Below are 144,179 nucleotides of genomic sequence, written 5' to 3' on the forward strand. Positions count from 1 at the left end.
TTACTTATGTACATTGAATCTTTACATTGTTAGTATGTGTTCCTACATGCATGGAGAACAAGCCAAGAGAACCTATGACTTACATGATCGATCTACTTTGAAATCTTCTCTGTTCCTTCTGCCCCATCTCATTGATACGTGGAGATAAGACTTCTCCTTGTGTCCCTTGGATCAGCACATATTTCTACCATGTTCCTCAAGGAGGGGAGAATAAATCTGTGCTGGAAACATTGCACAAACCAGCTCTCTGATAGATTTATAGGTCGGCTTTAGGTTTTATGTTAAGCATTGTAAATATGGCGTTTGCTGTAACACTTCAGAAAGGGTTTTGTAATTTGTAGAAATGAGATCCGTGAACCTGCGTCTCGGGTGTAGATAAAATTCCTAGATTGTATGCATGGAATGTAAGAGTTTTGTTCAGCAGTAAATTCAGTCATCTCTAAGTTCAAAATTTCTAATATACTTTTTGGAACCTTCTGGCTGGTTTTGGATGGCTGTCATATGGTCGAATTTTAAATGGAGTCTGTCAGCAGTTTTGACCATGCTAAACTGCTGACAACACTAGGTAGAGGCTGGAAAGAGCAGTACAAATATACCTTTTGTGGAGCTTTTATTATCAGAAGTAGTGTGAATATGAAGTTTTACTCTGCCCGATTCTGCTCCTGCAAGTGCCAAGGACAGAGCTTTACTGTGAAGTGGTGTCCACATTGAGTTTTCCCTCCCTCTGCTCCGAGTGACACCAATAGCATCCAACCAGGAGCCCACTACAGCTGTCACTCAAAGCAGAGAGGAGGGTGCCGTGACAGGTTGGGTCACTGCCAATGGGGTTGATACTGTGATTCTATTCAAAAAGGTTAATACTGTGTTTCTGTTCTAAAGGGTTAATGCTATGGCTCACACTCTAAAAGTTGAGGTGATCTGTGTGCTAAGCATCCCAAAAAGGTTATATATGGGTAGATAGTAGTTAACTAGCAGTAATTAGATACAGTTTCCAGGTAGTGGGCTGGTCCCGTGATCCCCTGGTTAGTTAGTTAGTTAGTTAGTTAGTTAGTTAGTTGAAGGCCTGCTGCTGAATGTGCAAGAGACAGGACCTGTGTGGGCAGCTGAAAAGTAGGCCAAAACCAGAAGTCTTATCAAGAAAAACACAGAGTTTGGAAAACTGCCAGGAAAGCAACTTTGCTAATGATTATGAATTTTTACAGAAAATTGAGGACTAATTTAAGGCCATGCTTGCACTGAGAGAGTAAGGTAAATGCTTGTTTATGGCAACAGACTTTACTGCTTCTGGTAAGGGTTAATTGCTTCTGGGACCCAACACACTTCTGAGATGGACTGGCCATACGATCTAAGACTGAACCCTACAATTGGGAACTGCAGATAAAGAGTGATTGCACGCCTTTGGTAAATTTCAGAAGATTACATGGTATATAGAAAGAGACTCAAGGAGGGCCATCATTAACACTAACTCTTATATACAGCTTTTGGGAGAAACTTGCCGTGTTATACACCTCATAACTGTGCCTACTGCTTTTTATGAAAGTTCATATCCACACTACTCCTGATAGGTGATAAATGTATGATCATTAGAGGTCCAACCGCTTAGAGCCCGACCGGTCAAAAGAACAGGGGCTCCTGAGCCTCCTGTGTGAGTACCATACATGGTCAATCCCATAGACAGCGAATGGCATGGTGGTCACTGCCTTATTCACAGAGGGGACTGTTAATGTGCGTACTTTGGCACTATGGTTATCACTAGGGTTATACAGGGCTTGCATGCAAAAATGTTTCCATATAATTTATTTTTCTAAAAGTTGGCAGCTACAAATAATTTATCTGACAAGGAAGAGGCTTGAAGGAAATGTGTCATCAGAAGACAAGCTATTATTTAAATCATGTTTTTTTTAATGTCAAAACAAAACAAAAAAATGTTTTGCCGAGTTTTTAAAAATGTTTCCATCTCACTTTCTATATTAATTTTTTTTTTTATAAAATCCGGCAGTTTTCACTTATCTACTGTGAATACTGGATCCTGTGTTATCTATAAAGAGGTGATATCTGTCATTGTAATCCTGCCTGTGATGATATTGAGATAGCTTCTGAGAAGTTAATTGTATAAAACAGGATATCATTAGAACTAGATTCCAGTGTGAAAAGTGCAGGATTATATACATTTAAAAAAATATATAGATAGTGTAAAAAAAAAATATGTTTTGTCATTTTCGGACGAAGCTTTTAAGTTAGAAAATACATTACAATTCATTGAAGAGAACCTATCTTCCCTCCTGACCTGTCTATTTTAGTAAAAAGGGTATCTTGTCATAACGCTGTCCGTTAGATTCATAAGAAAAGATGCTCCAGAATCTAAATTGCATGGGAAATTTTTATTAAAACTGACATGTCCTCTTTAGTCATTAGTTGTAACTAGAGATCATCGAATTTCTTATAAATTCGATTTGGCCAGTTTGACGAATTTTCAGTAAAAAATTTAGTTCGATACGAATTTATACGTGGCGAATCCACGTTAAAAAACTGCTATTTTATGGCTGCAGAGAGCCTTTATAGTGGTGTAGAACACGGTGCCTTGCAGTAACAGGCATAGGGAGTTTGCTGTGCTAGTGAAATAATACTGTGAGTCAGAATGAAATGCAGATGACAGGTGTCGCTCTTAGAATCACTGCACACTTCACTTATTTGGGCAGTCACAGGGCCAAAACTGACCAAATAACTCAAGTGTGAACTCAGCCTATGGAGTGTGTTAGCGCCAGGTATAAAGAACCGTGCAAAAGCCCAAGATCCTACTATAGTGTTAAAGAACGCACTCCTTTTACATCAATTAACTGATTCTACATAGATTTCCACAGAACCTGTTCTATTAAACACTGATACAAGTAGAGCCCCCCCGACAGAGTAGAGAGGGTGTCAGTAGTAAGTTTGCATTGACGTCACTGATTATTTTGCCCTTCCTCTGATCCATCAGAACAATAACCCCCAAAATACGGATCCTGTCTGTGGAGCATCCACCTTCACTCGGTCAGCATTTGTCAGTAATCCATCAATATTGCTAAAGCCAAAAAAAACAGCAGTGGTTCCAAAACAGAGATGACACGTGAATGGAATATTTGCATGTCTTCTGTGTTTTGTACCCACTCCTGCTTTTGGATACCAAATCATAAGACAATTCTGATGCAAAATAGGGACCATGTCATGCAGGCCTTACAGCTGTTACATAGACAGGATCCGTTGTGCGTCTCATTTTTCCTTCCTTCTGACATATCAGAGGAAGAGTCAAATAAATAATGATGTCAGACAGGCCGAAAGGCAAAATAGTGGCCCAGTCATGAAGCGGGGAGGGTGGGAACAGCATGAGAAGTCCACAGAGTGGCCCTATGACATAGTGGTGAGGTGGAAGCAGCATGAGGAGACCACAGAGTGGCCCAATGACAGAGGGGTGTCACGGCCTCGGTGTTGTGCGCTGTGACACGTTTGTCGTACCTGCCGGTTGCCAGGGGCAAAGCGTTGATGTCGGCTTGTATGTCCTGGTTCCTCTTCTGTCTGGTGCTGTAGGGGTTAACTACCTTGCTAGGTGTGGTCACTAGGTGCTTCTTATACCTGTGGCTTAAGGCCAGGAGTCAGTTGTACTCCAGCCTTGGTGTGTGCTGGAGTTATGCTCCTTGTCTGGATGTTCCTTCTTCCCGTGTGAGGGCCACCTAGTGGGACATCGATGTCTCCAGCGATGTCTTCCCATTCCATCCTCCATGTTTCCCTACCTTACCTGTGTGGTTGTTTGGTGTGGGTTTATGTTCAGGGTTTGGCGTCTCGTCTTGTTGTTACATGTCTGGTCAGTTAGTGTTTTATGTCCGGCATGTATGCAAATCATACCCTGTTTGTTGTTCCTCTGGAAGGGGGCTCCATGGTTTCCCGGAGGGGTGAAGTCAAATTTGTGAGCTGTTGCTGGAGTGCTGGTTACTGTGTGTCAGTACGTACTGCATCCGTTTGGTGTTTGAAGTACGTTTGTATCGGTTCCAGTTTACCTTGGTGTGGTCTTCTGTTATATTGTCCAGCAGCTGCGGCAGGCAAGTGACCAAGCCTTCCTGGGTTTTTGGTTCAGTGGTTATCCCCACCACTGGATACTTACCTGCCGTTCCACTGTTAGGCCTGCAGAGACTCCTGCTTTTCCGTGTCTTGGAAGAACAGGTCATCTCTCCCCTGCTCCTATGTGAGGGATTATCAGGGCGACTCAGGTTCCTATGTTTCCTGGGCATGAGCCATCCTACCATCCAGGTCCGCTCATACGGTGAGGAGTTAGGGAGAGGATTAGGGATGCTTTAGGAGGTGACCTGCTCCCTGATCCTGGTATCCTGGCCTAGCTGCTTCCCCGCATACCCATCACCGTACGGTGGGGTGTTCCCCCACTCCCCACCGTGACAGTATATCCCACTAAGGCCACTCTGTGCTTGCCTTTGAAAGAGGGCTCAGCATGTGTTGCCTTCCGCTTTCTGGTGTGCATGCATATCCTTCCGAGGGAGGGTGAAAGGAGAGATGCTGTTAACAGTGCGGTTCTCTGTGACAATTGTTGCAGTAGGTGTGAACCGTCACTTGTGTTTGTGTCTCCGCTCATCCATGTCTCAGTGGTTCATTCGCTTGTGTTGTGGTGGCTGGCTGCATTCCTTGTTGTACTGGCTCTGGTGTTTTCTGGTTGGGGATGCATGCTGGCAGCGACCTGGTGTGAACTGTGTCTGAGTGTGGACGCAGTGGTCAGTGTGGTCTCTCCTGGCTGTTTGTTGGCTGGCTGCCTGGTTCCTAGTTGGTGGTTCTGGGGTGCTGGCAGCAGTCTTGGGGAGACTCTCTGGCACTGTCACTGATTCTGCCAACCCCCCCCCCCACCCTGTTGTTTTGGGTGTTCCATTTAGTTTCCCCTTTTTCAGTTTGGGGGGCTTTGGGGGCTGGGAGTGTCACGGCCTCGGTGTTGTGCACTGTGACACATTTGCCATACCTGCCGGTTTGGATTGCAGTACGTTTGTATGGGTTCCAGTTTACCTTGGTGTGGTCTTCTGTTGTACCGTCCAGCAGCTAAGGCAGGTAAGTGACCAAGCCTTCCTGGGTTTTTGGTTCAGTGGTTATCCCCGCCACTGGATACTTACATGCCATTCCACTTGGCTTCCTCTCCTTGCTGTTAGGCCTGCAGAGACTCCCTGTCACCGCCAGATATCTGAGAAGTTCTGACAGACGTTCTTCAGTACCTCCTGCATGATGTTCTTTTGTTTTGGTTTTGCTTAGACATTTCTTCTCCCTCTCCCAGCTGTCATCTATTAGCAGTGATTGCCTCCCTTTATATCCCCTCCCATACTGCCTCACTTTGCGGGTTATACTACTTCCTGGATTGTGCTCACTGCTAGAAGTTTGCTACTGCTGGTTTCTCCGATAAGTCTATCCCTTTATTTGTGTTTTCCTGTTGGCTTGATTCTAGGTGACCCTAACTCCCTCCGTATTAAGTGCAGGGAGCTGGTGGTCGTGTCCCCTCACTATTATAGGGTTTTCAGGTGTCACTCAGTCTAGGTACGTGGACATGCAACTTTCTATCACAGAGATCTTTGCATGGGCTGAGCAGTCAGGGAGAGCTATAGGGCTTTAATAGGGATCACCCTTTTGTTCCTTAGTTTGGAATCAAGTCAGTCGGATCTTTATTTCTTACTTCTTGTTTTCTGCAACACCATCCGTGACACTCCCGCTCTTCCGTGTCTTGGAAGAACAGGTCATTTCTTCCCTTCTCCTATGTGAGGGATTATCATGGCGACTGAGGGTCCTAGGTTTCCTGGGTATTAGCCGTCCTATCATCAAGGTCTGCTCATATGGTGAGGAGTTAGGGCGAGGATTAGGGACGCTTTAGGAGGTGACTTGCTCCTGGCCTAGCTGCTTCCCCGCATACCCATCACCATACGGTGGGGAGTTTCCCCCACTCCCCACCATGACAAGGTGGCAGCAGCATCAGGAGGAGGCCACAGAGTGGCACAATGACAGAGTGTAGAGGTGACAGCAGCAGAAGCATCGGGAGGAGGCCACAAGATGGCACAATGAAAGTGTGGAGGTGGCAGCAGCAGCAACAGGAGACCTGAGTGGGGAGGTGGGTGTCAATACCAGTACCAGCTGAATATGGTGAGTGAAAGAAGGAGCACTTGGTATCAGATGTGTGGCATCAGGCAGGTGGCAACATCAGAATAGTAGCTGAGGCAGGTAGCCAGAAGAAACCAGTCTCTTTTGTGAAAGTGTTGGTGTGGCACCATGGATGATCTAGTCTGCTCCACGTCTGATTCATCTTGACAAAGGTCATTCTCTCCACATTTTGGGTGGACAGGCTAGTTCTTCTTGGGGTAACTATGGCCCCCGCGCACTAAACACCCGCTCTGATGCCATACTACTGGCCGGGCAGGACAGCTTTTCCAGGGCAAACTCTGCCAGTTGCGGCCACAAATCCAGTTTGGCTGCCCATTAGTCCAACGTATCTTCAATGTGGGGTGGCAGAATGCTGTCCAAGTATGCCACCACCTGCTGGTTCAGGTCCTGCTCCAGGTCTAGCTGCTGCTGCTGGTGAGTAGTTTCTTCACAAGGCGGGTGAAGAAAGCTGCGCATCAGCATCTCTAGACTCAAGTTGCTGCTGATGGAGCTGAAAGGGCTCCTACAACTCCCACCCTGCCACAGCAGCCATGACGCAGAGGGCCCCCCGGTCATACCTGCGAGAGGATGGACGATGGCGCAGATAGGCAGCGGCCAACTGACTACATAGGATGTCTCTGTAGTAGTTCAGTTTGTCCTCCCTCTTAGCGGGTGTAAAAAAAGGCCCCCATTTTGGACCAGTAGCGAGGGTCCAATAAGGTGGAGAGCCAGAAGCCATCCCTGTGCCGAATGCTGACAATTCGGCTGTCACTATGCAAGCAAGTGAGCATGCATCGGGTCATTTGTGCAAGTGACTCGGAGGAAATCCCTGCCTCCATCTCCACTGCATACTGCCATGGTGTGTCTGGGTCCTCTGCCTCATCTTCCTAATCGCCCCATAGCTCCTCTGGCTGCTCCTGCTCTCCTGTCACCTTTGTATAAAAACCACCCATTTAGCTACACATTGCTTGTGCTCCAATGTCCTCCTCCTCCAGTTCAGCCCCCACAGGGATCATGTGGCTGTGAGATCTAGGAGCCTGTGAGATCTCCAGACCCCTGACCAGCCAGATTTACCAGCATCTGTTCCAGGACATGTAACAGTGGAATGACGTTGTTCATCCCGTAGTCCTGGCGACTGACAAATAACGTGGCGTCCTCAAAGGGCCTGAGAAAATGGCTGGTGTCACGCATGAACTGCCACTGGCTGACATCAAAGTTACACAGGGGAGTACTCCTGTCTGCTTGGATCATCAAGAAATCGTTTATGGCCTTTCTCTGTTCGTATAGTCGGTCCAACATATGGAGGGTGGAATTCCAACGGGTGGAAACGTCGCATATCAGCCTATGTTGGGGGATGCCTTTCTGCCGCTGCAGCTTAAGGAGGATGTGCTTTGCGGTGTACGAGTTGCTGAAGTGCATGCAAAGTTTCCTGGCCATTTTTAGGATATCTTGCAGATAGGTGAAAGACTTCAGGAACTGCTTGTCAACCAGATTGAACACGTGTGCCATGCAGGTCGCATGGCTCAGCCCTCCTTGACGCAGCACTGACACCATGTTCTTCCTGTTGTCGGTCACCATGGTCCCGATTTTGAGTTGTCGCGGAGAAAGCCAGGATTCGATTTCTTGATGAAGGACACGGAGCAGTTCCTCCCCTGTGTGACTCCGTTCGCCCAGGCAAACAAGGTGCAGAACAGTGTGACACCGCCGTGCCCGGCACATGTGGTATACTGGAGGGGCACTGTGAATTGTCCCTGCAGTGGAGGCTGAGGACACGGTGGAAGATGAGGAGGCAGATGCAGACATTGTCGCAGGATCAACGGCATGAGAACGTGGAGGCGGAAGCGGCGTCACCTGGCCAAGTTGCCGGTGTGGCTGTGCAGGAACCACATTCACCCAGTGGGCCGTAAAGGACATGTATTGTTCCTGACCGTAGTTACAGCTCCACACATCAGCGCTGCCGTGCACTTTGGCAGACACCAACAGGCCCACCTTCTGTTCAACATACGTGTGCATGGCTGGTACTGCCTTTTTGGAGAAGTGATGATGGCTTGGGACTCTCCACCTCGGCTCGGCACAAGCCATCAGTTCTCTGAAAAGTGCAGAGTCCACCACTTGGAAAGGGAGGGACTTCAGCACCAGAAACTTGGACAGGAGCACATTCAGCTTCTGCGCTGTTGGATGAGTGCACGCATACTGTTGTCTCTTGGTAATCGCTTTGGTGATTGCTGACGGAATGACTGACGAGGAGGAGCGGGAGCATCAGGACCAGCATCAGGACCAAGGCTCCACCATCTCGGCTGAGATGGTGGAGCCTTGACTGCCCGAAATCTGGTGTGTGCCACTGGGTGATGCAGAGGTTGCTGTGGCAGGCTGGACCACCACATATGAGCCACGGGTCTCCCAGGTCACTTTATGGTGACGCTGCATATGTTGACGCAGGGCCGTGGTGCCAACATTGGCACCCTGGCCACACTTCACCTTCTGCCCGCAGATTCTACAAATTACCCCCAACACTCCGCACTGACTGACTGCTACCGCCTCTGCTTCCGTGAACCCCTGCACCACTACTTTCCAGGCAGGTAGGCTCCTGCAAAGCAGGTGGTCTACCTGGGCACGTTTGGCTCCCAACCTCCCACTGCTGCCACCCTGCTGACTCCCGGCTACACTAGCAACTGGCTGGCTCCACCGCTGACTCATGGGCAAGCTGCTACCCTCTTCTCCAGATGATGATGATGATGATGATGAAGCCCCTAATTCACCCGGCTCCCAAGTGCGATCAGCTACATCATCATCATCGAGTACTGTGTGCACGTCACTAATGTCCTCCTCAACGGTCTCTGGGTCAGGAGCCTGACCGCTGGCAACACCAGCTCCCACGCCACTCTCCCCATCACTGCTTGCCCGCCTACAGGAGGAAGCAGCGGATGTCTCCTCCACATCGTGGCTGGGCAGTAGCTCGTCCTCACTGAATAGTGGAGCTGAGCCCACAGCATATAATACTTGGGACGCCGACTGAGAAACAGACGGGACGCCAGTGTTCAGCGGGCCCTGGAAAGCTTCACGATACCTTAGAGCAGCTGGAACAAGGAAAGGTAAGCCCACAAAAGTGGGTTATCATTACCGTTTTTAAGATTTAGATGACCAGCGAACAATACTTTATAAAAGGACACAATTATATCTAAAGTGATACCAACATATTGCCATTCTGGTTATACCACTGACCCCACCGCAGTTGTGAGATACTTTGTCCTCATTGTTGCTACAAAGGATACAATTAATGATTTTATATCCATTCTACAACCTAACCAATAACTGTGGACATATCTGAGGACGCCAAGTTCTAACAGGCGTTAGTTGCTGGTTATATGGTATTAATGGTGTATAATATTTTATGTTGCAAATTACACTGAGCTAGCTGCTGGATACTTACCGCAACATTGTGCAATACTCTGCATTTCCAGGCACCTTTTATTCATTGTTATTAACATTTTAATATTATACCTTTTTATCTTTATTTTATTTATTTATATTTTATTTTGTGTGTATAATAAATTTATTGCAGTTTGGACTTGCCCACTATGTCCCATATGTTTAGTGTGCCAGTCTTCTAGTATCAGCATATCATACTCTGGCTGAGGGAACAGAAAAGGACAGAGGCATGTTGAGGACAGGTGAGGGCACAGGACCTGCTCCAGGGCCATCTTAGGGTTGTGTCTGACAAACCCACCGACTCTTGGCTGGGGGTGTCTGATGTCACTTTGGACAAAGTGGATAACCGAGTCAACCATTCAAGAACCGCTGGGTTGCTGGTCAAGACACGACCGCTAGATGACACCGGGAGCTCAGGCCTCTTGCTGCGACTCCTGCTGCCACGGCCCCTTACTCTGCTGCGACTTGTGCCTGCGCCAGAAACATTTAGGCCTCTGCCACTCCCCTGTGCACAGCCTGGCACTTCTCTGTCTGACATACTGTTAGATCAAATAAATAAATAAAAAGGAAACTAAAACGCCCCAAAAAAGTCTGTAATTTTCTCACTTCACCACGCAACGGCTAATAAGCCCTTTTTGTTTTGCCACTAATACACATCACAAAAGGCTTTAGAACATATAACTGCACAGCGGAACGGCAAATAATACATATTTTTGTGCCACTAATACACGCCAAAAAGGGCTGTAATTTTCTCACTTCATCACACAATGGCTAATAAGCCCTTTTTTCCCCACTAATACAAGCCAACAAATGCTTTAGAACATATAACTGCACCACACGAGGGAAATAAGACATAGAAATATTTCCTTGTAATAAACCCTGTTAATGGCTGTATCAAACAGCATTTTCACCCCAATAACAAGAACAGTTTACTGGAATTACAGAGCTGTATAATGGCAATTTGGATCCGCAGTCTGTGCAGCAAGGTGTAATAGGATTGTTTCTATTACCCAGGCTGTAACCTCCACTACTGAACCCTGTTCTGCTTCTCTTTCCCTGAACTTCTATTCAGCAAAATAAAAGTTTTCCCTACCACTGTCCCTAACGCCTGCTGACGTCTCTCCCTGCACTAAGTACACTGGTAAATGGCAGAATCCAAGATGGCTGAGGCTATTTATAGGGCTGTGACATTACAGGGCTGGCTGGCTGCTGATTGGCTGCATGCATGGCATGGTGGGAGATCCCTCGTTCCCAGAGTTCCTTGCTCCATGTCCGAACACGTGCAGCAGCCATTTTACTTTGTTACTACAAAGCATGAGGAAATTTGGATTCGTGCGAATTGAATTTTTCCTGAAATTCAGACTTCGATTCACTCATCTGTAGTTGTAACGTATTGCAAATAAATAAATAAATAATATGCTAAATGTATGACATCCATTTAAAGGGGTTGTGTGGTTGAAAGACGAGGAATTTGAGGCCAATGTGGGACCCGGGAAGCATCGGAACGGGGGGCAGCAGACCTGATTTTATTATTTTACACCAATCTGAGACAAAACAATAGTTTACTGGGAAATCCCGTTAAATTAAAGATGGATCCATAAAAGGGGTTTTTCACACTGATTATTCATAGTTAATGTATGTTCATCCATTTTGGTTAAAGCTGAATGATTTACTGAGGAAGGAGGACACGGCCAGCGCACAGAATACAGAGGAACGTCCGTCATGGAGATATTTATTGACATCATTCTGGAGGATAACATACTGACACATCATACACTTCATATATACAGACATACGGACACAGTGTTAGCACTGACATAACTGTAATCAATCCTGAGAGGCAGTTTTTTTGGCAACTCACCCCTAGACTGAAAAAAAAATATATATAAAAAAATCACAGTGGAATGAGTAGCATGTATGTACACACCACCAGGGACTTGGCCAGGTTTCTTCTTTTTACTATAATAATGGAATGATCCGATCGGGCCGATCATATGATTCATATTAGGATTCTACCAGAACTTGACATAAATGTAATAGCTGATCAAATTTTTTTTTTTATTTTTTTTTGACATTTCCTCTGAGATTTCTCGTTTTCACGTTATCATGACATGTACAGAAGTAGCAGAGATGAATTTGTCATTAAAGGGGCTATCCGGTACTGATGACCTATACATGAATATTAGATCATGGGGGTCTAACTCTTGGCATAACCCGCCAATCTGCTGTTTGCTACACATCCCCTTCGTTGTTTATCCTACTTCTGTTCATCTCCATACTTTTAGTAGTGGCTGCTTCTGGTATGACCTACATTAAGGTGTAATACCAGGCGCAGCCACTACTAAGAGATGGCGCTGTGTCTGGTAAGCAAAGGAGGGGACGTGGCACTGGAAAGCCGTGGTCCTCAATAAATAAATAATACGTTGCCTGGATAACCCCTTTAAATCCTTTATAGCTGCATGAATTGTGCATTGGTGAGAGCTTTCTAAGTTAAAGGGGTTGTCCCTATGGCAGTCTTCTCCATCACCCTGTATTAGCCAGAATTCCGAACCATGGCTAAGATCGCCCAAGTTGTTGAAAACTTGGCCCCCATGTATTTAGAATGTCACTTATGCATACGGGCGATATGTACGGTAATATTTTATTTCACTCGTGGCAATCAAATCAGTCAGACTAGGCCGGGACATTCCCCCCAACAGGTAACACCCATTCAATTCTAGTAGGAATAACTGGGAAATGGTACAATACAGAGATGATTCTCCAGAATTATTTACTATGTCAGGAGAGATAGGAGATCCTCTTTTAGGGCTCATGAACACAACCGTATGTATTTTGCGGTCCGCAAAAAATACGGATGACGTCCGTGTGCATTCGTATTTTGCAGAACGGAACAGCTGGCTCCTAATAGAACAGTCCTATCCTTGTCTGTAATGCGGACAATAATAAGACAGGTTCTAATTTTTTGCAGAACGGAAATACGGACATACGGAAACGGAATGCACACGGAAAAGAATGGTTCCGCATACAGTCTGCAAAAAAAATAAAAAAGGAAGGGACATGGAAAGAAAATACGTTCATGTGCACGAGGCGCACCTGCAGATAATGGCACATTTTGATAGCACGAAGATTTGAGCTTCAGTTTTGCTGCACCTGACAAAATCAGCTCTGCTACATAACAGGCAACCTAAGTGAAAGGCAGATTTACATCTGTTTATGATCGTGTGTGCATCAGATAATTTATCTTCTCTTTGAAAAATCTTTCCCTCGAAGGCCAGCAGATCCCGTCACGCAATAAATCAGGTCACTGGTATTTTCAGTATTCATCTGGGGTGTTCATCTTCCAGGGAAGGGGTTAATCATGTACTAGGCTGTGGCTCCAACACCAAAGACCATGCCAGAATAGGGTCATGGCCACGAGGGGAGGATCTGTGACTGAGAGACTGGACTCTGCTCAGAAAGGCCTCTACAGAAGCGGTGACAGAATTTAAATTTAGGAGACCAAATAGAAGGGTGAGCGAGGAGGGGGGGGGGGGGGTGCGAGCCAGTCACCAGTGAGACAAGCCAGCGCTGGAATATTGGGACTGATGGAAAAAGCAGAGATTAGCTCAGACAACTCTGAGTGGGCTGCCATGTGGAGAGGAAGAGCAGACCGGCGGCGTGAGGTGCTTGTAGGGTTGCAGGACACAGAGCTGCTCCTCCAGATGCAGAACTGTGCAAGTCCAACGCAGATAACCATAACGTTCGCTGCCTCGTTTTATGAGGTTTAGGGGTGCGCCCCTCAAATTTACGCAAAGCCGACGAGGCCACAAGACATCCAGACATGCGTGTGATTTTCTCGTAATATCATCTATATCCAAACAAGACCTGCTGAGGAGATACTTTGGAAAATAAAGTCCAGTTTTACGGTATACAGTTCAGAGGCAGACGTATGTGTCTCCATGGTTACAGACTACAAACACCCAGTATGTAGTCTGGTCCTGAAATCATAGAGAGAAAAAGAACCAGCTCATAGGGGGATATTCATCAAACTGGTGTAAAGTAGAACTGGAGTAGTTGCCCATAGCAACCAATCGGGTTTCACCTGTCATTTTTCACAGCTCCTTTGGAATATGAAAGGTGGAATCTGATTGGTTGCTAGGGGCAACTAAGCCAGTTCTATTTTATACCAGTTTGATGAATCTCCCCCCTAATGTTTCAATATAAAATCCAATGTTTAATGAAGCCCATAAATTAAAAACAGCATACCATGAGCATATGACCGAAAGAAATGTCTATGCATTTTGAACTGTTAGTTGTGGATCATGATTATTTAAATGAGCTCTTAACAACCTCCGCCTCTGATACCACCAGATGTAAGGTGGTTATCCTATAAGCCAGTGTTCAATACTTTAAATAGGCTCTGAGACATGACACGGATATTAAATAAGTCAGCATCTCATCTGCAGACAGCTGTTTCAGGATGATTGCCCCTTATCAGTGCAAAGGAGAGAGTACTGGCTAAGAGGCCTAGGTCAGGATTTGGGGGTACTATATCTCCTTATGGAGAGCCCCTTAATGAGCTTGAGAAGGCTTATAAACCATACATGCTCCTCTGGAATTCTGGGAAGAAGGGATGCAAATAAGCTCTCAACAAGCTCTGCCTCTAATGCCACTGGATGTAGCATAGCTATCCTATTAGTATACTCTGCACTGACGAGGGGCAATCATCCCAAAAGAGCTGTCTGCAGATGGGATGCTGGCTTAATTATTATCCAAGTCATGTCTCAAGGTCTAGATGGTTGAATATTAACTTATAGGATAGCTGCCTTACATCTGGTGATATCAGAGTCAATCATCATTTACATATTTTCTTCCCAGAATTCCAGAGGAGCATTGCCTGGCCTATAAGACTCCTCATGCCGATTAAGGTGCCCTCCATAAGGAGATATAGTATTCCCCCTTATCTTGTTTAGGAACTAACAGTTCGAAACGCGTAGACCTTTCCTGCTCATGGTTTATTTTTGGTTTATTTTTATTTTAATTTATTTATGGGCTTCATTAAACATTGGATGTTAGATTGAGACACTGTGTGCTAGATCTTTATCTCTTTACGTGTTTTGATCCACGCTCTGGATTTCCGTGCACAAGTTGCCTCGGACACAGGAGTTGCAGAACTAATTGTGTCTTATATCCAGTCCTGACTACCTCAATCCACGCCACGGTACAGTAGATAAGCTTTATTACTATCTTTACAAAGCGTTTCAGGACCGAACCTTTCCCTTTGTCAGGTAATAACCAACATCAGATCAGATGTTCCAAAATGCGTTGTAAAGATACCAATGAAGCTGCAGTGTGGATTGAGGGAGCGCCGCCGTCAATTACCTCTTCTGCTGTGGGACTGAAATTAAGACATGTTTACAGGATAAGACTACATACTGAGTGTTTGTAGTCTGTAACCATGGGGACATATGTCTGTCTGTGAATTCTATATCCACTGTAAGTCCCTGTTCTTCTACTGTTTGCCTTCTTGTATTCTGTACTTGTATTCCAGGTACACGGCAGGGATTGTGCACCTCGAGAATCTGCATAGGCCCTTCAGGTTGTTGCGTCCTGATCGCAACTTATCCAGATGAGCGGTCTTTTGTCCTACTACTGTCCATGTGGTCCTGCCTAGGATGTGCTCTGCCTTATTATAGTTCATGTTCATTTCAGCCCTACTGCCGCTTCTACTTTTTGTAGGTTACCAAAAAGAGGGTGCCTAGGGAAGGGAGTAAGTCTGCCCTGACTGCAGGATCAGACTACACACAGGTTGCTAGCTTTTTTGTTTTCGTAGTATATGTCCATGGAGATAGATGGAGCTGTAAACCCACAACAGTAGGATCATTTCTGAATCCAAGCTATATGCAAAGCTACTTCATTTTTGTTATTTGGAATGCTTTGGAGGAATAAAAAAAAAAAGGGGTTGCAAAAATGAACATACACTGGTCGCATGTAAAGGTGTGAACTGTTGCAGGAAGCAGTGGAGGTAGCTTGGCCTCCCGTCGTGTCCATATACCCTACATCTCTGAGCTACTTTCCCGATATATCCCCACACGCAATCTCCGATCCTCACAAGACGTCCTTCTCTCCTCTTATCACCTCTTCCCACAATCGTCTCCAAGATTTCTCCCGTGCATCCCCCATACTCTGGAACTTGCTACCCCAACATATCAGACTCTCACCTACAGTGGAATCCTTCAAAAGATACCTGAAAACCCACCTCTTCAGACAAGCCTACAACCAGTGACCCTGCTGCCTCTATAGCGCCAGGACCAACTTAACCCGCACCTACTGTGTCCTTCTCCCATACCATGTAGATTGTAAACCCTCACGGGCAGGGCCCTCTCTCCTTCTGTACCAGTTTGTAACTCGTCTTGTTCATGCTTAGTGCAATTGTCTGTATTATGTATGTGCACCCCTTATCATGTACAGCGCTATGGAATGAATCACGCTTTAAAAATAAATAATAATAATACATTAAAGGGGTATTATCGCCATCTCAGACAATGGGTGCATATTGTTAGGATATGCCCCCATTGTCTGATAGGTGCGGGTCTCACCTCTGGGACCCGCACCTACAATGAGAACGGAGCGGGGAGAGCTGTGGCTGGAGGACCCCAGGAAATTCCCCGGGGGTCCGTCCACCACCAAGCGCTGCTCCCATAGAAGTGAATAGGAGCACACTACACATGCGCAGCCCCTGCTCCCATTCATTTCTATGGGGCAGACGGAAATAGCCGAGCCAGTGCTCGGCTATTTTCGGCTGCCCCATAGAACAGAATGGAGGGCGGCTGAGCATGCGCAGTGCGCCCCCCGTTCATTTTCCTGCTCTGTTCTTATTGTAGGTGTGGGTCCCAGAGGTGGGACCCGCACCTATCCGACAATGGGGGCATATCCTAGAGATATGCCCCATTGTCTGAGATGGCAAAACTTCTTTAAGCGTGTGAGCTGGCCATACACTTCTGGAACACGCGGCCTCTTCAAACAGATGATCGTGGGGGCAATAGGCGTCAGTCCAAAACTGATCAGATGTTGGTGACCTAACCTGAGGATAGGCCTTCAGTAGTCTACACATGGACAACCCCTTTAAATCTGTTTAGTTGACTCTCATAGCTGGTCCAATATCAGGGAATAGTCACTAGGATGACGCATGGACATAGTATATACCTGGTCCCTCACCGGAGGTATGATAAACGTGTGCAGTATTCTGAAGAAGGTTCAATAGACAGCACAAAGAGGCCAGTGAAAATTAGTCAGAAATGGCTGATGACCCACCCCCCCCCCCCCCGTCCGTCCGTCCGTCCGCATCCTCAAACCGCTTTTATAGAGAACAGAGTCTGCCCTATATATAAAAAGGGGCCCTGACCGCTGCGTACTATACACCATATATATATAGTAGGTAAGCACAAAATATGTAGAGATTACATACCGTTTAGTACCAAATAAACTCAGCTCTGCTTCATCTGCTATCTATCAATCATCCATCTATCAGTCTGACTGTCCATCCCTCCGTCCATCATCTATGTGAGCTGAGGCGGAGTGTTCACTGTGCTTCTACATAGGGTTACACTTCACTGTCACACTAGATTCTGCCACATCTGTACACACACACTGGGGGTAATTTATCATCAGAGGCATTTCTTTTCTTCTTGAATCTATGTTGCAATAATTTCCACAAAAATTAAATGTTGCACCTTGTTTGATAATATGGGGCATCTTTAAGGGGCATCTGTCAGCAGTTTTGTACCTATGACACTGGCTGACCTGTTACATGTGCACTTGGCAGCTGAAGACATCTGTGTTGGTCCCATGTGCATATGTGCCAACATTACTGAGATAAATTATGTTTTAATATATGCAAATGAGCCTCTAGGAGCAACGGGGGCGTTATCATTACTCCTAGAGGCTCTGAGACCAACGAAGCCGAACAGCGTCCGTAGACTATAATGGAGTCCATTCAGGACTTTTTGTCCGTTCTCTCTCCCCGAATAGAGCCTCCAATGCAGATGTGAACATGCCCTAACATAGCTAACCATGCCTTCTTTTCCACCACTTTTCAAATGTGGCGAGAGCAGCGTCACTTCTGAAAAAAGTAGAAAATCTGTGCTTCAAAATTTGAGACTATTTTACTACTAGATTTCAGGTACAAAGAGAATGATAAATTCTCCCCATCGTTTATATCAAGGATCACCAACCTCCGACAGTCCAGCTGTTCTCAAACTACAACTCCCAGAATCCTCCTTTCACTTCTGTGGAAGTTACAAGACCAGCCGAACAGGTGTAGATGCTGGGAGTTGTGGTTTCACAGCAGCTGGAGTGCCAAAGGTTGCTGATCCCTGGTGTATATGAACTCTGGGTTCATGATGCATATGTACTAATATGTCGGTTTACGAGTAAAGGCCCCTTTACATCTTCAATGACATTCAGACAATGGCTATTCCTCCCAACTTCTCCATACACATGCACACTCAGTTCAGGAGAGCATGCCTGTGTTCTCAACGGGGAGCAGAAAGTAAACCACTACCTCTGGTGGCGGCTTAGCTCTCTTGAGGACAAAACGATTGGGCTTAGAATTCAACATGCCCAATCGTGGGAGAAGAGTTGCCCCCCTCCCCCAACACATACCATGGTCGGCCAGCTCTGCCAAAAACATTGGGTTCTGGTGACATTACTTTTCTGTGTATTTGCACTTAGATGATGACTAAAGACCAACGGTGTTTGGTGGGTAAGCGTCATATTGGAGATGGGAAATATATATACAAAATGGCATACATACATAACTTGTAGAGCAGCTAACATAAATGGCTGCAAGTTCTTGGACCAACCTGACAACATAAAAGTGTAAAAACCTCCTACAAATTTTGAGCAACTTTCATGAGACATAAAACTGTTGTATCCATAGCTTCCATTTGGTTCTGTTGATCTTTTTCAGGCATCAACATCCCTACAATCAGGGTCTCCTCTACGTCCACTACTTTATAGAGTCTTGATGCCCCCGATCTCTGGGAGATGAAAACCGAGAGCCATGTTTGGTGGGTATTGCATGTGTTGGGTATTATTCAGAACATTGGTCAAGTCATGTAATACTGCTGATTTCTGGAACATCCAGTAGTTTATTAATGGTATTATTTTCTAAAGTGTTCTGGAAAGCTATGAAAATCATAGAAACTAAAGCTTAGGTTCAAAAACAGAGGTACAGTATTTCACCTTCACGTTCTCATCTGTTCTTTGTCTGTACAGTTCTTTGCTACAATGGCTGACACCTGTCATCTTCTTTCTTTAGAACATATCTCAGAACCTGAGACCTTGTTGATGGCTACCATCTCCACAACCATTTCCATTGCACATTTCCATCTTTCCTGCAGATTCTTCTCTAAGGTACACCAGGACCTTACATTCAGTGGCCTAGAGGACATGCTCCGAGCTGCTGTCAGGATACTCGAAGCTGTGCTGACGTTCGCTCAGGGTGATTTGCTCGGTGGCACTGCTGCCCATCTTTTCATGGTACCACGTGCTGTCGCTCTTTCGTGACTTTCCGCTTCCATTGTTACAGTTGTCCACAAGTTTGTATTTTTCACAGATGCTTCCTAGCCCGGCTCGAGGGGTTTGGCTGTTTGTATGTTTGTATTCCTCTTCGATATCTTTTCCAAGTTTCCAACGTTTCCATTTTTTCAGAAGCTCAGACTGGACCTGGGGGTGGACAGACAGAGAGCGTTAGAGAGGGTAAAGAAGGAAGTCATGACACGCACTGTCTTCTAGGCACCTCACAAATCAGTGAAATGTATCAGATGGCATGCAATCCAGCACATGACTTCCTCAGCCATCAGGACTTTACTGGTATTTATGCCTCCCCGTCTCCTCTGATCCCTGGTGATCCCAACCTTCTCTTTGTGAGTAGCTTCTGTCTACATTTTCCCTTGGTTTACATCTAGACATAGGAATATAGAAATACTATGTATTAATGCTATCTTAAGTTACCAACTGGTAAACAGGAATACAGGGGCTCTGTGTTCCCACAGGGGTTCTGTGTTCCCATTCATCTCTGTGGGACTTGGCTATCTCTGACAGCCCTAAAGAGTTTGAATAGAGTGCTGGTGTACATATGCCCAACCATAACTGTATTCAAACAAGGTGCACAAGACCCCCATTCTCATGATCGGTGGAGATCCCAGCAGTCGGACGGTCAGGGGCGGACTGGTCATAGACCCTACAGGGAAACTTTCCAGTGGGCTGATCTCCAAGGGGTTGCCTGAGCTGAGCACTATTCACTGCAGCCAGCCAGGTCTATAATGATCTGATGCTCCCCTCCTGACTCCTGAATTCAAATGTATTGCCAGCCTAAGGCAACTGGAATAGGAGGAGAAGGAGGTTTTGGGGAAGTATTTTGTACTGCTAGGTAGGGGTGGACTGGCCATAGACCCTACAGGGAAATCTCCTGGTGGGACGATGCCTAGGGGGACGTCTGAGCCCTCCTCATGGCCACAGGCCAGGTACATAACGATCGGATGCTCTCAGTATAAAATAAAGCTGGGGGTATCAAGGCAGGTCCCCCTCCTTAAGGGCTCATGCACACGACCATAATTTCTTTCCGTGTCCGTTCCATTTTTTTGTGGGCCATATGCGAAACCATTAATTTTAATGGGTCCGCAAAAAAAAAGGGAAGTTACCGTTTTTGTATGTCCGCATTTCAGTTCCGCAAGAAAATAGAACATGTCCTATTATTGTCCGCATGATGGACAAGGATAGGACTGTTCTATTAGGGGCCAGCCTGTTCTGTTCCGCAAAACACTGAGAGCACACGGACGTCAGCCGCATTTTCTGCCGATCCATTTTTTGCGGACTGCAAAATACATACGGTCGTGTGCATAAGCCCTAATTTAAGTGTATCGCTGCCTTTACTGCAGTATTTTGTGCTGCACTGTGATATTTGCTTCTGTTGAGGCAATATTTTGTGCAGCACTACAGTATTGTGGTCACTTTTAGTTTATTTCCTGGGGCAGTATTTTGTGATACACTGTAGTATTAGGCTCTTCTGGGGTGATATAATATGCTGCAATATGGCATTGCTGGCTGTCAGTTTGGGCCCCACTACAAAATAGGGCCACTGTTAATTTTTTTTCTAGGGCCATTTTAAGTTCCCAGTCTGCCCCTGGTGACAGTTTCCGCTATATTGGGGATCATTTGTTGTAACTGGAATTACTGCTTCACAGAGGACCTCTTGTCCCTCCTGACGTGTCTGTTTTAATAAATACTTGCATCACCCATGTAATAAAAATTCTGGAGCATCTTTTCTTATAACTCCTCCATTATTCCCCTACTAGAAATGTATAAATTGTATAAAATGCGAACTTGGTATAATGGACCTATGGACAGGGCACGAAACCCGGAGAGTTGTCACTTTTTTTAGGGCATGGACATGCCCCTTTTTTCCAGATCTTTTTGTCCCTTCTTGTGAGGCGACACAACCCTTCAGAGCATGTGTGGGTGTCATGTTCTGGCACCTCATACAGTTAGAGCTCATGGAGGGCTGTTTCCCAGGAACAAGTAGCCCTTCATGAGCTATGCAGGTTTGACAGGTCTTCCAGGAGTCCATGAGGTCTTCTCCTTTTTCTAGGAGCCTTCTGGACGTTCTGGGAGAGCTACCTGCTACTCATCCACCACCCAAGCTCATATTGGAAGACTATGCCAGACAACATACCTGTAGGCTAGGGTGGACATGCCACATCTTGCACAGGGGCCCTGTAGGGAAGAGGGCCCCATTGCTTCCTACTGTGCATTAGATTTCATGTAAGGGCCTCAACTAATGGCTCATAAATACAGGTGAATTGTTAGATATAAGGGGGTACTGTAGACTGTAGAGCACTAGGGGCCATATATGATTATTGCACAGTGCAGGCTGGCAGCCAAGCGTGCAGATTTACATGACCGATACACCCAGTCACCCCCCCCCCCTTCCATCTTCTCTCGCGCTACTATGCATGTTTCCTCCATTATTGAAACTGCCGCCCCCAGGTCGCACATCTGCACAAATCTTCCATTAAAGCTTGGCTGGAGATTTGTGTATACAGACAGACAATAATTTACATGTCTTCTCTATAAATAAAGATGCAGATGTTCGGAGGGGGGCGCAGGAGTCTGCACAGCAATTGGAAACCATAGACAGGGCAGCAAACGCATCATACGCTATAAAGCGTGCATATGTATTGTGTGTACATGTATGTGCACTTACTGTATGAGTATATGGTGTGGTATGCCCGTATGAGTCCTAGAGCATGTACATGTATGTGCACTTACTGTATGAGTATATGGTGTGGTATGCCCGTATGAATCCTAGAGCATGTACATGTATGTGCACTTACTGTATGAGTATATGGTGTGGTATGCCCGTATGAGTCCTAGAGCATGTACATGTATGTGCACTTACTGTATGAGTATATGGTGTGGTATGCCCGTATGAGTCCTAGAGCATGTACATGTATGTGCACTTACTGTATGAGTATATGGTGTGGTATGCCCGTATGAGTCCTAGAGCATGTACATGTATGTGCACTTACTGTATGAGTATATGGTGTGGTATGTCCGCAAGAGTCCTAGAGCGTGTACATGTATGTGCACTTACTGTATGAGTATATGGTGCGGTATGCCCGTATGAGTCCTAGAGCATGTACATGTATGTGCACTTACTGTATGAGTATATGGTGTGGTATGCCCGTATGAGTCCTAGAGCATGTACATGTATGTGCACTTACTGTATGAGTATGTGGTGCGGTATGCCCGTATGAGTCCTAGAGCATGTACATGTATGTGCACTTACTGTATGAGTATGTGATGCGGTATGTCCGTAGGAATCCTACAGCGTGTACATGTATGTGCACTTACTGTATGAGTATATGGTGTGGTATGCCCGTATGAGTCCTAGAGCATGTACATGTATGTGCACTTACTGTATGAGTATGTGGTGCGGTATGCCCGTATGAGTCCTAGAGCGTGTACATGTATGTGCACTTACTGTATGAGTATGTGATGCGGTATGTCCGTAGGAATCCTACAGCGTGTACATGTATGTGCACTTACTGTATGAGTATGTGGTGCGGTATGTCCACAAGAGTCCTAGAGCGTGTACATGTATGTGCACTTACTGTATGAATATGTGGTGCGGTATGTCCACAAGAGTCCTAGAGCGTGTACATGTATGTGCACTTACTGTATGAGTATGTGGTGCGGTATGCCCGTATGAGTCCTAGAGCATGTACATGTATGTGCACTTACTGTATGAGTATGTGGTGCGGTATTTCCGTAGGAGTCCTACAGCGTGTACATGTATGTGCACTTACTGTATGAGTATGTGGTGCGGTATGCCCGTATGAGTCCTAGAGCATGTACATGTATGTGCACTTACTGTATGAGTATGTGGTGCGGTATGTCCGCAAGAGTCCTAGAGCGTGTACATGTATGTGCACTTACTGTATGAGTATGTGGTGCGGTATGTCCGTAGGAATCCTACAGCGTGTACATGTATGTGCACTTACTGTATGAGTTTGTGGTGCGGTATGTCCGCAAGAGTCCTCGAGCGTGTACATGTATGTGCACTTACTGTATGAGTATGTGGTGCGGTATGCCCGTAGGAATCCTACAGCGTGTACATGTATGTGCACTTACTGTATGAGTATGTGGTGCGGTATGTCCGTATGAGTCCTCTAGCTGGCAGATATTCCTCCCAACCCTCCCGTACACATGCACACTCAGCTTGGCCAATGGTCCTTAGGACGCAGATACAGTTGAATGCATTGGTAAAGAAGGGAACCGTCAGCTCCCTGCCCTACAATTCACCTGCCTGAGCTCTTCCCAGTGACATCATTGCGCCTGCTGTGCTGTGCAGGAGAACACACAGGCCAGGGGGTCATTCCCCAGCCTGTAAGCTCTCCTGCTCAGCTCAACAGGCGCAATGATGTCACTGGGAAGAGCTCAGGCAGGTGAATTGTAGGGCAGGATAGGTCATCAGTATCTGACACCCGGGAACCCCACGATCGGTGATCAGCTGTTTGAGAAGGCACCTTCTCCCTGCTCACCAAGCACAGTGCCATACATTGTACAGCGGCCGTGCTTGGTATCACAGATCAGCCCCATTCACTTCTATGGGCTGAACTGCGCCTAGGTCATGTGACCGATGAATGTGACATCACATGGCCTAGGCAAAGCTGCGAGAAGGCCGCGGAACTACTGCGAGTACTGGTGCCTTCTCAAACAGCTGATCAGCCAGGGTCCCGGGTGGCGGACTCCCACCGATCATATAGGGATGAGAACACGTCACAGTGAAGCTCCTTCTCCTGTGCACTTGCAGGAGCAGAATCTAGCAGAGAAAAACTTCATAGTCTCACCACTCCTGATGAAAAAAGGTATGTTTGTACTGTTCTCGCCAATCCCTACCTAGCGCTGTCAGCAAACCTACTGCGAACTCTGCAAGTCCTACATGTAAATGTTAGGCTCACTTTGGATTTCTTCCTTTACACTGCTTTTCGTCGTAGATTCATCCATGCCATAAAGTAACGCCACTTGTCTATCTGCCCTAATACTGTTTTCTGACACAAGCTTTTATCTCTGCTTTGATTACTGTTGCTTCTATAGCAACTGTCTTCCCTGTTGCAGCTCTCGCCATCAGTTTTAGAGAAGGTCCACATGCTGCAGAAAAATCCTTCACAAATCCACTGCTAATCTATGATGCTTCCGCTGAGTAACAGGTCAATTTTGCTGCCAATTTCACTGTGGATTTCCAGTTATTTTCAGAATTGTAGATATTTACTGAAATAAGCATGGTCTTAAAGGGGTATTCCCATCACAGACAATGGGGGAATATCGCTAAGATATGCCCCCGTTGTCTGATATGTTTGGGTCCCACCTCTGGGACCCGCACCTACAATGAGAACGGAGCGCGGAGAGTTGTGGCTGGACGACCCCACTGCTCCCATACAAGTGAATAGGAGTGCACCGCGCATGCGTGGCCCCGCTCCCATTCATTTCTATGGGGCAGACGGAAATGGCAGAGCTCGGCTATTTTCGCTGGCCCCATAGAAATGCAAGTGCACAGTGCACCCTCCACTACTTTCCCTGCTCCGTTCTCCGTGTAGGCGGGACCCGCACCTATCGGACAATGGGGGCAGATCCTAGCGATATGTCCCCAAGTCTGTGAAGGCAAAACCCCTTTAAAGGGAAAATGTCACCATGAAAATGCAGTCCGATCTACAGGCAGCCAGGACAGTATCTGTCATGAGGCGAGATGATGCATCTCACCTCAGGTGGCGGCCGAGCAGCTTCTGAGGCGGCAGGCATTGAGGGCAGGACACTGGAGCTTATGGCTTCTCTCTCCACAGTTCACCCTCATAGGCCTCTGGCTGCTAGGCCTGAAGCCTATTTGCCAGTATAACGGCGCTGTATGTAATGTCCATCCATGCCTTTAGCAGTAGGGCTAGTACTTTATTCATGTAAATCTCTGCTTGTTCTAGACTATATATCAATTTGCTCAGCTCCTTCTTCTCTATAACTTGCTGCCTGCAGGTTGGACATCTGTATCAACCTGCCCAGTTCCCTTTAGTGAGCAGACAGCTCCTCTTTATAGAACACAACATTGCAAAATATTAGTATAGGTAGTTACCTCTATCTTCCTATTCTAAATTGTACTCACCTCTTTGTTGATAAAACAGTACAGCACGGCTACCAGCATACCCTGCGGAGAAGACAGTCAAGATCACTGATAATCATAGCACATTGAGCAATGGTGTGGAGTTCTGGTGGAAAAGATCTGGAGAACCTACCTGGAATGAACTGAAGAATAGGTCAAAAAAGAGTTTGACAAGCCTCAGTGTCCCTTGTGCAGTTTCATCCGTGATCAGTGCAAATACCACCTCGTGTATACCGAGCAGAGGGATTAAAGTGAGTGTGGACCTGGCCAACCTGAGGAGAGACATCATAAGAACCATGTGAAGCTGAACCTTGCACCCAGCTGTCTTCCTAGAACAACTCGTCCTCTGGTGGTTGGTCCTGTGGTCTAAGAGCATTGCTCGCTGCTCATGGTATCAATCTGCAGAGCTCACATGTCTCTCACCTGAGTTTATAGTCTGTGTACCTCATCTGATGAGCTCTCATCTTGGACAACAGAATCTGGATAATCCGCATGAATATAAAGAAGTTGATCTAAAAAAACAGTAGGAGGCCATAATTACATAAGTGAATAGTATCGGACTGAGATTATTTGGGACCATCAGATGAACACAGAGGCTAAATTAGCAGATGACCAGAGACCATGCCACTCAGGAGGTTGATAAAATGCAAGGGTTTCAGCACTTTCATTCTGGGTCAATGCTAATACAGTATACCACTGGCTTACTATATAGGTGCAAAGCTGGGTATGTACCTAGGTGCTGGCCATCAACTGAGAAATAGGGCTAGGACAGTGATCTGGATCTTTGAGCAAGGTAAAGCATAAAAGTTGGTCGTGAAAATATTGTATCTAGTAATGTAAGTAGCTATGTTGCATAGCATAGGGATCGTGGGTTCACCAAACTACAAGAACCATGGTTTATCAATAGCTTATAAATGGGAATTGTAGCTTGCATTTCGGGGGTAACAGAACTGGTGCTTGGTGGCATACATGCTATGGTCCACCAGAGGAGGACACCACAGGGATGCCACTTCATATGATAAACAGGCACAGTCCTGATGCTCTTACTGGTCAGATCTTTTTTTTTGATTACCAAATGCTGCAGTCTATACTGTATATACCCCTCACTGCTGTACTGAGTGCCAGCTGAGGGTATGAGGTGGTAGCACAACCAGTGGTGGAGACAAGCTCCGTGGACAAAGCTTCTATTGCCCTTGAGACTACTGAGATATTTTAGAACAAGCATTTCTGCACCTAGCAGAACAATTGTAGGATGCAATGTAAGAAAACATGCTACAGCATTACTTCATTATAGTGTAATAGCCCTGTTCCTGCTTTACGACCTCTAAGTTACAATTAGACTGCACACTCGTGGAAACTCTTTGGTGCTATGCTATGCCTATTGTATATGGTATAATATGTAATTACCAGTATAGCAAGGAACACAGGAGACCGTAGGATCCACCAGAATAACATGTTGTCATTTACGGTCCAACACCTATGGAGGAACACAAAAGGCATGGTTAAGGGCTGCTCTAAGAGCGGGCCAACATCCATTTCCAAGATGACTTCTTGCTGATGGTGTGAAGTATGGTCATTGATTGCACTGAATCATGGCACAATTTTGTATTTTTGCCTTAGATTCTTAACGTGCATTCCTAGTAGCATGTGATATGTACATGTGTACATATGTGATTGTGATAGGAACATGTGATATCAGCAATGTGAAAGACCTGTTCTGGCTAACTAGCCACTCCTTTAAGCCCAAAAGGAATGAAAGGAATCCTAAGTAGTAAGGGGGCCAAAAGAGAACAATTATAGGGGCCTCCTCTTCTATTACTATATCAATTCTACATCCAGAGACACCTGCTTGCTCACATTCCTGTTTTCTCAGAAGGGCAGCTGGACTGTCGGACCTGTTTATTCCCTATACTTCCATGCTGTCTATGGGGTAGAATGAGGAGGGTAACCTTAGCTGGAAACCAATCTCACTGGGTCTTAAGGCAGCTGTCTGGGCTCCCTATAGGGTGTGCATGTAGTAGGCCTTGGTAACTGCGGTCAGCAAGGACACAACGCTTCAGGTGGTGTTTTCTACTGTTTTGGGCAAGAAGAAGAAAATGAGGGGAGGACAGAGCATCACTGTACATGTGAAAACACTGCAAGGCATTCTGGGAAATGTAGTTCCAATATGTTGAAACAACAGCCTCATCCCACCATTTGGTCATGGACATGAAAATGGTGTGTAGCGGTGATGGAGGTACTGGCGGGGTCTCTCAGTTTTAACAACAGGTATGTAGAATATGTTTGTGAGGCTTGCATATAAGCTCAGCTTTCTCCTAAGATCAGCTATCTTCCATTACCCCTCTCTGAGATGTCTGTGCTGATCCTCCCTCAGTCTACACAGTAAAGCTGAAATTTTAGCTGCAGAGCACTGGAATATTTCAATGTATATAGTAAAAAAATGTTAATAAAAATCTGATGTAAATGCGAGATTTCTGATGATAAATGCAATGACAACACAGCATCGCCTGCCGCTTGTGACAAAACCTCCAATATACTGAGTTTTACCATGACTCTCGGACAATGCAGCGTCCCTGTGGAGCCTGAGCCTAACACAGAAGTGCTAGATAATAGCTGCTCTAGAGATTCATGGGCTTCAAATACATTTGTTGACATCTGGCTCTGCTCCAGAGCTTCAGGAAATTGGCCGGTCCCTGTGACAAGCAGTAATGAGTCTTATCATCCGCAACGGCTTTTAAATAAACAGAACTCATTTTATGTGAATTAGCTTGCGGGAGCGTTACCTGCGATCCCTTCGCTCACTACCAGATATTACAAATATGAGGAGCTACAGGGCTGCAAAGGTAGAAGCTGATCGGAGGGCTCTGTGTACAGGAAGCACACAAATTGGGGGTGCAATCTTTACAATGGGATCTGGGCCCCACAGGCTTCTCTGACACTTAAAGGGACTCTAAACCTTTAATCACTTTTATATATAGGTCCCTGTAGCTGAGGCCCCTGTACCACAGGCTTCTCTGACACTTAAAGGGACTCTAAGGCCCCTTTCAAACGAGCGTGACGGATTAGGTTCGGATGCGTTCAGTGAAACTTGCAGGAATTTGCAAGCAAGTTCAGTCAGTTTTGTCTGCGATTGCGTTCAGTTTTCCGCGCAAGTGAAATGCGTTTTGATGCGTTTTTCACATGCGTGATAAAAAAACGGAAGGTTTACAAACTACATCTCTTAGTAACCATAAGTGAAAAACGCATTGCATCCGCACCTGTATGCGGATGCAATGCATTTTTCACGCACCCCCATTCACTTCTATAGGGCCAGAGCTGCCTGAAAATATAGAACATGCTGCGATTTTCACGGAATGCACAAATAATGCGTGAAAAACAACTCTCATGTACACAGACCCCTTGAAATGAATGGGTCAGGATTCCGTGCGGGTGCAGTGCGTTCACGTCACACATTTCACCCGCGCGGAAAACTCGCTCGTGTGAAAGGGGCCTAAACCTTTACTCACTTTTATATTTGGGTCCCTGTACCTGGAGGGCCCACAGGCTTCTCTGACGCTTAAAGGGGCTCTAAACCTTTACTCACTTTTATCTCTGGGTCTCTATACTTGGAGGGCCCACAGGCTTCTCTGACTCTTACAGGGGCTCCAAAACTTTTGTTGCATTTATCTCTGGGCCCTTGTACCTGGCTCTACACCTTTAGCCACTTTTATCTCAGGGCTTCTATACCTGGAGGACCCACAGGATTCTCTGACACTTAAAGGCAAAAAAACACACCTAATGACGCTAGATGGAAAAAAAAAAACGCTTCTGTGTTCTGTGTATCATACTTCCCAAACACCGGCTAATATGTGGAGCTGGCATTTTTACCACAAAAAGTTAGTGCAAAAAAATGTAAAAATGCAAGAGCACAGAAAAACACCACTAAAAAGCTATGCCTGAAAGCATCCTTAAGGGGCTAATAAGAAGAAGAAAAAAGGCAAATAAATAATGGATAACCAGGAGAACCCATACACATACTTACGATACATTTTCATAAGTATATTTCACAGCCACCCAAGGAATGATGAAAAATAGAGGAGCACCTGCCAAAGAAAAACAAAAATTTAACCCAAAAAAAGATGGAGCAAGGATTTCAAGAAGAAACAGAGATTAAAGGGGCAAATTACCCAACTGTGATCTCTAGACTTGTCATACAGACATACAGAAGAGGCCCCACTGAAGGAGTCCATAAGTTCAGACTGATTTTCAAAATTACAGTGTCTAGATCTTGAGCACCTTTATCTTCATGACAACTTACATATGCTTTCTAGTGTTTTTGGTTGTTTCGTGGGTGGATTGTTGCTTCATCAACATATGGTACTGGGGTTGTCTTTCCATACATCAGTATCCGATCCGTGGGGGTCCGACACCTGGGACGCCCGCTGATCAGCTGTTTGAGAAGGTACTTCTCTCGGCTCACCAAGCACAACACTGTACATTGCATGGCGGTTGTGCTTGGTATTGCGCACAGCCCCATTCACTTCAGTGAATAGGTGTAGGGTTGCAACAGGTCCCTTATGTACTTTGTCCCTTTTGTAGCTGCACAAGTGACAGCTATCTCACTGTATTGCTAGCTTTACACGGTAGTCACATAAAAGTGACATTAGATAGTTTATTTCTACCCATAGTTTGTATACTATCATTTTTTGTTAACCAAACTAATTAGACATCTTCAAATCTATCTAATAATAATACATTTCTGGACTCCTTGTTGGTCCATAACTAGACACATTTGCTGTTCAGGACCCTGGGAAAACTGGTTTACTACCTCGGTGGGATCTGTGAGGGTAGGCATATAAATTGTCACCCTGTAATTTGCTCATACTCAGTTGGATAACCCTGACAATCAGATGGACCCCATCGCCACCAATAGGTAGACCTTTCCACCACCACCAGCAGGTAGACCTCTACACCTGTGTTGCCTGAGGCAAGTAGTGCAGTGGTGATATTGTCTTTGGTTTTACAGATGACAACGTTAGCACACATGATGGGCCTTAGTACTTTTCGTACTGATATTCTGATTCTAGTACCATTGTGGTGTTGGAGGACACATCTCCACTGGTCTTCTGCAAGACCTCTGTACTCACCCCATCCGATGCAAACATACAGAGCAAAGTGGCTTCTCTCTGAAAACACAGCTAAGACCAGGAGGTTGCGTAGATATATCCCCTCCACCAGCAGCCAACAGTAGTTAGCAATTATTCCATACTGCATGAGAACAAAAGCCGCTCGACAGCCAGCCTGGAAGTTTATGGGTAAGAGAAAAGAGAAAAAAAAAAATATTATAGGGATGAAGGGAATAAACCCAGGGACGGTGTTAAACTAACTTTTTGTCTTGGTATTGGAGACAGCTTACAATTTAGTTTTTAGGGGTTTAACATCACCTAAATTACCTGATCTAGTACAACACTGGAGAGTGGGAATCACTAGGATAATCTCCCATGACTTGATCCACCAATAATCAGAGGTCATTAATTAAACCATAGGGTGGACAATATTTGTAATTGTTCCTCTGAGGTTCTTTACAAAAAAAAAAAGTTTTTAGGATTGCAGATCTGATGAGGGATGTTTTGCCTCTGGTTTCCCTACATTCTTATATTGCTCAAGTCTACAGTTCATATATAACAAATCAGTTTGCTAAAGAAACACCCTCACATGGGTCATAAAGATTCTAAAATGATGCTAAAACCCAACACAGTTAGTTAGCCATGGTGGATTTTATTGTTTTCTTTAAATCTCTGATGACATAAATAGAGATGAGCGAATTTCTTTCTTCTCACCTTGTTGCCGAGCCAAACATGTACATATTCCTCATCAATTTTTTCGCTGTAGCGAGTCTTCAGCATGGCGTCAATTACTAGAACAGACACTCCTCTCAGTATGAACGAGATGAACAGGTTGATGTGAATGTAATTCCTCATGCAGTGGAGTTTACTGCAAGAAATTGAAATATGAAGTCAAAGATGAGGCTTCTAGTAGGTACTTCCCACTCAAATCCATAAGGCTATGTTCACATCATGTTTTTGACATAAATTTAGCATATACGCTGGGAAATCTCCCGACAAACATGCTAAATGTGTCCATAGAGTATTCTTTTGGCTTTCATCAGTATACTGATAAATAAGGTAGACAGCAAATTGATATGAACTCTGAAGGTGTTTAAACTTCCCACTAGGCAGAAGTAGGGGTAAAGAAAGACCAGGAGAGATAGGTGGTCAGAGGTTAGCTGAACGCTCATGTGTATAGGACATTGTGGGGAATTGCTGTTGTCTGAAAGGTATCTAAGGTGTACGACCAGCTGAAAGGGGTTTCATACTGATAACCTGTCCTAAGCATGGGTCATCAATATGTGATCATGGGGGGTCCAACTCCTGGGACCCCTGCTGATCAGCTGTTTGAAAGGTGCTGCGGCCTCCTCACAGGAGCTGATTAGCAGAGGTCTTTGAAGTCAGACCCACACTGATCACATACTGACAAACTATCCTGAGAATACTTCATCAGCATAAAACACTTGGAAAACCCGTTCAAAAGAGGTCGCAGACACCAGATATTTGTTGGCAGATCCCACCAATTTGTTCATTGCTTACCAGACATTAGATTGTTGGTAGTTCCTACAAAGATTGATGGGATCTCACTACATATATCTAATGCCTATTGCTACCTTTGTATGACTGGAGCAGCCTGTTCTGTCTCCTATGTTTATTGGTAGACTGTATCACTGGATCTATGTCCGATTATCAGTGTCAGACTGGGGTACTTAGGGCCCACCAGTGTAACTGATTCTGGGGGCCCACCTTAGGGCTCCTGCTCACAAACTTATTTTTTTTCCATGTCCGTACCGTTCCCTTCACTTCAATGGGGCCGCAAAAAAAAATGTCTCCGTGTGCATTCCGTGTCTGTATGTCCGCATGGCCGTTCTGCAAAATGATCTCCTATTATTGTCGTCATTACAGACAAGGATAGGACTGTTCTATTAGAGGCCGGCTGTTCTGTTCCACATAATGTGGAATGCACACACACCCGGTACATAGGTTTTGCGGATCTGCAATTTGAAGACTGCAAAACATCCAATGGTCGTGTTCATGAGCCCTTACAGTGATAACAGAAATATTAAGGATGAAGTATGATGGCAGACATTCACAGCAAAATGCACAAACATACATGTGGCAGAATTTACACATATATGGATATCCTGCAATTACGTCAGTCAGAAACAAGACACTCCTTGGACACAAGACACTTATAAGGGGGCTCACATGCCACTGATGCATATGTCACATACTGCACATACACCACTGATACATAGAACAAATATAGCACACACCAATCACACATAGGAAACAAGCAATGCACACACCAAGACATTTATGCCTAACCCTATTAAGTGTAGCACACCTATAGGGGTTGTCTCACTTCAGCAATTGGCATTTATCATGTAGAGAAAGTTAATACAAGGTACTTACTAATGTATTGTGATTGTCAATATTGTCTCCTTTCCATCACATTATACACAGCACGTATCCGTGGTTATTACCACCGTGTAATCCAGCATCGGTGGCCGTGCTTGCACACTATAGGTAAAGGTGTTAGCCTATGCGCACTTCCAGTCTTTCCCTACAGTGTGTAAGCACGGCCACCACTGCTGGATTACACAGCGGTAATAACAACGCATACGTGCTGTGTATAATGTGATGGAAAGGAAGCAATATGGACAATCACAATATATTAGTAAGTGCCTTGTATTAACTGCATGATAAATGCCATTTACTGAAGTGAGACAAACCCTTTAACCCCTTTAAGCATAAATGTCTGGCATGAAATTTACCAAATTGTAACCTCCTCAGATTGTACATAATCTACAGTATATTTAAAAGGGCTGTCCTACCATAATGACCTATCGCCTATCTACAGGATAGGTGATAAATATCAGATTGCTGGGGTCTGACTGCTGGAACACCCACTGATCATGAAAAAAGGGGTCCTGAGACACTTAATTACATTAGCACCAATCTATGTACACAAGGGTCTTAAGACCACATTCTCTTGATCATGGGGTCCCAGCAGTCAGGCCCCCACCAATAAGACACTTATTACCTGTCATGTCATAGCTGTTGGACCTTTTTACATTCCCTATCTTTAAAGGTTTTCTTTGGGTGTAAAATAAATAAAAATAAAACAAAAATTAAAAAATTTGGCCCAAAATATGTGTCAAACTAAAATAGAAATGCTCGCCTGTTAAAGAACCTATGTCTACTTTTCTAGTTATCCTGTATCCACAGGACCGGGGATAACTAAGTGATCCATGGGGGTCTGAACGCTGGAGCCCCCACTGATCCCCCTTCTTGACTGAGTGGCAGGTCTAGCATATGCCCTGCCTCTCTATCCATTCTCTATGGGGTAACTGGAGATGGCAGAGTACAGGGCTGGCTATTTCCAGTGGTCCTTAAAAGAATAAATGGACACCATCAAAAAGGGGAACAGCAACCATTCCTGGAATCAGTGTGTGTGTGTGTGGGGGGGGGGGGGGGGGAGTCGCAGATCCGCACCCCACTAATCATATAGTTATGCCCTATGGTGTGGAGAGGATAACTTGAAATCCTGAACAACCCCTTTAAATCCTCCACCACTACACCAGTATCTCTTTACATGGCAGTAAAGGAATATTATCACTACCGCCATGTAAACCATCCGTGTCAATACTGGAAAATATGACGCACTGTGCAGAATTTTTCAGTCATAAGTCCAACCACCTTTGCAGGTCATAACCTTTAACAAAGCCCAAGCAAATGTGCTAGAGGAGCAAAGTGAGCAAAGGGCAAAAAAGGAGGGTCATAACTGAAACAGAGGCATTAGGGTCACCTGAGACAGGGTAATAGTGGGGAACCTGGAGCAGGGGTAGGTTGAGAAGAGTCAATATTAGCTATTAATTTAGAGTGGGGGCATCTGGAGCTGGGGCACTTATGGGCGTGCACCTAAAGCAGAGGCATTAGGGTCGCCTGAGGCAGGGTAATAGTGGAGATACTGGAGCAGCTGCAGGGGAATTAGGGGGCAACTGGAGAAGAGGCAATATTAGGGGTGATTTTAGAGTGGGGGCATTGGAGGGGCATCTGGAGCTGTGGCACTAATGGGGGTGCACCTAAAGCAGAGGCATTGGGAAGGACCTAGGGCAGAACTCTGCAGAGAGCAGCACACATTCATAGATTTGTGTCTGCTATAAACAAATCCCCTATTTTCTCCTACAGCTCCTTACTGTCACACACCTGAAAAATCAGCCCAGCACCGCAGAGGAGTCCTTCTCTCCAGCAGCCAGTTTTCTGACAGCAGAGAGGGCAGAAGGATGGCCAGACATGTTCTCTCCTCCTTTACTGCCAGCAGCTGGGAAGTTTAGAAGATACTGCAGGACCTCCTGTACAATTTACACCAGTAGGAGGCTGCATTGCTGTGCAATACTGCCACCTAGTGGCTACAATAATTATCTCTCCTGAGAAACAAGCGAGAAATAATTACTCCTCCATCTCATCTCCGGGCGCAGGAGACTGGGGGCCCACTGAGGAATTCCCCGCCTCCCTGGTGAGCCACTACGAGCCTGCTGATTACCCATTTGCATAACATGTATATGGCTGGCTTAACGGGATTGAAAAGCTATATACATTAGATCCAACAACATATTGATTAAGTTGGGGCATAAACACTGGACTGTCCATAGATCCCACCAAAACTTATGGGATTTAGGAACAAATATCTAAAGTCCATGGTTATTGGCCAACTTTTATCTGATCATGCACATGTAATGGATGTCAGGCGACAACTATTACTCTTGACCCCACCATATTCAAGTTCAAATTAATCAACCATGCATTTTCTTTCGGTAGAGGAGGGAGCTAAGTGTTGAAATCCATCCTGTCATTGTTTCCACCAGCAGAAGATGTGACAGGACCATTGGACAGCCTCATGAACTTGACCTTCAAATTTGTCAAGCTCTATCTAGAAGTCTAATGTATTTGGCCAGCTACAGGGGGAGATGGGGGAACTCCTGGTAATAAATTTGGATCTGTGGACATTTTAGAGGACAATTAGATGAGGAACCAGAATGTGTTGTCACCATAACATCCACCTACCTAAATCCCACAAGAATAGCAAGTGCAAGTATGAGTGCCCCCACAGACATGGAATATCCGACAGTGTACATGATCTTAAAGCTTTCATAGGTCTTGGCAAATTTTTCCTGAAATTTAAGGACAAGAGATCTGTTATGGGTGAAAAAGACAAAAGTGCAGCTAAAAGTTATCATCACAATAAAAAAAATTAAAAAAAAATCACCATGTATCATCTCTAGCTACATGGAGCTGTAGATTTATTTACCTTGACGTAGCTCAGATCACATTATCTATGAATTGCTTTAATGGGATTCTGCAGGGATCTGGCCAGTTTCAGCCAGACAAGAACTGATGCATGCAGCAGTTTTTGTCCAGCCAAAACCCAGTGCTCATGCTGGCAACTGGGCTCATCCAATTATAGTCAATGAGGTTCGGAGGTGAACGGTAGTATCCAGCTATGCCGGATACACTAAAAACCGGTAATCTGTTCTGGATCAGGTAGCGCAAATGTAAACGTACCTTTTAAACTCTGTGTTGTATGGTTGCTCCATTGATCATCCTACAAATTTCTGAATAAATTGATAACTGGGTGTTACCAGCTGGGGTACTGACTGTCCCTACACAATATGATATTGTCCATTCACAGTAACAATGTGTAGGGACACACCCCTTTAAAAAGGGGAATGGTAACCAGTTGTTGATTTATTCACACATTTTTAGGGGGGATTGTAGCAGCATGGCACAACACAAAGCTTGAAGAATATACTTTTTGGGCAGGTAGGAAGTTTTGTTTTTCTCATAATTTCATTCTATAGTCACTGGAATTTGAGGTTTTATTCTATTACTCTTTACTAAGGAACCTCAAGGGGATATCCAATTGAAAATTATTCATCACCTATGCACAGGATAATGATAAATATCAGATTGTGGGGGGATCCAGCTAGTGGGACCTCAAGGAGCCTGAGAATGAGGGCTCCCCGAGTTCCTTCTCTAAAGGTAGCAGTAGAGCACGTCGGTCCGCCGCTCCATTCACTTCTGTGGGACAGGTGGAATGATGTCTACATCAGCTCCATAGAAGTGAATGAAGCAGTGGACCTACGTGTGTACATACAGATCTTTTTAGAGAAGAGATTTGGGGAGCCCTCATTCTTGGGATCATGGGTGGCCCATGTTCCCAGCAGTCTGATCTTTAATCCCTTTAACGGATAAGGGGAGGAAGCAAACAATAGGTGCTTCTGAAGCCCAGATGAAACACAATTCTTGGTCCTTAATAAATTGCTTGTTTATATCTTCATTTTCTGATTTAACAACAGACGGATGTAACAACTCAAAACACTAAGATATTTGGCAAGCTCAGGGCCCAACCTCACAGCCCATGGGTGGGAATAGGTTGAGGAATGTCATGGCAAAAAGCCCACCACCCATCAGGAACTGCCAGCCAGAAGAACAATGAGCCTGAAGAGACCAATACCTTATCAGAAATCAGAGGTACAATCAGTGTAGGACTGGAGCTCCGAATATATATAACATTAGATATTTAATTGTACCTGGTCCTTCACATCTGTTGGGTCTAGTTGGCATTCCTGTGCATCACGTAAAGGGTGGCCATTCACTTTGGCTGCCCATTGTCCATCTGGTCCGCAGTGTTTGTACACATAGCCATGCTGCACTGAGAGGGGAAAATCTTATTATTGTATAGCAGGACTCGATTATCACTAATTGAACCTACTGAAGACATCTTACCTTTATTGTACCAAGGCAGGAACCAGGGGCAAGAGACATTAACAGTGGTATTAGGTAGAGCATCTGGCCAGCAGGAGTACTTATCAAATGTCCTGTTGCAGACCAGTCCTGAGGAAACACAGCAATGGAATTAGCAGTGGAAACAAGTAACAAAAAGTCAAAATGTGGTTTTCATTCTATGGTGTGGAATTTGGTGGAGGAACCTTGATGTAAAGACAAGTAGAGTGCACTTTGGCCAAGGAGATGTGATAGGGAGTAGTGCTTTAGCCTGTGAATTTTTTTGACCCCCCCCCCCCCTTATGCAGTGAACCACTGGTTCACTGCTTGAGTGAGCTGCTAAAGAGTTGATTTTCTTATGTAGTATGTTTTATTGCTATGAGAGTTGATATATGCTATGTATGCACTTTCAGTGGTACAATAGATTTATGTTTGTATTGTCCACTTTGTGATTCAAAAAGGCTGTATATGGAATGAAATAGTTAACTGGCAGCCAGTGGTGGGCTAGCCCCACTTTCCCCTGTTTAATGAAAAGTCTTCTGGTGAACAAGCCAGAGTGAGGATGTGTGTAGTAACTTCCTTCTCTGTGTGATTTAAAGCTGCCCGAAAAGTGGAATAAACGACTCTTTATGGTCCTCAACTATCTGTAAGAGTCCGTTCTGCTCTCTCTCCAGAGTGTCCCATATTGAAAACAAAATGGGAGAGTTTGCTTCCTCTCATAATAACCTAGTGGATGCACATTCAGAGCTTTCTGAAGAGCTGGAGAGGATAAAGGCTAAGCTTAATTATTTGGAGGATAGATCCCTCAGGAACAACAAAGTTCAGGGGTATCCCTGAAGATGTCCCCAATGCTGACCTTAAACAGTATCTTTGCTCAATGTTCCAGGCCCTTATACCGACCCTGACTGCTCAAGACCTAGTCATCGACAGGGCCCATAGGGTTCCAAGACCCAGCCATCTCCCAACCTCTATCCCGAGAGATGTGTTGGCGAGGATTCATTACTTCCATGTGAAGGAGCAGATATTAGAATCATCCAGGAAGAGGGGTACTCTGCCTGCCCCATATAATACCATAAAGCTGTTTGCCGATCTGTCAGCGGTCACATTAAAGCAACCCTGCCAGTTGGCACCGATCACACTGGCACTGAGAGATCATAAAATCGCATATTGCTGTGGGTTTCCGATAAGATTACTAATAAACAAAGATGGCTCCTGGCATACCATCAGTTCGGTGGAAATGGACAGTTCTCTCCTTTCTTCTTGGAATATTGACATTGCTGAATACCAAAAATTGCTGAAAAATGGCGCAGAGTAGAGTCCAGGAGAGGCACCAAACATTGAAGCCTGTTTGTTCATTCTACATGGGTGTTTATAGCTGACACACTCAGAAGTTCAGATTCTTTTTGCTCCTGACTTCCCAGAGTTGACTTTACCCTCACAAAAGGCAGCAGTTTTTATTACTGCTCAGATTATTCTGTTTTATGTTCTATTGTTGCCTTTTTTATGTTTATGTTTACCAGTTTTTTCCCACCTTTTCTCAGCTGCTTGATGAAATCCAGAAATACCACACAGCTGCTTCTGATTCCACCAGATCCGTATCTCCTAATTTGGGCAACTGGGTCATTGTAATGTATAGCTTTTATTGTATGTACAATAGTTATTAAGATAGTATCGATAAATGTAAAGGGCCTTAACAGCCCTCCGAAGAGATCCTTTGTATGGCAGGAGGCCCTGGAACTCAAGTGTGACATACATTGTGCCCAGGAAACCCACATAGTGGCGCAATATAGCCACAGAATTCGCCACCCCAAATTCCAGATCATATTCAATCACACTTTACCAAAAAACAAAGGGGTGTTCTCTTAGCTTTCAGAGATACTCTAGCGTTCAACCCTATCTCGAAAATTGTAGATGATGCGGGCTAATACATCATACAGGTCTGTTCTATCAATAACATCCTTTACACTATAGTGGCGTTATACGCCCCAAATTCCCATCAACTTAGCTTTCTGAAAAAGCTTCTTAAGAAAGTTGATAAAGTAAAACAGGGTCAACAACTTCTCTGTGGAGACATTAATTTAACTCCCAACCTTGACCTAGGCTCCTCAGCCCCATCTAGATTAAAAAATGTACCCTTCCAACATTGGATCTCTTCGGAGTAATTATATGATGTATGGGGTATCCATCACCCACAAGAGAAAGATTATTCCTTCTTTTCCACTGCCCACAGAACATATTCCCATATAGATTTATTTTTACTCTCCAGGTCACTACTTCCAAGGGTCTTAGAATGCTGCATTGGAATGATAAAGTGGTCAGACCATGCAGCAATCACTTTGTCACCACAAGAGACCTATCTCCCTTCCCACCAGACTCTCTGGCACAACAATACCTTCCTAATGGCACATGGGTCATATAGGGCGGAGATTGAAACTGCTCTTCAGGAATATTTCCGACATAATGTTAGATCAGTCTCTTCTTCCTTTACGCTATGGTCGGCTCATAAAGCATTTATTAGAGGAATTTTTATTAAAGTGGGCTCGGTAGCTAAAAAGCCAGAAATAAAAAGATCTCTGAGCTGTTGTCCAAAATAGAAGACCTGGAGAGGAGAAATAAGAATACCCCCCTATACTCAGAGACCCCAAAAGTCCTTAGACTTTAGCTCAAAGACTGTCTTCTATATAGATATGAGCGAAATTTACAAAAAGTTTAAGCTAGATATTGCTCGCAAAATAATAAAGCGGACAAATTAGTAGCTCAACGAGTAAAATCCCAGAGAGCAAAGGCCAGGATTCCATATATAAAGTCATCCTTAGATGGTTCTTAAGTCCTGGATCCACAAGGCATCGCTGATAGCTATATGGAGTACTACTCCTCCCTTTATAACCTAAGTCCGCTCAAGAACCCAGCCCAAAACCCCCCGGTTGATATCAACTCATTTCTCACCAATCTCCACCTCCCCACAGTATCTACAGAACAAGCAGAATTATGGGGAATCCACTCACCGAAGCCAAACTTCAAAAGGTTATAAATTCCCTTCCTATGCATAAAGCCCCAGGACCTGATGGTCTATCAAATTGTTACTACAAATCCTTCCAGAACACCCTCCTTCCCAACCTAAGTGACGTCCTCCAGTAAGTGTTTGAAGTTGGCAGCTTTCCAGCAGAAATGCTCTCCACTGTCATAGTGACCATCCCGAAAAAAGGAAAAACTCCTGACTCCCCGAAAAACTTTAGACCTATCTCTTTACTAAACACAGATTTAAAAATGTACGCTAAAGCTCTGGCTAATCAGTTAGAACCCATCCTACTGTCCTTGATTAATTGCGATCAATCAGGATTTATTCAAGGTAGACAAATCATAGGGAACACTATGGGAAGAGTCATAAACATTGTAGACTATATTGAAAGGTCGGGTCTGGAAGAGGTTCTGGTAACCCTCGATGCTGAAAAAGCATTTGACAGCATAAATTGGTCTTTTGCATTTTCTGTGCTCCAGATAATGGGAATTTGTGGCCCTTTTCTGGGAGCAGTGAAAGCCTTATACAGCAACCCTTTGGCTCGTGTATATGTTAATAATACCTTATCCTCCACATTTACGATCACCAAAGGTACCCGACAAGGCTGCCCCCTCTCACCCCTTATATTCATTATGTCCATTGAACCCCTAGCACAAGCAATTCATCTCTCCGACCATATTAAGGGGATAGACATAGGTGGAAGAGCTCACAAACTCTCATTATATGAAGACTTGGTCATACTGACCCTAAGCTTCCCAGATCACTCATTACCAGCAGTCATGGAAATTATTCGCCAATTTGGAGAACTCTCTTACTGCAAAGTTAATAAACAGAAATCCCAAGCTCTACCTATTAATATAAAAACAACCTCCTTGTCGAGAATAAAATCCAGTTTTAATCTATATTGGCAATCTGAACATGTCCAATACCTAGGCACTAGAGTCACTAAAACAACCGGTAGCAACTACCTTCCACTACTTAAAGAAGTGGAAACAGATCTTGCCTAATACAGCAAACACAAAATATCTTGGGTAGGCCATATAGCGACCTTCCAGATGTTGACTCTCCCCAAGATACTATATAAATTCAGAACTGTTCCTATACTGATACCACAAGCCTTTTTCAACCGTATTAATAGATTACTACATAGGTTTATCTGGACTCCCAGGAGACCTTGGATTGCACACAAAATAATGACAAAACACAAAAAAGCAGGCAGTCTAGGGCTTCCCAACATACAGTACAGACCAAAAGTTTGGACACGCCTTCTCATTCAAAGAGTTTTCTTTATTTTCATGACTATGAAAATTGTAGATTCACACTGAAGGCATCAAAACTATGAATTAACACATGTGGAATTATATACATAACAAAAAAGTGTGAAACAACTGAAAATATGTCATATTCTAGGTTCTTCAAAGTAGCCACCTTTTGCTTTGATTACTGATTTGCACACTCTTGTCATTCTCTTGATGAGCTTCAAGAGGTAGTCACCTGAAATGGTTTTCACTTCACAGGTGTGCCCTGACAGGTTTAATAAGTGGGATTTCTTGCCTTATAAATGGGATTGGGACCATCAGTTGCGTTGTGGAGAAGTCAGGTGGATACACAGCTGATAGTCCTACTGAATAGACTGTTAGAATTTGTATTATGGCAAGAAAAAAAAGCAGCTAAGTAAAGAAAAACGAGTGGCCATCATTACTTTAAGAAATGAAGGTCAGTCAGTCCTAAAAATTGGGAAAACTTTGAAAGTGTCCCCAAGTGCAGTCACAAAAACCATCAAGCGCTACAAAGAAACTGGCTCACATGCGGACTGCCCCAGGAAAGGAAGACCAAGAGTCACCTCTGCTGTGGAGGATAAGTTCATCCGAATCACCAGCCTCAGAAATCGCAGGTTAACAGCAGCTCAGATTAGAGACCAGGTCAATGCCACACAGAGTTCTAGCAGCAGACACATCTCTAGAACAACTGTTAAGAGGAGACTGTGTGAATCAGGCCTTCATGGTAGAATATCTGCTAGGAAGCCACTGCTAAGGACAGGCAACAAGCAGAAGAGACTTGTTTGGGCTAAAGAACACAAGGAATGGACATTAGACCAGTGGAAATCTATGCTTTGGTCTGATGAGTCCAAATTTGAGATCTTTGCTTCCAACCACCATGTCTTTGTGCGACGCAGAAAAGGTGAACGGATGGACTCTACATGCCTGGTTCCCACCGTGAAGCATGGAGGAGGAGGTGTGATGGTGTGGGGGTGCTTTGCTGGTGACACTGTTGGGGATTTATTCAAAATTGAAGGCATACCGAACCAGCATGGCTACCACAGCATCTTGCAGCGGCATGCCATCCGGTTTGCGTTTAGTTGGACCATCATTTATTTTTCAACAGGACAATGACCCCAAACACACCTCCAGGCTGTGTAAGAGCTATTTGACCATGAAGGAGAGTGATGGGGTGCTGCGCCAGATGACCTGGCCTCCACAGTCACCGGACCTGACCCCAATCGAGATGGTTTGGGGTGAGCTGGACCGCAGAGTGAAGGCAAAAGGGCCAACAAGTGCTAAGCATCTCTGGGAACTCCTTCAATATTGTTGGAAGACCATTTCAGGTGACTACCTCTTGAAGCTCATCAAGAGAATGCCAAGAATGTGCAAAGCAGTAATCAAAGCAAAAGGTGGCTACTTTGAAGAACCTAGAATATGACATATTTTCAGTTGTTTCACATTTTTTTGTTATGTATATAATTCCACATGTGTTAATTCATCGTTTTGATGCCTTCAGTGTGAATCTACAATTTTCATGAAAATAAAGAAAACTCTTTGAATGAGAAGGTGTGTCCAAACTTTTGGTCTGTACTGTATATGATTACTACCTCGCCACCCAGATGAGCTTTATGAAAGAGTGGTGGAAAGGAGATTTACAGCATCACTGGCTACACATAGAATCGGCTGTCTCTCCAGGCCATAATTTAAAAGCTCTGATTGTGGCCGCATTAAATTCTACACTCCCACTGGGAGACCTCTCAAGCTTTCTTCGCACCTTGATATTGGTGTGACTTTCCATTTCAAAACTTCCGGAGTAACACTTTCTCTCCACCCATATGCCCCCACTAGAAACTCTGACTTTCTTTGTTCCTAACCTAGAGGTTGCTAATTGGGTAAATAGAGGTCTAACCCAAGATTCACAACTCTTTGAAGCCTCCAAATTTAAACAATTCTCCTCTCTACACGAATTATACTCAATACCCCATATAGATTTTTATTTATACCTCAGGATGAGACATTTCCTTAATGGTAAGGATTCCTTTAAAGTAGCTGCATGTAAAGATGTTCTGGACCTCTGGAATACTAAAGGTCCCTCGTCGAGTAGCTTGAGACCCATCTACAATATGCTTGTGTCTAAACACAAATTCACCAAATCAACTCCCTTCCTCTCATGGGAGAAGGTATTAGGTAAACAATTCTCAGACCATAGCTGGTCATCATCCCTCTCTTTCATATCCCTCTCATTTACCTGTGTCTCCAACTTTGAAGCTGCTATCAAGACAATGCTCAGATGGTATCTCATGCCAGATAGACTGAGCCACATTTACCCAGGTACTACCAATCTGTGCTGGAGGGGCTGTGGAGAAAGGGGTACCCTCCTCCATATTCTATGGTTATGTCCCAAGCTCCGGGAAATTTGGACCACTAGTTTCACCCTCCTCTCGTCTATCACTAGGATTCGGACGAGTCCTTCCCCAGAATTGGCTTTATTATTTCATGACATTACAAATTTCCCAGTTAGAACCCACCTGGTTACAGCTCACATTCTGCTGTCTACTAAACTGGTTATAACGAGGCACTGGAAATCCTCAACAGTCCCCCAATTGAAACAAGTGATGGCTCTAGTAAATACCTCTTGTACACACAAATAAATGATTGCCTATATAAACCACGCTTACCCACGCTTTAAAAACTCGTGGAAATCTTGGTTAACGTCCACCTATACATTTATACCTAGTCAATAAACCCCTGTTGTTTCCGATAATTGGAGATTGCTGAGATTACCTAGTTTAAGTGTTGTAAACTTTCATGTTTTCTTCCATGAACAAACATGTTGTAATCGACTATTCTCAAATGGAATTGTTACTCCTTGTGCATTGTTTCTGCCGACATACTACTACACATGTAATTTTTTTGTATATTCTTTATTTAGAAAGAGTTTCAGCCAAATACCAAATGTAACAAGTACAATCAAATGGTAAGATAACATCTGTTAACATTTCCTTGATTAATGTCCACTACTACTATACATGTACTTGAAATATGTCAAGCTTAATACTACTGTGATGTTTATGGAATTCATGTTCTGTTTTGAAAACTTTAAAACTACAATAAAAAAACTATTATCGTAAAAAAATTGAAAAAATAAAAAGCACTAAAAAAAATTGTATCGCCTCATCTGTAATGACCTGCTCTTTAAAAATATCACATAAGCTAACCCGTCTGATAAACACCGTAAAAAAATAATATTATATAAACCGTGCCAAAAAAAACATTTTTTATCACCTTACAACACAAAAAGTGTAATACTAAGCAATCAAAAAGTCATATGTACCCCAAAATGGTACCAATTAAACCTTCACCTCATCACGTAAAAAAATGAGACCCTACATGTCTTATCATGTAATCACCCAAAAAATAAAAAGATACAGCTTTCATGACTATGAAAATTGTAGATTCACACTGAAGGCATCAAAACTATGAATTAACACATGGGAAATTATATACATAACAAAAAAGTGTGAAACAACTGAAAATATGTCATATTCTAGGTTCTTCAGTAGCCACCTTTTGCTTTGATTACTGCTTTGCACACTCTTGGCATTCTCTTGATGAGCTTCAAGAGGTAGTCACCTGAAATGGTTTTCACTTCACAGGTGTGCCCTGTCAGGTTTAATAAGTGGGATTTCTTGCCTTATAAATGGGGTTGGGACCATCAGTTGCGTTGTGGAGAAGTCAGGTGGATACACAGCTGATAGTCCTACTGAATAGACTGTTAGAATTTGTATTATGGCAAGAAAAAAGCAGCTAAGTAAAGAAAAACGAGTGGCCATCATTACTTTAAGAAATTAAGGTCAGTCAGTCCGAAAAATTGGGAAAACTGTTGCAAAACTACAACTCCCAGCATGCCCAGTCAGCCTACAGCAGGGCATGGTGGGAATTGTAGTTTTACAACAGCTGAAGAGCCGCAGGTTGGCCATGCCTGGTATAGAGTCTAAAACCTAACACCTGCCCCCCCCCCCCCCCTAACATGTTTCGCCACCTAATCTGGCTTCATCGGGGGTATCGGGCAGACTCGGTACCCCAAATAAGGCTGTGTGTTTATATATATTATAAATCCTTCCCAGGCAGGGTCCCCATGTGCGCGTTAATTCAATCACATACCGGCGCAGTACAAACATACGCAATCATCTGGTCCATAGTGAATACCTACATCCGACACCAGACACATGGAAACCCTGATGTACTTAGGGTTCAAGGGATTGAACATATTAAAAAATCCATCCGTGGAGGGGACATTGATATGTTGCGGCTCCGCAGAGAAACTCAATAGATTTTTTTCAAGTTAGATACTGTACACCCCAAGGGACTTAACAAGGCGAGGCGGTCTCCTTTGTATGTTTTAACATGCAATTGTGTTATCGACTGCCCATTGACATTGGCCTAATAACAGCAGTGTCCATTGTGATACATTCCTCTGCTAATGCGTCATTATGACCTTACCCACTTTATTATCTCAGTGAGGGGTCTCTATGTGGCCAGCACATTTTCTACTTACATTCTATTTACTGCTTAAGTACTTAGGTCCACTAGTCTCATAGTTCCCTACGTTCTCATACCATATGAGCTATGACAGCCATTTTATTAGAAGTGTCTGTATAGTGCTGATTTATTTGAAGGTGATGGGTGCCTGGAAGGTAAATGCAAACTAGAAATTGATAATACAATGCAGCCTACAAGAAGAACTACTTAAAGAGAAACTGCAGGATTTGCACAGCAGAGGCCATTGCCCCTTGCTGTTTGAAAGTTAAAGGGGTTCTGCAGTTTGTTTAAACTGATGATCTATCCTCTGGATAGATCTTCAACATCTGACCGTCGGGGGTCCGAGACCCGGGACCCCCGCCGATCAGCTGTTTGAGAAGGCAGCAGCGCTCCAGCAGTGCCGCGGCCTTCTCACTGTATACCGCAGGCCCAGTGATGTCACGACTAGTATCACTGGCCTGGGCGGGGCTAAGCTCTGTTCACTAGAATGGAGCTTAGCGCCGCCCACGCTAGTTGATACTAGTCGTGACATCACTGGGCCAGCGGTAAACAGTGAAAAGACCGCGGCCGCTGCCGCTGCCTTCTCAAACAGCTGATCGGCAGAGGTCCCGGGTGTCGGACCCCCGCCGATCAGATTCTGATGATCTATCCAGAGGATAGATAATCAGTTTAAACAAACTGCAGAACTCCTTTAAGTGGGCCGATGGTGGGAGCCTTCAGTTGCTTTATCTCCTCCACATGCTCCCTGACTGGCACTCCTACATGCTGCACTGGTCTGCTGCTGTCTCCCCGTCTCACCAGCATTAGAATCCTGCTGCCACAGACTGGGGAAGATAAAGTCCTGTCTAAAGCCCACACTCCGTGAAGATATAAGTGAGGGACATGAACATGTGGAGTCACTGTGGGTAGAGATAAAAGGCGTGAAAAACAATAATAAATTACTAATAGGAGTTTACTATAAACCACCTAATATACCAGAGTCCACAGAAAATCTACTACTAAACGAGATAGACGAGGCGGCAAATCATAATGAGGTGGTTATTATGGGGGACTTCAACTACCCAGATATAGACTGGGAAACTGAAACTTGTATATCTCATAAGGGAAACAGGTTCTTGGCAATAACCAAAGACAATTACCTCTCCCAACTGGTTCAGGACCCCACTAGAGGGACGGCCATACTGGACTTAGTAATAACCAATAGGCCTGACAGAACAACAGACGTGCAGGTTGGGGGACACCTGGGAAATAGTGACCACAAAGTAATAACCTTCCAATTATCATTCAAAAGAGCGTTTCTACAGGGAGGAACAAAAATAGCAAACTTCAAAAAAGCTAAATTTAGCCAACTAAGAGAGGCCATAGGCCTAACTAACTGGGACAAAGTCCTCAAAAATAAAAATACAGCCACAAAATGGGATCTCTTTAAAAGCATCCTAAAATCTCATTGTGGGAGGTACATACCGTATGGGAATAAAAGGTTAAGGAACAAAAAGAAACCAATTTGGATAAACAGAACTGTAAAGAAAGCAATAAATGACAAAAAGAAAGCATATAAAACACTAAAACAGGAAGGTAGCTCGGAAGCACTGAAAAACTATAAGGAAAAAAATAGAACATGTAAAAAACAAATAAAAGCGTCCAAACTAGAGACCGAGAGATTAATTGCCAAAGAGAGTAAAACTAACCCTAAAATGTTCTTCAATTATATAAATGTTAAAAAGTATAAATCTGAAGGTGTCGGCCCGTTAAAGAGTAATGAGGGGGGAGTCGCAGAGAGCGACGAGGAGAAAGCAAAGCTGTTAAATATTTTTTTCTCCAATGTATTCACTGAGGAAAATAAACTGTCAGATGACATGCAGAATGTAAAAATACATTTCCCATTAAAAGTGTCCTGTCTGACCCAGGAAGAAGTACATCAGCGACTTAAAAAGATTAAAATAGACAAATCGCCAGGACCGAATGGCATACATCCCCGTATCCTAAGGGAATTAAGTAATGTCATAGCCAGACCCTTATTTCTGATATTTGCAGACTCTATACTGACAGGGAATGTCCCACAGGATCGGCGCATGGCAAATGTGGTGCCAATATTCAAAAAGGGTCCAAAAACAGAGCCTGGAAACTATAGGCCGGTAAGTTTAACATCTGTTGTGGGTAAACTGTTTGAAGGTTTTCTGAGAGATGCTATGTTAGAGCATCTTAACGGAAATAAGCAAATAACGCCATATCAGCATGGCTTTGTGAGGGATCGGTCATGTCAGACTAATTTAATCAGTTTCTATGAGGAGGTAAGTTCTAGTCTTGACAGCGGCGAATCAATGGATGTCGTGTATCTGGACTTCTCCAAAGCATTTGACACTGTACCACATAAAAGGTTAGTATATAAAATGAGAATGCTCGGACTGGGAGAAAACGTCTGTATGTGGGTAAGTAACTGGCTCAATGATAGAAAACAGAGGGTGGTTATTAATGGTAAATACTCAGATTGGGTCACTGTCACTAGTGGGGTACCTCAGGGGTCAGTATTGGGCCCTATTCTCTTCAATATATTTATTAATGATCTTGTAGAAGGCTTGCATAGTAAAATATTAATTTTCGCAGATGACACCAAACTGTGTAAAGTAATTTACACTGATGAGGACAGTATACTGCTACAGAGGGGTCTGGATAGATTGGAGGCTTGGGCAGATAAGTGGCAGATGAGGTTTAACACTGACAAATGTAAAGTTATGCACATGGGAAGGAAAAATGCAAGTCAACCGTACATACTAAATGGTAAAACACTCGGTAACACTGACATGGAAAAGGATCTAGGAATTTTAATAAACAACAAACTAAGCAGTAAGGCCCCTTTCACACGGGCGAGTTTTCCGTGCGGGTGCGATCCGTGCGGCGAACGTATGGCACCCGCACTAAATCCTGACCCATTCATTTCTATGGGGCTGTGCACATGAGCGATGTTTTTAACGCATCACTTGTGCGTTCAGTTGAAATCGCAGCATGCTCTATATTTTCCGATTTTGACGTGACGCAGGCCCCATAGAAGTGAATGGGGTGTGTGAAAATCGGATGGCATCCGCAAGCAAGTACGGATGCCGTGCGATTTGCACGCATGGTTGCTAGGAGACCATCGGGATGGAGACCCGATCATTATTATTTTCCCTTATAACATGGTTATAAGGGAAAATAATAGCATTCTGAATACAGAATGCATAGTAAACCAGCGCTAGAGGGGTTAAAAAAATAAAAAATAATTTAACTCACCTTAGTCCACTTGCTCGCGAAGCTGGCATCTCCTTGTGTCTCCGCTGCTGATGAACAGGACCTGGGGTGAGCTGCTCCATTAAATAGAGCTTAAGGACCTTCGATGACGTCACTCCGGTCATCACATGGTCTTTTACCATGGTGAATCACCATGGTAAAAGATCATGTGACGTACCATGTGATGACCGGAGTGACGTCATCGAAGGTCCTTAACCTGTATTTAATGGAGCAGCTCACCCCAGGTCCTGTTCATCAGCAGCGGAGACACAAGGAGATGCCGGCTTCGCGAGCAAGTGGACTAAGGTGAGTTAAATTTTTTTTATTTTTTTTTAACCCCTCTAGCGCTGGTTTACTATGCATTCTGTATTCAGAATGCTATTATTTTCCCTTATAACCATGTTATAAGGGAAAATAATACAGTCTTCAGAACATCAATCCCAAGCCCGAACTTCTATGAAGAAGTTCGGGTTTGGGTACCAAACATGCGCGATTTTTCTCACGCGAGTGCAACGCATGACAATGTTTTGCACTTGCGCAGAAAAAATCGCGCATTTTCCCGCAACGCACCCGGCTCTTATCCGGGCAAAAAAACTCACGCCCGTGTGAAAGAGGCCTAAAAACCAGTGTCAGGCAGCTGCTGCCAAGGCCAATAAGATAATGGGTTGCATCAAAAGGGGCATAGATGCCCGTGATGAGAACATAGTCCTACCACTTTACAAATTGCTAGTCAGACCACACATGGAGTACTGTGTACAGTTCTGGGCTCCAGTAAACAAGGCAGACATAGCAGAGCTGGAGAGGGTCCAGGAGGAGGGCAACTAAAGTAATAACTGGAATGGGGCAACTACAGTACCCTGAAAGATTATCAACATTAGGGTTATTCACTTTAGAAAAAAGACGACTGAGAGGAGATCTAATTACTATGTATAAATACATCAGGGGTCAGTACAGAGATCTATCCCATCATCTATTTATCCCCAGGACAGTGACTGTGACGAGGGGACATCCTCTGTGTCTGGAGGAAAGAAGGTTTGTACACAAACATAGAAGAGGATTCTTTACGGTAAGAGCAGTGAGAGTATGGAACTCTCTGCCTGAGGAGGTGGTGATGGTGAGTACAATAAAGGAATTCAAGAGGGGCCTGGATGTATTTCTGGAGCGTAATAATATTACAGGCTATAGCTACTAGAGAGGGGTCATTGATCCAGGGAGTTATTCTGATTGCCTGATTGGAGTCGGGAAGGAATTTTTTATTCCCCTAAAGTGAGGAAAATTGGCATCTACCTCACCGGGTTTTTTGCCTTCCTCTGGATCAACTTGCAGGATGACAGGCCGAACTGGATGGACAAATGTCTTTTTTCGACCTTATATACTATGTTACTATGTTACAGACATCGATGTTCTGTGTGGGCGGAGCTAACATGGCCCCACCCCCATCCTTTGCCTGCACTTGCTCCAGGCTGCAAGGCCCAAACATCAGACTGGGATGACTGGGCCTTCTGCTGGCTCTGACCTCAGCTGCTGGACTGCAGGAGCTCCCAGGACCCTGTCTTATGAAAGCACCTGGTAAGTCCATCCAAGCATGTAGCAGTGTCTGAGGAGGAGGCTGCAGGGCTGCTGGGGTCACACACTCATTGCAACAGCCCTGCACTACCCGCAAGTACTGATGGTCACTGATCTGTGAGCTCTCTGCGCCCCCTGCGCACACTCCCTGTGCCTCCTGCGCACACTCCCTGTGCCTGCTGCGCACACTCCCTGTGCCTGCTGCGCACACTCCCTGTGCCTCCAGTATGAGCTAGGTCTGCAACACTTTTAATACACCACTAAACAGCTTGCTTGTGATGTGGTGGTGCTGCTTTCAATTACCGCATGGCTGTCTGGGCCATAGAGGGCTCTAGTTAAGCTACTGAAGACGACATTGTTTAGGTGGTCTGCATTGTTAATTGGGGGGGGGGGGGGAGGTGGAGGCATTGGAGTATAGATTAAGAATCTCAGGTCCAAATTAGCAGTGGATTTATTATTTATTTTTCCAGTAATTGGGGGGAGCAGACCAGGGCTGCTATTATACAGTGCGTCATCCACAGATCCCCCATAACAGTGCATCATCCACAGATCTCCCCATAACAGTGCTTCATACACAGATCTCCCCATAACAGTGCGTCATCCACAGATCCCCCATCACAGTGCTTCATCCACAGATCTCCCCATAACAGTGCGTCATCCACATATCCCCCATAAGTGCGTCATCCACAGATCTCCCCATAACAGTGCGTCATCCACAGATCTCCCCATAACAGTGCGTCATCCACAGATCCCCCATAACAGTGCGTCATCCACAGATCCCCCATCACAGTGCGTCATCCACATATCCCCCATAAGTGCGTCATCCACAGATCCCCCATCACAGTGCGTATGAGCAGCATTATCTTCATTTACTGCTATTGAATTGCCAGTGATCAGCTATTATCAGAACACCCATAGCATAATGGAGAATGACCGTGCGTGCACATTGTGCTCTCCCTTCTTTTCAGGGGCCCGGATGGGACAACCTTTTTTTTCTGCTTGTGGTTTTATAAACTGCAGCATGAAAAAAGTGAAGTGCCCTGGACATTCTTCATGCGGGTTCCATGTCCAGAATTCCCTTTGAAAATGGATCTTAATGAAAATTCACAGCAAAACTGCATCACAAAGTGTGTTAAAAAAAAGCGTCAGAAAAAAAACACATCCCCAAAAAACCTGATGCAGATTCTGCAGGATCAGCAGCTTACAGTGGAAAGGCTAAAGAGAGATAATGTGGCATTCTGCAATCAGCTGCTGTGGTTGCAACCGCTGTCCGTGCCTACAAAGTCCTGTCAGACTTCTAGTTCAACATTTCAGGTTTTGGTGCCCCACTTTCAATTTTGCCCAGGGCCACACTTTGTCTAAAACCGGCTCTGGCACCAGTACAGGAAAGCACAGACTGGATCTGCCGTTTAGTAGTAGTGAAAAAAACACCAGGCAAGTTAAGAATATGCATTGATCCTAAGCCACTGAACAAGGCTCTTAAAAGAAATCACTATTCAATGCCTACAATAGAAGATGTTCTCCCAGATCTCTCAAAGGCTAAAATATTTTGGGTATGTGATGTGAAAAATGGGTTCTGGCATGTGGAACTGGATAAAGAATCAAGTTTATTGACAGCATATAAGTGACTGAGAATGCCCATGGGATTAAGCCCGGCTCCAGAAGTGTTCCAACAAAAAATTGATGCAAGCTTTAGAAGGACTGTCTAGAGTAAAAATAATAGCAGATGATATACTAATAGTTGGAGAAGGTGATGATCTAGAATCGGCAACAAAGGATCACGATAAAAAGATGAAACAATTCTTGGACTGATGTAGAAAAAAAACTATATAAACTAAACCTGAAAAAATTCTAACTAAAAATGTACCATATATTGGACATCTTCTAACCTCAAATGGTGTTAAAGTGGATCTAGAAAAGGTGAGGGCAATACAGGACATGCCTACACCTACAGATGTACGTGGAGTACAACGATTCCTAGCAGGGGCGGATTGGGAACTTAAAGTGGCCCTGGAAAAAATACTAAAAGTGGCCCCATTTTGTAGTCGGGTCCAAATTGATGGAAGTCAGGGCCAGCAATTCCATATTATACCACCCCAACAGAGCCAAATACCACAGTCCATCACAAAATACTGCCAGCAGCGCAAAATACATCGCCCAAAAACTTCCACTGGCCGGCCAAGAAGAGGGCCCAGGCGGCCCCCTAGATATTGGCCCACCGGGAAATTTCCCTGTAAGGTCTATGGCCAATCCGCCCCTGATTCCTGGACATAGTGAATTATCTTTCTAAATTTTGCAAGCATTTATCAGACATGTGCGAGCCACTGAGACAGCTAACTTACAAAGACACACTCCGGGAATGGACAGAAAGCCATAAAACTGCTTTTCAGTCAGTGAAAAGTGCTATTGCAGACACAGCAACCCTAAAATATTTTAATCCAGATCAAGCAGTGGTAGTACAATGTGATGCCTCAGAAACAGGCCTTGGAGCCACACTAATGCAGGATAAACAGCCAATCACATATGCAAGCAGACCTTTAACTCTAAGGCTGGGTTCACATGGGTGTTTCGGGTGAGGTGCGGGAACAGATGCAGGAACATGCACGATTTGTCCCCCGCGAGTGCAAAGTGTTTTAATGCGTTTTGCACGCGCATGAGAAAAATCGGCATGTTTGGAACCCAGACCCGAACCCGGACTTCTTCACAGAAGTTCGGGTTCAGTATTCTGTAAATTTTATCATTTTCTCTTATAACATGGTTATAAGGGAAAATAATAGCATTCTTTAATTCAAAATGCTTAGTAGAAGGTCAATTGAGGGTTAAAAAATTAATTAATTAACTCACCTCCTCCAATTGATCGCGTAGCTGCTGTTCTCCTGTTCTTTCTTCAGGACCTGTGGTGACGTCACTGAGGTCATCACATGGTCCATCACCATGGTGATGGATCATGTGATGTATCATGTGATGAGCACAGTGATGTCACCACAGGTCCTGAAGAAAGAACAGGAGACCGGCAGCTACGCGATCAATTGGAGGAGGTGAGTTAATTTTTTATTTTATTTTTTTAACCCTCAATTGACCTTCAACCATGTTATAAGGGAAAATACAGTGAATAGACTTTTATCCTAGCAACCATGCGTGAAAATCACACCACATCTGCACTTGCTTGCGGATGCTTGCGATTTTCACGCAGCCCTATTCACTTCTATGGGGCCTGCGTTGCGTGAAAACACACAATATAAAGCATGCTGCGATTTTCACGCAACGCACAAGTGATGCGTGAAAATCACCGCTCATGTGCACAGCCCCATAGAAATTTATGGGTCTGGATTCAGTGCGGGTGCAATGCGTTCACCTCACGCATTGCACCCGCGCGGAAAACTCGCCCGTGTGAAAGGGGGCCTAACAGAGCAAGGATATGCTCAAATCGAGAAGGAACGACTAGCTGCAGTATTTGGGTTGGAGAAATTCGACCAGTACACCTATGGTTGACAAGTAGTGGTGCATTCGGATCACAAGCCTTTAGAAAGTATTACAAAGAAGCCACTACTGAATGCCCCAAAAAGACTACAGCGTATGAGTTTAAGGCTTCAGAAATATGATTTGGACATTTGTTACTGTCCTGGGAAGGATTTACTGATTGCAGAGCTTACCTAGCCATAACAAATGAAGAAGAAAAATACATTGAAAGCATCGATATGTGTCAATATCTGTCTCAAAAGAGAGGCTGAAACAAATACAGACCTGTACAGACCTTAGAGTGGCATCTTGAAAGGATGGCCAAAATACAAGCAACATGCCCCAATGGAAGTTTCTCCATTTTTTCACATAAGAGATGAACTCTCTGTGCAGCATGGAATCATTTTTAAAAGATAAAGGGCTGTTATACCGGAATCCCTCAGAGGAGACATAATAGAAAGATTGCACTCTACTCACTTAGGTGTAGAAGGATGTCTACGTCGAGCACCAGAATATGTTTATTGGCCTGGAATGAATGACCACATAAAAAACTTTATAGCACAATGTGAAATGATAATCAACCGAAAGAGACATTGCAACCACATACAATTCCAAACAGACCATGGTCAAAAGTAGGAATGTGAAATGAAAAAGGAATATCTGGTAGCTGTGGACTATTTTTTCCAACTTCTGGGAGATAGACTACTTGCAGGACGCAAGGGCAAAAACAGTAATTAAAAACTCAAGGCCCCTTTTGCCAGGTATGGCATTCCTGATATCGTGTTCTCTGACAACGCTGCTCAATTTACATCTGAAGAGTTCAACAAATCCAGGGAGAGGTGGGAATTTGAGCACCAGACATCATCTCCAGGATATCCTCGGAGTAATGGCAAAGCAGAGTCAGCAGTAAAAACAGCCAAAAGACTCATGCAGAAAGCAAAAGAGGCACAGTCCAGCACAGCGGCTTACGAGTAACGTACAAGGACTCTTACCAACGGCAGGTCAACTACTAAAGCCAAAGCTTGTGGGCAATGTTAAAGCCAAACTGAAGAGAAAGTCTATTACAATAAATCTGCAAAAGACCTGACTGTTCTCCGGAGCCATAAAAATGTACGGATTGAGCCAATAGGCAAATATGACAAACACTGGCAAAAAGGCAAAGGTCGTCCAGAAATTGGGAGCACGGTCCTATGAAATTATAACAGAGGAAGGAAGAAGGTTGATCAGAAATCGGAGACATCTAAGAAAAACACAAGAAAGAGATAATATAGGGCCCTTGGAACAGCATATGGGCACTTAAAGCAATGAGACTATGAATACCGGCAACAAAGAAACGGAGACTGCTGAGGAGCATGGGGAGGTCTCTGGTCAGAGACAGCCAGTCCCAGAAAATAGACTGCCAGAATCAGAAGAACACCAAGATTTGTGTGAAGAAACCGCATATGTTATGTGAGCTGGTAGAACAATCAGAAAGCCAGCTCACCTCAAGGACTATATCTAACTTAGGCCTCTTGCACATGACCGTAGTGTTCCCGTGGCCATACTGCGGGCTGCATATGGCGGTTCTGCAAAACACGGATGTGTACCCATTCTCTTGAATGGGTCCGCAAATCAAGAGATGTGGTGTTGAACGGAAGACCGGAACGGAACCCCATGGAAGCACTACGGAGTGCTTCCGTGGTGTTCCATTCCGTGCTTCCGTTGTGCAAAAAAAATAGAACTTGTTTCATATTTTTGTGGAATGGACGGATCACGGACCTCATTCAAGTGAATGGGTCCGCGATCTGCATGTGGCTGCCCATGCATTGCGGACTGCAATTTGCGGTCCGCAGCACGGGCACAGAGCTCTTATGTTCCTGGGCAAGAGACCTTATAGCTATGTTCTACTTGTTTATGTTCACCATTTTGTGTTAGTTATATTTCATTGTTCTTTCTTTTTAAAGGGAAAGGATGTAGCAATATGTTATATGCTGTGTATGGCCTCTAGGGGTCTCACTACTTAGATATTGGTACAACTGTGTTATTGCAACTCGTTGGTTGTTGTTCTTGGGTCGGCCACATGTGTAATGGCAGCTAAGATGTACACCTAATAAAATATCGGCTACTAACTACAGTGTGTGAGCATCTGGAGCAGGACCAACTAATAGAACACAAATAACCCTTCATATGACTTCTAGGATCAATCAGTCTGTCTCATAGGGCATTACAGTCACGCCAACATTAGTAGATTTATCAGAAGTGTGTCTGCAATTTCTTGGGCTTTAGGTGGTGGAGTCATCAGATATTATATATATATATATATTGGAACAGAGTCTTGTGTCTACATTCTGTAAGCATACATAATAAAGAGTTGGATTTCACCTGTTGGAGGGGGCTCCATGGACATATTCTGTTGGCACTCGGTTTCATACCTCCTCCAGCTGTCATACAGGTAATCCATAACCTGAGCCGAGACAGCCTGTGAAGAAAACAGTCATGGAAACCAATTCACAGACATGCAGAAAAGCGGCGTTATGCAGAGGCTAATCGCATCATACAAGATTGCTTCCTAAATGGCAGTAACCTGATGAGCAGCTCATTTCATGCACATATGGAATACAGTAGCTTGCAATGATTCTGTCTTCCATTCCCTTACACCTTTATTAATGTCTCAAAGTCACGTGAAAAAATATTTAGGTGTTGCTTATATGTTTTTAGACTGTATATAGAGAAAAGTATTGGGACAAGTCTTAACCATTGAATTCAGGTGTCTCGTTCATTGCCACAGGTGTATACAATCCAGCCTCTAGCCATGCAGTCCGTCTTTAACTGCCACACGTCAGTTCATGAAATTTCTTACCTCCTAAATATTCCACCATTAACTGTGAGTGGTATTATCGTAAATTGGAAGGAACCACAGCAACTAGGAAGCAGCTACGAAGTGGAGACCACGTAGAGTTAGGCTGGGTTCACATGGGCGTTGCGGGTGACGTGCGGGAAAAGAGGCGTTGTGGGAAAATGCACAATTTTCCCCCGCAAAAGCAAAGCGTTTTAATGCGTTTTGCACGTGCGTGAGAAAAATTGGCATGTTTGGTACCCAGACCCGAACCCGGACTTCTTCACAGAAGTTCGGGTTTGGGTTAGGTGTTCTGTAGATTTTATTATTTTCCCTTATAACATGGTTATAAGGGAAAATAATAGCATTCTTAATACAAAATGTAAAATTAGGAATGGAGGGGTTAAAAAAATAACAAATTTAACTCACCCCATCCACTTGGTCGTGTAGTGGATCTCCTCTTCTTTCTTCAGGACCTGGGTAAAAGACCTTTGATGATGTTACTGCGCTCATCATATGGTCTATCACCATGGTGATGGACCATATGATAAGTGCAGTGACATCATCAAAAGTCCTTTACCCAGGTCCTGAAGAAAGAAAAAAAAGAAAAGAAGAGGAGATCCGCTACGCGACCAAGTGGATGAGGGGAGTTAAATTTGTTTATTTTTTAACCCCTCCATCCCTAATTTACTTAGCATTCTGTATTAAGAATGCTATTATTTTCCCTTATAACCATGTGTTCCCTAGCAACCATGCGTGAAAATCGCACTGCATACGCGCTTGCTTGCGGATGCTTGCGATTTTCACGCAGCCCCATTCACTTCCATGAAAAATGCACAATAAAGAGCATGCTGCGATTTTCACGCAACGCACAAGTGATGCGTGAAAATCACCGCTTATGTGCACAGCCCCATAGAAATGAATGGGTCCGGATAAAGTGCGGGTGCAATGCGTTCACCTCACGCATTGCACTCGTGTGGAAAATTTGCCTGTGTGAAAGAGGTCTTATAGAGAGGGGTCACCAAGCACTTAGGCGAGTAGTTCATAAAAGTCACCAACGCTCTGCTGACTCCATAACTACAGAGTCCAGACCTCCTCTGTCATTAACATCAGCACTAAAGTGTGCTGTGTTGGGAGCTTCATGGCATGGGTTTCTGTGTCCTATCAGTTGCGTGCATCACATCACCAAGCACAATGCCAAGCATTGCATGGAATAGTGTAAAGCGTGCCACCACTGGACTCTGGAGCAGTGGAAACATGTTCTGTGGAGTGAATTTTCTCTGACTGATGGATGAGTCTGGTTTTGGTGAATGCCAGGAGAAGATTATCTGCTTGACTGTATTGTACCAACTGTAGAGTTTGGTGGAGGAGGAACAATGCTATGGGGTTGTTTTTAGGGGTTGGCCTACAACTGATAGTTCTGTTTTCTCTTCCAGCATGACTGTGCCCCGGTGCACAAAGCAAGGTCCATAGTCATGGTTGGTGAGTTTGGCGTGAAAGAACTTGACCTGGCAAACAGATTCTTGAGCTCAACCCCATCAAAATTTTGCTTGAGGAAGCTGTTACCTCGGCGCTTCCCCCACTCATCTTAATGTTAATAAAGGGATTGAGTCATCTCATACATTGGAGGCATATTTCTACTATATGCCCCTAATGTATGATAGCTGCAGTTCCCACTACTGGAACCCGCACCTATGTTTAGAACGGAGCCCACAAAAGTGAAGGAGGATGTACCTCTATTCATTTATATGGGAGTGCCGAAAATAGCCAAACAGTGAGTTTTATTATTTTCGGAAGTCCCGTTGAAATGAGTGTGAAGCACACCGTACAAGCGCAGCCACCACTCTATTCACTTTTAATAGGGCTGGCTATTTTCGGCACCTCCCATTAATGGAGGTGCGCCCTCCTGCGCTTTGCAGGCTCCGTTCAGACTTTGGGGGTATATCCTAGAGATATGCCCCCAGTGTACGAGGTGATACAACCCCTTTAGGTCATAAGTGAATTAGGTCAGTGATTTATAACTAAATACAACCTGAAAATTAATCAACTTATTTCAAATACAAAAGAATTCATAAAAAGTTACATCTAAGGGCAGCACGGTGGCTCAGTGATTAGCACTGGTGCCTTGCAGTGCTGGGGTCCTGGGTTCAAATCCGACCACGGACAACATCTGCATGGCGTTTGTATATTCTCCCTATGTTTGCGTGGGTTTCCTCCCACACTCCAAAGACATACTGTTAGGGACCTTAGATTGTGAGCCCCATTGGGGACAGTTGGTTGCTAATGTCTGTAAAGTGCTGCGGAATATAGTAGTGCTATATAAGTGCGTAAAATAAAATCTAAAGAATAAGAAATCTGCTCCATCTTGATGGAAGATTTAGCAAATATGTCTTCAGCCTTTAACTTTGCAAGGTTTTATATATATCTATTATGAATGGTGCACTTTTTTCTGTTTTTCACATCCATGTGTGTCACTTGTGGCTGTGTGTCCCTCTCACACAGAGGATGTGACCTGTACTCCTGGTCATTCCCTCATGAGCACAGTTGGAGGATTTCCAGGAATCACGAGTCAGGCTCTGTCTTTTGGACGATCACGGGGCTCATAGTGAAAAAAGGAGAGTCATAGCTTTCCAATTTTTTCTGTACCTGGTAAAGCAGTATTAGCACCAGCAAGACACGGAGGACGGCAGTCAGGGGCATCACTGGGCACCGATAACCTCATCTGGAGGATCTTCTTCTCTCTGATGATGGAACTTTCGGGAGACGTGCACAAGACAGAGGCCAGGGCTAAGAAAAAGAGAGACAGAAAATTCACACTTGACCAGAGCAATATCCATCTTACAGAATGTCTTAAGAAATCTCTACTGGAAATTTTCTTGAATCTGTTTCCATTCACATCAAAAAAATATATAAAACACCCCATTAAAAGTGGATTCACTGATCATTGTCTACCTGGCTGGAAGAAGTCCATGTGTAATCTCACTAAATGCTTTGGACTGACCAAGATGGGTGGGGGAGATATTTGCTGCCAGTAGGACCAGGCAGATCTATTTATTGGGTGCAATTTCTCTTTGACATGATGTGATGCCATTATAGAAAGATTTCAATTAATAAACCTAAACTCAAGTGTACCATTTTTCTCCAACAAATTCTTAAGGTGTCCATACACATAATACCAAAATCAGCTGAACCCACCAATTTTGGTGGAACTGGTCAACTATTTGATATGTATTGGGGTTCCTTACTTTTACCCGACAGAAGATGTCAGAGGAAGGAAGGGTCCACATGCTATCAACATGCTCAATCTTTAGTTCTCACAAGAGATGAGCTGCCACCAGAACGTGCAGGTGTATGGAGTGGTTGGGAGGAACGGCTGATGGTCAACAGCTATTGAAGGTGTATGGCCAACTTTAATCTGCTCAATCAACTACATGGGTTCTGTTTAATATTATGATTACTTAAAAGGCATCTGTCAGCAGATTTCTCACTATAAAACTGGATAAATCACTGTTTGAGGGTTATTCACATAGTGGATTAGGGTAGCAAAATATATAACTAAATCACTGAAAAATTATCCCATAAAACCTAATTTATTTGTTGTAAAAATCCCCCAAAATTGCCCTATAGTTACTTACAAATAGGAAGTGATACACTCAAGACACTGGACTCCCCTGCATAACGGAAACGGGACATATCCGTTATGCAGGCCATTGACTTATATTATGACAGCATGCCTCTAAAGGCATTACGTTATGCATTCCGTCATAGAATTGCGTTATGGTCTGTGGTAACGGAATCCATGACGCAATTCTGCTTTTACCACCAAATGAAGCACAAACGAATTTCTAAATATAAAATTCGCTCATCTCTAGTCCCCTGCATAAATCCCCACCTCTTAGGCCCCGTTCACATCACCACTATTTATTTCTGTTGTTCTGATCTAATGGAGCAGAACAACGAAAATAACGGAAGTGCTGGATCGGGCACGTAAGGCTGGGTTTTTGTCATATAATCAACATACACAACAGATGCCATACTGTGACATCCATCACCATGCAGTTCCATAGTTCCATAGTCAAAAAATTTTTAAAAAATGTACTTTTTTTTTAGGATTCTGCAGGATGGGAAAGTGTAGTGTACCATGTTTTTCCATCCTGCAAAGTCCAGCAGTATTTATTTATTTTTTTACAATGGAATTCTATGGTGACAGATGCCACAGTATGGCGTCTGAGGCATCTGTTAATGTATATATGTTTTTTGTGTGTACATAAAATATATGGCAAAAATGTTATGTGAACCCGGCCTAATTGACAGGGAAGAAGCTGTACAGCCCCTGCTTACTATGATGGAGTCCGTCCAGTTTCCATTCACGAGTCCAGACCAAAAAAGTGCTGCTTTTTTGTCTGGTCTTTAGACAGAATCTGCAACAGAGGCTCCAAACGCAGATGTGAGCGAGTGTAGGCAGGTATATTATGTATTTGAATTACTGCAAATTTTGTACTCCTCCTCGGGCGAAAAATACTCCTCTAAAATGGTCGGAGGAGTATTTTTACTCTTCTGGACAAAATGTAGTGCGACCTCTGCTCACTTATAAAACACACAATACAACATGGTGATTTATAAGGTTCGCAATTGTTTTCCAGCAAATAATCAATGAAAAATCTCTTCTTAAATGTGTCCCGAATCAATGAGCTGGAACACGTCTTCCACTCTTTAACAGTAGATAAACAGAGAGGGCGACTATATATAACTCCCTGACTATTGTGCTCATGGAACATAATTCTATTTGCTGGGAGAACATGTCATAACTACACAATGCTTGACTGTATTTGCAGATATGTACATTTTTCCTAAGCTTCTGTCCGCCAGTTAAGCTCCACTTTGTAGACTAGATTAGGGAATCACATGAATAGTGGAGATGGAGGCGATGGATCTAAGTCAGAAATCATTTATGGCAACATCAATAATGTAGGAGAGACATGAAAATAACTGACGGATGCTAGAGCTTAGACTAAGACACTACTTACCCCAAGAGTGTTCTTGGCATATGTTGGGGTGGTATGTGCTAGAATGCATTTTTTTTTACTGTATTGACCGTGTAGTTAAAAGGCTATGTAAACCTTTGGGTGCAATTTTTTTAAAATATTGCATTGTACTCATTTTTAACTAAAAATCATTTTTTCTATTTTATAAAAAATGTAGAACCCCTTTCTCTGTACAGCCTTAAGATTCTCTAGTAGCCTGCTGTCTGCTTTCACTCTGTTCTGTCAGGCAGCTCAGCTGATGGCTCCTTATCTCTGGCATTATAAACATTCATTATAGCTCAATTATTGATTATGACCTCTTAGTAATTATAGTTAGAAGGGCTATTAGATGAACCACACAATTCTCACAGCTAGACATATAGTTAACCCCATTGTGACAGAACGGCTGAATATTTTTAATAAAGGCCAATTGGAAAAAATTATTTTTAGCCCAAAATGAGTAAAATGCAATCATAAAAACAAATTGTCCCCGAAGGTGTACATAGTCTTTAAGTTTGCTTCTCCATACAAGAACATCCTGTAAAAGCACACACACTCGCACATGTATATACTGTATTTTTGGACTATAGGACGCACAGGACCATAAGACACACCTAGTATTTAGAGGAGGAAAATAAGAAAAGGATATTTTTCATCAGACCTCCAAGGTTAATCACACCTCGAATCAGACCCCCTATCTTCATCACATCCCGAATCCTCATCAGACCTTAGACCAAATGAACTTACCTCTCCTGCTCCAGACGGCGCCACAACTCTGTCCTCGCCGCGCTGCACGTCAGGTCATAGTGTGCGACTTCCTGACACTGTACTCAGTCAAGACACAGTGCAGCACTATATATGTTATAGAGCAGCAGGAGCTGAGCAGATTGATGTATAGTTTTGTCTGGAAGATTTAGTGTAACTTATATTTTATTCATTTCAGTTTCTGCTTTTCTATGCTTTGGAGTCCAGTGGGCGGTCCTATCAGTAATTGAGAATTATCTATGTAAACACCACAATAGGACCACCCACTGGACTCCTAAGCATGAAAATAGCAGTGATTTAAATAAATATATTACAAGTTATAGTGCATATTTTCCTAAAACATCTATGCCCTGATTTATCAAACTGGTTTTTATTTTGAAGTAAATTGGGACTTTTCTGTCATTTGACTTCTAAGACAAACTCATCAATGGTCTGCGACAGCCCAAAGTTATTTTTTGCTCCTGCTAAGTCAGCTTCAGACATCCAGCTGTTTGTGGGCGTTCCTGTGGAGTAAGTTGGTTTTTGGCTTTCTTTATCATAGAGGACAAGAGGACAATTCTCAAAAAAGTGTCTCGCCCCACTTCTGACCTGTGGTAGCTGTGGCAGGTGAGGATAACTCCGAATGTGATAGTTTGCCTGTTCTAAATTTAATAACTTACCTAAATTTGACTCACGGACCGTTACCTTTACACAAATAGACACATTTGAAGACAAACTTCAAACTGTCCAAGGTTGATAAATCAGGGCCTATGTATCAACCTGCTCAGCTCCTCCTGCTCTATACCATGCTGTCCGAAGTTATAACTGCAGGTACAACATAACAGGCTCCCTAAAAGTATCAAAGCTAAAACAAAAAGTATCTAAGATCATGTGAGTGCATACAGTATATGTCAGACAACACAGTAACATAGTTTGTATGCTGAAAAAAGACATACGTCCACCCAGTAATTATTCTGCAACATTTATCTATTGGACAACCCACCATGAGGTAGAAGGCAATTTTCCTCACCTTTGGGTAAAAACAATTCCTTCCCGACTCCAATCAGGCAATCAGACTAACTCCCTGGATCAACGACCCCTCTCTAGTAGCTATAGCCTGTAATATTATTATACTCCAGAAATACATCCAGGCCGCTCCTAAACTCCCTCCTCAGGCATTGAGTTCAATAGTCTCACTGCTCTTACCCTAAAGAATCCTCTTCTGTGTTGGTGGAGGAACCTTCTCTTCACTAGACATAGAGGATGTCCCCTTGTTATAGCTATATAGATGATTCAAGAGATCTCTGTATTGACCTTCGATATACTAAATATCCTAGGTTCGAATCCGACCAAGGATAACATCTGCATGGAGTTTGTATGTTCTACCCGTGTTTGCTTGGGTTTTCTCCAGTTTCCCCCCACACTCCAAAGACATATTGATAGGGACCTTAGATTGTGAGCCCCATTGGGGACAGTCGGATGAGAATGCCTGTAAAGCGCTGCGGAATATAATAGCGCTATATGAGTGCATTAAATAAATAAATTAGATCTCTCCAGTAATTTTGATCTTCTTTCTGGGACCTGTAGTCCACCCATTCCAGCCATTACCTTTGTTGCCTCCTATGAACTCTCTCTAGCTCTCTTTGTCTTTTTTGTGCACGGGTGTCTGGCATGTTTGCCGTGAGGTCAAGTTAATCAGTAGAACCTACTAAGCACTGTATTTTCCTAGTGGTGTAACTCCACAAGATCATCCCTTGAAGTCTAACCTAAACTGACTAATTCTGAGAAATTGATTATATTGGATACAGGGCACTCTAGAGATCGTGACCATGTGGTTGCAAATACTTGTATAGTTTTATTAATGGTAAAACAGACAGAATAAAAATAGATAAATACAATGTTATATTAGCAGAATAAGCATATACGGTATAATGGATATTGCAATAATCCCGCTCTTGTGAAGTCCGCTAGGTATATATTGTCAAATTGAGCTGACTTTGACCAGCAAGTTATAATGTTCCTCAATATCGCAAAAAGTTCAATCCAATACTTATGTGCAGTCTTTGAAATAAATACCTGAGTATAATTGATGTAGACCCGAAATCAGATATCTCACCCTTAGTTGCTGCGGCGTCCCGCCGAAACAAAAGTGGGTAGCGGCGTCCCGCTACTGAATTACTTGCAAATATTATAATCGGCCAAGCCTTAGAATATGACCACTCTCCGACATGTGCCTCTGTTCGTACAGCAAAGTCAGCTCAATTTGACAATATATACCTAGCGGACTTCACAAGAGCGGGATTATTGGAATATCCATTATACCGTATATGCTTATTCTGCTAATATAACATTGTATTTATCTATTTTTATTCTGTCTGTTTTACCATTAATAAAACTATACAAGTATTTGCAACCACATTCAGTCACGATCTCTAGAGTGCCCTGTATACAATATAATCAATTATTTTCACTATATTGAGTGAGTGGTCTCAATTTTACAGGAGCACCTGCTGGCTTCCATTTTTTCTAGTGCGACATTTTATACATACAATTAATTCTGAGAAATCCTGTTCACATCCCAACACATGCAGTTTCCCAAAGGGTTAATTACTGTTAGAAAAGTTAATTCGAAGTTGCAGAGTTACAGTAAATGCGGTGATTTGATGTTAAAACACTTATCTTTTCTTTTGCACTGCGTAATGGCAATTAGTGGGCAGCATAGTTACATTACCAGGGTGATGAACCTGGTCCACCCCCTGATTAGTGAGTCTAGTCTGAGCAGAGCAGCAGGATAGACGTGTGTGAGAGCCTCTGCAGACCAGGACCCAAGTCCAGAGGACCTCTATCTCTGAGACCTCAGTTGCTTGGGAAACATCTTTATCACCCAAGTAACCCTGAGAGAAGGTCTCAAACCACATCAAAGCCATGCAAGCTCACGTCAGTAAGGTACAGCTCTTTTATGCCACCGATGTTGCTGCCTATATATGGCCATTGGAAAAATATTGTCCTGTAAATACCTCTGAACTATGCCTTTGCTTCTAACTGTACTACAACACTCATCATCAACTTAGAAAAGAGACTTCTTTACGGCAACCAACAAGCCTGAGCATTGCCTCCATGATCTGCCGGTCCTGCAGCTATACTCTTGCCTTGCACCCTACCAAACACTTTCCTAACACCAAGGACTACTATGCCTACCAGGGCCATAACTACCACTTCAATCATTTACATATCTGCCTGAGAAATAACTGCATGCCGAGTTTTGCCACAATACGATATTTCTATCTCGATGTGTTATTTTTTTGGTCAATGAGTGTGAGAGTAATGCTCTGCTAAGCTCCCGGGCTGCACAATCCCAGGAGATGGAAGGAGATACAAAATTCAGGGATTCTTTGGTGAAGTACAAACACTAAGTGATAGCAAACAACAGATGGTGCGAAACGAAAAACAGGACCGCCAGAAAACAGGGTTAACCCCTCAGGACACAGCCAGTTTTCACCCTATCGACCAAGCCAAATTATGCAAATCTGACGCATTAATTTATGTGCTAATAACTTTGGAATGCTTGTACTTATCCAACCGATTCTGCGACCATTTTATTGTGTCACATCGTACTTGATTTTTAACTGTAAATATTTATTTAAAAAAATCTAAATTTACAGTACAATTGGAAAAATTAACAATTTTCCAAATTTGAATTTATCTGCTTCTAAGACACTTTAAGGACCAATTCCATTCTCAAGTGACTTTGAGGGGCTTACATATTAGAAACCACCCATAAATTCCCATTTTTAGTAACTTCAACCCTCAAATTTTTCAAATCTGATTTTACAAACTTTGTTAACCCTTTAGGTGTTTCACAAGAATTAAGGGAGAATGGAGGTAAAATTTCTAAATTTCTCTTTTTTGCCGATTTTCCATTTTAATCAATTTATTTTCCTGTAACACAGCAAGGGTAAACAGCAAAAAAAACCTCAATATTTATTACCCTGATTTGGCAGTTTGCAGGAACACCCCATTTGTGGTCATAAACTGTTGTATGGGCACACGGCAGGGCTCAGAAGGCAAGGAGCACCATATGTTTTTTTTGGACGGCAGCTTTTCCTGGAATGGTCTTTGGGCGCCATGTCACATTTGAAGAGACCCTGAGGTACTCTTAGAGTAAAAACCCCCCAAAAATTACCTCATTTTGAAAACTACAGTCCTAAAGGAATTTATCGAGGGGTATACTGAGGACTTTGACCCCATTGGTGTTTCAAAGAACTTTTTTGTTTCCAATAAAATGTTGCTTTAGCCTCATATTTTTAATCTTCACAAGGGGTAACCGGAGAAAAAGCACCCCATAATTTGTAACCCATTTTCACCTGAATACAGCAACACCCAAAATGTGGTCCTAAAGTTCTGTATGGGCACACAGCAGGGCTCAGAAGAGAGAGAGCACCATGTATATTTTAGGCCTAGTTTACTGATTTATACAGCACTGGCCAACAACTGCAGAAGCTCTTAGGTTAAATAAAAAAAGAAACCCCCAAGAGGTGACCCCATTTCAAAAATTCACACCCTTCACAGAATTTACAGAGGGGTGTACGAAGCATTTTGACCCCGCAGGTGTTTTGGAAAAATTAATTCGCAGAAGATGGTGCAAAGTGAAAATTGCAATTTGTACACAGATATCCTGAGAATAGGTCATCAATATAAATCGCTGCACAATCACTTTAAAGGGGTTCCTTGGGAATTAAGAAAATGAAAATATGTAAATATTACTTTATTATAAATATATTCCCAAATACCTTTCATTAGTTATAATGGCTCGTTTTTAATTTCAAGAAAATCCAGCTCCACTTCGGTAAAGGAAAAATTTATTTTGCTTGTGGTAAAATCACATCCAGTTACAGTTACAAAGTCGTTGTCTACGCGTTTCGGGCTACTGAAGACAATTCGCGCCCTTATTGCCACGAATAAGGGCGCGAATTGTCTTCAGTAGCCCGAAACGCCTAGACAATGACTTTGTAACTGTAACTGGATGTGATTTTACCACAAGCAAAATAAATTTTTCCTTTACCGAAGTGGAGCTGGATTTTCTTGAACCATATTACAATACGTTACCCGGGCCTGACACGGGTCCTCCGTGCTCACAGGTAAAGGTGGGGCAGGTGAGAGCTGCTGAACTTTCTTTTCTTCTACAAAAGGGCACAGGTTAGTGCTACAACAGGGCACGGCTTAGCGGTACAACAGGGCACGGCTTAGCGGTACAACAGGGCACGGCTTAGCGGTACAACAGGGCACGGCTTAGCGGTACAACAGGGCACGGCTTAGCAGCTTGGAGCTTGGCGATGAGACGAGAGCCCTCCAAACAATACTTTGCTTGGAGCCAAAGAAATGGCAAATCCGCCCCTGCATGTGCATAAATTTTATAAAATACAGAAGTATTTATAGTGTTTTAGGGAACTATAAACCAATATACAGTACAGACCAAAAGTTTGGACACACCTTCTCATTCAAAGAGTTTTCTTTATTTTCATGACTTTGAAAATTGTAGATTCACACTGAAAGCATCAAAACTATGAATTAACACATGTGGAATTATATACATAACAAAAAAGTGTGAAACAACTGAAAATATGTCATATTCTAGGTTCTTCAAAGTAGCCACCTTTTGCTTTGATTACTGCTTTGCACACTCTTGGCATTCTCTTGATGAGCTTCAAGAGGTAGTCACCTGAAATGGTCTTCCAACAATATTGAAGGAGTTCCCAGAGATGCTTAGCACTTGTTGGCCCTTTTGCCTTCACTCTGCGGTCCAGCTCTCCCCAAACCATCTCTATTGGGTTCAGGTCCGGTGACTGTGGAGGCCAGGTCATCTGGCGCAGCACCCCATCACTCTCCTTCATGGCCAAATAGCCCTTACACAGCCTGGAGGTGTGTTTGGGATTATTGTCCTGTTGAAAAATAAATGATGGTCCAACTAAACGCAAACCGGATGGAATAGCATGCCGCTGCAAGATGCTGTGGTAGCCATGCTGGTTCAGTATGCCTTCAATTTTGAATAAATCCCCAACAGTGTCACCAGCACAGCACCCCCACACCATCACACCTCCTCCTCCATGCTTCACGGTGGGAACCAGGCATGTAGAGTCCATCCGTTCACCTTTTCTGCGTCGCACAAAGACACGGTGGTTGGAACCAAAGATCTCAAATTTGGACTCATCAGACCAAAGCACAGATTTCCACTGGTCTAATGTCCATTCCTTGTGTTCTTTAGCCCAAACAAGTCTCTTCTGCTTGTTGCCTGTCCTTAGCAGTGGTTTCCTAGCAGATATTCTACCATGAAGGCCTGATTCACAGTTGTTCTAGAGATGTGTCTGCTGCTAGAACTCTGTGTGGCATTGACCTGGTGTCTAATCTGAGCTGCTGTTAACCTGCGATTTCTGAGGCTGGTGACTCGGGTGAACTTATCCTCCGCAGCAGAGGTGACTCTTGGTCTTCCTTTCCTGCGGTGGTCCGCATGTGAGCCAGTTTCTTTGTAGCGCTTGATGGTTTTTGTGACTGCACTTGGGGACACTTTCAAAGTTTTCCCAATTTTTCGGACTGACTGACCTTCATTTCTTAAAGTAATGATGGCCACTCGTTTTTCTTTACTTAGCTGCTTTTTTCTTGCCATAATACAAATTCTAACAGTCTATTCAGTAGGACTATCAGCTGTGTATCCATCTGACTTCTCCACAACGCATCTGATGATCCCAACCCCATTTATAAGGCAAGAAATCCCACTTATTAAACCTGACAGGGCACACCTGTGAAGTGAAAACCATTTCAGGTGACTACCTCTTGAAGCTCATCAAGAGAATGCCAAGAGTGTGCAAAGCAGTAATCAAAGCAAAAGGTGGCTACTTTGAAGAACCTAGAATATGACATATTTTCAGTTGTTTCACACTTTTTTGTTATGTATATAATTCCACATGTGTTAATTCATAGTTTTGATGCCTTCAGTGTAAATCTACAATTTTTATAGTCATAAAAATAAAGAAAACTCTTTGAATGAGAAGGTGTCCAAACCTTTGGTCTGTACTGTATATTCAGCAAGCATCATCGCTTCTTCTCCTGTGACGTACCCCAGAATGTCCCCGCGCTATGCTGTGTGACTTATCCCAGAATGTCCCCATGCCGTACCCATACTACTTGAATAACATTATTAATCCAGTCATTGTGTCTGTGCATTAAAAATACAGGTCTAATTTAATTTTCATGGACGACAATGCGCCAGATCATCGAGGTCGCATCATTAGGGAACGGCTGCTGGAGACTGGGGGACCTCATATAGAGTGGCCTGCACTTTCTCCAGACCTGAATCCCTATAATACCTGAAAACCTATGGGATCAGCTGAGTCGCCTTGTAGAGGCTCGTAACCAGAACCTCAATGACCTGACGCGCGCCCTTCAAGAAGAGTGGGAAGCCATGCCTCAGCAGACAATAAGTCGACTTGTGAGCAGCATGAGACGTCGTTGTCAAGCTGTAATTGATGCTCAAGGCCACAAGTTATTGAGACGCTGACATTTTTTGTGGGGGTATACCCACCACTGGTGTTGGCATTTGTTTCAATAAATAGTTAGAGAAATCACCATTGCTGCTTCTACTTAAATGCCCGAGTTTCCTGATATAATATCACTGGAGAGGAAACTTTTTACTTTTTCCATAAATTTCACCCGAAAGCCAAATATCCCAAACTTTTTGTGAGTAATGTGTGTGTATATATATATTTTTTTTTTTTATTTATTATGACCACAGGCATGCAGTTCAATATCAGGCTAAGAAGTGGGAAGTTGACAATGTATATGCACACACACTGGCTTTTCTGCAACCACATTCACAAGTCATTGCACGCATACAGACATCAACTACAGAAGTAGAAACTGTTTCCTCTAGAAATATGTACTGCAAGACTAAAACCAGAAACGGGGAGGACACTGGCTGCTCTCATCGCGTGGATCCAGCATTCTGCATTAACAGAACATAGTATATCTTATATGCCTTTGTCAAGGGAACGTTTTTATACTGTGTGATTTTCATTGCAAACTCCAAGGTCACACCTCCGTAAATAGCACTTGAAAGAACACCGGTCCGATCAACTGTATTACACCAACCATACTGCTGGGTAGGATTGATCCTGCTGATTAAAATGATACCTGTCTTGTGAAAATCGGTGGTCGTGTTCCTGAGAAAGAAAAGACTTTTATTCTTTATGCAGAGGAGGGCTTCAGTGGAGCCTAACCCCTCAATGCACCTCAGCTTTCCAGTGCTTGCTACACCCCCCCCCCCCCCCCCAGACACACACACACCTTTTATTTGCATAACCAATTTTCACAAAGCAAGTATTATCTTAATCAGCAGGATCAACCCTATCAGGTAGTAAACTTGATGTAATTGGGTTTATCCTGCTGTCAGGTGCTCTTTAAAAGGTTGACCCTGAAAAATATAGCGCCAGCTATGTGCCATGATAAACATGGGTCTTGACGAAGCTGCGACATATGCCTATGTCCTGATAAAATAGCTAAAGCGCTTCCACTCCCTTTTTCCGCCTGCTCCAATCCAATGCTACAGGGCTGCAACTAGTGACGCTTTGTTGTGGCTGTTGTAATTTCCTGTACACTGCTGCAGCCGATCACTGGCCTCAGCGGTTTGGGACCGTACACCACGGAGGTCAGTGATTGGCTGCAAGGTACATGAAACATCACCACTGCAGCCACAACAACATGTCACTGGCTGCAGCCCAGGGAGAGGAAGGAAAGTGGTTTTAATATATGCGAATGAGCCTCAAGGAGCAATGGGGGAGTTGCCGTTACACCTAAAGGTTCTGTTCTCTCTCCAACTGCCGCGTCCTCTACATTTTGATTGACAGCGCCAGGTGTAAACGTGACCACACCTGGCCCTGACTTCAGTATCCATCACAAGGGCAGTACAAGAAATAGTCTCACAGTACAGAAGTGAACTGCAGGCGAACCACTTTCCTGTACTGCGCCTGTGCCGGATACTGAAGCACACGGCGCAAGACTTTAGGAGAAGTTAGGGCTAGGGGTGTGCGATCACATTTAAACTGCCTGGTCCTGTCGATCAAATTGCAGGGGGTGTCAGTTGCCTCTAGGTGTAATGGCAACGCCCCCATTGCTCCTAGAGGCTCATTTGCATATATTAAAAACTCATTTCTCTCAGCCATGCAGGCACATATGAACAGGGGACCAACACAGATGTCTTCAGCTGCCAAGCGCACAGGTAACAGGTCAGCCAGTGTCATAGGTGTCCTTTGCACTCACTGCATTTTTCAGTAGAAATCTCGGATTTCCAGTTTGCACTACCGCAGGGATCACATGCAGATTAGCCCCATTCAGTTTGGTTACCCACCATGGTTTTCACAGGAAACGTCTGTCCCAGTTTTTGACGTGGATTTCAAAACTGCACGGAAACAAATCTGTGGCCATATGAACGGCAATCAGTTTCCCGTAGCGCCGTTCCCTAAATTTGCAGATTCTGACACTTGCATTTAGAAGCATATTATTTCTCCTATGAGTCCTAAAGGCTATGGGCAGCTTTGCACTGGTTTTTGTACTGTTCATATGCTTTCTAAATGCAAAGTCAAACTGCTGTACAGTCACTCCTTCACCTAGCTGATTGTCCTGCCGCTTCACACATCACGCTGCTTCTCTTTCTGATAGCTGACTCTGCTCTTCTCCTTCCTTCTCTCAGTGGTAGAGATAGCAGCAAGGAGGGGGAGGAGGTTGTACACAGCAGATCAGAGTCTGGAGAGGGGGAAGACCTCTGAGGAAGGCAGCTCACACCGGTTGTATGAGATTGTAGATAGGGAGAAGACACACAGCACCAAAATTAAACTGTGTGGAAGGTGGCCGAGTCACATGCTCTTTGGCATCTGTGTCAGTGGAAGGGAGAAGATATCCCTCATGAGTTGTGGAAGGAGAAATCAGTAAAGGGATGAATGTAGTGATGGTAGATTCATATTCGTCCTGATTGTAGCGCAATCCATAACAAATCCATGTTTGGATTTGTTCTTTTATACAGTTTGGCATGCAGCACTACTTACAGTAATGATTACTAGTGGCCTTGCTCATTCGGCCGTAGCGGGGAAATACATTAAACCAGGCATGCTCAACCTGCGGCCCTTCAGCTGTTGCAATACTACAACTCCCAGCATTCCCAGATAGCGAACAGCTATCAGCCTACAGCAGGGCATGGTGGGAGTTGTAGTTTCACAACAGCAGGTTGAGCATCCCTGCATTAAACCTTTAATACGGCGATAGGAAACTCATTATACGGGCCTTACTGTAGATTCGAATGACAGAGCAGCAGTGTGCTCCGGCCGCTAGAGGACTCTTGTGCCACAAATAAAAGACCCTGCACATCTGCTGAGATGGACAGGGATTCAGGGGTGGATTGGTAGTGTACCTTGTCAGGATTCTTGTGGCTCGATTGCCTTTCATAGACAGTGGGCCGATGTTCCTTTTTTACAGACATGCATCCTTTCTTTAACACAGCAGTCACCCATCCAGTCACCCCCAGGAATGCCATATATAGTGTCATTCCTGGGGGTATCCCCAAATGCGGTTAACATTCTGACAGTGTATGGGGATATCCATGTATATTTAAAATATATTCAGTCTCTACTTTTAAATTGTTAATGAAAATAATTTCTCTAGCTAAAAACCTTTAGTAGTATTCATGTGAAAAATGTAAGTTAACAAAATAAATTATAATAGATATATTTTCTCTATCGGTTTAGTTACTATGGCAGCCTCAGGTCTTTTAAATGCTCTAAGGCCTGCCATAGCAAAGCTTCTATCAATCCCTGCCTGTATACTAATTCTCCTATAGACTGCAATGGTACACCATTAAAGTGTGAAGGAGATCGATCAGACAATCACATGTTAAAGTCCCCTAGGGGAGCTGATAATTAAAAAAAAAAAAACTGTAAAATAAAAAATTATTATATATTATATACACACACTAGCAGAAGGACCCAGCTTCGCACGGGTATATTTAATCTATTTTATTTCAGGTTTCCATGTGTCGTAAAACAGTATATCAACAGTATCCCCCATAACAGTGACCTCTATAGTACCCACCCCTTTAACAATGACCTCCACAGTGCCCGCCCGTTTAACAGTGACTTCCACAGTACCAGCCCCTTTAACATTGACCTCCAAAGTGTCCGCCCCTTTAACATTGACCTCCACAGTGCCCGCCCCTTTAACATTGACCACATCTTTAACAGTAACCTCCACAGTGCCTGCCCTTTAACATTGACCACCCCTTTAACAGTGACCTTCATAATAGTGGCTGCCCCTTTAACAGTGACCTTCACAGTGCCTGCCCCTTTAACAGTGACTTCCACAGTGCCCGCCCCTTTAACAGTGACCTCCACAGTGCCCGCCCCTTTAACATTGACCTTCACAGTGCCCGCCCCTTTAACAGTGACCTCCACAGTTCCTGCCTTTTTAACATTGACCACCCCTTCAAAAGTGACTTCCACAGTGTCCGCCCCTTTAACAGTGACCTTCATAGTGGCTGCCACTTTAACAGTGACTTCCACATTGCCCATCCCTTTAATAGTGACCTCCCCTTTAACAGTGACCTCCACAGTGCCCGGCTCTTTAACAGTGACTTCCAGTGTCTGCCCCTTTGACAATGACCTCCACAGTGCCCGCCACTTTAACAGTGACCTCCACAGTACCTGCCTCTTTAACATTGACCACCCCTTTAACAGTGACCTCCACAGTGCCCACCCATTTAACAGTGACCTCCAGTGTCTGCCCCTTTAACAATCACCTCCACAGTTCCCGCCCCTTTAATAGTGACCTCAACAGTGCCCGCTCATTTAACATTGACCACCCCTTTAACAGTGACCTTCATAGCGGCCGCCCCTTTAATAGAGACCTCCACAGTTCCCGCCCCTTTAACAGTGACCTCCACAGTGCCTGCCCCTTTAACAGTGACCTCCACAGTGCCCACAGTGCCCGTCCGTTTAATAATGGCCCCTGTCCCCCATGCATGTAGCAGTGTATTTGTGCCGTCATACGACTGAATATTTAAGGACCTGCGAACTGCTCAAACCTGTGATCAGTTGTTATGGCAACCTGGAGTAGGACCTGCGAGCTTCTATTAGCCAATAAGGGACATGTGACCGTGTAAATGGCAGTTCGGATTTAAGTGATAGGCTTGCAGGCTTCTATTGGCTAATGCAGGTCATTTTTTGGGAATATCTCAGGAACAGTACGTCCTAGAGAGCTGAGACCTGGTCTAAAACCTTCCCGGACACCTGATGTACCTGTGCGCCAAATTTGGTGAAGATCTGACCAGTAGTTTGGTCGCGCATAAAGGACATCTAGACAGACAGACACTCATTTTTATATTCATACTAGCAGAAGGACCCAGCTTTGCACGGGTATATTTCATCTACGGATGTGGCAGGGTTAAAACACATGCTTTATGAGACATGTTATCTAAACTAAATGCAACTAAATGCGTTAAGCTATTGCTTTTCAATGGCTTTTGTTTCAAGATAACGCGATGAGTTAAGAAATTTGAGTTAAGAGTGTGTGTGCTAACCCTGCTACATCTGTATTTCATTTTATGTTTCCGTGTATCGTAAAAAGATATCGACCGTTTTCCCCATAACAGTGACCTCTACAGTACCCGCCCCTTTAACAATGACCTCCACAGTGCCCGCCCCTTTAACCTCCTCAGGACCGCCTAACGCAGGATCGCAGTCCGGAGGCGGCTGTCCCAGGCACAGTACGCATCTACGCGTCATATCGCGAGACGCAAGACTTCCTGTGAACGCGCGCATTCACAGGATGGGAAGGTAAGCGAGTGGATCTACAGCCTGCCAGCGGCGATCGTTCGCTGGCAGGCTGTAGATGCGATTTTTTTAACCCCTAACAGGTATATTAGACGCTGTTTTGATAACAGCGTCTAATATACCTGCTACCTGGTCCTCTGGTGGTCCCTTTTGCTTGGATCGACCACCAGAGGACACAGGTAGCTCAGTAAAGTACCACCAGACACCACTACACTACACTACACCCCACCTGTCACTTATTAACCCCTTATGAACCCCTGATCACCCCATATAGACTCCCTGATCACCCCCCTGTCATTGATCACCCCCCTGTAAGGCTCTATTCAGATGTCCGTATGTGTTTTACGGATCCACGCATCCATGGATCAGATCTGCAAAACACATACGGACGTCTGAATGGAGCCTTACAGGGGGGTGATCAGCCCATATAGACTCCCTGATCACTTCCCCGTCATTGATCACCCCCCTGTAAGGCTCTATTCAGATGTCCGTATGTGTTTTACGGATCCACGCATCCATGGATCGGATCTGCAAAACACATACGGACGTCTGAATGGAGCCTTACAGGGGGGTGATCAGCCCATATAGACTCCCTGATCACTTCCCCGTCATTGATCACCCCCCTGTAAGGCTCCATTCAGACGTCCGTATGTGTTTTACGGATCCGATCCATGGATCCGTGGATCCGCAAAACACATACGGACATCTGAATGGAGCCTTACAGTGGGGTGATCAATGACAGGGTGGTGATCACCCCATATAGACTCCCTGATCACCCCCCTGTCATTGATCACCCCCCTGTAAGGCTCCATTCAGACGTTCAGACATTTTTTTTATTCAATGAGGGGCATGGTGAGTTCATAGAAAAATTTTATTTTATTTTTTTCTTACAAAGTCTCATATTCCACTAACTTGTGTCAAAGAATAAAATCTCACATGGACGCACCATACCCCTCACGGAATCCAAATGCATAACATTTTTTAGACATTTATATTCCAGACTTCTTCTCACGCTTTAGGGCCCCTAAAATGCCAGGCCAGTATAAATACCCCACATATGACCCCATTTCGGAAAGAAGATACCCCAAGGTATTCCGTGAGGGGCATATTGAGTCCATGAAAGATTGAAATTTTTGTCCCAAGTTAGCGTAAAGGGAGACTTTGTGAGAAAAAAATAAAATCAATTTCCGCTAACTTGTGCCAAAAAAAATAAAAATTCTATGAACTCGCCATGCCCCTCATTGAATACCTTGGGGTGTCTTCTTTCCAAAATGGGGTCACATGTGGGGTATTTATACTGCCCTGGCATTTTAGGGGCCCGAAAGCGTGAGAAGAAGTCTGGGATCCAAATGTCTAAAAATTCCCTCCTAAAAGGAATTTGGGCCCCTTTGCCCATCTAGGCTGCAAAAAAGTGTCACACATGTGGTATCGCCGTACTCAGGAGAAGTTGGGCAATGTGTTTTGGGGTGTCATTTTACATATACCCATGCTGGGTGAGAGAAATATCTTGGTCAAATGCCAACTTTGTATAAAAAAAATGGGAAACTGTTGTCTTTTGCCAAGATATTTCTCTCACCCAGCATGGGTATATGTAAAATGACACCCCAAAACACATTCCTCAACTTCTCCTGAGGATGGCGATACCAGATGTGTCACACTTTTTTGCAGCCTAGGTGGGCAAATAGGCCCACATTCCAAAGACCACCTTTCGGATTTCACAGGCCATTTTTTACAGATTTTGGTTTCAAACTACTTCGCACGCATTTGGGCCCCTAAAATGCCAGGGCAGTATAACTACCCCACAAGTGACCCCATTTTGGAAAGAAGACACCCCAAGGTATTTCATGATGGGCATAGTGAGTTCATGGAAGTTTTTATTTTTTGTCACAAGTTAGTGGAATATGAGACTTTGTAAGGAAAAAAAAATTCATCATTTTCCGCTAACTTGTGACAAAAAATAAAAAGTTCTATGAACTCACTATGTCCATCAGCGAATACCTTAGGGTATGTGGGGTTTTTCTACTGTCTGGGCATTGTAGAACTTCAGGAAACATGACAGGTGCTCAGAAAGTCAGAGCTGCTTCAAAAAGCGGAAATTCACTTTTTTGTACTATAGTTTATAAACGCTAAAACTTTTACCCAAACATTTTTTTTTATCAAAGACATGTAGAACAATAAATTTTGAGAAAAATTTATATATAGATGTCTTTTTTTTTTTTTTGTCCTTCACAGTGCCCGCCCATTTAATAACAGTGACCTCCACTGTGCCTGCCCCTTTAAGCAGTAAAGAAAAATGGCTGGGTTGTTATGGAAACCTGGAGTAAAACTGTGTTTATAGCAGTTGGGATTTGAAGAGAAAGACTTGCAGGCTTGTATTGGCTAATGTGGGTCATTTGGGAATATCTCAGGAACGGTACGTCCTAGAGAGCTGAGACCCGGTCTATAACCTTCCCGGACACCTGATGTACCTGTGTGCCAAATTTTGGTGAAGATCGGTCCAGTCGTTTGGTCGCGCTTAAAGAACGTCCAGACAAACGTCTAGGCAGACAGAAACTCATATATAATATATATATATATATATATATATATATATATATATATATATATAATATAGAAAAAGACTCAAAATGGATGATTTGCAGTTTTTTTTCTTACTTTACCCCCCAAAACAAATTTTATAAAATAAATGATCAGAAAGTCCTATACTCCAAAATGGTATCAATAAAAACTACCAATTGTCCCACAAAAATGAGCCCTCACACAGCTCCGTAGCTGTACATATTGTGGGGGGTAGCTCTCTATCACTGGGGTCACGCTCACAGATATCTTCACAGACAACGGATTTTCATGTTCAAACTGTTCTTTATTGTGGCAAAAGCACAAACATATTAAAGCCTACAATAACCCAAAAACAGAACCTCTTTCCCCAACCCACTGCAACCTGCACAAAAAAAGAGCAAGGATCTATGCAAGGCAAAAAAATCTCATTTTATTCAATATAAATCACATGATCATTACAGGTAATGCTCAAATGGGACAGGACATGGAGACTGGGCCACAAGGGGCTATACAATGTGGAGAATCACAATGGGGGATGATGTGACCATAAACGGCAGGGAACAACAATAAACAGAGGCCGTGAACAAAAGTGTAGTTGGGGGTGCAAGTGCTGATCCCTAGTATTGAACAACTACCTGACTCATGTTCACAGCCTCTGACCATAGGATGCTGTGAGGTGTCAATGGACGATGCAATACTACTAATAAAGATGGCATATAACAATGAACTGCAAGCCTCTCGTCCCACCCTGATCCAGCTACCAAGTTACCTATCCATGTTGCTGCTGTGGAATGGTGACACGATTCCCCCACTGCTTCAACCTCGACGCGTGTTTCGCCACGAAGTCTACGGGAACCATTCCACAGCAGCAACATGGGTAGGTAACTTGGTAGCTGTGCCTGTTCTTTGTGTCATGCTGTTTATTGTGATCTAGCGTTATGCAGACCTTACTGTTTTGCATTGCAGGATATTGCAGGCTTTTTTTTTTACTGGGTCGCTATTCATTTGCGTCGCGCCCCCAGGCAGAGTGCGCTCTACGCGGTGGTCTACTCTGCTTATGGGTGGCGCCGGCCCTGATTTGCGATGGCTATTGACATGTGAGATGATGACATACAGATGTGTGGAGCTGCACCACTCGTGATAAACTGAGGAGCAGATACTATATATCGAGGCATTCTGGCACCATTGGGGGTTGAAGAGTTGAGTTGCGAGTGAGAGAATGATAAAAGTGGTGCAGATAGACAGAGCGCATGAGTGCATTTCTGAAGAAACTGCTTAATCTTTAGGAGTCAGGTCAGGGAGGCAGTGGAAGTTTGCCAAGCAGAGCGGAAGCTGCCACACAAGGCAGTGACTGCTGGATTGAGAGTGTGCTGGTCAAGGCGCAAGCTGCCAAAAGGACTGAGACTTGTTTGCTGAGATGCATATCTCAATTATAGCTGAAATTCTGACTGATCATGGGTAGACCATGCCACAATGGAGACTTCTAACAGAGCTGTCATGTTGTCCTACACCAGGGCTGGCCAACCTGCGGCAACCCCTAGCATGCCCAGTCTGTATACAGTTATCAGTCTACAGCAGGACATGGTGAGAGTTGTAGTTTTAAAACAGCTGGAGAACTGCAGGTTCGCCAGCCCTGTCCTACACTGTATCCAAGTTGGACAACTGCAGCCAATACCAGTTGAGCCTCTTAAGCGACTTTTCCGCGCGGGTGCAATGCGTGACTTGAACGCATAGTACCCGCACTGAATACTGACCCATTCATTTCAACTGAACAGCTGAACGCAATTGCAGACAAAGGCTACATGCACACAACCGTATGTGTTTTGCATCCATTCTAATAATGCCTATCCTTGTCCGCAAACTAGAAAAAAAATAGGACATGCACAATTTTTTTTGCGGGGCAACGGAACGGACATACTGATGCGGACAGCACACGGTGTGCTGTCTGCGTTTTTTGCAGACCCATTGAAATGAATGGGTCCACATCCTATCCGCAAAAAAATGGAATGGACACGGAAACAAACAACGTTTGTGCGCATGTAGCCAAAACTGACTGAACTTGCTTGCAAAATGATGCGAGTTTTACTGAACGCACCCAGAGCCAATCCGTCACACTCGTGTGAAAGAGGCCTAAGAGTGTAACCACCAAACTTTGTGGTGTAAATATTGAACCAACAACTGTCCCTTTACAGGGGGTTCAGACCTGAGCGTTCTGAAACGAGCGCTCTGTATGCGCGATTGTACGGGCGTTTACAATCGCGCATACAGAGACAGGCGTTCACACATTGTCGCGCGTTCCCGAATATTTATGTATGGGAACGCGCAACAAACGCCCAAAAAAAAGCTCAAGAACTTGTTTGAGCGTCGGGCGTTTTACAGCGCGATCGTACGCGCTGTAAAACGCCCTGGTGAGAACCATTCCCATAGGGAATCATTGGTTTCTCCATGTTGAGCGTTTCACAGCGCGTAGGAACACGCTGTAAAACACTCAGGTCTGAACTTAGGGTTAAGTGTAACCATCAAGCTTGAGCCTCTACTTTACAGAGTATAGTTATCTTGTTTGCATAATCAGAAGCTTGTGCATCTCCCGTAAGTTGGTGGCACCACATCAAATTTTTGAATGGGCCCTCTCCACCAGCAAATTCTTCACAACTTCTGCCTCTTGTGCAACCCCTGCTCCTGAGCTGCTCCGTCTGTTTCCTACAGTGTCATATTATGATACTGTTGAGGTGGCCCTGTCAGTAAAATTACACAGATCTCACATCCAGCATAGAGTACTGGGAAAAACATATCCACGTGACAAAAGTCTGAAACTAGCAGTTCTAAAAATTAATGAAGAAAAGTTAATGCAACTTTTTGAAGTCAAGGTAGCCACCAATGTATGAAAAAAAAAAAAAAACATGTTCTTGTAAAAGGTGTCTATAGCTCCTAAGCTGAGCCCAAACATCTCAAGCTTAATGTTCCAGCCATCTGTAGGTCACAAGGAGGCCACACATAAATTGGAGATTGGTCAAGTGTGACCAAACCTTAAGGGACACGGAGCACGGAAGAGAGGTGCGAACTAAACCGGATGTATTTTAATCTGATTTGGGCACTGGGTCTGCGTGCACCACATGGTACAGCCATGGAGTTGTTTAAACAATAGATGTATTCATTAGGCTGATTAAATCCTTTCATATTTCTATGTTTAATCCGGCTAGAGAGAAGATTTGACACACGTAATTTTGTTCTAATACGCCCTCATGGGTAGCATTCCAGGGCTAGCTGAAACCAGATTTCTCTGCAGGCAGCTCCGACCAGATAGGAGGCTTTAAATAGAAAGAGAAACCTCATAGAAAGCCTCCAATGCTCAAGATCAGGTCATGGCATAAGCCATTACCCTCCTAAGCAGTACACAGGAAACATTCCTAATTGCTAAATAATTGCTCAAGAGTTTTCAGTGTTAGATGTGACCTGTGACCGTGCCATAACTTGAGCTCCTTAAACCAAAACATGAGGCCAGGACACCTGTAGAGGAGCAGTATGAGTGACGATCCAGGAAACATTCCAAGCGGATTATGGTGGGAAGCGACAGTTCCCAACTGGCAAGCCAACAAAGAACATCCCCCAAGTAGTGCCCCCTGTCCTTTACCTGCACCTTGGATGTTCCTTCAGTGGGAACATGACTTTGGTCTCCTGAGTATTAACAATTATATCAAATAATTGAAAGAAGGTAAAGGTTGATAACCAACGGTAGCAAATCAGCTACAGAGAACCACTAAGGTCAAGTAGGAATATTAAATAGGGTCAACCGAGTCCTTGAGGACATCAATGGACAACCCATCCCATGTCATATCAATGTGGAATTCTGAATGACTTATGCTTAAAAATAAATTGCAAGGAATCAGTTTTCTTGGAAAGCAAAATGAATGTCATGCAATTTTGGGTCACTGTTGCCAAAAGCAGTATCCCAACAATAAGGATGAAAAGTCATTGTAGCTACATTCCAAGTTCCTTCACTTTTCTAAGTAGACCATAACATTTATGAAAATTTGTTATACTAAGTAGTAGTAGACTGGTAGCCCCAAGCGTTAGAGCTTCTAGTGATCTTCACTTATAAAAGGACTTCTGGAGGTTAAAGGGTCAGTCCTGGCCTAAGCCCTTTAGCAAATGTACACTTTCAAGACTGTAAAAGAATGCTAAACCCAAAAAAATATACAAAAAAAACATCCCAGCACTTCCCCCTTTCATCTCCTTCTTTCCCTTGGTCCTATTTTGACTCTTATTATAGGTAAAACTAAGAAATACATGTGTCCCAGGAGATCGTCCATGTCCCCCTCCTCCTCACTTTTCTGTGAGAAGCTGTAAAACAAGTGGCTGAAGCAGGAGCCTCCCTGCTTTGTAGGACAAAATGTGTCCCTCTTTACTAAGCCCCACTCCTTCAGTCAGTCTTCAGCTGGAGTTGGAGCAGATCAGTTTGCAGAATTTCTTCAATACGGTTTGCGTCCGAATCATGCAGAAAGTACTGCTGATTGAGGACAACTGTATCTCTTGTTTACTTTTAGCATTTATTTTTAGGCTTGGTGTTCCTTTAAGATTTGTTGTGTTCAGGCTGTGGATCTTGTGGTGTGAGAATTTAGTATACATCACCCCTATCTTTGTGGAGATATTGAGAGGTTATTCTCATCTCCGCATCTCCACAGTCTCGTCTCACTTTTTCCAGCTGTTCGCCACATCCAGGCTGTGAAATGTGACCAGGGTTACAGAAACAGCCGAGCTCACTGTCCGAAATTGCTGGACTTCAATAAAAGTGAATGGGAGTTTATACATTTTCATGGGGTTTGAATTATGCACATCATAGCAATTGAGCTGTCTGAACTCTACGACGGGTGATAAATGGGTTCCAGATTCATGTTCTCAAGAGAGAGAAAGCATGTGGGGTCATGCTACAGAAAACTGAAAGGAAGACACTGAAATTGCCAAGCACGCTCACTGTAAAACTGTTATAAACAAATTTTGCATAATTCAGTCATACAAGAAAATATAAGAAACCTTGTAATATATTTTATTAAAGAAAAATGCCTCTTTCTCCACTTACAGGCACTTGTCCACCTGTCCCGGAACTGATCATTTTCTCTCAGTTCACAGGTAAAATTTGTCTTGATAGACAAATTATCAGCTCCTTCAGCAATCAGGTTATAGCTACTGCCCATAAAAGTATTTGGAATGAGCAGGAGTGAGGAGGAGAGGTGAACTAATGGTAGAAGACAGGCCGACAGAGATGCTACTGCTGACTCTTGTAAGTTTTGTATCTCATCCCTTGTGATAAATCTGGCAGCTAAAATTTAATGTTGATAAGTGCAAGATAATGCACCTGGGACGTAAAAACCCAAGAGCAGAATATAAAATCAGTGATACAGTCCTAACCTCAGTATCTGAGGAAAGGGATTTAGGGGTCATTATTTCAGAAGACTTAAAGGTAGGCAGACAATGTCACAGAGCAGCAGGAAATGCTAGCAGAATGCTTGGGTGTATAGGGAGAGGCATTACCAGTAGAAAGAGGGAGGTGCTCATGCCGCTCTACAGAGCACTAGTGAGACCTCATTTGGAGTATTGTGCTCAGTACTGGAGACCATATCTCCAGAAGGATATTGATACTTTGGAGAGAGTTCAGAGAAGAGCTACTAAACTGGTACATGGATTGCAGGATAAAACTTACCGGGAAAGATTAAAGGACCTTAACATGTATAGCTTGGAAGAAAGACGAGACAGATGGGATATGATAGAAACCTTTAAATACATAAAGGGAATCAACAAGGTAAAAGAGGAGAGAATATTTAAAAGAAGAAAAAATGCTACAAGAGGACATAGTTTTAAATTAGAGGGGCAAAGGTTTAAAATTAATATCAGGAAGTATTACTTTACTGAGAGAGTAGTGGATGCATGGAATAGCCTTCCTGCAGAAGTGGTAGCTGCAAATACAGTGGAGGAGTTTAAGCATGCATGGGATAGGCATAAGGCTATCCTTCATATAAGATAGGGCCAGGGGCTATCCATAGTATTCACTATATTGGGCCAAATGGTTCTTATCTGCCGACACATTCTATATATTCACAAGCACACTGCATGGTTCTTCTGTATAATGCTGCTCCTAAGCGGTGTGCTACAGATAGAGGAGCAAGATTCTCCTTTTCTCTCTGTGTGCTGTGGCTTATAATAAATGAGCCTCTAGGAGAATCCAGCTCTGACCCCCACTGATCTAAAGGGTGTATTAGACACCCCGATGCTGCAAGTGATTGTCGGGAGGGAAGTGTTCCCTCCCTGCAGTCGCCAGATAGCTAGCAAACACCACCACTCTATTCAAACCTTTGGGACTCCCAAAGCTTCTCGTTAAAGACATAACCCTTAAAATATGGAACTATTTGTTAACCTCAATTTACTGTGGCTTTTTCCAGTTAAAAATAGGTACACTATGTAAGAAAAGGGGCATTGAACACCTAAACCACACTGGGGGCAGCAGGACCTGATGTCCACAGTGTCCTGACGTAACATGATTTGACGTCACAACCCTGGGAGCGACAGGTCCTGGTGGTTCCAGTGTGGTTTAAAGTGTTCCCTCTCGTGCAGTGGATGAGGTTTTTTTTTTTTTTAAGTGTCTTGATAGTAGGGGGGGTCTTGATAGTAGTGCATTATATTTACTGGGGGCACAATGGGGAGCAATTATGTATACTGGGGGGCCCTAAGAGGGGCATTATTTATACTGAGGGGCACTAAAGGGGCATTATATATACTGAGGGCACCACAGGGGTTGGTATGTTAAAAAAGCCAATAAAATTTATCCATTTTACTGGTCAATTTTAAGGGCCTTTAAAAACAGATACAAAACGACCGTTAAAAGTGGATAGACGGACAGAAAATGGATGCACACACTGAAGCAATTTTTTTTCTCCCAATGTCGTATGAATTTTGACTTTTGGTGCCCATTACTGTGTCACAGTCTAGGTCAAACTGGCCATCCCTTGGTCTATTCCAGTGTCCATTGAGTCAATGAACCCCTCAGATTGCAGAGACCAGTCTTATAACCCGATAGATTAGACTCTTGATACCGTGATAGAGCATTTATACATTTTCCCTGCAGGGATGTCCACTGCCAATACCACCTTCTTTTCAGTCCCCCATTGCTAGTAGATATAGTGGACGCAGCACTTTCCTCCTATTACTATAACCTTACAGGTTCTCCCTTACAAAGTCTTATTTACTTCCTGCTGAGCCTGTGAAAGACTTGTGTTTATACACAGCAGCCAATCAGTGGAGGCAGGGCTGCTGGGGGAAGGATACAGCAGCATCCTGAACCAATGATGAGGCAGGGGGTGTGTCTCAGACTACCTCAGTCTCCCTGTAGACACTGTAGCTAAACTGTAGTCACAGATCACAACTCTGTCTTAATGGAAATGAGCTAAAAGATAGCCAAGCAGCAAGATCTGAGGAAAATAAATAGCAGGTAAGTAATGCCTAAAGGGACTGACTTACATATCATTTTCAGCTCTTGACTGAACAGTCACTTTAAGTCTTATCCATAGGGATTGTAGAATTACTTACTATTATGTCTATGGAGTTGGTAAATTAATGAATTCTGGGGATGAGGGGAATTCATTAAGATCATCATTTTATACGGTGGTCTTAATCTGAGTTACAGATGCGTCACAATTAGGAATTAGGAGCTGGAATAGATTTCAGGATTGAATTGCTTCAGTTTTCAGGTGCAAATTATAATGTATGTGCCAGGCTTTGGCCTAGCCCACTGCCACCCACTGCCCACAAAGTGGCCCACAAAACCCAAAACCTGCACATTTTTACACAATAGGGGCTAGCTCTAAAATGTGTGATCTTTTCGATGCCAGAAAACTAGCAGAAGGAGTTCCTCTTGTGTCTATACACATTAGTGTCAGTGACCAATCTACATACCGTAGTTCTAACTTCATAAAAAGTAATCCGCTGCAGGAAAACCACACCGAAAATAAGCACAACGAAAACCACGACATCTCCGCTTTGTTTGTGCAGAATTAAAGGTCATTTCACCACAATCCCCCAACAATTAGAACACAGCACCACAACCAGCTAAGAACAAAGTGGATTTACATGCAGCATTTGTTGCAGCTTTTCATACTACTACAGTCATTTATTATTCCATCTGGTGGAAAAAAGGAGCAAATTTTGGCACACGCCACTTTTTCTCAAAGTTGTAACTTTTTAGTGATTTTATCTCATTGTCGGCACTTCAGAAAGGTGGTTGTGGTTAGCTAGGTTCAGTATATCCTAGTAAAAAAAAAAAAATTGAAAAATGGTGCAATCGCACTCTAGTAGGGGGGGGGGGGTAGCATGCAAAAACTGGAGTAACATTTCTAGACAAAAAGGTTATGTTTAAATATGTACACCATTTCATAAATATGGTAGCACTAGCAAAGCAAAAAATTTCCCTTAAAACGAATTCTCCTCCCTATCTAGAACCATGACCACAATTATGTGAAAACCTAATAAAGGGGTCGGGACTTAGATATTGATTACCTGTCCTCAGGATAGATCATCAATATCAGATCCCTGAAGATCTAACTTTCAGCTGATGGGGCCAGAAACTATACAGGGAAGTTTCCGGTATTGGGGTACTGCAGCTCAGCTCCTGCTGTATTAATTTGAATGGGAACTGAGCTGCAGTACCCCAGTATGGCCACTATAGAGCATAATATACCTGTCTTCAGTCGGCGCAGGCGCACTGAGAGGAGGACGCTCGCTTGGCCGCTCCATCCTCAATGCGCCTGCGCCGATGACGTCACATCTACACTCGGCGCAGGCGCACTGAGGATGGAGCGGCCGAGCGAGCGTCCTCCTCTCAGTGCGCCTGCGCCGACTGAAGACAGGTACGGCGCAGGCGCCAGATTTTGAACGCAGACAGGGCCAGCCAGAAGACAAGCGTGTTTGCTGGCCCTGTCAATCAACATGAGGAGGGGCGTCTTTATGAAAGGAGGATGCGTCTGCTACCAGCAAGTAGCCGCCCTACTTGCTGGTAGACAGGTAATTTACATATTATAAAAGTCAGTTTTTTTAATTAACTACTGAACCAAAATGAGTAATAGCATTATATATTAATATATCGCAGTATAAGGATTATAAGAAGCTCCCCCCCCCCCAAAAAAAAGACTTCAGTGGGTTGACAGAAGCCCTTTAAACACATGAACCAATTTCAAAGGAACTATTGCGATAGTGGGCACCACATGCCCTAGGAAAAACTTAGCATGGACCCCACCCAGTTTCCCGATACGTGTGTGACAATCCCTACCACGAAAATGTCTTTTTTTTTTGAGCAGAGGAAATTTTTATAAAAAAAATAAAAAATTGGAATTAAAAAAGCTTCCATCCACTTCACCCACTTTATCTGACTTCTATGTTGGAAAAAGTGGAACAAGTGCTTAATAAGTATGGCGCTCACTCTGACCACCGTATTGTATTTACACCAGACACAAAGCATAATACATTGATAAATCTACTGCTTCCCTTTTATTATAAAGCTGGCTGCCAGAAGCCACCACTAGGGGGAGCTGAGTGCAGAGGAATTTATGCAGTTACAATTTACTTGAAGCTGAAATAACCTCTTTCCATTGCGCTCCCTCTAGTGGCAGCTGTATGAAAATGCAGCGTTTTTTACATGGTGAAGAGAAAGAAGTTCACTGCTCAGTCCCCTTCCTCTCGGGCTCCATAGCAGTTGCATGGTCCATCTGCACTGTAGGCATGCCACTGGCCTTGGGTGCTTCCTGTGTGCGAAAAAACTATGTGTACGAACAAACCATAGCACACAGACAAAAAAATAACACATTAAAAACACTCAAAATACACAGAATTCATAAGGAGCATCAATTGATAACTGCAAAAAAGGTCAAAACCAGTATGTGAGGTTGATAAAGTGCGAGTGATAGCAAAATGCCTAGTGCAAGATGTGTTCAAAAAAACACTATGATAATAAAATTACATTGATGACAAAAATTCTAGAATATGCCAAAAAGCATGAACTATATCATACCAGGATGCAAGCACAAACAAAGTAAAAGTGCTATCACAGCTTCATCACCCCTTATGGAAATCCACACAAGCAAGAAAATACAGACTCCATTTAAGACAACAACTCCCAGCATGCACAGTTGGTCGGTGGTTCCTGGAAGACTCATAGAAGCGAATGGAGCATACGGGATTTGTACTTTCACGACAGCGTGAGTGCCAGGCCTCCTGATCTAGACCCTGCCCTCGGGCAGATTTGACTTCAGGAAGATCTCTCCGTGCTGTAAGATCACAGAGCTAATTTCCACCTCCGCAGATACATCTGTACAGCCTAGTACTCCTGAAAATTATTTGAAAATTGTTTTTTTTGGGGGGGTCCTTGGGTTTCACCCCGGGGATTTTTGATTTCCATCTGGCACATCATAAATGGCTAACACTTTTCCAGGCTCTTGTAGAGAATTGGGCTCTTGGCCACCACGGTGAGAAAATTGTCCGGCACTTACGTTATATAGAATTTCATGCTGAGCAAGCAACACGAGTAAGATTGAAGAAACCATAATCAGAAGCTAAGTCTACCAGTACCCTGAAGATAGCGCTGCATGCGGCGAGCACGTTTATAGCCCCGTGTATATCCACACATCCTTATCACTACACGTTCCTGGAAAAATGTAGAAACTTAATGAGAAATGTTTTCAATAGATAGGGGCATTAGCAGAATACTAACATAATTTCCAATACATGGCAAAAAACGGAAAAAAATAAGTTTTACAGTCCAGTATTAATGGGACCTGATGAGTGTCGGATTAATGTACTGGATTACTGGTGAATCATATATTACTAATATTTTATAAAATATACAGCTTGCATGCATGGCGTGTTCTCCATCTCTATGGGAATTCTTAAATTAGGGGGGGCACTTGTTGTTTTAGGAAGTCCCATAGCGGTGAATGGAGAGCGGACCACCAAGTGTGACCACTTCGTCTTTAAATGCTGTAGTACTGCTGGAAAGAGATGACGCTTAAGTATTTTCGGGACTCCCATAGAGATGAACAGAGGGTGGCGTGCATGCGTGGCTGCTCTGGTTGCCCCATTCTGGTGATAGGATTGGGTCCCAGAGGTGGGACCAGCACTTATCTGACATGAACGTTCCTACGTACGCTCGTTCCCCATAATCGGCCCATTTAAAGATGCCACAGATCACCCGATGAACGGGAGCAACGCCTGTTCATTGGGTGATACAATCATTCATGCGGGCACCTAAATTTATCATTTCTGGGCAGCAGATCATGCTATCTAAACAGTGCTCTGCTGTATGAGGACAAGTGATAGTAGTAGCCATCGCTCGTCTCATATCGTGGAGGTGATCGCTGCATGTAAATACACTGCTTCACCTCCACTGAACGAGCAGCCCATTGTTGTGAAGGAACGCTTCCTTCCCGATAATTGGCTGCTGGTCGGAGCCTGTAAATCCAGCATTAGAGAATGTGACAGGTCTGTCTAGAGAGAAGTAATTTTTGGGCCTGCTTAGAACTGTGGTTGTTGGGAATTAACCTGATCATCTGGGGTAGCGCATTCCGCAGAACTGGTGCAGCTCGAGAGAAGTCTTGAAGATGAGAGTGGGAAGTTTGGATTATGGAGGATATTAGTCCTAGATCATGGGCAGAATGGAGAGCATGGGTAGGGTGGTCGATGGAGGATATGTAGGAGGGTGCAGGACTGTGGAGAGATTTGTGCTTGATAATGAGAAGTTTAAATTGTATTCTATACAGGTCCTTCTAAAAAAATTAGCATATTGTGATAAAGTTCATTATTTTCTGTAATGTACTGATAAACATTAGACTTTCATATATTTTAGATTCATTACACACCAACTGAAGTAGTGCAAGCCTTTTATTGTTTTAATATTGATGATTTTGGCATACAGCTCATGAAAACCCAAAATTCCTATCTAAAAAAATTAGCATATTTCATCCGACCAATAAAAGAAAAGTGTTTTTAATACAAAAAAAGTCAACCTTCAAATAATTATGTTCAGTTATGCACTCAATACTTGGTCGGGAATCCTTTTGCAGAAATGACTGCTTCAATGCGGCGTGGCATGGAGGCAATCAGCCTGTGGCACTGCTGAGGTGTTATGGAGGCCCAGGATGCTTCGATAGCGGCCTTAAGCTCATCCAGAGTGTTGGGTCTTGCGTCTCTCAACTTTCTCTTCCCAATATCCCACAGATTCTCTATGGGGTTCAGGTCAGGAGAGTTGGCAGGCCAATTGAGCACAGTAATACCATGGTCAGTAAACCATTTACCAGTGGTTTTGGCACTGTGAGCAGGTGCCAGGTTGTGCTGAAAAATGAAATCTTCATCTCCATAAAGCTTTTCAGCAGATGGAAGCATGAAGTGCTCCAAAATCTCCTGATAGCTAGCTGCATTGACCCTGCCCTTGATAAAACACAGTGGACCAACACCAGCAGCTGACATGGCACCCAAGACCACTGACTGTGGGTACTTGACACTGGACTTCAGGCATTTTGGCATTTCCCTCTCCCCAGTCTTCCTCCAGACTCTGACACCTTGATTTCCGAATGACATGCAACAGTCCAGTGCTGCTTCTCTGTAGCCCAGGTCAGGCGCTTCTGCCGCTGTTTCTGGTTCAAAAGTGGCTTGACCTGGGGAATGCGGCACCTGTAGCCCATTTCCTGCACACGCCTGTACACGGTGGCTCTGGATGTTTCTACTCCAGACTCAGTCCACTGCTTCCGCAGGTCCCCCAAGGTCTGGAATCGGTCCTTCTCCACAATCTTCCTCAGGGTCCGGTCACCTCTTCTCATTGTGCAGCGTTTTCTGCCACACTTTTTCCTTCCCACAGACTTCCCACTGAGGTGCCTTGATACAGCACTCTGGGAACAGCCTATTCCTTCAGAAATGTCTTTCTGTGTCTTACCCTCTTGCTTGAGGGTGTCAATGATGGCCTTCTGGACAGCAGTCAGGTCGGCAGTCTTACCCATGATTGTGGTTTTGAGTAATGAACCAGGCTGGGAGTTTTTAAAAGCCTCAGGAATCTTTTGCAGGTGTTTAGAGTTAATTAGTTGATTCAGATGATTAGGTTAATAGCTCGTTTAGAGAACCTTTTCATGATATGCTAATTTTTTGAGATAGGAATTTTGGTTTTTCATGAGCTGTATGCCAAAATCATCAATATTAAAACAATAAAAGGCTTGAACTACTTCAGTTGGTGTGTAATGAATCTAAAATATATGAAAGTCTAATGTTTATCAGTACATTACAGAAAATAATGAACTTTATCACAATATGCTAATTTTTTTAGAAAGACCTGTAGTGGATGAGCAACCAGCAGCGTGTGTCAGAGGGCAGAGGCATCAGTGCGGTGACTGACACAAGGCAGAGGCATCAGTGCGGTGACTGACACAAGGCAGAGGCATCAGTGCGGTGACTGACACAAGGCAGAGGCATCAGTGCGGTGACTGACACAAGGCAGAGGCATCAGTGCGGTGACTGACACAAGGCAGAGGCATCAGTGCGGTGACTGACACAAGGCAGAGGCATCAGTGCGGTGACTGACACAAGGCAGAGGCATCAGTGCGGTGACTGACACAAGGCAGAGGCATCAGTGCGGTGACTGACACAAGGCAGAGGCATCAGTGCGGTGACTGACACAAGGCAGAGGCATCAGTGCGGTGGCTGACACAAGGCAGAGGCATCAGTGCGGTGACTGACACAAGGCAGAGGCATCAGTGCGGTGACTGACACAAGGCAGAGGCATCAGTGCGGTGGCTGACACAAGGCAGAGGCATCAGTGCGGTGGCTGACACAAGGCAGAGGCATCAGTGCGGTGACTGACACAAGGCAGAGGCATCAGTGCGGTGACTGACACAAGGCAGAGGCATCAGTGCGGTGGCTGACACAAGGCAGAGGCATCAGTGCGGTGGCTGACACAAGGCAGAGGCATCAGTGCGGTGACTGACACAAGGCAGAGGCATCAGTGCGGTGACTGACACAAGGCAGAGGCATCAGTGCGGTGGCTGACACAAGGCAGAGGCATCAGTGCGGTGGCTGACACAAGGCAGAGGCATCAGTGCGGTGACTGACACAAGGCAGAGGCATCAGTGCGGTGACTGACACAAGGCAGAGGCATCAGTGCGGTGACTGACACAAGGCAGAGGCATCAGTGCGGTGACTGACACAAGGCAGAGGCATCAGTGCGGTGACTGACACAAGGCAGAGGCATCAGTGCGGTGACTGACACAAGGCAGAGGCATCAGTGCGGTGACTGACACAAGGCAGAGGCATCAGTGCGGTGACTGACACAAGGCAGAGGCATCAGTGCGGTGACTGACACAAGGCAGAGGCATCAGTGCGGTGACTGACACAAGGCAGAGGCATCAGTGCGGTGACTGACACAAGGCAGAGGCATCAGTGCGGTGGCTGACACAAGGCAGAGGCATCAGTGCGGTGACTGACACAAGGCAGAGGCATCAGTGCGGTGACTGACACAAGGCAGAGGCATCAGTGCGGTGACTGACACAAGGCAGAGGCATCAGTGCAGTGACTGACACAAGACAGAGGCATCAGTGCAGTGACTGACACAAGGCAGAGGCATCAGTGCGGTGACTGACACAAGGCAGAGGCATCAGTGCGGTGACTGACACAAGGCAGAGGCATCAGTGCGGTGACTGACACAAGGCAGAGGCATCAGTGCGGTGACTGACACAAGGCAGAGGCATCAGTGCGGTGGCTGACACAAGGCAGAGGCATCAGTGCGGTGGCTGACACAAGGCAGAGGCATCAGTGCGGTGGCTGACACAAGGCAGAGGCATCAGTGCGGTGGCTGACACAAGGCAGAGGCATCAGTGCGGTGGCTGACACAAGGCAGAGGCATCAGTGCGGTGGCTGACACAAGGCAGAGGCATCAGTGCGGTGGCTGACACAAGGCAGAGGCATCAGTGCGGTGACTGACACAAGGCAGAGGCATCAGTGCGGTGACTGACACAAGGCAGAGGCATCAGTGCGGTGACTGACACAGAGCAGAGGCATCAGTGCGGTGGCTGACACAAGGCAGAGGCATCAGTGCAGTGAATGACACAAGGCAGAGGCATCAGTGCAGTGGCTGACACAAGGCAGAGGCATCAGTGCAGTGGCTGACACAAGGCAGAGGCATCAGTGCAGTGGCTGACACAAGGCAGAGGCATCCGTGCAGTGACTGACACAATGTGGAGTCAATATATTTAGAGTATATAAAGTATATAACTGTACAGATATGGGGTACTGAACCTATTAATCCAGAATAAAGGAGCAGTCTAAGCGACACTGACCTGTAGATGGCGTAGGCTTAGACCACCTGTCTTAGACATGCACCAGATTTATCACAGGGGCTCAGGGTGGGCGATACATATGGTGCAGGGAGAGACACATTTTGTCTAACAATTAACTGTTTGGCTTAATTAGAGACAGAATTTTACGGCACAAAATGAGGCCTCTTAGGCCACGCCCCCTTACTGTAACGCCATGCCCTTCATCTAGCCGTGCCCCTTTTTCAGACTAGGCGCAGAAACGTTCCCTAAACCTAGATGTACCAAATCGAGCCACTGTTTGGAGCAATTTGTGCCAAAATCTGGGTGCACTCGCATTACTAAACGTGGGCCACTGTGTTATACCTAATGCAGGACCCAGTGGGGAGAGTTCTTGTAATGGGAGAGCTTGATAATGGATTGTCTCTGTCTTCCGGATTCCATTTAGATCCCGGATTATTTTGCATTTACAATTGCGCGCTACAAGTGCAGACTGTCTGATTGCCTGGATTATTGGATGCCGGATTAAAGGAATCTTATTACCCGCTGCACAGTTCTGTCTAGAAAGCCGCTAATTCCGCAGATTTTTCCGGTAATAAATGTATTTTTCCCCCCGCTGGCCTATTACACGCTGAGCACACATTAGGGCTAGTTATTTGGTGTGGAATTACAATTTCACTGAAAAAATATCCTGAAACATTAGCCAAACTCGCATTATGCTTTTATTACACTGGAGTTCACGTTGTTGAGATGCACAGTGAGTTTCCTGTAAAAATTTGCTTTTCACATCAAATCTGCACAATTTTATGCTGATTTTTTTTTTCAGACGACTCCTCATTTCCCATTTTCACTACTCGTTTTCCCAAGACTTCGATATCCCGAAGTAGCGCCCTATGAAAGGTGAAGTCAGCTGTATTACAGTATCTGCAAGTCACTTAGGCCTCATGCACACGACAGTATTTTTTTGCGGTCCACAAAAAGGGGTTCCGTTGTTCCGTGATCCGTGTCCGTTTTTGTTTCCGTGTGTCTTCCTTTATTTTTGGAGGATCTCCAGACATGAAGGAAAGTAAAAAAAAATGTAAGTCAAGTTTGCCATGCAAACGATAGGAAAAAAACGGACGCGGATGACAATCTTGTGTGCCTCTGTGTTTTTTCACGGACCCATTGACTTGAATGGGTCCGCGAACTGTTGTCCGTGAAAAAAAATAGGACAGGTCCTATTTTTTTCACTGACTGGAAACACGAATCACGGACGCGGATGACAAACGGTGCATTAGCCGAGTTTTCCACGGACCCATTGAAAGTCAATGGGTCCGCAGAAAATCACGGAAAACGGAACAACGGACACAATCAACGGTCGTGTGCATGAGGCCTTAAAGGCAATGTATCACTTAGATTTTTTTTACAACTAATTAAAAATCAACTTTCTATTGTACTTTTATTCTATTTTCTGCATGTTTATGGGGGCGGCCATCTTGCCTGAGATGCTGGTAACATGCCCAAGAGATACTTTCCAGCAACCATAGGAACCTGTGAGTGTTGTGGGCATGCTGTGCAGAGGTCATTGTGCAGGGAGGAGGAGGAGGAGGTGAACTGTGGCATCATCTATTGTGAATGACTGATCCTGTGTTACCTATATGTGTGTGTGTTATCTGTCATTGTCATCCTGCCTGTGGTAATAATGAAATGACTGCTGATAAATGATCTCTACAGAACTGAGGATTTTTACAATATGGTGACTTGGAAAATTAAAACCAAAATATCGCCAAAAACTATTTCAAATATGTTTAAAATGAAAAATAGGTAAATTTTCAGAGCAAATATAGAAATAGAAGAGCGCCCCTAGTGGGCAAGTAAACCAATAAATACATGCAACCTCCAGGATTCTCCATACCAATGCTTATTTGGCTCAGTAATTATCTCATCATCTTCTCACTGGAGGTTTAGTGACTTGTATTTTATGATCATTTTGCCCTTGGTGTAATAGAAACCAGCCCTCCATGCACTGACTTCCTGCTGAGTCTATGATGGATCTGTGATTATACACATCAACCAATCAGAGCTGCAGGGGGAGGGACAGAGCAGTAGCCTGAACCAATGATCAGACAGGGGGCGTGTCTACAACTACCTCAAACACCCTGTAGACACTGTAGCTAAACTGTAGTCACAGATCAGCCACCAGGCTGAGGAAAATACATAGCAGGTATTCATTCCCTGTAGGTAGCGACGAACAAATAATTTATGAGCTCCTGACTGGCAGTCGCTTTAATAATAAGCGAGATAATGCATTTCCACCAACTTAATGACCCCCTTTGAGCCCCCCTATCCAATTATTAGAGCAGCGGGGCTTCCCATGTCTGCATTTAATCATCTGTTATCCTTTCATTGCGTGTCACATGAACTTTCTCTGTGCCTATGACTTGTCGAGATGGTTCATGGATCGATGGTTGTGCTGTATGCATCACATATTGGCCCCCAATCAGAAATGAGAGGGCACTAAAGGGTTTGTCCTGGCATAGGTGATACATGTCTCATTGTGTGCCTTAGCAGGTGTCCTCTGTTTGAGAGGAGCACGCCCAGTGCTCCCTTATGAGTCAAAATCCGACTTTCCAACAAGCCTTGGGATTTGACTAGGGAATATAGCCGGGCCAGATATCATCCGTAAACAGCTGTTTTGGAGTGCCTGTCCCTCATTAGTACAGAGTAGGATTTTGACTGGCTCAGTGCGATACCTTGGAAGCAGCTTAGGCAGGGGGGCTGAATCTACTTACAGAGACCAGTCCTGTATGGAGACGTACTGGAAGTACTCCATGTTATGGAGACTTAATGGCAATACTCCATGGCAAATGAATATGCAAAGAGGTATCTCTCAAGAAGCCAACTCACCAATGCCACCTATTGGATGTGGCTCCCTGTATGTCAAGATCCAACTTTCCAACAAGCCTTGGGATTTGACAAGGGAATATAACCAAGTCGGTTATCCATCAGTAGACGTATGTTTCAGGTTGCTTGTCCTTCATCAGGACGGAGTAGAATTCTGGATTGCTCACTACAATGCCTTGGAAGTAGGGGCAAACACCCCAAAACAGCTGTCTACGGATGGATATCTGCCATGGCTATATTCCCATGCCACATCCAAAGGCTTGTTGGAAAGTCAGATCTTAAATCCACTTCCAATAGGTGGGTCTAGCAAGATGATGCTCTTTCTCGGGCAATACCTTTTTGCACATTCGTTCCCCCATGGAGCACTTCCAGTAACTTTCCATCCCGGACTGGTCTCTTTAAGGAGATTTAGAACCCTGCCTAATCCAACAGACTGTGCCTGCTCGACCACCTACCTTCAAACGGAGGTCATGGGTCCCTCGTAATTGTGATTGGTGGGGGTCCCAGCACTCAGACACCTATCGCCTATCCTAGTCATTCTGAGACAGCCCCTCAATCCTTATCTTTATAAGGGTATTATCTTACAGAAGCTGGACGTTTAATGACTGTCTCAGGTCGACACTGTAGCTCGTATAAAGTGTTACCTTGCACACGTGCATGCAAGCAACGTATAGATTATCACCTATACACTCCAGTAAACCCCACGTGTATAGATTTGCACTCCTCCGTGTCATATCCACATCTGGTGTATCCCAGCTTCTACTTTTAGAGTCGTTTGGGTGATCAGTAACCTGCAGCTCATTGCACAACTCAGGAAATACACCACTAACAAGATGCATTATAAATTAACAAAGTCCAAACAAGCGTCCGAAGCAAACACACACCGCGGCCAGTTCCTGAGCTGCAGACTTGGAAAGCTCCAAGATCATGAAAATTAGATCACCTAAGAATATGGAAAATGTTATACCATAGATCTCCATGCAGTGCACAACCAGACTCCCACAACCTCCAAGCTACAAATCTAGTGGATGTCCTGTCACTCGCTCCTCATCATTCATTGATCTGCACAGTAGCTGCTTCCCACACAGGAATACGTGACTTCTAACCCAAACTCCCATTGGGAAAACTTCACGTACACAAATCTGTGGGAAGACTGCACGGCGCACATGTACGTCAAAGTACACATAATCACCCAGTGAGGGAACATCAAAAATTGCTAAAAATCCCATACAGAAGGACAAATGACAAGGATAAAATAAGCTCGGATAAGGACGGTCTGGACCACGACTCTGGTGGTAGACCTACAAATCCTAGCTGAACAGGACTTGTCATTTTCAAAGCCGTCGGCGAGAGATACAGGTGGCTAGGAGGCATCCAGACAATAGATCCTATCTCAGGTAGAACTACAAGTCTCAGGTGCACTTATTTCATGGACACAAAGAGTCAATTATGTAACAACAGCTAGAACATAGAAGACAAAGACAAGGCAGGCGTTTGCACTCACAAAGTTCTTGGAGGCACTTGTGGAATTGTATGACCATAAGAGTTCAGAGAGTCATCCTTCAGCATCCATGCTGGCACCCGAGCTCCGTCATGTCACACAGTGCATGGTGGGAAGCCGTCTCTTTCTTCTTTGACACCCAGAGCAGGTTAGATGTCTCACCAGGAGCCGGTGTCTTTGCCAAAGTCTGTAACTTGACAGATGCAGTAAGCAGCCTGCCCGGTGGGAGGGGACACAAGCTGTCATTTATCCAGGCTACACGAGACGACTCCGCTGCTGGGTCCTAAAAGCAGTGATTCCAACCAGAAATGGAGCAAATGAGCAGCTGAAGCCGTCGTACAGATGAGACTACACTGACGGTGGACATAACAGCGTTTACACATCAGAAAATACACAAAAGTAAAAAAAAGAACAAACACATATGCATATATATTTCAGTACATAGTAAACCAAATAGCAGCAAAAGGAAGAAAGAAGAAAAAAAATACTAAACATTTTCTTCTTCCACACCCTTCCCCGAAAATCATACATACCATCCCCTTGTTTGTATCACCTAAAGGGGTTATCCCATGATTGATGTAAAAAAATGTAATCATATAGTACATGACCATCTAACAAAGCAGGGACCAGCCCTGTACCTCACATGGATCCAGAGATCTCCCCATTCATTGCTACAGTTGTTCTTTAGGAGACGTGTCCTTTGTCAGGGAGCGTGTCCTTTCTGCTGCAGCTCTCTCCCTGTAACAGTACATAGGGCTAGTTGCAGTTGAAGGATAGAACTGGCCACGTGCGACCAAGCTCATCCAGCTCGATAGCACCGCTACTCCGGTAGTCTCCACCAATCTTTGTTTATTGTGCTGCGATGATGACGTGCCGTTCATCCATGTGACTGCTGCAGCCAATTACTGACCTCAGCAGTGTACAGCAAGAGACTGATGAGGTTGGTGGTTACTCTCACCCATCTTTCTTTTATTCAAATTTCTACATATTTACATATAGAAGGGCTAATTCAGTAGGCAGTTGCAATCAAGTACATTTATTCATGCTACCATAGTGTGCGGTCTTCCGTATCCATAGTGATGTGTAGACCGCAGATGGTAGACCGCACACTGTGGCAGCTTCTCTGATCTTCTAGTTCTTCCCAAGCTGCTTGGCAGTGGCATTTTCCCTAGACTGCTATAGGGCCCAATGTGAGAGGGAGGGGCCCAGCCCTGGACTCCTTGTGTTCCTGATATAATTCATCATAACATTTTCTAGCAGCCACCACTAGGTGGAGCTAAGTGCATACAGCTTTTACAGCTTTCATTGACTTTTAAGGGAATCTGTCAGCAGATTTGTACCTATGACATTGGCTGACCTGTTGCATCTATGCTTCCTAGCTGAAAGCATCTGTGTTGGTCCCATGTTCATATGTGCCCGCATTGTTAAGAAAAATTGTGCTTTAATATTTGCAAATAAGCATCTAGGAGCAACGGGGGCGTTGCCATTACACCTAGAGGCTCTGCTCTCTCTGCAGCTGCTGCACCCTCTGCAGGGGGTACGGCAGTTGCAGAGAGAACTGAGCCTCAAGGTGTAACGGCAACGCCCCCATTGCTCCTAGAGGCTCATTTCCATATATTAAAACCTAATTTTTCTCAGCAATGCGGGCACATATGAACATGGGACCAACACAGATACTTTCAGCTACCAAGAGCACATGTAACAGGTCAGCCTGTGGCATAGGTACAAATCAGTTGATAGATGCCCTTTAATGCTAACTGTATACATTCCTATACATTGAGCTCCCCCTAGTGGTGGCAGTAGGTAGCCAGTTTTATTATATGAAGGGAAGCAGTGGATTTACAGCTGTAAGGGGGAGACTTAGCAATCTTTAGGCCACTTGTCTGGTGTAAATACATTGAGAAATACAGTGATCAGAATGAGCAGCATATTTCTGAAGCATGTAACATAGTACATAAGTGTGCCACTTTTTCCGACATAGAAGTCATGTAAATTGAGTAAGGTGGAGGACAACTTTTTTTTATCAAAAATGTCCTCTACCTAAGAAAAAAAATGTAAATTAATTAGTAATGTCAATAGGGGGTGGGGGCCTAAACTAAGTTTTGCTTTGCGGCACAATGAGATTGGCATCACCTTCTGGCCGCAGGGAGGAGGAGGAGCTGCTGGAGATTCAGAGAAGTGTGACCTCACCAGCCCCTGTCTCTGCTTTGGTTCTTTAAAACTGTCCAAAAATGAAAAAAAAAATGGTGTTACTACTATAGCGTGCGGTCTTATGTTCTTATTAGACCTCATGCCATAGCAGCAGCCATTGGTCAATAGTGGAGGCACCATGATCCACCAGATGTTGAGCAAGTCCCCTGCTCCACCACAGTCCTGCAGTCAAATCTGCCTAATTTTACCCCTTTCATCATAAGAATGTGGGCCATCGTCTGGCCACAAATAAGAGATCCCACTAATATACTACCATACATACAGCAGATTTTGCATGTTGCCTCCACAAGGGACGTGGAATCTAAAGTTTAACCATTCCATCTACTGTGCACTTGAGTACAATCTATTGTTCCCTGTTTTCAGCCGGGTGTGTGTGCGGATGATAGGTGCAGCTTTTTAGTGACCCTTTAACTCGTAATTTGTGGAAGTCAGAGACCTTTAAGACAGGTCTTAGCAGTTGCAGTGACTAAAAAAGAGAAAGGGCCAAACAAAAAGAATAAAAAGCAATAGTAGAACAAAGTGCACTAACCTGATTCAGGAGTATCATAACTGAATAAACTGCCATATAGTGTCTGAATAATACCGCCATACAGTGACTGTGTAATACTGCTATACCATGCTCCCACTACGGTAACAGTTGGTACTCCCAGGAAAGTAATTAATAGGGTTTTCCAAGATATTCTTTACTGATGACCTGTCCTCTGGATAGGTCGTCAGTGTCTGATCAGTGGGTGTCTAACACCCGGGACCCCCTCCGAACAGCTGAGAAAGGCACAGCTCAGCCCCATTGAAGTGAATGGGGGCTCAGCTGCGATACCAACCACAGCCGTTATACAATAAATGGCGCTATGCTTGGTGAGCTCTGAGATGGCCACAGCGCCACTGTGAGCACTGATGCCTTCTCAAATAGCTGATTGGCAGGGGGTCCCGGGTGTTGGACCCCCACCAATCAGATACTGATGACCTATCCCGAGGATAGGTCATCAATAAAAATATCTTGGAAAACGCCTTTAAATATTGATGGCCCATCCATATGTGTCCCAAAAGCTGTTGGAAAGGGCCGTGACCTCTTCGTAGGCCATGTGGCGTCACGTACATCAGTCACGCGGCCTTTATGCAGTTCAGTCCTATTCAAGTGAATGGGGCTGAGCTGCAATACCAATCATGGCCACTATACAACGTACGGCGCTGTGCATGATATACTATGAAGATACTGCGGTACCAGGAGTTGGACCTTCACCGATCAGATACTGGCGACTCGTCCTGAAGATGGGTCATCAATATTTATCTCCCGGGAACCCCTTTAAGCTTTCTTCAACCATGGACAAAGATTTGGTTCTGCTTCTCTCACCCATAAAGTAGAGGATTTACACTTTTTCTCTTTTGGCCTACAAGTGTCTATGGTTTTTCATAGTGCCCACAGAAAAGTGCTTAAAGAGGAGCACCGACAGCGTCAATACTGTCAAGTAGTCAAGCCCTAACCATTAAAAGTGTCATTGCCCAAAGGATGCCATACATTGCCCAATTAAACAGGTGTTGTAGAATACCCAGACAGGGCCATATTGTGCCCAAACCAAGTAATGCCATGTAGAGTAGAGATGAATTGGCCAAGAAAGTATAGTTGCCCTAGCAACCAATCAGATTCCACCATTTATTTTTCAATGTTCCTTTGGAAAATGAAAGGATGAATCTGATTGGTTGCTATTGGCAACTAAGCTAAGCAAATTCTTCTTTGTCCATCAAGGATGTGAGAAGAGCCCCTGAGGAGCCAATGCAGAGGATGGAATTGGTAGTGGCCCTGATGAAGAGTTGTGTCACGGTGGGCTCCCTGGGGTTCGGTGCAGTGAAAATGTAGATTGAAGAATCAAGTAAATGCATAATAGTCTTCTCTTTATATAACCTGTGGCAAGATTCTGCCACCAGATGAGGTGGTATGGTGGCTGGTTGGATGGCAACTAACAAGCACTTGTGGTTATAGAAGCTGACTGTAATACAGACTTAAGGTCTGTCTGGGCTAGAGATGGTTTAGGTAGGTGGTGGTGTCTGAGCTGTAATCCCTTACCTTGCAGCAGTGTCTTTAATGCTGATTGTAGCTGTTTTAGGCTGCCTTTAGCTGTTATTCTTGCAGGAGAAGCAGGGGCGTAGCTATAGGGGAAGCAGCTGCTTTGGGGCCCAAAATCAGAAGGGGCCCACACAGGAGGAGGACTAAAAGAGGAAACGGACAGGGGTGCTGTTGAGAGAGCAGTCTTGACTAGCCACAGAAGAAGGAGTTGCACAGGGTTGCCAAGAAGTTGCTAAGGGGGGAGTCTGTTCAAAAATTTGCTGTGGGGCCCAGTCATTTGTAGTTGCACCACTGAAGAGAAGGATATCCAGTTCCTGAACTTTCCTCACAGGGGAAAAAGATACATGAGTGGGAGCTCTGACATGTGCTTCGTCAGTTCCCCACTATCAGAACAGGAACACCCTGTCCTCTCCTCTCTGTCTCTATCTAGACTGGCACGCCCCCTTCTGGCAGGAAGCAGGACCAACCCACTCCTACCAAGAGGGGAGGAACAGGTTGGTTAGCCTTGTCCCTGCCAACCATTCCTCCTCTGCTGGAATAAATGGCAAATATGTGAAAAATACATAATGTGACATATAAGGCTACTTTCACACTAGCCTTTTCCCTTTCCGCTATTGAGATCCGTCATAAGATCTCAATAGCTGAGGAAAACGCTTCAGTTTTGTCCCCATTCATTGTCAATGGGGACAAAACTGAACTGAACGAAATGGAGTGAACCAGAATGCATTCGGTTCCATTTGGTTGCATCCCCATCGCGGACAGAATACCGCTGCAATCAGAGTTTTTCTGTCCGCAATGTGGTGCGGAGCAAGATGGATCTGTCTTGACTCACAATGTAAGTCAATGGAGACGGATCCGCTTTTTCGGACACAATAGAAAACGGATCCGCCACCTATTGACTTTCAATGGAGTTCATGATGGATCCGTTATGGCTATTTCAGAGATAATACAACCGGATCCGTAGATAATGGATGCAGACGGTTGTATTATCAAGACGGAAGCGTTTTTGCTGATCCATGACGGATCCAGCAAAAACGCTAGTGTGAAAGTAGCCTAAAACATTAACAATTGCAGATACTCCCAGGTCTGGGGTACTACAGATGTGTCACACAGACCAGCCCAGTGGTGACTCCTGGGAAGGACGAAGTTGCCGACTTCTCCTCCAGCTTGCATTCCAATAGCTGCTGCCTGGAACTTAAAAGAAAAAAGGATACGGAAATACACTTTGTTGAAAAGATTTAGGAGATAGTGTTGGATAATGGGCAGGATTGTAATAACTAGTGCCAGGCAGTTGGTGCCAAGGCAAATGAGCTCATGGAATGCCTAAGTAAGAAATGCATAGTTTTGCCATTACATACCCTTCAACGTTTGAAAATAGGTGCAACTTTCCACCCAGGTGACATAAAGATTAAGATGCGGCAAAACCTCCTCACCACAAACTATCTATTAGCTTTAGAGTGTAAAAAAGTCACGTGCTCCCATGGTAGTGTACCAACTACAAATGCCCAGGTGTGCCGCCACCATAAGTGATCTCCATAAGTGAGGTGGAGTCCTAGAAGTTTCTCTACAGCATCTGTATAGCAAATTAAAGGTGGGGTGCAGCACCCCAGAACACGGTCACTGCACAGGTTTCATTGATGTGATGTTATGTTGTTAAGTGAAATGTTGTGATTAATTGTATTTGTGTGCCTAATGGCATTGTATGGTCAATTCAGGGTTAAACCCATATTTACAGGTCGGGTTTCTGGGGAGATGGACCCTGTGTCCACCCCCAGAGGAGTCTGCTGTTAGCAGAGGAAGAGGAGAGACAGATGTGATAACGCTCTGAAGCCTAACACTTCAAGTTCCAGAGAATCGACATCTCTGAGACTTTTTACAGCTAAGGTACTCCAGAGAAAGAGAAGGAAGTAAGAGGGTCCACAATCGTCAAGGCTGTGTATTGGAGTGCAGTTAGCACCTTTATGGCAGAGAGAGACCTTGTAAGGCGCAGGACATGTGCAGAAGAATATGGACGATTTCTGGCTTTACGATAAGACTTTACTGTGAAACCGGCAGTAAAAAGTGAATAAAACTTAAAACAGCAGAAGGCAAAATTCATCAAACCATCCTGAGTTAACTTCATCTTGGGGCGCACACCTAGTCTCTCAGAGTATATCTCTGAACAATATCCCCTACAATAACAACTAGGAGCCTAGGCCCTGCATGCATATGTCACTGTGGCCAATGGCCCTCACGTGGTCCTCTTTGGATTCCTTGGTATTCTTTGGCCGGCATTGTTGCTAGCAGAGCCAGAGCTCCTTCATTCAGCAGTTCAGCTCCATCTGCCTCACACAGGACACATCTACTGGGTCCTGGCTTCGGATTGCTGCATACATCGGGGACACCTCCCTTTGCTGGCTTGGAGGTAATTCTGCAGCATTACAACTTTACCATTGTGAGAGGGAATATTGCCAGCGCACCATTCCACACTTTGAGATGGTTTGGCCAGCTGTATCTTAAATATTCACCCCTGAGTCCAGGAATTTGGAGAAGCATTTACCAAGAACCTCATTGCTTGTCTATAGTTCTGACAGAGAGAAGTAGTCTTACAACCAGTTATTGCTGCTGTCCATACATTGCCATAGGCCTTGGTGCTGTGTTGGATGTACTACAACTCCTATTTTGCACTTTCAAAAAGAGAGACATTTATTGCTACCAACTGGTCTGGTTATTGACTCCACCATTCATCAGCCGCTGTACCCATACTCCTTCTTTGCACCCTGCCAAACACCTAACATCAAGGGCACCCCAACTACCACCAGGCAGGAGCCCCAATATCAAGATGTGCCCTGATGGAAGAAAAGGTTGCCCTCCAGTCACTGCTCAGTCCCAGGGAGAGCCAGAGGGGAGATTGCCACTGTGGACAGTATTACTACCACCAAGTAGATTACAATCCTTACTCTCATTGTTCTGTCCCAGCACAGGGAGATTCATTTCAGTATCATTACAGATCACATCTGCTGTATTTATGTAGTTATTAGTTAGGTAACAGCACCATCTAATGGTGGTAAAAATGTATTGCACCATGTTTTCTTGTCAAAAAAGATTATTGCTTTCTGGGAGGTGCTAGGTATTGTGGGTAGTGCAAGGCATTCTGGGAAGGAGAAGCCAGTCTCCAGTCTACATACAGACTACAGGACATCAGCATAGCTGCTCCATGCATGTTCTTCTTCTTACACTCCACCATCTTTGTGCAAATATATCTGGTGAGTGACATCTACCTTTGTTTCAGGGACAGTATGTTATGCAGAGCTGTTCAAGTAGTTGTAGTGAAACTCAGGGAGTTATTTCTGTTAGCTAGACATGCACTCTTATGTACAGGCAGCCATTTTACGATATGCCCAGTGTAAATGTAATGTTATAATACATGCTGTTCTATGCTTTCTGTTGATACATGCTATGCTTTATTCTTATACATGTCATTTGTATTCTTGTAGTTTTACCAAACAATTGATCAGACATCAATTCACAATCCTGTTGACCAATAAACAAGTTAGACTACAAATAACAGTCCTCTTATTTGGAAGACAGGAAAGGTTTATGCTGAATGTCAGACTGCACACTGTGTGAACGTGTATGAAGACAGAACACTCCTCCTCCTCCTGCACCTCCTAGGTGGGCTGCTGCAGGGGTAATCCTTACTAACCTTCTTGTGTGTGCTGGGAAATCGGGTGTACAGCCAGGTGGACCTGCTGTCAGTGCTGTGAGTAGAAGGCCTAAATCAGCCTCCATGAGATGCACCAGAGACAAGAGAGCGGCAGAGAGGACATCCGTTTGTGGAGGTTACAGAAAGGCTCTTAGACTTTGATAAATGGACAGAGAAGAGTTCTGCCCTGGTGAGATATGGGGATGATACTCTTAAACAATACTTCTAAGAGTCTGGATTCATGTTGGTGAACCTAATTATTTGTGGCAAATATTTCGCTGCAACAAATTGCCGTTATTGCCCCTTTGGACCTGACATTGTTCATGGCTGTGGAAAGGTCAAGGTCCTCGAAAGTAATCATATGGTGGCCATAGGGCTCCCACAAAGTGATTCCTTGCAAAGTGACTTGTGCACCCAAATATAGGTTGAAGACTGTGGCAAAGGATAGCCTCAGATACCAACATTGGTGCAGTATGTCTCTCTTCAAGGCCTACAGTCACCTTGGTGCAAGCCAACTTGGTGGAAACTCAGAGTCAAGATCTCCCACCACATTTCTTGATTAATTTCACGAGATCCCGAAACTGGTGATCAACGGTCTACATCTTAGCATCCTGGCAGGGTCGGACTGAGGTTTCTTTGGGCCCACCAGAGAAAATTATTCTCTGGGCCCAACCCCTATATCCTCAATGAAGTCTTATAAGTTTTGATTCAAAGATATAGACTTTAGTGACAATTCATTGTCTCCAAAGGCAGCTCCAGATGTTCTTTTCTCTCCTGGATCTTTGGGGCCCACTATGGTATCACTGGAGGACCCTTTGGTACTCTGCTGGTCCGACACTGCCTCCTGCTGACGTCTGTGTCACTGAAGGTTCATGGGGAACATCTCCTCTCCTATGGAATTCTTCTTGTTTCTAGACGGTTTAGGAAGGCATCTGGTAGACATCAAAGTGTTAGCGTACAACCACATGGGACAGACACAGGGGCGGACTGACAACTCATGGGGCACCCAGGCAATAGGAGATTATGGGGCCCCTGTGTCCCTGCCCACCCTCAAGCCACACCCACACAAGGGGCTCCAGACTAAAAAAAATCAAGGAGCCATTGGCTCCCAACCTGAAAAATTTAGGAGATACAGATACTGGAGATCCTGACAGACCGATAAACACGCCAGTGTGAACAGAGCCCTAACATCAGAACCTGATCAGAAAGGGAATAATTAGAGTATTAACATGTGAGGCTGGTCATCCTGATGTCTCAGATACAGCCCTCCATACACAGCAGCCTGTATTCTGCTGCATCAAGGGGCACTTCTGATACCACCCGAGAAGAAGGACCTGAGGGCCCAGGGCAAAGCTCCTGCAGTCAGCCTGCTCTGTCCTCAGGTGATTCCCACTGGCCACAGGTAAGTCGTCCTCAGCCCGCAGCAGGCAGCGCCCCTTCACCCGCCAGCACAGCAGGCACCACTGACCGTGTTTTTCTTCTGCACCATCCGCTCCATCTTCTTAGTGATACGGATGATCTCCTCCCCGCCTGCTGCGCTCATTTTGGCTTTGCCCTGCTCTCTGAGCACCAGCGACGCTCACACAGCAGCCCGGAGCCGCGAGAACAACACTCCGAATCAGAGAGAGTTTCCCGCTAAGAGCGTCCTCCTCACACACCCCGGCTAGAAGCTGCTCCCGACACTGCCAAAAAGCGAGGCCGCCGCTATGTTGTCATGGCACGTGGGCTCTGCTTCTTCCTGTTACAGCACCATGGAGACTCACCTCAGCTCCACCCAAATTCACCTGCCATTCCTGTCTGTTTCTCTAGGAGTCTGAGATGACAGCGCGTCACCTATGCCCATCGCTAAAAAGTCTTGTTGCCATCTGCAAATTTTAAGGCGCATTGGCGACCATTTTGGTCGCCATCTGGAGCACTGACACACAGCCCCAGCCACATATCGTGCTGCGCTGGCTCCAGGCTCATGTGGGCCCTTGGGCGATAAAGTCTTAGTGGGTCCCCCGAATACAGTGATAACTCTCTGAGTACAGATAATATAGTAGATGTCTCCTACAGTCCTATGTAAAACCACAGATAACACTAGTGTAGATAATGTGGTAGTGTTACCTACGTCCTTAGTGTGCCTCCCTGTGTCTCTCCCACAGACTCCATGCTGGCGGCGCTGCCTCCTCTTCCATCTTCTTCTTGCCCCGCACATAACGTCCTGATGCAGCTGCGTCAAGACATAGGAACACTGTGGGCATGGTGATGGTGACACACACAGGGACAGACACACACACAGGGAATGACACACACACAGGGACAGACACACACACAGGGACAGACACACACACACAGGGACAAACACACAGCTAGGCCTCACCACACTCCAGCCAGGCTCCTCTCCGTACAGAAACATACAGGGTCACTAGTGGAGGGGAGCAGGGTTACTAGTGAGGTGACAGGAGGAGGGGGGAGCAGGGTTACTAGTGGGGTGTCAGGAGGAGGGGGGAGCAGGGTCACTAGTGGGGTGACAGGAGGAGGGGGGAGCAGGGTCACTAGTGGGGTGACAGGAGGAGGGGGGAGCAGGGTCACTAGTGGGGTGACAGGAGGTGGGGGGGAGCAGGGTCACTAGGGGGGGACAGGAGGGGGAGCAGGGTCACTAGTGGGGTGACAGGAGGAGGGGGGAGCAGGGTCACTAGTGGGGTGACAGGAGGAGGGGGAAGCAGGGTCACTAGTGGGGTGACAGGAGGAGGGGGAAGCAGGGTCACTAGTGGGGTGACAGGAGGTGGGGGGAGCAGGGTCACTAGGGGGGGACAGGAGGGGGAGCAGGGTCACTAGGGGGTGACAGGAGTAGGGGGGAGCAGGGTCACTAGTGGGGTGACAGGAGGTGGGGGGAGCAGGGTCACAAGGGGGGGACAGGAGTGCCCCCTTCACATTATCAATGACCATTGTGCCCCCTTCACATTATCAATGACCATTGTGCCCCCTTCACATTATCAATGACCATTGTGCCCCCTCTGTGTAAAAAAAACACAGTAACTACTCACCTTGTCCGGTTCCTGAAGCTCAATCCTCTCTTCCCTTCGGGCACACATCGCTCTGCAGCACTGTGTGGGCGGAGATTATGCAGACTCCCAGGCTGCAGGCTCCACCCACACAGGCCGGCATCACGATCCGTGCCAGCAGGCTGAATGGTGGAGTGGGGAGAAGTCTTCCTGCTTCACCATTCAAAGCGACGCCGGCCGGTTGATGTGGAGCGCGGCACCCCGTGAGAGCCGGCACCCGGGGCGGACCGCCCCCACGCCTTCCCCCTTAGTACGCCACTGAGTAAAAACCTCTGGCTGCAGGAGGGAGTGGGCCCCCCAGTGGCCGCGGGCCCTCAGTCCATGCCCGAATGGTCAGTCCACCCCTGGACAGATACACTGCAAATTTTCAACCACGTAATACAGTAGCATCAAAGTGTTGACAATGTATAAAATCTCCACCTGTCTGCAACGGCTATGGTGCAGATTTTAACTCCATAGCATCTCAATTTATGTTGCGGGCTTTCACCGAGGATTTCAGCCGTTTCAAAACCGAGACAAACCTGCAGATCTGACGTTCTGAATTCTGTGACACAATCCACGCTAATTGGTGCAGATCTTGCTGCTTTGGAAATTCCAGCAGATCAGCAGCAGATTTTCTACTGCAGAAAATTACCAGCCTATACATCTTTTCCGGACGTACCCTTAGATGGGAGTTGTCTTGGCTTCACATCGGCACGGGTAATGTACTGTGTGGCGTTCGGCAGTGGTTCTTGTGACCCTTTGATCTTCCTTGTTTCCATCTTCTATTCACTACTCTATGACTGATGATACCAGCAGGTAGAGGAGAGCGATCGGATCTGTCGCCAAGTGCTTACTCCTGCGGGGATCAGATATTTGAGAGCTCCATAGAAACAATGACACTGTTGCATAAAATGAAATTTTTATGTTGGGTTATTTACGCTCGGCTCCTGTTGTCATCATCTCCGATGTGCAGCACAAGGAAGGAGATTTGCATGGTGTGGAACACCCAATGTGATTCTGATCAGCAAAATAGGAACCGATTCCTAAAATCTGATTATTATGTAAAGAAGAAGCAGTAGGAATAATGGATATGAGTCAAACACACAGCAAGCCGCGAGGATGGCAAACAGCAGATGAACATCAGCAGAAGCTGGCATCATGAGTGGGTATTTGTTATTTCATTCTGATGTTTCTGAATTCACTTAGTCACAGCCAAACTGTGAAAACCACTAATGGCAGCCATAGTGCCTATAGAGCTTCCTATTGTTATAGTTCCATTCCCTTTTTAAGCCCACATATCTAACTGTATGTCAGTCTTGACTGTAGTACTGGCATTCTATTCAATAACTGGGGAAAAAATATATATTACATTGATCCCTTACCACTCCCGTTAAAGGGAACCTGTCATCAACTTTATGGTGACCTCACTGAGGGCAGCATAAAATAGTGACAGAAATGCTGATTTCAGCGGTGTGTCCCTCATGAGCTAAAAGTAAGTGGTTGCTGAGAACCAGCATCTTAATCTTTGCAGCACTGGCCTTGAAAAGAGTCAAATCTACCTGAGAAGAGTCCTGGTTATCCATGATCTCCTGCACTCTCACCCGTCTGCTGATGATTGGCAGTTATCTCCTAGAGAGAAAGGGAGAAAACTAGATAGAAGACTCAGTCATCAGCAGGCGGGCAGGAGAGCAGGAATCCATGAATAACCAGGACTCTTCTCAGGTGGCCGTGACTCTTTTCCAGGCCCAGTCTGCAATGATTGTGATGTTGGTTCTCGGCAAACACTCACTTTTCACTTATAAATGACAGAGTGCTGAAATCCACTCACCTGTCTCTACTTTATACTGCCGTTAGTATGGACAGCATAAAGGTGATGACAGGTTCCCTTTAACACTTCCAGGATTACTCGTCGATCTCCATACTTCGTGGTACGACCGCTTAGCCAGTGGTTGACTAAAATGGTGATATTTCTGTGTTGTGAGGAAGCCGGACAACCCCTTTAATGTGTTGACCCTGGATGAGGAAGCCTGACATTTTTCTTAAAGCCATTCTAATTTAGAGGAGGGGCGTATGTCTCTGCTATGTGCAGGGCCGGATTATAAGAAAGCAGAGGGGACAATTTGGACTCCTACCGATTATACATAAGATATGCCATCACTAGGCAACCCCATTAAACCTATAGGAAATTAAATAAAAATAAAAATAAAAATTTTGCCCATACTGTAATTACCACATCACAAACCTGCTTGGCAGTAAATAAATCTAAGGGAAGAATAATTGAATATATACTAGAACACCTTCCCCGTACTGTAATTAGCATCAAATTTTTTTTTTCTGTGCTCTGACTAGTCCACCCACTGTCATAAAATCATGCAACAACTTCATTCAATGGCTGCCATACGGAGTTACGTCAGTGTAGATAGATAGGTCATGGTAGCCTAAGAGGCATTCCGATTACAAATGTTTTAGTCTTCAGTGGTTCTATGGCTACGGCAATTATATAATGGAGCAGCTAACAAGGGTGCAATGCCGACCACAAACAAATGTCCTATCGGATGAAAAGCACTTACCGTAGCTCAATAATTCAAAGAGTATTTCCAGAGCCCTGCACCTACACCTGTTACATTAGCTCACAGCCCCTGAATCAAGAGTGGACGCCCATTTGGCAGGTGGGTATTGGGAATGACCAGGCAGCTGTGGATTCATTCGAAAAAATAGGATCGCGCTGCAGATATTCCTGAGGTTTTCTTTCACACCATGCGGTTTTACACCATCAGATCCAAGCACGGGACGAGATGTAAGTACTCCCCTCATCCAAACCTATAAAAACCAAGGGGTCGTAGAATAGTGAAGCACATTCACATATATGTCCCGTAAAAAGGTTTATTGTACTCACAAAATTACACTTGTAATCAGCATATCAGAATTTAAAATCTCGCAGTGTGGAGATTTTAAATTCTGATATGCTAATTACAAGTATAATTTTGTGAGTACAATAAACCTTTTTTACGGGACATATACAGTGCCTGCAAAAGTATTCACCCCCTTTGACTTTTTTTCGTATTTTGGTGCCTCACAACCTGGAATTAACATGGATTGTTTGAGGATTTGCATCATTTAATTTACAGAACATGCCCACAACTTACATTTTTTTATTTTTTTATTGTGAAGCAAACAACAAATAGGACAAAATAACAGAAAAGGTCAATGTGCATAACTATTCACCCCCTAAAGTCAGTACTTTGTAGAGTCACCTTTTGCGGCAATCACAGCTCCAAGTCGCTTTGGATAAGTCTCTGTGAGCTTGCCACATCTTACCACTGGGATTTTTACCCATTCCTCCTTGCAAAACTGCTCCAGCTCCTTCAAGTTTGATGGTTTGCGCTTGTGAACAACAATCTTTAAGTCTGACCACAGATTTTCTATTGGATTGAGATCTGGGCTTTGACTAGGCCATTCCAACACATTTACATGTTTCCCCTTAAACCACTCAAGTGTTGCTTTAGGAGAGTGTTTGGGGTCATTGTCCTGCTGGAAGGTGAACCTCCGTCCTAGCCTCAGATCACACACAGAGTGGTACAGGTTTTGCTCAAGAATATCCCTGTATTTAGCACCATCCATCTTTCCCTCATCTCTGACCAGTTTCCCAGTCCCATCCCCCCACTATGATGCTGCCACCACCATGTTTCACTGTGGGGATGGTGTTCTTTGGGTGATGTGATGTGTTGGGTTTGCGCCAGACATAGCTTTTTCTTTGATGGCCAAAAAGTTAAATTTTTGTCTCATCAGACCAGAGCACCTTCCTCCATACATTTTGGGAGTCTCCCACATGCCTTTTCACAAACTCACAACGTGCCTTATTGTTTTTAGCTGAAAGTAATGGCTTTCTTCTGGCCACTCTGCTATAAAGCCCAACCCTATGGAGCGTACAGATTATTGTTGTCATATGTAGTGTACAGATACTCCAATCTCTGCTGTGGAACTCTGCAGCTCCTCCAGGGTTACCTTAGGTCTCTGTGCTGCCTCTCGGATTAATGCCCTCCTTGCCCGGTCCGAGAGTTTTGGTGGGTGGCCGTCTCTTGGCAGGTTTGCTGTTGTGCCATGTTCTTTCCATTAGGTTCTAATAGATTTGATGGTGCTCCTGGGGATCATCAAAGATTTGGATATTTTTTATAACCTAACCCTGACTTATACTTCTCAACAACATTGTCCCTTACTTGTTTGGAGAGTTCCTTGGTCTTCATGGCAATGTTTGGTTAGTGATGCCTCTTGCTTAGGAGTTGCAGCCTTTGGGGCCTTTCAAAAAAGGTATGTATATGTAATGACAGATCATGTGACACTTAGATTGCACACAGGTGACATCATTTCACTAATTATGTGACTTCTGAAGGTAATTGGTTGCACCAGAGCTTTTTATAGGCTTCCTAACAAAGGGGGTGAATACATACGCACATTACAATTTTCTGTTTTCTATTTCTAAACAATAGTTTTATTTTTTATATATTTCTCTCATTTCACTTCACCAACTTAGACTATTGTGTTCTGATTAAAGTTGAGCGAACACCTGGATGTTCGGGTTCGAGAAGTTCGGCCGAACATCCCGGAAATGTTCGGGTTCGGGATCCGAACCCGATCCGAACTTCGTCCCGAACCCGAACCCCATTGAAGTCAATGGGGACCCGAACTTTTCGGCACTAAAAAGGCTGTAAAACAGCCCAGGAAAGAGCTAGAGGGCTGCAAAAGGCAGCAACATGTAGGTAAATCCCCTGCAAACAAATGTGGATAGGGAAATGAATTAAAATAAAAATTAAATAAATAAAAATTAACCAAAATCAATTGGAGAGAGGTTCCATAGCAGAGAATCTGGCTTCCCGTCACCCACCACTGGAACAGTCCATTCTCAGATATTTAGGCCCCGGCACCCAGGCAGAGGAGAGAGGTCCCGTAACAGAGAATCTGTCTTCATGTCAGCAGAGAATTAGTCTGCATGTCATAGCAGAGAATGAGGCTTCACGTCAGCCACCACTGCAACAGTCCATTGGCATATATTTAGGCCCAGCACACACACAGGCAGAGGAGAGAGGTCCCGTAACAGAGAATCTGGCTTCATGTCAGCAGAGAATCAGTCTGCATGTCATAGCAGAGAATCAGGCTTCACGTCAGCCACCACTGCAACAGTCCATTGTCATAAATTTAGGCCCAGCACCCAGGCAGAGGAGAGAGGTCCCGTAACAGAGAATCTGGCTTCATGTCAGCAGAGAATCAGTCTTCATATCATAGCAGAGAATCAGGCTTCACGTCACCCACCACTGTAAGAGTCAATTTTCATAAATTTAGGCCCAGAACCCAGGCAGAGGAGAAAGGTCCCGTAACAGACAATCTGGCTTCATGTCAGCAGAGAATCAGTCTTCATATCATAGCAGAGAATCAGGCTTCACGTCACCCACCACTGTAAGAGTCAATTTTCATAAATTTAGGCCCAGAACCCAGGCAGAGGAGAAAGGTCCCGTAACAGACAATCTGGCTTCATGTCAGCAGAGAATCAGTCTTCATATCATAGCAGAGAATCAGGCTTCACGTCACCCACCACTGTAAGAGTCAATTTTCATAAATTTAGGCCCAGAACCCAGGCAGAGGAGAAAGGTCCCGTAACAGACAATCTGGCTTCATGTCAGCAGAGAATCAGTCTTCATATCATAGCAGAGAATCAGGCTTCACGTCACCCACCACTGTAAGAGTCAATTTTCATAAATTTAGGCCCAGAACCCAGGTAGAGGAGAAAGGTCCCGTAACAGACAATCTGGCTTCATGACAGCAGAGAATCAGTCTGCATGTCATAGCAGAGAATCAGGCTTCACGTCAGCCACCACTGCAACAGTCCATTGTCATAAATTTAGGCCCAGCACCCAGGCAGAGGAGAGAGGTCCCGTAACAGACAATCTGGCTTCATGTCAGCAGAGAATCAGTCTTCATATCATAGCAGAGAATCAGGCTTCACGTCACCCACCACTGTAAGAGTCAATTTTCATAAATTTAGGCCCAGAACCCAGGCAGAGGAGAAAGGTCCCGTAACAGACAATCTGGCTTCATGTCAGCAGAGAATCAGTCTTCATATCATAGCAGAGAATCAGGCTTCACGTCACCCACCACTGTAAGAGTCAATTTTCATAAATTTAGGCCCAGAACCCAGGTAGAGGAGAAAGGTCCCGTAACAGACAATCTGGCTTCATGACAGCAGAGAATCAGTCTGCATGTCATAGCAGAGAATCAGGCTTCACGTCAGCCACCACTGCAACAGTCCATTGTCATAAATTTAGGCCCAGCACCCAGGCAGAGGAGAGAGGTCCCGTAACAGAGGATCTGGCTTCATGTCAGCAGAGAATCAGTCTGCATGTCATAGCAGAGAATGAGGCTTCACGTCAGCCACCACTGCAACAGTCCATTGGCATATATTTAGGCCCAGCACACACACAGGCAGAGGAGAGAGGTCCCGTAACAGACAATCTGGCTTCATGTCAGCAGAGAATTAGTCTGCATGTCATAGCAGAGAATGAGGCTTCACGTCACCCACCACTGCAACAGTCCATTGGCATATATTCAGGCCCAGCACCCAGGCAGAGGAGAGAGGTCCCGTAACAGAGGATCTGGCTTCATGTCAGCAGAGAATCAGTCTGCATGTCATAGCAGAGAATGAGGCTTCACGTCAGCCACCACTGCAACAGTCCATTGTCATAAATTTAGGCCCAGCACCCAGGCAGAGGAGAGAGGTCCCGTAAAAGAGGATCTGGCTTCATGTCAGCAGAGAATCAGTCTGCATGTCATAGCAGAGAATCAGGCTTCACGTCAGCCACCACTGCAACAGTCCATTGTCATAAATTTAGGCCCAGCACCCAGGCAGAGGAGAGAGGTCCCGTAAAAGAGGATCTGGCTTCATGTCAGCAGAGAATCAGTCTGCATGTCATAGCAGAGAATCAGGCTTCACGTCAGCCACCACTGCAACAGTCCATTGTCATAAATTTAGGCCCAGCACCCAGGCAGAGGAGAGAGGTCCCGTAACAGAGGATCTGGCTTCATGTCAGCAGAGAATCAGTCTGCATGTCATAGCAGAGAATCAGGCTTCACGTCAGCCACCACTGCAACAGTCCATTGTCATAAATTTAGGCCCAGCACCCAGGCAGAGGAGAGAGGTCCCGTAACAGACAATCTGGCTTCATGTCAGCAGAGAATTAGTCTGCATGTCATAGCAGAGAATCAGGCTTCATGTCAGCCACCACTGCAACAGTCCATTGGCATATATTTAGGCCTAGCACACAGGCAGAGGAGAGGTTCATTCAACTTTGGGTAGCATCGCAATATAATGGTAAAATGAAAATAAAAATAGGATTGAATGAGGAAGTGCCCTGGAGTCCAATAATATATGGTTATGGGGAGGTAGTTAATGTCTAATCTGGACAAGGGACGGACAGGTCCTGTGGGATCCATGCCTGGTTCATTTTTATGAACGTCAGCTTGTCCACATTGGCTGTAGACAGGCGGCTGCGTTTGTCTGTAATGACGCCCCCTGCCGTGCTGAATACACGTTCAGACAAAACGCTGGCTGCCGGGCAGGCCAGCACCTCCAAGGCATAAAAGGCTAGCTCTGGCCACGTGGACAATTTAGAGACCCAGAAGTTGAATGGGGCCGAACCATCAGTCAGTACGTGGAGGGGTGTGCACACGTACTGTTCCACCATGTTAGTGAAATGTTGCCTCCTGCTAACACGTTGCGTATCAGGTGGTGGTGCAGTTAGCTGTGGCGTGTTGACAAAAGTTTTCCACATCTCTGCCATGCTAACCCTGCCCTCAGAGGAGCTGGCCGTGACACAGCTGCCTTGGCGACCTCTTGCTCCTCCTCTGCCTTGGCCTTGGGCTTCCACTTGTTCCCCTGTGACATTTGGGAATGCTCTCAGTAGCGCGTCTACCAACGTGCGCTTGTACTCGCGCATCTTCCTATCACGCTCCAGTGCAGGAAGTAAGGTGGGCACATTGTCTTTGTAGCGTGGATCCAGCAGGGTGGCAACCCAGTAGTCCGCACAGGTTAAAATGTGGGCAACTCTGCTGTCGTTGCGCAGGCACTGCAGCATGTAGTCGCTCATGTGTGCCAGGCTGCCCAGGGGTAAGGACAAGCTGTCCTCTGTGGGAGGCGTATCGTCATCGTCCTGCCTTTCCCCCCAGCCACGCACCAGTGATGGACCCGAGCTGCGTTGGGTGCCACCCCGCTGTGACCATGCTTCATCCTCATCCTCCTCCACCTCCTCCTCATCCTCGTCCTCCTCGTCCTCCAGTAGTGGGCCCTGGCTGGCCACATTTGTACCTGGCCTCTGCTGTTGCAAAAAACCTCCCTCTGAGTCACTTCGAAGAGACTGGCCTGAAAGTGCTAAAAATGACCCCTCTTCCTCATCCTCCTCCTCCTCCTCCTGGGCCACCTCCTGTTCCATCATCGCCCTAAGTGTTTTCTCAAGGAGACATAGAAGTGGTATTGTAACGCTGATAACGGTGTCATCGCCACTGGCCATGTTGGTGGAGTACTCGAAACAGCGCAACAGGGCACACAGGTCTCGCATGGAGGCCCAGTCATTGGTGGTGAAGTGGTGCTGTTCTGTAGTGCGACTGACCCGTGCGTGCTGCAGCTGAAACTCCACTATGGCCTGCTGCTGCTCGCACAGTCTGTCCAGCATGTGCAAGGTGGAGTTCCACCTGGTGGGCACGTCGCATATGAGGCGGTGAGCGGGAAGGCCGAAGTTACGCTGTAGCGCAGACAGGCGAGCAGCGGCAGGATGTGAACGCCGGAAGCGCGAACAGACGGCCCGCACTTTATGCAGCAGCTCTGACATGTCGGGGTAGTTGTGAATGAACTTCTGCACCACCAAATTCAGCACATGCGCCAAGCAAGGGATGTGCGTCAAATTGGCTAGTCCCAGAGCTGCAACGAGATTTCGCCCATTATCACACACCACCAGGCCGGGCTTGAGGCTCACCGGCAGCAACCACTCGTCGGTCTGTTGTTCAATACCCCGCCACAACTCCTGTGCGGTGTGGGGCCTGTCCCCCAAACATATGAGTTTCAGAATGGCCTGCTGACGTTTACCCCGGGCTGTGCTGAAGTTGGTGGTGAAGGTGTGTGGCTGACTGGATGAGCAGGTGGAAGAAGAGGAGGAGGAAGCCGAGAAGGAGGAGGTGGCAACAGGAGGCAAAGAATGTTGCCCTGCGATCCTTGGCGGCGGCAGGACGTGCGCCAAACAGCTCTCTGCCTGGGGCCCAGCTGCCACTACATTTACCCAGTGTGCAGTTAGGGAGATATAGCGTCCCTGGCCGTGCTTACTGGTCCACGTATCTGTGGTTAGGTGGACCTTGCTACAGATGGCGTTGCGCAGTGCACACTTGATTTTATCGGATACTTGGTTGTGCAGGGAAGGCACGGCTCTCTTGGAGAAGTAGTGCCGGCTGGGAACAACATACTGTGGGACAGCAAGCGACATGAGCTGTTTGAAGCTGTCTGTGTCCACCAGCCTAAATGACAGCATTTCATAGGCCAGTAGTTTAGAAATGCTGGCATTCAGGGCCAGGGATCGAGGGTGGCTAGGTGGGAATTTACGCTTTCTATCAAATGTTTGTGAGATGGAGAGCTGAACGCTGGCGTGTGACATGGTTGAGACGCTTGGTGACGGAGGTGGTGGTGGTGGTGTTGGTGGTACATCCCCTGTTTGCTGGGCGGCAGGTGCCAACGTTCCTCCAGAGGCGGAGGAAGAGGCCGAGGCGGCAGCAGCAGAATAGGCCGAGGCGGCAGCAGCAGAAGAGGTAGCAGGGGGAGCCTGAGTGACTTCCTTGGTTTTAAGGTGTTTACTCCACTGCAGTTCATGCTTTGCATGCAGGTGCCTGGTCATGCAGGTTGTGCTCAGGTTCAGAACGTTAATGCCTCGCTTCAGGCTCTGATGGCACAGCGTGCAAACCACTCGGGTCTTGTCGTCAGCACATTGTTTGAAGAAGTGCCATGCCAGGGAACTCCTTGAAGCTGCCTTTGGGGTGCTCGGTCCCAGATGGCGGCGGTCAGTAGCAGGCGGAGTCTCTTGGCGGCGGGTGTTCTGCTTTTGCCCACTGCTCCCTCTTTTGCTACGCTGTTGGCTCGGTCTCACCACTGCCTCTTCCTCCGAACTGTGAAAGTCAGTGGCACGACCTTCATTCCATGTGGGGTCTAGGACCTCATCGTCCCCTGCATCGTCTTCCACCCAGTCTTGATCCCTGACCTCCTGTTCAGTCTGCACACTGCAGAAAGACGCAGCAGTTGGCACCTGTGTTTCGTCATCATCAGAGACATGCTGAGGTGGTATTCCCATGTCCTCATCATCAGGAAACATAAGTGGTTGTGCGTCAGTGCATTCTATGTCTTTCACCGCTGGGGAAGGGCTAGGTGGATGCCCTTGGGAAACCCTGCCAGCGGAGTCTTCAAACAGCATAAGAGACTGCTGCATAACTTGAGGCTGAGACAGTTTCCCTGGTATGCATGGGGGTGATGTGACAGACTGATGGGGTTGGTTTTCAGGCGCCATCTGTGCGCTTTCTGCAGAAGACTGGGTGGGAGATAATGTGAACGTGCTGGATCCACTGTCGGCCACCCAATTGACTAATGCCTGTACCTGCTCAGGCCTTACCATCCTTAGAACGGCATTGGGCCCCACCATATATCGCTGTAAATTCTGGCGGCTACTGGGACCTGAGGTAGTTGGTACACTAGGACGTGTGGATGTGGCAGAACGGCCACGTCCTCTCCCAGCACCAGAGGGTCCACTAACACCACCACGACCATGTCCACGTCCGCGTCCCTTACTAGATGTTTTTCTCATTGTTATGGTTCACCACAACAACAAATATATTATTTGGCCCAATGTATTGTATTCAAATTCAGCGGGATATAAATTTGAGGCCTAGTATTTAGGCGCTGGGTGACCGGTATGGATTTAGTGACAGAATTAGACTTGGAAATGCACAGAAGCGTGTGTGTGAAGTTATTCTGAATGACCCAATGTGCACCTTGAATATTATATACCCTTTTTGGGATAGATTTCAAATAGCTCTGATATAGCAGGAACCACTAAATTATGAAATTGCTAAATTGGGAATTGTACTTCAACCCAGAACAAAAAATGTGCTTTGACGGACACTAAATATCTTGCCCAGCAACAACAGTACAGCGGTAACGAGAGATTTAGCGGGATATAAATTTGAGGCCTAGTATTTAGGCGCTGGGTCACCGGTATGGATTTAGTGACAGAATTAGACTTGGAAATGCACAGAAGCGTGTGTGTGAAGTTATTCTGAATGACCCTATGTGCACCTTCAATATTATATACCCTTTTAGGGATAGATTTCAAATAGCTCTGATATAGCAGAAACCACTAAATTATGAAATTGCTAAATTGGGAATTGTACTTCAACCCAGAACAAAAAATGTGCTTTGACGGACACTAAATATCTTGCCCAGCAACAACAGTACAGCGGTGGGTAACGAGAGATTTAGAGGGATTTAAATTTGAGGCCTAGTATTTAGGCGCTGGGTCACCGGTATGGATTTAGTGACAGAATTAGACTTGGAAATGCACAGAAGCGTGTGTGTGAAGTTATTCTGAATGACCCAATGTGCACCTTCAATATTATATACCCTTTTAGGGATAGATTTCAAATAGCTCTGATATAGCAGAAACCACTAAATTATGAAATTGCTAAATTGGGAATTGTACTTCAACCCAGAACAAAAAATGTGCTTTGACGGACACTAAATATCTTGCCCAGCAACAACAGTACAGCGGTAACGAGAGATTTAGAGGGATTTAAATTTGAGGCCTAGTATTTAGGCGCTGGGTGACAGGTATGGGTTTAGTGACAGAATTAGACTTGGAAATACACAGTAGCGGGTGTGTGTGAAGTTATTCTGAATGACCCTATGTGCACCTTCAATATTATATACCCTTTTAGGGATAGATTTCAAATAGCTCTGATATAGCAGAAACCACTAAATTATGAAATTGCTAAATTGGGAATTGTACTTCAACCCAGAACAAAAAATGTGCTTTGACGGACACTAAATATCTTGCCCAGCAACAACAGTACAGCGGTGGGTAACGAGAGATTTAGAGGGATTTAAATTTGAGGCCTAGTATTTAGGCGCTGGGTCACCGGTATGGATTTAGTGACAGAATTAGACTTGGAAATGCACAGAAGCGTGTGTGTGAAGTTATTCTGAATGACCCAATGTGCACCTTCAATATTATATACCCTTTTAGGGATAGATTTCAAATAGCTCTGATATAGCAGAAACCACTAAATTATGAAATTGCTAAATTGGGAATTGTACTTCAACCCAGAACAAAAAATGTGCTTTGACGGACACTAAATATCTTGCCCAGCAACAACAGTACAGCGGTGGGTAACGAGAGATTTAGAGGGATTTAAATTTGAGGCCTAGTATTTAGGCGCTGGGTCACCGGTATGGATTTAGTGACAGAATTAGACTTGGAAATGCACAGAAGCGTGTGTGTGAAGTTATTCTGAATGACCCAATGTGCACCTTCAATATTATATACCCTTTTAGGGATAGATTTCAAATAGCTCTGATATAGCAGAAACCACTAAATTATGAAATTGCTAAATTGGGAATTGTACTTCAACCCAGAACAAAAAATGTGCTTTGACGGACACTAAATATCTTGCCCAGCAACAACAGTACAGCGGTAACGAGAGATTTAGAGGGATTTAAATTTGAGGCCTAGTATTTAGGCGCTGGGTGACAGGTATGGGTTTAGTGACAGAATTAGACTTGGAAATACACAGTAGCGGGTGTGTGTGAAGTTATTCTGAATGACCCAATGTGCACCTTCAATATTATATACCCTTTTAGGGATAGATTCCAAATAGCTCTGATATAGCAGGAACCACTAAATTATGAAATTGCTAAATTGGGAATTGTACTTCAACCCAGAACAAAAAATGTGCTTTGACGGACACTAAATATCTTGCCCAGCAACAACAGTACAGCGGTAACGAGAGATTTAGAGGGATTTAAATTTGAGGCCTAGTATTTAGGCGCTGGGTGACAGGTATGGGTTTAGTGACAGAATTAGACTTGGAAATACACAGTAGCGGGTGTGTGTGAAGTTATTCTGAATGACCCAATGTGCACCTTCAATATTATATACCCTTTTTGGGATAGATTTCAAATAGCTCTGATATAGCAGGAACCACTAAATTATGAAATTGCTAAATTGGGAATTGTATTTCAACCCAGAACAAGAAATGTGCTTGAACGGACACTAAATAACTCGCCCAGCTACAGCACTAGGGACAGATTTAGCTGGATATAAATTTGAGGCCTAGTATTTAGGCGCTGGGTGACCGGTATGGATTTAGTGACAGAATTAGACTGGGATATGGCCAAAAAATAAACAGACTATTGCTGGTTAAATGCACTTGGTGTGACAGCTTCACCCTGATGTAGGCTTTAGCCAAAAAACAACCACACCATTGAGGGTTAAATGCACTTGGTGACAGGCGCAGCTTGCCCCTGATTTTGTATATGGCCAAAAAATGAACAGACTATTGCTGGTTAAATGCACTTGGTGTGACAGCTTCACCCTGATGTAGGCTTTAGCCAAAAAACAACCACACCATTGAGGGTTAAATGCACTTGGTGACAGGCGCAGCTTGCCCCTGATTTTGTATATGGCCAAAAAATGAACAGACTATTGCTGGTTAAATGCACTTGGTGTCACAGCTTCACCCTGATGTAGGCTTTAGCCAAAAAACAACCACACCATTGAGGGTTAAATGCACTTGGTGACAGGCGCAGCTTGCCCCTGATTTTGTATATGGCCAAAAAATGAACAGACTATTGCTGGTTAAATGCACTTGGTGTGACAGCTTCACCCTGATGTAGGCTTTAGCCAAAAAACAACCACACCATTGAGGGTTAAATGCACTTGGTCGCAGCTTGTGCTGGCGCACCACAAGACACAAAATGGCCGCCGATCACCCCAGAAAAATGAGACTGACAAACGGTCTGTGCAGCCTAAAAACAGTGAGCAATTGAGGATCAGCAGCTCAATGATCCACAGCTGCAGATCGATCAGTTAATCAAGTCCTTTGGAGGAGTTAATCTGCCTAATCTCGCCCTACTGTCGCAGCCGCAACCTCTCCCTACGCTAATCAGAGCAGAGTGACGGGCGGCGCTATGTGACTCCAGCTTAAATAGAGGCTGGGTCACATGGTGCTCTGGCCAATCACAGCCATGCCAATAGTAGGCATGGCTGTGATGGCCTCTTGGGGCAAGTAGTATGACGCTTGTTGATTGGCTGCTTTGTAGCCTTTCAAAAAGCGCCAAGAAAGCGTCACAAAAGCGCCAAGAAAGCGACGAACACCGAACCCGAACCCGGACTTTTACGAAAATGTCCGGGTTCGGGTCCGTGTCACGGACACCCCAAAATTCGGTACGAACCCGAACTATACAGTTCGAGTTCGCTCATCCCTAGTTCTGATCCATCACATAAAATTCAGATTAACAAAACATTGAACTTAATGCTGTAATGTAACAAAATACAAAAAAAGTCAAGGGGGTGAATACTTTTGCAAGGCACTGTATGTGAATGTGCTTCACTATTCTACGACCCCTTGGTTTTTATAGGTTTGGATGAGGGGAGGAATTTTATGAGTACTTACATTTCGTCCCGTGCTTGGATCTGATGGTGTAAAACCGCATGGAATATCTGCATCGCGATCCTATTTTCGAAAAAATCCACAGTTGCCTGGTCATTCCCAATACCCACCTGCCAAATGGATGTCCACTCTTGATTCAGGGGCTGTGAGCTAATGTAACAGGTATAGGTGCAGGGCTCTGGAAATACTCTTTGAATTATTGAGCTAAGTGCTTTTCATCCGATAGGACATTTGTTTGTGGTCGGCATTGCACCCTTGTTAGCTGCTCCATTATATAATTGCCATAGCCATAGAACCACTGAAGACTAAAACATTTGTAACCTGAATGCCTCTTAGGTTTTGAGAACAGTCCCCCATGACCACCACAGTGTCCCATATAATAACTGAATGACAACTGCGCAAACCTTGTTTTGCGCAAAAGCTTGTGGCCTTTTGCCCTTTTAAGCCACGCTTGGCACTTATGTAAATAAAAGGGTGGGTACCTGCTCATCCTAACACATTTAAAGTTACTTATGACAGTTTTTTGGCTCAAGTAACAGCCGAATTCTACACTTGCTGCTAGCTGGTGCACTGACCCGCCATGATACCCCCAAATTATGAACAGGTGTGCAAGTCATCTCAGAGCAGATTGACTCGTGACTTATGGATCAATAGGCGTGGACACAGGCCCCCATAGCGGTTCTCCAGTATATGTCTCACCTGTCTATATAGCCAAAAAACCCTTCCATGCACTCCAATGGACAGTATGAAGACATTATTAATCCTTTAAGTTAGTAGTGGACCCAGCAGCAACAGCACAAGTTTTTATATATAAGATGTCCGCGACTAAAGGGGAAAACAAAGATTTATGATCCCCTCTCCTCACTTTTACTCTCCGCACTACTGGTTAAACTTGATGAACATAAGTCCTTCAACCATACTGACTATATAACCCCAAGAGATTGAATCAGGTGACACTGAGCACATTGCTCATGCTTAAGATTTAAAAGGGTTCTTTGGGCTTTTTAAGAACCTGACTCTTTCTTCTGCTTTGTTGAAGAAAGACATTTTCGTTAATACTAACATGTCTGTGCTGCACTCAGAGGGGCTCTTGGGTCCTGGCCGGAAGTGTTCCGTAGTCTTCCTGTTAATCTACATTTACAATTATGGAGCTGAACAGAATGACAAGGAAACACTTCAGGTTGGGATCCAAACAGAAGAGGCCACAGCCTCTGTAAGTTCAGCGGAGTTGGAGGCATCAGTGGTGGGGTCATTCCTTAGAGCAGGGATGCCCAACCTGTGCCCCCCCCCCCCCCCCCCCCCAGCTGCTGCAAAACTCCAACTCCTAGCATGCCCTGATAGCTGCAGGCTGTACAGGCAGGATGGAAGTTGTAGTTTTGCAACAGCTGGAGGGCCGCAGGTTGGGCATCCCTGCCTTAGAGAGCTGAGCCATCTGTGCACGGACTCATAGTCCTAGTACGAATCTGTAATAGAGGAGAGCCGAGCAGAGCTGATCAGAAATGAAGGGGCACAGCGCTCAGCTCAGTGGGGCGTCTGTCTCTTTGTTTTAACAATTGGTGGGGGCATCAGCACCCAGACCCCTATCGACCAAAACTTATGATGTCACTATGACATGTCAAAAGTTTTGGGTACTGGGTGCCTTTCTTTAGTACCACATGTTAGTATTATTTGGGCACCGTATAGGCCACCTATATAGCACTAGGCATTGTTAATTGTGCACTGTATATTATTCTTGGTGCACAATTGTGTGGGCACCGTTAGGCAAATATACCAAGCCCTTATATATATATATTTATATTTTTTATTTTTTTATTTATTTTTTTTACAGAAATTGGGTGTTGAACAGGCTATACTGAGCAATGAAATTTAATCTAAGGGTCCTTTTTACATGGGCTGATTATCTGACAGATGATCGGGAACTAAGCAGACGCTCCCGATCACTGCGGAGGGGAAAGCTGCATTTACACGCGGCAATCACCCCCGCTGTATGGGGACAAGCGAATGATTCAGCCATTGCTTGTCTCCATAGAAAATCATTGTTCCAGCATAGCAGATCATTGTTTTATACACTAGGAACGATGATTTTCAGTGCGGCAGAACGACGCGATCACCCGATATATGAACGTTTGCTGACACCTTTCATACTGTCAGATTATCGGGAAGAAGCGTTTATACAAACTGTGTAAAAGGACCCTTAGTATAGGATCTAATAAAGTGATGGCTAACCTTTACCCCCCAATTTTATCTACAGCTGTCGCGTAGAGAGACGAGTTTAACGTTCTCCGTAGACTTTTGGTAGCAATGTTGATGGTCAAGTGTATATGATGTAATAGAGCGGCCTGTGATTTGTGCTTCCTGTATGGTGGAAGTTCTTGGTATAAAACACACATTTCAGTTTATGTTTAGTGCTCCAAGTTATTGAAGATGTGCAGCTATGTGCAGGACGACATCATATAACAACCATCTGTAGCGGAGGATTGCAGGAAACAGCAGCCAGCCATCTGAGACATTGCTACTGGTTAGCGTACTTGTCCAGAATTTCCCAGGAGGATTACTGAAACTGGGAATCTTGATTCACAACAGATTTAGCTTGAATTCAGATCTATTTAGAGTTAAAGAGAACCTGTCATGTTCAGTACCCCAGAATAGGGTACTTGAAAACTGTTATTGCTATTTAATGTTATTTGATGGATTGTATTGTGTCTGCATAGTTTTGTATGGATCAGTCCGAGTTAACAGTCCTGACTCTGCCCCTGTAGGAAGCTAGGCATTGGACTTCGGTCTGCACCTAGTTAATTCTAGAAAGTGTGAGTTAGCTGGAGAGGTGAGAGAAGACACATGTGCTCACTTGTCAAAATACTAGGTCTACTTCCCACAGGGAAAGATAGAGAGAGTACTACAACCCCCATAATTTCTCATATCCATACATCACTATCTGGGAATATTTGCTCTGTGAATTGTTTGGAAATGTGTGATACCGTTTGATGTACTACTACTCCCATTCTTCACTTTAGTAAAGACAGACTTGTTTATTTTCTACAATGGTTACTGACCCCAGCACCATTCACTGGCTACAGCACCTACATCTCCTGCCCTGCACCTGTACAACACTCATAACACCAAGGACACCCCAAGTACCATCATGCAGGAGCCGCAACATCAGGGTGTCCCCCAAGGGAAGAAAGGGTGCATCTGCAGTGACCAGAAATGGGTACGCTGATGCCACTTTAATGCAGGGTCAGGTGGATAATAGTCTGTATTTGTTTGTGAAGCCAATTGCAGCCTGCGCAGGGTACTATCCCAGGGCCCTTCCAACGTGTTATAACGCACGTCCCAGATTAGGAATGCCAGAGTGGTGTAATGGCTTATAATGTCTCTATAGGGTAGGGATAATTGTGTCACGGTGTCTCCTACCTGGGTACGGCCGGGCTCCTGGCTCACTTGCAATAAATTTGAGTGTAGTGATAGTAGGAGTAATAGAGGGATTTTGCAGAAGAAATTATGTCCAGACGTTTCTTTACTTGAAATAACTTGCATCCAAGCAGTATATAGCTTTGGTCTCTTGGTCCCGGCAGGTTTTGGCGAAGGATTGGCAGGAATGAATTCTTCTGATTTAAGTTTGGAGCTTGCAGGATAAAACGTCTGCTTGGTAGCTCTGCAATAGTGGCAGGGTTAGCTTCTGCTGTATGGGGACAGACTAGCTAAGGAGGAATGAGCTTCTCCTAGGTTTCTGGACTTGGGAATGCTTTCTTCCTGGAACTCTGGAGGTTGTCTGAAATTTTCTGCTTTTCTCATCGAGCTGAGCTGAAGGTGCTCAAACTGGGAATATGGCCAAGTCTCAGCCGAGACCAGGTCCTTGCTGTCTTCCCTATGCAGGGGAACTCCTCACACACACAGCCTTCCCCTAGCAAGAGGGAGGCTACACTAACTCTAACTTCCTTCTCCACCCATGCTGCAGGATGTGGGCTCAGACCACCTCTTCACAGAAGGGGAGTAAGCTGGAATAATCCATTCCAGCTCAGATACACTAAACTGTAACTGGTACTTGCCAATGTGTTGTTGCCACCTACTGGTAACCAGGCAAAGTACAGGATGTGAACACAATTACATTTAACATAGATTTGTATGCACATTTGTGGAGGACATAATATAAATTACATCTAATGACAGTATAAAGGCTCTTAGAAGATAGTAGCGGAGTAGAGGGGTGTAGTAACACAACTGTGGGGTGTGACACATCCTTCTATCACTGCTTGGCCCTAAGGGTTTGTGCACATAAACGCGTGCTGGCCGTGCCCGTATTGTGACTCTCAAAAAATGGGTCCTCAATATACAGGCATCGGCTGTGTGCGCACCGTATCATGGATGCGGACCTTCACTTGAATGGGTCCACAATCTGGAGGATAAGGTGCGGTGTGGAATGGAGGCACAGATTGGAAAATCACAGAAACACAACTTTTTTGCAGTGCGAACCATCGGATGTGGATCGTGGACCATTCAAGTGAATGGGTCAAGCTCAGCTGACGGTGGGCATATGGTCGGTACCCGTGCATTGCGGACGCCAATTTGCGGTCCGCAACACTGGGACACCTGGTACATGTTCGTGTTTATGAGCCCTAAGTGTGAGGCTTACCACTTTGAATAAATTTTGCAGCCAGAGCCACTACCACTCCCATTCTCCGCTTCACTCCTCCAGGGCTTGATACACATGTTGTACATACAGTCCTGCCTGGGTCCAGCAGGTTATAGAGCAGGAGAAGCTGGGCAGATTGACGTATAGTTTTGCTTTAAATCATTCAGTATAATGTGATCTAGTCATTTATATCTATGCTCATCCTGGGCTTAGGAGTCCAGTGGGCAGACCTATCAGTGAGTGACACCTATTTTTGTAGGCACCGAAAGTAGGCCCACCCACTGAGCTCTTTAGAGTCTGCTCTCCTGGTTATGGACTCTTGTATCAGCTAAAAATAAAGAGGCAGAACCTAGAAATATCTATGGCTTTGATGTGGGAAAGCTGTTGATAGCAAAAAAGAAGATCTTAACCCAAATCAAGTTTAATTTACCAAATGAGCCACGAATAACCAGACTGGCGCTATCCTACCTTCCACCTTCCACACATAAGACCCTTAAGAAACAACAACTATGTTTGAAAAAGTTGAACAGAAAAATGGGAGAAAAAGGAAAACCACCAACAGGACATTCTAGGGAAACACTATGTATATGGTTGCCAGAAAACAAAATTGGTAAAGTAAATCCAAAGCTTTTAGATTTCTGCCCAATCGCATTCAGAATCCTGAGGCGAGACTAATGCAATGGTTGTGAATTCATTGTGGTGTGATCAAAAGTCGCTGTGTAGCCCTAGCCTTAAAGAAGACACTGGTACTATTACCGCTTGGAAACCTTGAGGAACAAGGACCCAGTTCAGCTGATGCTGAGGGTTTATATGGAAGTGTGTTTTTAAATATTGGCAAGAGTAAGTAGCTGGAGGCTTGGAAAGGTCCTTAGATCGGAAATGTGAAGGAAGGAAGTCAGGCATTAGAAGAGATGCTGGCAGTCCGTAAGGATAAACTACTCAGACATGGCACCATGGTGTTTTTAACATGGCAGTGCTTACATGTGTTTCCTCTGGGCACTTCTGCTTCCTCTTACAGCCCAACACATTTATGATGTGGTCATCAGACATCCAATGAACTTATCTTGAAGGTCTGGTGAGAAGATAAGAGAGTTCCTGTCCCCAAACCATGATTATGTCAGTCCAATATCTACTACATTTAAATTAAAGGTTGGTGACAAGGTCACCTGTGAGGTAACTAAAACCCCTATTCCAACTGAAAAAAACATGCATGCTCCTCTAAGGATTTTTATGGGGCAGTTGGAGGAATAGTTATCGTCTTAACTAGCGGTCGGTCAACAGCGATCTCGTGTATAGTCATCTTCGAAAGGAAAAAAAAATGAGTTATAGAAAAACAATTACCCAAAAGTGACTCTTATGGGGTGGTGTTCTCTGGCTTTGGAAGCGAGCTTCTAATGATGTCAGGAATAAACGGCCTGCGGTCTAGAAGGAATACTTGAGGAAAGTTTAGAAATATTTACTCTTCACTGACATTCATCTTCTGAGTTTTGCATTAGAAAAACAGTGTCAGAGGAGGAGGAGGACGCTGAACTCTTACAAAAAAGACTTTTTCGGCTAAGATTTGAGAAAGATAAGAACATTTTGTGATTGCCTTATTTAGCAATATTTCAAGCGCTCAGAAAACAGGTCTCTTCTCCCATTTACCATATGGACTGAATGGCGCATTTTCCACAGACAGCACCCGTACCCATTGATTTTAATGTGTTTGCTCACACATCAGTATTTTTTTACTGACCGTGCCATGCAGACCAAACATGTCCATTGAAGTATGCGGGTCCGTGAAAAACCCCTGGCACAACACAGACTATTCACCACCGGTAGGAGATGCTCTGGAAATTGTCAGCTGAGCAATGTCTGTGGGATATGGATGACACACGGAGGGTAAAAAACGTACACACGGACCAAACACAGATCCTTCACAGATGAAACACGTACAGATTTTCCACGGATGTCAAACTGACATGGAAATGTGAATAAGGCCTTAAAGGGGTTGTTAAAACTAAAAATATTCTACAGTTTTCAAACCAGCACCTGTAACAGAATACTTTTTGCAATTGCATGTCATTAAAAATTTAGCATAGCCACTGAGATATTCAATAAACTATATCTGTATAGCACCTGCTGTTTATTTTTTCTTACTTATTTGTCTGGCTCACAGAGAAGGCCGCACATGCTCAGTTTCACCCTTCAATTGCCTACTGAGCTGTGATAGGAAGAGCTGAGACACGCCTCCTGAGCTGTGATAGGCAGAGCTGAGACACGCCCCCTGAGCTGTAGCAGAAAAGACACTCCCCTTGAGCTGCCAGCTTGATATAAATCTAGCAGAGCAATGAATGTGGAGATCTCGGATCCATGTGAGGAACAGGGCTGGTTCTCAATTTGTTAGAAAGAGATTGTCATGTACTAAATGATGTCTGATTTTAATTTTTTTCATTAGTCATGGGAGAACCCCGGTAATGAGGCAGATTATCGGGGATGAGAATTTGCATAAATGCTCATTCCTCATAACTGGCCATTGTAAACGGTGCTGGTGATCACCCGATGAACAAGCAAACCCTCGTTCATCCGGTGATCATGTTGCTCTGTCGGCACCAAAATTAATTAGGCAAGATTTATCAAACTGTGGGTAAATTGTTTGAAGGTTTTCTGATAGATGCTATGTTAGAGCATCTCAACGGAAATAAGCAAATAACGCCATATCAGCATGGCTTCGTGAGGGATCGGTCATGTCAAAATAATTTAATCAGTTTCTATGAGGAGGTAAGTTCTAGACTTGACAGCGTCTAATCATTGGATGTCGTATATCTGGACTTTGACACTGTACCGCATAAAAGGTTAGTATATAAAATGAGAATGCTCGGACTGGGAGAAAATGTCTGTAAGTGGGTAAGTAACTGGCTGAGTGATAGAAAACAGAGGGTGTTTATTAACGGTACACACTCAGATTGGGTCACTGTCACTAGTGGAGTACCTCAGGGGTCTGTATTGGGCCCTATTCTCTTCAATATATTTATTAATGATCATGTAGAAGGCTTGCACAGTAAAGTATCAATTTTCACAGATGACACTAAACTGTGTAAAGTAATTAACACTGAAGAGGACACTATACTACTACAGAGGGATCTGGACAGATTGGAGGCTTGGGCAGATAAGTGGCAGATGAGGTTTAACACTGACAAATGTAAAGTTATGCACATGGTAAGGAATAATGCAAGTCACCCGTACATACTAAATGTTAAAACACTCGCTAACACTGACATGGGAAAGGATCTAGGAATTTAAATAAAAAGCTAACTAAGCTGCAAAAACCAGTGTCAGGCAGCTGCTGCCAAGGCCAATAAGATAATGGGTTGCATCTGAAGGGGCATTGATGCCCGTGATGAGAACATAGTCCTACCACTTTACAAATCACTGGTCAGACCACACATGGAGGACTGTGTACAGTTCTGGGCTCCTGTGAACAAGGCAGACATAGCAGAGCTGGAGAGGGTCCAGAGGAGGGCATCTAAAGTAATAACTGGAATGGGGCAACTACAGTACCCTGAAAGATTATCAAAATTAGGGTTATTCACTTTAGAAAAAAGACGACTGAGGGGAGATCTAATTACTATGTATAAATATATCAGGGGTCAGTACAGAGATCTCTCCCATCATCTGTTTATCCCCAGGACTGTGACTGTGACGAGGGGACATCCTCTGCGTCTAGAGGAAAGAAGGTTTGTACACAAACAGAGAAGAGGATTCTTTACGGTAAGAGCAGTGAGACTATGGAACTCTCTGCCTGAGGAGGTGGTGATGGAGAGTACAATAAAGGAATTCAAGAGGGGCCTGGGTGTATTTCTGGAATGTAATAATATTACAGGCTATAGCTACTAGAGAGAGATCGTTGATCCAGGGAGTTATTCTGATTGCCTGATTGGAGTCGGGAAGGAATTTTTTATTCCCCTAAAGTGAGGAAAATTGGCTTCTACCTCACAGGGTTGTTGTTTTTTGCCTTCCTCTGGATCAACTTGCAGGATGACAGGCCGAACTGGATGGACAAATGTCTTTTTTTGGCCTTATGTACTATGTTACTAAGATACAATGGATATAAAACGTCTACACACCCCTATTAAAATGTCAGGTTTCTGTGCTGTAAAAAAATGAGACGAAGATAAATAATTTCTGAACTTTTTCCACCTTTAATATGACCTATAAACTGTACCACTTAATTAAAAAACAAACTGAAATCTTTTAAAATAATGTGGTTGCATACCCTCTTATAACTGGGGATGTAGTTGTGTTCAGAATTAAGCAATCACATTCAAAATCATGTTAAATAGGAGTCAGCATATACCTGCCATCATTTAAAGCGCCTCTGATTAACCCCAAATAAAGTTCAGCTGCTCTAGTTGGTCTTTCCTGAAATTTTCTTAGTCGCATCCCATAGCAAAAGCCACGGTCCACAGAGAGGTTCCAAAGCATCAGAGGGATCTCATTGTTAAAAAGTATCAATCAGGAGAAGGGCACAAAAGAATTTCCAAGGCATTAGATATACCATGGAACACAGTGAAGACAGTCATCATCAAGTGGAGAAAATATGGCACAACAGGGACATTACCAAGAACTGGACGTCTCTCCAAAATTGATGAAAAGACGAGAAGAAAACTGGTCTGGGAGGCGACCAAGAGGCCTACAGCAACATTAAAGGAGCTGCAGGAATATCTGGCAAGTACTGGCTGTGTGGTACATGTGACAACAATCTCCTGTATTCTTCATATGTCTGGGCTATGGGGTAGAGTGGCAAGACGAAAGCCTTTTCTTATGAAGAAAAACATCCAAGCCAGGCTACATTTTGCAAAAACACATCTGAAGTCTCCCAAAAGCATGTGGGAAAAGGTGTTATGGTCTGATGAAACCAAGGTTGAACTTTTTGGACATAATTTCAAAAGATATGTTTGGCGCAAAAACAACACTGCACCTCACCAAAAGAACACCATCCCCACAGTGAAGCATGATGGTGGCAGCATCATGCCAAGGGGCTGTTTTTATTCAGCTGGAACTGGGGCCTTAGTTAAGCTAGAGGGAATTATGAACAGTTCCAAATACCAGTCAATATTGGCACAAAACCTTCAGGCTTCTGCTAGGAAGCTGAACATGAAGAGGAACTTCATCTTTCAGTATGACAACGAACCAAAGCATACATCCAAATCAACTAAGAAATGGCTTCACCAGAAGAAGATTAAAGTTTTGGGATGGCCCAGCCAGAGCCCAGACCTGAATCCGATTGAAAATCTGTGGGGTGATCTGAAGAGGGCTGTGCACAGGAGATGCCCTTGCAATCTGACAGATTTGGAGTGTTTTTGCAAAGAAGAGTGGGCAAATCTTACCAAGTCAAAATGTGCCATGCTGATAGACGTATACACTAATGATAGGTACTAGGCGGGCTCAAACTCCATTGGTAGGCTTAGTCCTAAACTCCACCCCTCAAAGTCCCATGATCAGATTTAGCCTAAATGTCTCCTCCCCATGTGTCTCCACCAATCGTCCTCGGATGCCATGCGTCCCAGGACTCATTTCAATATATAGTCTCCCCACCCTCATGCCTCCCAAGCCTCATTGTGGCAGAATGACATAGCGATGCTCTCCACGAATAAACATCGTGGAGCGCATGGTCATATGATACTAAGATGACCGTGGAACACGTTGATGTGGTGCTCAATATAGAACTCTGCGCACCTAGAAGATGCGCAGACAGCGCATCAATAAGCAAAATAATATAGCCATCTACTACTAAACGAGATAGACGAGGCGGCAAATCATAATGAGGTGGTTATTATGGGGGACTTCAACTACCCAGATATAGACTGGGAAACTGAAACTTGTATATCTCATAAGGGAAACAGGTTCTTGGCAATAACCAAAGACAATTACCTCTCCAAACTGGTTCAGGACCCGACTAGAGGGACGGCCATACTGGACTTAGTATTAACCAATAGGCCCGACAGAACAACAGACGTGCAGGTTGGGGGACACCTGGGAAATAGTGACCATAAAGTAATAACCTTCAAATTATCATTCAAAAGAGCGTTTCTACAGGGAGGAACAAAAATAGCAAACTTCAAAAAAGCTAAATTTAGCCAACTAAGAGAGGCCATAGGCCATAGACATTTTAATAGGGGTGTGTAGACGTTTTATATCCATTGTATCTTAGTAACATAGTACATAAGGCCAAAAAAAGACATTTGTCCATCCAGTTCGGCCTGTCATCCTGCAAGTTGATCCAGAGGAAGGCAAAAAACAACAACCCTGTGAGGTAGAAGCCAATTTTCCTCACTTTAGGGGAATAAAAAATTCCTTAAGTTCCTTAACCTTTTATTCCCATACGGTATGTACCTCTCACAATGAGATTTTAGGATGTTTTTAAAGATATCCCATTTTGTGACTGTATTTTTATTTTTGAGGACTTTGTCCCAGTTAGTTTGGCCTATGGCCTCTCTTAGTTGGCTAAATTTAGCTTTTTTGAAGTTTGCTATTTTTGTTCCTCCCTGTAGAAACGCTCTTTTGAATGATAATTTGAAGGTTATTACTTTATGGTCACTATTTCCCAGGTGTCCCCCAACCTGCACGTCTGTTGTTCTGTCGGGCCTATTGGTTAATACTAAGTCCAGTATGGCCGTCCCTCTAGTCGGGTCCTGAACCAGTTTGGAGAGGTAATTGTCTTTGGTTATTGCCAAGAACCTGTTTCCCTTATGAGATATACAAGTTTCAGTTTCCCAGTCTATATCTGGGTAGTTGAAGTCCCCCATAATAACCACCTCATTATGATTTGCCGCCTCGTCTATCTCGTTTAGTAGTAGATGGCTATATTATTTTGCTTATTGATGCGCTGTCTGCGCATCTTCTAGGTGCGCAGAGTTCTATATTGAGCACCACATCAACGTGTTCCACGGTCATCTTAGTATCATATGACCATGCGCTCCACGATGTTTATTCGTGGAGAGCATCGCTATGTCATTCTGCCACAATGAGGCTTTACAAATAACTGGTCAGACCACACATGGAGGACTGTGTACAGTTCTGGGCTCCTGTGAACAAGGCAGACATAGCAGAGCTGGAGAGGGTCCAGAGGAGGGCATCTAAAGTAATAACTGGAAGTCGCAGAGAGCGATGAGGAGAAAGCAAAGCTGTTAAATATTTTTTTCTCCAATGTATTCACTGAGGAAAATAAACTGTCAGATGACATGCAGAATGTAAAAATAAATTCCCCATTAAAAGTGTCCTGTCTGACCCAGGAAGAAGTACAACAGCGACTTAAAAAGATTAAAATAGACAAATCGCCAGGGCCGGATGGCATACACCCCCGTATCCTAAGGGAATTAAGTAATGTCATAGCCAGACCCTTATTTCGGATATTTGCAGATTCTATATTGACAGGGAATGTCCCACAGGATTGGCGCATGGCAAATGTGGTGCCAATATTCAAAAAGGGGCCAAAAACAGAGCCTGGAAACTATAGGCCGGTAAGTTTAACATCTGTTGTGGGTAAACTGTTTGAAGGTTTTCTAAGAGATGCTATATTGGAAGACCTCAATAAAAATAAGCAAATAACGCCATATCAGCATGGCTTCATGAGGGATCGGTCATGTCAAACTAATGCAATCAGTTTCTATGAGGAGGTAAGTTCTAGACTTGCCCGGGGTGAATCAATGGATGTCGTATATCTGGACTTCTCCAAAGCATTTGACACTGTACCACATAAAAGGTTAGTATATAAAATGAGAATGCTCGGACTGGGAGAAAACGTCTGTAAGTGGGTAAGTAACTGGCTCAGTGATAGAAAACAGAGGGTGGTTATTAACGGTAAATACTCAGATGGGTCACTGTCACTAGTGGAGTACCTCAGGGGTCAGTATTGGGCCCTATTCTCTTCAATATATTTATTAATGATCTTGTAGAAGGCTTGCATAGTAAAGTATCAATTTTCGCAGATGACACTAAACTGTGTAAAGTAATTTACACTGATGAGGACCGTATACTACTACAGAGGGATCTGGATAGATTGGAGGCTTGGGCAGATAAGTGGCAGATGAGGTTTAACACTGACAAATGTAAGGTTATGCACATGGGAAGTAATAATGCAAGTCACCCGTACATACTAAATGGTAAAACACTCAGTAACACTGACATGGAAAAGAACCTAGGAATTTTAATAAACAGCAAACTAAGCTGTAGAAACCAGTGTCAGGCAGCTGCTGCCAAGGCCAATAAGATAATGGGTTGCATCAGAAGGGGCATAGATTCCCGTGATGAGAACATAGTCCTACCACTTTACAAATCGCTAGTCAGACTACACATGGAGTACTGTGTACAGTTTTGGGCTCCTGTAAACAAGGCAGACATAGCAGAGCTGGAGAGGGTCCAGAGGAGGGCAACTAGAGTAATAACTGGAATGGGGCAACTGCAGTACCCTGAAAGATTATCAAAATTAGGGTTATTCACTTTAGAAAAAAGACAACTGAGGGGAGATCTAATTAATATATATAAATATATCAGGGGTCAGTACAGAGATCTATCCCATCAGCTATTCATTCCCAGGACTGTGACTGTGACGAGGGGACATCCTCTGCGTCTGGAGGAAAGAAGGTTTGTACACAAACATAGAAGAGGATTCTTTACGGTAAGAGCAGTGAGACTATGGAACTCTCTGCCTGAGGAGGTGGTGATGGTGAGTACAATAAAGGGATTCAAGAGGGGCCTGGATGTATTTCTGGAGTGTAATAATATTACAGGCTATAGCTACTAGAGAGGGGTCGGTGATCCAGGGAGTTATTCTGATTGCCTGATTGGAGTCGGGAAGGGATTTTTTATTCCCCTAAAGTGGAGAAAATTGGCTTCTACCTCACAGGGGTTTTTTTTGGCCTTCCTCTGGATCAACTTGCAGGATGACAGGCCGAACTGGATGGACAGATGTCTTTTTTCGGCCTTATGTACTATGTTACTATATACAAAAAATATAGCGATGTACAAATAATATAGAAGAGCGAATGGTCACATGATACAAAAATGGCCTCGCGCTCCACATAAGACGCCCGTCTTAGCTTTCCCTGAATCCTGAATGGTAAATCTGCCTATTTATGCAGTGATGGGTCTCCTGCTCCCGTTTTATTACATGAAGGGGCAGCTTTGCCATTCAGGAGCGCAGGAAAGCTGGGTGAAAGACTCGTGTGTGCTGGTGATTTTTTTATTCCAGATAAATATGTCTGGTGTCCCCTATCCTGACATGTCTGTTTTAGTAACTACTTGCATTCCCCATGTGATAACAATTTTGGAGCATCTATTGTATGACTATTCCTTTATTATTCCTACTAGAAGTTATGAATTGAAGAGTTATTCTCATCTTAGACACTAGGGCATATCAATAGGATATGCCCCTAATCTCTGATAGGTGCAGGGCCCACCTCTGGGACCTGCACCTATACTTGGAACGGAGCCGGCAAAGTCTCGGAGGGCTCACTGAGTCACTGTGCATTTGTGGCTGCCCTCCATTCATTCCTATGGCGTTCCGCTTGGATATTTTTGGAAGTCCCATTAAAATGAATGGGAAGCGCACCACCCAAGTGAGGCCACCGCTCCATTCACTTCTACGGGGCTTACGTAAATAGCTGAGCCAGCGTTCCACTATTTTTAGCACTCCTATAGAAAGAATAGAGGGCAGCCGCGCATGTGCGTTGCGCCCTCTAGGACTTTGCCAGCTAGGTGCGGGTCCCAGATTTCGGACCCGGACCTATCAGACAATTTGCAATATGCCTCCTATGTCCAAGATGGGAATAACCCTTTAATTACCAGCAGTTTGCAGCTCCAGCAGGGTGTTACCAGTTGGAAGGAGGGGATGTGTCCCTGCACAGTCAAACATTATCCAATCAGTGCTTCCAGTGTCAGACTGTGCATGGACACATGCCTAACTGGTAACATAATAAGCAAAAAATCACAGAAAAAAACTAAGATAAAAATATCATGCATGGTATGATAAAAAATATTCAGATGTCCCTGGCCACATTCATGAAAAAAATCACAGAAAAAAGATAATAATGCACTAACAAAATAGATGCAAGCATTATATACGGACCAAGCCCTCACAGATTTTTTTCGTGAATGTGGCCAGGGACATCCGCATATTTATTTATCATACCGTGCAGGATGTTTTTATCTTGAGGGAGTGGCACCTTCAAGTGTGAATGCGCTCCTATTTTATCTTGGGAGTAGCATTCCTGTGCACTTTTGCCCTTCCTATCAAACAGACCGCCTTGATTAGGTGGTACATGTAGGTGTGTGCGCTCCTCCTCCCACCGGTTGCTGATGCACATAGGAGGTGACTAGGAGCAGCACACTATATGTGCGGGGTCTGCGCTCCTGAACATAGAAGCCCAACGGGTTAGGTAGGTTTAGTGTAGGACCCGCCCGACCTGAGACCACCTTGGCGCTTAGTAGGTGGGCACAGATGTGTTTTGATCAAAATGTATTGGCTAAGAGTCTCAGTTTTTTTTTACATCAGAGTGAGGGCTTAGTGCATATATAATACTTGCATCTATTTTGTTAGTGCATTATTATCTTTTTTTCTGTGATTTGGTAACACCCTGCTGGACCTTCATTGCAAACTGCTAGCAATTCATTTATCACTTTTAGCAGGAATAATAAAGGAATGGCACAAAATATAAGATCATAAGAATTGTCATTACATGGTGAATGCAAGTAGTTACTGTGGAGAAAGCCACCTCGCCACAGTGTTTTGGAGGGGGCTGTTTGCCCGCCTCCTGCCCCTGGATTACGGGCCCTCTCATCAGCCAGGCCTCCTTTGTTCACAAAGGACTTGGACTAACTTGAACCCCTGGTCTAATTTGTGCCATTTTGGGATGTTAAATGTCTATGTGTATTGTAAAGGGTGGGACATTGTATACATTGAGTAGTGAGGTCTGTTCCATTGTCTCTCTGGGTGTATTGGCGATGTCCCTTTGTCCTGAGAGATAATTGAATTACGTCTCGGTTGTCTCCAGGACAGAAGACTATTGTGTATTCTCCTGCCTGTGATGATTGCATCAACCCAGTGTGAGTTAATAGTATCACAGGCAGAGGGGAGGATTTTGTGTGGGAGTGTCTGAGTGTATTGTACGTGGTTATTGGCTGTTTTTACAAAACCCTGTGGGTGGTAACCTTATTGGAAGATGTGTATAACTCAATGTTTGTGTGTTCAAATAAAGTTTTTAGAGTTCCTGTTTTTACCCTTTACCATGTTGAGGCTGGTGTTTGGGTAAGGTTATCGGCACGGAGGGATTGCTATACGCTGAAGATTTGCTATACTCCCCTGGCATAACTACTAGCTCTTGTAAGAGCTGTTCCTGCTCTCTGGTTTTAGGAGAGGTTCACCCACTGGAGCCTGGAGCCTTGTCGTAGGTCCAGGGTGGGTAGGAGACGGTGAGACCTCAACCAAGCTTCGGCGGTTCGTGGGGTCTGCAGTGCATACGGTGTCAAGTGGAGTGCTTGGAGTCCTCGGAAAGCACTAGGAGCATCTATCAACAGAGGTACCCGGTCGGGGTGCCAAGAGATCCGTTACATTGGTGGCAAGCAGTGGGATGGCGTCCTAGTGAGAGGAGAAGCAGCTCGGAGACACCGTTCGTGGATTTACAAAATTGAGGGCAACGCTAGCATCCGTACAGCACCCCTGGCTACAGCAGGATGGAATCGGCTAGTCTTCAAACAGCGTTCCACTACATGGAGGAGGAGGATGAACCGGACTGGAGGGATGCAGTCCGGAAAGGCATCTGGCACGAGGCCCTGGAAGAGGTACAGCATCGGCGGGGCAAGTGTCTCCCCAGCGAGGAGCAGCAGTTGCGGATGCGAGTGGCCCTGCGAATGCCCCTTCTGGGAGAGCAGCCCCTGGATGAGTGGGTGACAGAACTGGAGAGCCTGGTATGGAAGGAGCTTTGGCTAGACAACGCTTACCAGGCACTCTGGTGGTATGTGATTCGGCACTCTCCCTGGATGGCTGAGCACGACATACCCGAGGGTGAGGGTCATGATGGCCCTGGCCTGTTTGAGGCCTTCGCAGAACCGGAGTTCGGAGATCCTGGAGAGTCCCGGTTCTGGGATATCTATGACTACAGGGAGGCTATGCATGATTGGGCTACAGCAAGAGAGGTGAGACAAGACCTGACATCTCTAGTGACAAAGGAGTGGGAGCTGGAGCAGGATTACCAATACCTCTTCAGCTCAATTCAGTCCCAATATACACTGCCAGAGAGCCGGGTGGCAGTCCCAGATCTACAACCCTACAGCTGGGAATACCCGACTGAAGTATCCCCTGATTCAGTACCAGCTACAGAGGTAGGGGACCTCATAGACTGGTCCTGGGGGGAAACTCATATGGCAGATGGAGATGGGATCGAGATCTCTCCACCGGCCCTACAGGGATGCTGGGCAGTCGGCCCAGATCCCCAACGGCAGCCGGAGTTTCAGGGAGTAGGGACAGTTGGTCCTGCTCCCCAGCGGCAGTGTACTTTGAAGGAAGAGGAGACAACCGGTCTCTCTCCCCAACCACAGGGGGACAACACCCCTAACTCCAATGGTGCAGATGGGACCGCAGTCTCTGCACCAGGCCGACCTGGATGCTGGACGGCTGGTACAGATTCCCCACCAACCCCTCAGGAATGCCAGGAGGAGGAGATAAGCGATCCCTCCTCTCTACCGCTGATCCGCAGCAAGGTCCTGGGGGTAGGATTCCCTGACCCCATCCCAGCAGAAGACCTGGCATCTGGGCAGAGCGCTGCTGGCCTCTGCCTTAACTTTCCCTTTGTCACCGGGCAGGACTATACCCCGGTTGCTCCAGCGGAAGAGCTGGCAACGGGGCAGAGCACAGTTGGCCTCTGCACTCCTTTGTCCCCTTGTCCCAGGCTTGTCTATCTGCAGGTCCCCCCAGCTGAAGCGCTGGCACCAGGGCAGAGTACCGCCGGTCTCTGCTCACTCAGCGACCCACAAAGCCAAGAGACCAGTGCCCATCACAGCCATGGTAAAGCCATGGGACCGAAACAAGCTACAAAATTGCCCGGGTGCAGTAACCAAGTGTTGGGGGGGGACTGCACTGCGGATTGTATATTATTGTGGGGGGGCTGCCTTGTTGATTGTAATTTACTGTGGGTGGGTGACTCGACTAACTCAGGCACTGACGGACAGAAGGTCAGCTACCTGGTTAGTCTCCCCCCGAATGGGAAGATATGTGGCGAAAGCCACTTCGCCACAGTGTTTTGGAGGGGGCTGTTTGCCCGCCTCCTGCCCCTGGATTACAGGCCCTCTCATCAGCCAGACCCCCTTTGTTCACAAAGGACCTGTAATAACTTGAACCCCTTGTCTAATTCGTGCCATTTTGGGATGTTAAATGTCTATTTGTATTGTAAAGGGTGGGACATTGTATACGTTAAGTAGTGAGGTCTGTTCCATTGTCTCTCTGTGTGTATTGGCGATGTCCCTTTGTCCTGAGAGATAATTGAATTACGTCTCGGTTGTCTCCAGGACAGAAGACTATTGTGTATTCTCCTGCCTGTGATGATTGCTTCAACCCAGTGTGAGGTAATTGTATCACAGGCAGAGGGGAGGATTTTGTGTGGGAGTGTCTGAGTGTATTGTACGTGGTTATTGGCTGTTTTTACAAAACCCTGTGGGTGGTAACCTTGTTGGAAGATTCGTATAAATCAACGTTTGTGTGTTCAAATAAAGAGTTCCTGTTTTACATTCAACATAGAGCCTCGTCTCATGTGTGTGGGGATTGCTATACGTGTATACTCGCCTGGCTATTACTTCTAGCTCTTGTAAGAGCTGTTCCTGTTCCTGGCTCCTGTGGTGGTTTTGGTGTAGAGCGGAGTGCTTGGAGTCCTCGGGAAGCACTGGGAGCATCCATCAACGGAGGTACCTGGTCGGGGTGCTAGGAGATCCGTTACAGTTACTAAAACAGACATGTCAGGAGATGTCTTCTTTGCTTTGGGGATCTCCATCGGGGCTTCTCTCACCTCTCCATTCATTTCTGTGGGACTGACAGAGGGCTGTCCATGTTCCTCCCATAGAAGCGAATGGAGCGCTGGACTGACATGCACAATATCGCTCCAATCAGAGAGGAGGCTCAAGGTCCCTATGGGCCAGGCTCCCTCTATCCAGCATAAACTATCCTGTGGATGATATATTTTTGTGGGATACGCCCTTTAAGAATAATCCACCATGCATTGCAATTTTTGACATCCAAATGACAAAAACCTTCACAAAAAACCAACAGGCCCCATTATAAGTCATTGGGGTCCGCTGGGGCACCATTTGGATCCAGAAAAGCATCATGGTTGCTATTATAAACAGAAGTGAACTGAGCCTTTACCACAAGATTCAACTATTTACTTCACAAAATACCGCCCCCGCAGAACCAAATACCACAGTGCACCATAAAATACTGCCCTATTCACCATACTGAGAACGGCGATGCAGCTGAATTCAGGATCGAACCTGCGGCTGTTGGCCAGGCGCATAAGTACCTGATGCTCCTACCTTTGACTTGGTGCCACTTTATGTGGTAATAACTTTGGAATGCTTTTACTTTTCCAAGCCATTCTGAGATTGCTTTCTCACAATAAATTGTACTACATGATCGTGAAAAACTTGAGTGGATATAATTCACCTTCATTTTTTTAAGAAACTTTGGAAACATTCGCAATTTTAAGACCGATAGTGATACATCATAAAAGAGTTAGTACTTTACATTTCCCATATGTCTACTATGTTTTTAGAATAATTTTGTAAATGTAATTTTATTTTTTAGGATGTTAGAATGCTTAGAATGCAAACTTTGTTAGAATTAAAGATAAAAGTTGATATTTTTAAATTTAACTTTTTTGGCAGATTTTCCATTTTAATAAAAAAAAAAATCCTGTAACAGTGTTAACAGCCAAAGAAAACTCAGTATTTATTACCCTGATTCTGCAGTTTACAGAAACACCCCATATGTGGTCATAAACTGCTATAAGGGCACACGGCAGGGCGCAGAAGAAAAGGAGTAGAAACTCCCAAAAGGTGATCCCATTTTAGAAATTACGGGATAAGGTGACAGTTTTATTAATACTATTTTGGGCTACATATGATTTTTATTGCTCTATATTACGCTTTTTGTGAGGCAAGGTAACCAAAAAATTGCTGTTCTGGCACAGTTTTTATTTTTTTATTTTATTTAGTTATGTGCTATTTTTATAGAGCAGGTTGTTATGGACACGACAATACAAAATATGTCTACTTTTATTTTTCCTTTTGTTTCAGTTTTACATAATAAAGCACTTTTGAAAAAGAAATCATGTTTTTGTGTCTCCTTTTTCTGAAAGCCATATTTTTTTATCATCTTGTGTAAGGGCTCTTCTTTTGCTGGAAAAGTTGTTGTTTTTATTAGTACCATTTTTGGGTACATGTGATTTTTTTGATCAGTCAATATTACACTTTTTCAGGCAAGATGACCAAAAGATGGTTGTTTTGGCAGTTTTTATAAAAAAAATTTTTTTTACAGCATTCACCTTAGTGGGTAGATGATGTGATATTTTTATAGACCAAGTTGTTACGAATACTGCAATACCTAATTTGTCTATTTTTTTTATTTTTATTTTTGGTTTTACACAATAAAATCATTTTTAAAAGAAAAACAATCATGTTTTTGTGTCTCTATTTTCTAAAAGCCATTTTTTTGTATTTTTCGTTCGATTATCATTTTTTGCGGCATTAGGTAATTGTTTGATTAGTTCTATTTTAGGGTACATACGGCTTTTTGATCGCTTGGTATTAC

The 144,179-nt window shown here is 44.6% G+C and overlaps 1 protein-coding gene across 2 annotated transcripts; it reads right to left on the reverse strand.

Moving 5' to 3' along the window:
* Positions 1-18,681: 18,681 nt before the first annotated feature.
* On the reverse strand, positions 18,682-98,174 carry GCGR (glucagon receptor). Of its 2 annotated transcripts, none has more exons than XM_044296980.1 (14): positions 97,986-98,174; positions 59,723-59,863; positions 56,623-56,719; positions 37,153-37,260; positions 36,957-37,078; positions 35,431-35,537; positions 31,093-31,246; positions 30,400-30,553; positions 29,295-29,355; positions 26,681-26,750; positions 25,718-25,785; positions 25,407-25,545; positions 25,277-25,318; positions 18,682-19,287 (listed from the first exon to the last, which is right to left on the reverse strand). In XM_044296980.1, exons 2-14 carry the CDS (start codon positions 59,774-59,776, stop codon positions 19,003-19,005), a joined length of 1,461 nt encoding a protein of 486 aa, XP_044152915.1. In that variant the 5' UTR covers positions 59,777-59,863; positions 97,986-98,174; the 3' UTR covers positions 18,682-19,002. The 2 variants fall into 2 exon arrangements, with proteins under 2 accessions (XP_044152915.1, XP_044152914.1); XM_044296979.1 differs by having other exon boundaries at positions 25,697-25,785.
* Positions 98,175-144,179: the final 46,005 nt, after the last annotated feature.

Source organism: Bufo gargarizans, chromosome 6 (genome assembly GCF_014858855.1).
Source record: "Bufo gargarizans isolate SCDJY-AF-19 chromosome 6, ASM1485885v1, whole genome shotgun sequence".
In the NCBI taxonomy this organism is placed as follows: Eukaryota; Metazoa; Chordata; class Amphibia; order Anura; family Bufonidae; genus Bufo; species Bufo gargarizans.

What these genes read in the sequence shown, in the direction of transcription:
- GCGR (XM_044296979.1), bottom strand. Translation starts at nt 59,776, where the DNA reads ATGCCCCTGACTGCCGTCCTCCGTGTCTTGCTGGTGCTAATACTGCTT. An exon ending in ATGTTTGGCTCGGCAACAAG is followed by an intron (nt 30,554 to 31,092) that starts GTGAGAAGAAAG and finishes ATAAACTTCCAG; the next exon opens with GCTGGCTGTCGAGCGGCTTT. An exon ending in CTGTGTTCCTTGCTATACTG is followed by an intron (nt 25,786 to 26,680) that starts GTAATTACATAT and finishes CTGTTTTTTTAG; the next exon opens with ATCAACTTCTTTATATTCAT.